General features: G+C 39.2%; 3 protein-coding genes across 6 annotated transcripts; 2 read left to right on the forward strand and 1 right to left on the reverse strand.

Annotated features, from left to right (window-relative positions):
• Positions 1-1,071: 1,071 nt before the first annotated feature.
• Positions 1,072-10,548, forward strand: LOC119883140 (methylosome subunit pICln-like). 2 transcript variants are annotated; one of them, XM_038693673.1, is made up of 8 exons: positions 1,406-1,524; positions 3,135-3,271; positions 5,002-5,157; positions 5,550-5,660; positions 7,565-7,570; positions 8,319-8,492; positions 9,814-9,880; positions 10,024-10,548. In XM_038693673.1, coding segments are annotated over exons 1-8 (771 nt in total). In that variant the 3' UTR covers positions 10,025-10,548. The 2 variants fall into 2 exon arrangements, with proteins under 2 accessions (XP_038549599.1, XP_038549601.1); XM_038693671.1 differs by lacking the exon at positions 10,024-10,548 and having other exon boundaries at positions 1,072-1,524; positions 9,814-9,884.
• A 1,015-nt stretch (positions 10,549-11,563) lies between these two features.
• On the reverse strand, positions 11,564-16,458 carry aqp11 (aquaporin 11). The gene is given in 4 exon segments (XM_038693677.1): positions 11,564-12,607; positions 14,642-14,758; positions 15,778-15,836; positions 15,838-16,458. Coding segments are annotated over 4 exon segments (813 nt in total). The 5' UTR covers positions 16,374-16,458; the 3' UTR covers positions 11,564-12,506.
• Positions 16,459-31,621: 15,163 nt separating this feature from the next.
• pak1 (p21 protein (Cdc42/Rac)-activated kinase 1) lies at positions 31,622-108,145 on the forward strand. 3 transcript variants are annotated; one of them, XM_038693674.1, is made up of 16 exons: positions 31,622-31,786; positions 46,985-47,034; positions 71,040-71,259; positions 79,187-79,281; positions 80,124-80,271; positions 80,358-80,395; positions 84,731-84,844; positions 86,960-87,194; positions 93,053-93,116; positions 94,262-94,310; positions 97,582-97,694; positions 99,836-99,953; positions 100,493-100,592; positions 100,958-101,154; positions 101,985-102,122; positions 104,487-108,145. In XM_038693674.1, exons 3-16 carry the CDS (start codon positions 71,067-71,069, stop codon positions 104,571-104,573), a joined length of 1,689 nt encoding a protein of 562 aa, XP_038549602.1. In that variant the 5' UTR covers positions 31,622-31,786; positions 46,985-47,034; positions 71,040-71,066; the 3' UTR covers positions 104,574-108,145. The 3 variants fall into 3 exon arrangements, with proteins under 3 accessions (XP_038549602.1, XP_038549603.1, XP_038549604.1); XM_038693675.1 differs by lacking the exon at positions 31,622-31,786 and adding an exon at positions 35,770-35,850; XM_038693676.1 differs by lacking the exons at positions 31,622-31,786; positions 46,985-47,034 and adding an exon at positions 68,208-68,345.
• The last annotated feature ends 26,305 nt before the right edge of the window (positions 108,146-134,450 follow it).

Consider the following 134,450-nt stretch of genomic DNA (forward strand, 5'->3'; position numbering starts at 1 on the left):
AAGCAACATGTTTTTTTCCCCCAAAACAAAACTTAATAAGTACATTAAAATCATAAAACATACAGTGTAATTAAATAGTGATTGTAATCAAAATTACGAGGTAAAATCACAATTTCTAAAAGCATTTATGAGCCTTATTGAGTATACAGAATATATGCTAAATACCAAGTGTATTTACAATTAATATACTCAATCAACTGATACAAAACATCCATCCATCCATCCATCCATCGTCAACCGCTTATCCTGTGTACAGGGTCGCGGGGGATACAAAACATTTTATACTCCAAATATTTTATTAATTTTGGTTCTTATCCTGTCTAATTTTATTTTTACTTCTAGTGATTGTGTTCAATTTACAACATTTAAGGTACAAGGTAGTTTATTTAAACGAAAAGAAAGTTTGTTGTCCCTTCATGCTACACACAGAACTTAACAGATAATTAAATGTGTATTAAAATATGGTAAACTTTTAAATAAAATAAAATAATACAATAGGCTCTATCCACTTATTTATATGTAAAGGCTACAGTATATACATACACATACACACCCAGAACATTCAGTGGATTTTTATTTCATTTGCGTGTCGGAAGAATGTGAACAGTAATTAAATTAGTTACTTAAAATTAATAAAATATAATAAATTCATTACTTATTAAATTAATTATTAATTAGTCAAACTTATTTAACTCTTCTATTACAATAACTTGGAAAACGGAAACGTATTTCGATATATCGTTTGAAACACAAATGAAAACTATAATAACCCAGCCTAAATATTTATGTTATTGTAGACAATAAAAAGTATTCACGTTCACAATATTCCGGCATGTAGTTACGCAATTTAACCACTGGATGGCAGCAAACACTCACGGTGTGTCAAGTTAAGACACAGAAGCCAAGCCAAACTAAACATTTCCGGTAAAACTTTCCAAAATAAAATGCTCAAATTACACAAAACGTTGACGCGGACTGGCTACGTGAATACGGATGTTACGTACTCCGAACACACGTAACGACGCTTTGTTCGTTGTAGTCACGTCTGTTTTTTTCCCCCCCGGCCGTGTGGAAGCATCGAAACATCTTGCCGCGATATTTCATCTTTGAAAAGACAGCGTCAGTCAGCGTCCATCACTAGCTTCAACAACACTTTGCTAACTTGTGTATTTCCACACTTTAATATCACGCAACCCGAGTTAACTCTCTCTTTCGTTTATCCCGGAGAAGAAGCGCGATAGTTTGCAGCAGTTTATGCGCCTCCAGCTGTCGTGCGTTTATTTACGTAGAAGTTAAATTAGCAGTCTTGGTCGAGAAGCTTCTTGTTGTCACCGGAATCTGGTTTCTTCTCCCTCCCGCCGCCTCATCCAGCTGGGCCGGAGACGGTAACGGTCGCACACGGACGATGGTTTTACTGAAAAGCCTCCGTCCTCCCACCGATGGCGTGCGGCACGAGCAAGCCGAGACCACGGCCGTGATGGACGGCCAGAAGCTGGGCTGCGGCACGCTGTACGTGGCCGAAACGTAAGTGACTCACGTGGCGCTCTGTTTTTCTCTTTAAACCACCAGTTTCGGGGTTAGTGTTACCAGTTATGTGTTATCAGTGCTTTAAATAGCTTTTATGTTGAATTATACTGCAGCAAATAAAGAATAATTACAAATTCACACTTCACAACACCTCCAATCCTCGTGCTAAACACTTCCGGAGTAGGCTCTTTCAAAATAATTGATTTGGTGTTCGTGTAGAGGTAGTCAGGTAGAGCTGACACGATTTATCAATTATTATTGTAGTCAGTTGTAAGAAAATTCATCTGCAACACTTCATTCATTCATTACATTGTTTATTTGTTGTTTATCAGGAAAAAAAATGCGTTTGCTAGTTACAACTTCTCAAATCTGAGGATTTATGTGACAGTAAACTGAATGACTGAGGATTTCACTTTGGAAATTAATATTGGGAGTATTCAGAGTTTTTATAGCTAAAAGAAGTAGTTGATTAATCTAATCAGTTGGTAAGGAATAGTTAGTTGCAGCCACACGATTAAGGCCTGGCAGCTAGAGCTGCAACAAATTGTTTGATTAATTGTCAAGTATTAAATTAATTACCAGCTATTTTGTTAATCGATTAATCGTTTTTCTGTAATTAAATAAAAACAACTGCAAAATTCTATGATTCCAGCCTCTTAAATGTGAACATTTTCTGGTTTCTTTACTCCTCTGTCACAGTAAACTGAATAAATTTGGGTTTCGGACAAAACATTTGGAGACATTTTTCACTCATTTCTGGCTCAGAAATGAAAATGATCGAGAGATTAATCGATAATGAAAAAAATAGTTTGTTTGCAGCCCTACGATCAGAGACTTGTTGGAAGTATTGGCTCTCACTTGAGCACGTTCTGCTTAAAAACAATGACTGAACTGGTCTACTGTAATGCACTTTACATTGGTGTTAACCAAGCGTCTCTCTTACGCTTACAGTCAGTACAAAACTCGGCTTCTCGTCTGTGAACTGGAACTCGCGAGCATGAACACATTAGTGCTCCACCAGTCCTGGCCTCGCTCAACTGGCTCCCGGTCAATTTTATAATACATTTTAAGATATTATCTTTTGTTTTTAAATCACTTAATGGGTCAGCTCCTCGCTCTATCTCAGACCTCTTACAAGTTTTACACCCCCTCAAGGTCACTAAGGTCCACTGATCAACTCCGGCTGGTCGTTCCTTAAACCAGGTTAAAAACCAGGGGCAACTGCGCTTTTTCAGCAGCAGCCCCTAAACTATGGAATGAGCTACCTGCACAGGTAAAAATGGCCCCGACCCTCGAAACTTTTAAATCCTGTCTGAAAACTCACTTTTACTCTCTGGGTTTTTACCCAGCATGAGATCTGTTCTGTTTTTGCCCTCCGATTGTTTCTGAAACATTTGTTTGTGTGTTGTCTTTGTTTTTATGTGTTTTTATGTTTTATTCCTTGTGCAGAACTTTGTAAACCTTTTTGATTTTTAAATGTGCTATATAAATAAAATGGATTGAACTTATTCCATATTCCACATTCATGAAAACTTATTTCTGCATGCCTGAAAAAAGTACTGAAATAATGTGACACTAAAGTTTTGTGCGTGTTTTCTTTTCCTCAGGCGCCTGCTGTGGTTCGATGGCTCGGGGATGGGTTTCTCTCTGGAGTATCCCACCATCGGCCTCCACGCCATCTCCAGAGACGTCAGCGCTTACCCACAGGAACACCTGTACGTCATGGTCAACGGCAAACTCGAGGGTGAGAGTGACGAAGTGAATGTAATATTTGTTTTAAAGGGTCAATCGATCAGTTTTTACCGTAGATACAAAAATGCTTGATGTCTGTCAGCAAACAAAGGAAAGTTTGTTTGAAGCCAAAATCTGCCGCTTACTGTTAAATACATGTTCATTTTAGTCTTTGGTGTCAAGAAAATCTTGTAGAAAAATATTTACCTGTATATTTGACTTCTGATACCTTTTACATGTTCACAAGACACTTCTTGTGAGGTGAACGTGTTCACATGAGATATCAAAATTATAAAAAATATAATAATTTTTATTGATACTTGGGCTGAACGATTTGGGGGGAAAAATCTAATTAAGATTTTCCCGCCAGATATTGCGATTACAATTAGATTTGTGATTGTTTCTTTTTTGTTTGTTTTTTTTAAATTGAAGTTTTGCTAAAGTTTAATATTCAGTGCCAGTCTATTTATGACGGAAGCAGCACAGAGCAGATGAACCTGGCAGGAAGTCAGACACAGAACGGCATGGAGAATCCAGTCGATTTTCAAAATAAAACACCCTTTGAAGACTTCCAATCTTACATCAAAAATAAACACAGTTAAAACAGACAAAAAAGAAACAATTTAACTATGTAGCCTACTTAACCATAGTAGAAGCACAAAAACCATTGACAACTGAACAAATAAGCAAAATCTGAGCAAGTCAGCAAAATCTGACAGGCAAAACGCTCTTATTCTGAAATGATCCTTGTGAACGGGCTTGCACAGAGCTGTTATCCGTAGTTGAAGCTCACAATGTGTAGGCTAAACGCTCCTCTGCTGAGACACTTAAGTGTGAGTTGACGCCGGCTGGCAACAAACGTTTTCCTCCAGTTTCGTTTGTTGTTGTAAAATGTACACGCCCTGTGCCTGCTGTGATTGGCGCTTGTGATTGGCGAGCAGATCTGTCGCACAAGGATGACAACGGCATGAATCTGTAACTACATGACTGTTTAAAACGGGTCAGATGCGCTGGATAATTAACCTACATTTTAATCGGCGTCTTCACGATTAGCAAACCGGGTTCGTTCAAATCTCAATTTGAAAACGATTAATCATTCAGCCCTAATTGAGACTGCGTAACGATCCGATTCTTTACCGATACCACTATCGATACTTTACTAGTATTTGGTGACGATTATTAAGACCAGACCCGATTGGCATGAGGTAGTTCTGCACGGCGTGAGGAAAATATTCAATGTGCCATAACATTGTTATATTGAGATGACATAACACTTGCAATAAATAAACTATATTCAAGTGTGCATATTAGCTGCCTGGTTATTATTAAATTATTTATAGGAACAGCAAAGTCACTATATATAAAGTCTATCTGACATCACAATAGTGAGTGATGTTTAAAAAACTCAGAGGCTGCAGCCTGATGATAAACAGTCCCGGGCCCGTTTAATACTGCGTTTCGGTGCCATTATTAGAAACATTAGCTTTCTTATCCATCGTGTTTCTAGTTAAATCCGATTTGACGCTCGAGACATAACTTTACTTTACAGGACCCGCCAGTCGATAGCGGTATCAATAAGCTCGAACCTTACTGATTTTCGGGTTCTAGATCCCCATCCCTACTGAAAACCGTATATATATTCTGTATGTGACGCACTGGACGCTGTTACAAGAACATTTACACCTGTATGAGTTTCTAACTTTATGTGCATCACTCGTATGTTGTCGCCTTTCATTCCCACAGATGAGAATGAAGCAGAAATGGCAGAGAAAGCAGCCGATGGTGAAGACGATGACGACGACAGCAGCAGCAGCAGCAGCGGCGGCGGTGCTGGCGGTGATGATGATGACGAAGGAGTGATCACAGAGATTCGATTTGTGCCCAGCGACAAGGCGGCACGTAAGTGAGCACTCAGAGAGAGAGGAGTGTATGGGGGTGCATTTTTTACAAGTGTTGAGCGTAAAGACATTCATAATATCAGAGAAATATAGCTGCGGCTGGATTGGCCGCAGTTTCAGTAAGTCTGGTGATATTCTATATTTATTCTTACTGTCAAACAAATCTCATGAATGTATCTACTAGCACAGACTTCATTTATTCATTCAGAGCTGAGTCCACACGTGGGGGATTCAGCAGCATCGTAGTAAAAACAAAATAAAGTTAGGTTAAATATAACTTTTTAGGAAATTAGTTAGAAGCAAATGTATGTTAACACAGGAAATTTAACAGAGTTTGAGTTTTCATTGGTAATTAGATACTTGAAATGACCGTGTGTGTGTTTTTATATGCAGTGGAGTCCATGTTCTCTGCGATGTGCGAGTGCCAGGCGCTGCACCCCGACCCAGAGGACTCGGACTCGGACAACGACTTCGAGGGAGAAGAGTACGACGTGGAGGAGGCCGGTGAGGAAAAACTCATAAAGATACACACAGAAACATCCGTACAAGTACTTTAATCAGTAAAACAAGCATCCGTGCAGAGGAAAGGAAAATAAAACTACAAACCTCCCTGTTATTTCCTTGATATTTCTGCTGAAGCCATATGAACACAAGTGAATATGTTTACGCCGAATGTGCATCCGACTCGGTTTCAGCGTCTGTTCTTCAGCAGCCACATTAATAAAATAGCTTATAGTTGTTTGAAAACATTGTTTGTGTTTTTACAAGCATAAATACTCGTCGTTTGCAGCTCATTTAGATGGTAACGTCCTCGTTTTACTTCTAAAGGTGCTTTCAAACCAAAAGCAAAGCGAGCGTTCCGGGCGGTGAGTTTACATACAAAGTCAATGCAAAGACGCGCAGAGCCGCAATTTCCTGTCGGGCGGTAGCGGCGAAGCGAAGGCAACGCAAAGGAATTCGCATGACGCTGAGTCGCGATATAGCCTATCAGCGTTGAGATTGTCCCTACGTCACCGACTGCTTCAGAGCGTTGTGTGGAGAGGGCCGGGCAGAGCGGGCGATTGAAAATCTGCTGGCCGGCTGAGAGCTGCTAAACTTGGGGGAGAGGAGCAGGGAGCAGCGCTCCAGCTTTCGGACAAATAAACACCCGTAGTCGGTCTGGATTATGCTCTGACAACTACGCCGTTTGCTCGCGGGAGGAGCTCGGAGTAAACTCCTTTTATATAATTGGCTTTTTACTTTAGTTTATGAGATTACAACGTTGATTTATCTTCACTCGAGCTTCTCAGCAGCTAGCTTCCGTGCACATCCGGTTCCAGTGTTGTTAGCGTCGTTAGCTCTGTCGGACTACGACTTCATATTTGTATAAAAACCGGACAAAACTGGACATTACTGGGAGAAAAGAAAGCGAGGAGGTTGAACTACCTGGTGAGTTCAGAATATGTGTAATATAACTTTATTCCATCGTTGTACTTTACTGTGACCAAGTTAGCATAGACCTGATCAATCCGAACTCCATTCAGAAAACAAACATTTTAGAAGTTGTTGTCCTGCTGTCTTGCTGACGGACCTGACAAAGCATGAATTCACATGTTTAACAAATCTGCATCATATTATATTTATTTCGGCATCAGTTTGATCCGTTTATTGCTATTTAATCACAGCAAAATGTTTACTTTGGGTTCATACAGCTGTCGTAGTGGCGAGTTGTGTTTATTCGCGTTGTGTGTGAACACTCAGCATTTGTCCAGCAATAAACCCCCTGTGAGGAGAGCATTGGCTGGATTAAATTCGCGTTTGGTCTGAATGCCGCATAACCCTGTGTCATAACTCATTTTAAATCTCACTATAGGCAACACAAAGCACTGCTGCTGTCACTAACCTGTATTTGTTCATGATCAGATTTTATCCTCGTTCAGTTGTCTGACAACAGAAACAGAAAAATATGTAAATGAGAAGAAATGCATCATGAATTCGGCTGCATAAAAACACAGCAACTGTGATCGCAGAGCAGGAGGAGACTGAGCTGAGGTTTAACTGCCGCCTCATACAAACATGCAAAATAGTTTTGCTACATATGTGTGAAGCTAAAGCAGAGACTAATTAAATTCATCACTAAAAAAATATTTTAAGTCATTTAAAAATAAACACAGGCATCTACTATAAATTCATATATTACATATTGTTGCTGGTAAGAACTCCAGTTGTAATTAGTTTTACCATAATGGAAGGATTTTATCGACTCGTTTGGGTTCAGAAACTTCTCAAGACCCCATCAGAAGTCAGAACTGCAGTTTTGTGCTGACAGTATAATTTAACGTGAAAAGGAAATGTTGACTCTCATTTCTGTTCTCCGTCTGTCTCTGTTTGTCCGTCTCTCCCTGGCTGTCTGGACTCTTTGGTTGCAGAAGCAGGTAAGACTTCCAGCATTCACTCACAACTAAACTCTTCTTCTGTTGAACATCTGTTGGACAATAACACATTCACATTTAGTATAAATACACATAATATTTTGTTTACCTGATGGATCTCGGTGGTGAAGCGTCGCAGGTGGTTCATGATATCAGTTGCTGAGATGGGAGATTGAGAGTTTGTCCTTTTTTATGCCTTTTAAATACATTTTCTTTTTAATTCCTGTTCACAGAAAGTTCTTGTTACGTTCTTTTGCTTTAGGTCGCTGAGTTAATGTTGTGGTTAAGCTGCTTTGTCTGTTGCAAAGTCCCAAATGTCGTTGCTAATGATAATAGCAAAAGTTTGTACTTTTGTTTGGCTTGTTTTGCCTTTTGTTTTATTAATGCTGTGTGATTTTACGTTTGTTGTTGTTTATTGTATTGCTAATGGGGATCAGAATTAAGAATATTGCTGTATTTAACATTTATAAGTGGTATATAAACATTTAATCAGTGCGTTATGACACGCTTCAAGAGGGATCATGTAGTAATGCAAGTAGATATAATAAGTAATGTATTTGTCAATAACCATCTCCTGTAGGCATCTTTAACTGGGGGCTTCTGTATAAACAGATAATGACAATATATTAAAACAGTTTTACTACTATAAAATGTGCTCATAGCTGTGTACAACTATATTAAATGTTAATATACGTCTCATAATATCACATTGCTGCTGTTGTAGTCACCGTCTCTCTCCTCCTCCGCCCAGAGCACGGTCACGCTGACATCCCGAGCTTCTACACCTGCGATGAGGGTCTGTCGGCGCTCACGCAGGAGGGCCAGGCCACGCTGGAGAGGCTGGAGGGGATGTTGGCCCAGTCAGTCGCTCAGCAGTACCACATGGCCGGGGTCCGAACCGAAGAACCAAACGCACAATTTGAAGGTTTGAGTCAAACACACACAGCAGCCTGTTTTTTTTCTTTTCTTTAATAATTTATTTATAACTCTTTGTATATAAAATTAAATTATAGATCAGGAATTCCCACTCGACAGACTTTCCTTCCATGTATCTGAAATATTTATCCCCAGTTCTTTACTTCAAGTTTTTCTCATATCTACAGCTGAATATTGAATGTGTTCATGAAAAAGAAATGCCTGGAATTAGGTGACATTTATAAAATATCAAAGAGCAGATGTAGAACAGAAAGACTTTCAATATAATCTGAAAATAACAGAAAATGTTACTTAATAATTAGTTAATAAATGTTTCAGTAGTTGCATATAATTGTCCTTAAGCTGATTAAATGATGCACATTTTCCATCAAAAATGAATGACTATGGCAAATTGATGAAAACTCTGTAACAGTTGATAATCTGAGGACATTTCTAACTTGTTTTAGGACAATGAAACTATAACTTATCATTGCGTTTACTTAGTTTTGGGCTTTAGTTTACTGGCCAGTAAACACCGAAGGGTACGGCTCAACTTGCTTGGAACAGTTTTTTTTTTTCTTTTCTCAAAAGTAGTGGATAGTACCTGGTACTTTTTTGTTTTTACCTCGACTGAAGTTCCAGGCGAGCAGAGTTGATACTGAAAGAGAGAATTTTCACTGGAATCAACACTTATGCAACACAGGACATCCGGCACAAACCCTTCATTTTTTAAATAACCAACCTACCATCAATAGTGATCTAAAAAAAACAAACAAAAAAAACAGATTTTATGAAATGGCAGCCCGCAAAACCATTCCATGATTAATTGACTACGTCTAGATGTTGCTCTCTTTGGTTGCCGAAAGGGGTGGGCTATTCAAGGGGTGTGACCCATCCATGTGTCCCTGAGGCGTGCAACCTCTGACACATTGTAAGTCGCTTTGGATAAAAGCGTCTAATGTAGGGAAATTTTTATGTCCCCATATAAATGATAAAATTATAGGATCTGAAGTTTAAAAAGGGGGGAACGATCTTGGGTTTATTTAAAAAATGGAGAGAGGGAGCAATTTCCACACTTTCAATACTTTTAATTCTGTGACAAATTTAGCTTGAATGTAAGATTTTGATCCTTCTGGTTCATGTTGAATTGGGACTGGGAATAACCTCTTACTGTAAGTAACATAGTTACAGAGAGAGAGACAGGAATGTGGATAAATATACTATATCTGATGCTTATTTGGATAAATAATATAAACAATTTGACAAGATTTTGTTTATGGAATGCTGTGATTGATATTTGTTCTGAGTGTATTTTTTGTTGTTGTTAATAGATGGTATGGAGGTAGATGGAGCAGCAATGGAGGCCGGTCAGTTTGAGGATGCAGACGTTGAGCACTGGTAACAATGAAACTTCACGTTAAATAAAATATTTTATAAAAAGCAGCACAACACAATACTAATAAACTCAATCTGATTGTGACGGATTGTTCTCTGCTGTGTGCTGTCTGTCTCGTTCATGTGTTATCTGACTGTTTCTGTAGATTGATGTCATCTCAGCGGCCAATCTAAGCACCAGTGTTGCATCATGGGATTGGAGAAGAGGACAGCGACACTTCTTTTAAGGCTATCAGCTCTTTCTTGTACTCTCTTCCTGTGCCAGGCACTTCTGTTCTCGCTGTCAAACAAACCTTTTGCCCATGTACTTAAAAGTCCCTGCAGTCTTTTGTAGCTTCCTACATATTTGCTCTTATGTGTTGCTTTGGCGTTCTCATGTTGCATTGTGGTGTTGGTTTTCTGCTCATCCTCCTGTCTCCTCCATATAATATTAAACTTTATTTTTTATTATATGAACAAAGTGTGCTGTTCTGCACTTCTGTGATGCAACCAGCTACTGTAGACTATTGTGATGCATCCCCACATTGCCCTTATGCTATTCCTGGCCGTAAAAACAAAACATAGAGTTTCTGTTTTGTACCTAATGACCAATTTAATATCCGACTGTCTGTCAAGAAGAGTTAATTTCTTTGTATGAAATTGTCAATAAATTCATAGTTTTTGTATGAGTATTTTGCTTGATTTATTATCGTTCAACCGAGATTTAAAAGCTTCACTAAACAAACCTACAGAGAATTATTACTAACTCAGCTCCACTTTTTAGCCTCGTTTATGTCTTGGTTTTATTTGTCTTTCCAGCAGCAGGTTTTTTTTTTTAAATCAACCAACCTCTGGTAAACCCACTGCACTCTTCCTGCGCAGTCGGAGACTAACTGGTGAGAAAGTGAAGTTTGTGGAGCCCAAACCAGAGCTAAAAGTAGTGAATATTGGACTTAAATTCATGAGGTGAACACACAATGATAATGTTGATGTTGAACTGTTTGTTAGATGTGTAAATGGGCAACTTTTTTAATATGTTCACCATAACAAGCATACACGGTGATGATATATCCGCTTCCTGTTTTAAAATAAGTTACTGTAGCTTTAATATAAATCAAAAATATCTTTAGTAGACGGCAGCAGCAGATGAACCACTGGCAGAACAAGACAAATGCAAGTTTTGTATTTGAGCTTTCACACTGAGGGTTACAATATGTACTTCAGGGTTTGTGTGAGCAGATTGTCTATGGTTTTAAAACTGTGATTAGGTTAATAGAGGTACAATAATCATAATGCAGGTCTGACTGTATCTGTCAGCTGCACAATTAGTTATTTTGCCAGATGTGACTGACATAATGTTGATGGTTTAAGGAGCAAAATTATTGAAAACATTGTCTCAAACATCTTAAATATTTCAATATGGGGCAACTGTGCAAATTAATCTTTTAGTAAGTTTGATCTTTTTTTATTGATTAATTTGTCAATAAAATTAATTATGTTTTATAATTAAATGATAAATTGTTTTTTATGAAAACAATAAAAATAGTCCATCACAACTTCCCAAAGGCCAACACCCAAAAAATTTACTTAATCAAAATTGTTTTGTTGTCTTTCTGTTGATTGGCTAATCAAGTTTCAGTCCTACTGTGCACCATTTAGACATGAAAATAAACTTAAATATGTCAATTTAATAATGGGATCCGACAAAACAGCAATTACACATTTTTATTTGCCTTTCCAGTTTTTACAGAGAATTCTAAGGCACCGGTTTAATCTGTGCTAACATTGACAAAGACCTTTGTACAGTACATGCCTACGCTGTGCCTGACTCTTGTCACATTAAGTATAACATTTATAATATATATAATCTGTCTGTGAAGCACTTTGTTAAGAAAATGCTACACAAATAAAGTTTATTGTCATTAGTATCACAGAACATCAAATCCTGAACTTTTCATTATAAATATTTCAGTTGATTCATTGATTAATAATAAATAAATTGTGCTATTACACAAAAACAATACTTGGCTCAATGTATATTATTGCAACTACAATCTTGTTTCATTACCAGATATCAGGCTGTGTGGATCCTGTCTGATCCTGAAAATCAAATTTGATTCCATATCTGCCTAAAACTCATGCAAGTACAAGGCAAACTTTCTTTTGTTAGTTATAAATGTTAATATTCCAGTGACATTTTCTGAACAGTTATAGAGGTGATCCAAAAAAAATCGTTTGAAGCGTTTACAGGTTTTGAATCGGAATCGGAGTGTAAATGTAAAAAAACTCATGCATAGACATTATTTTTTGTGTTTGACCAACCACCTCGTTAAGGAAAAAGCCAGTCAATTTGCATGCCCTGTCCCAGTTCTGTCTTAGACAAAAACATAACAAATTAGTGTCTTTACTTTTCTGTTTAGCTTCTAAGATGTGCTCTTCAGGTGAAATCATCCAAAAGACTTATTGTCTGGATTATCACAGTCCATTGTGGAGGGGGAAAAAAGTTCAGGTTGAGGTCTTTATAAAAGAGCATGTCAGTGTTGTTCTTCTTTTTCTATCTGCTGACGACTGAAATCAGCAGCAGCTTAACAGTCTGTCAGAAACAAAATCTCCACGTGTGCTCTGGGTTTGCACGGCCGCCCGGCAATGCTCACGTCGTCTTCTTGGTCTCCAGCGGGAGAGAAAGAGACGGGGATTTCCTCAACAGCGAAGGGACGAGTTTGTCAAACAGCAGCACTGAGCTCATCATACCTGGAACAGCAAGACGGTAGAAGAAGAGACGAAGAAGAGGACCAAGAAAAAATGTTTATGTTAATATTTAGAGAATATTTGATTTGCTTTAACGAACCAACTTAATTTGATAGAACTTCAATCTACAGTTTACATCTCTTGATATTTCACAGTATGATACTAATGTGAAAGAATGTGGAAAGGGGGTGTTATCTACTTCTTTATCATTGTGTCCTTTGTCTTGTACAAATGATTCATTATCTGTGTATGTATGTATATAAATCAGTATGTTTAAAAGGTGAATTATGTTCCTCAGAAATTAAGTGGAGTTGAAGTATTGTAATAATAACAATAATACATTTTATTTCTATAGTGCCATTCAAGATACTCATTGTGGCAGTGAAGCAGGTCTGTAAGGTAGGAAGGGGCTTGGCAATAGACGGCTTTGTGCATGAGGAGGAAAATTTTATAATGGATGTGAACAGGTGGAGAGTAAAAAAGCAGAAAAGTAAATTGCTTCAAAATTGTACTTCAGCAACTCTCCACCAACAACAGGGATCTGTATTCACGCTACTTTTATAATGATAAGACAACTGATGTCGTTTCTGAAATATAGGGAGATACTTAATGAGCTGTTGTCAGAGAGAAAGCATGTTAGTCTTTGTGCATGAAACAAATCAGTCATGAGAATTTAACATTTAAGCAGCTTATCAGATTTGTGTCAACACTTTCAACACGGCGGCCAGAAGGCGGCCAGAAAGAGACAGTGACACACACTTAAACACAGAACTGCTTGTTCCCAGACTGACTTCTTATCTTATTAGATGCTAAAAACTAGACCAGTGCTGTCATGTCGGTTGTCTTCTTTTGAGTTATTGCTCTGTCTGTAAAGGTTCTCAGTCATCCAGGTCATAGTTCTCCAAGGAAGATCCTTGAAGATGTTTCATTTCTCATCCGAGAGACTTCTCACAGTTCTGGTTCTGGAGGGTGTTCATCCAAAACTGCTTAGCAAGATCATCCAGGTCCAGAACTGAGGGAGTCTCTCGGATGCGAAACACGAAACATCTTCGAGTATCTTTAACCAAATCTAGTTGCCTTGATGTTAACCTTCTTAGGAGACCTCTATTATGTTTGGTGGCTTTCATCAATACATGGACCTTTTTTAAGTGTTTAACAAACTTTCCACTCAGCAGCAATAATGTTACGTGCTAATAATAATGATCCAATAATACAACATGGACAGTGGCCATTTTGCATAATGACTATTTTTACTATTGATAATTAAAGTAAATTTTGTTGCTAATCCTTCTGTACTTCTGTAACCTCAGTGAACGTTTGAAAGCAGGACTCTTCCTTCAAATGGTTCCTTTTACCTAAATAAATTAACTGAAAGCTTTATCCGCCGCTGTGTACTTGTGTCATATCTGCTGTGTTTTTATTGTGTGTTTTGTTAATGTTGTTAGGATGAAAACGTGCTTTAACATGTCCTTTGGACTAGATTGATGCGTCTCTAAATTTCAGAACGTGATAAAAAGATGTCAGTTCATTTCCTCTCAATTGACTAATCGATTGATTGACTTTCACCATTCATCAAATGAATATATGCTGTGCACAGTGTTGGTGAGCATGTCACAGGGTTTCTGCAGCCTTCACTGATTAAAAATATGTCCTTTTAAAGACATTTCTATATAATTTAACACCTGTTTCACGGTCATATCGGCCAAAGTATGAAAGATGAATTTAATAACATCTATATACCATTTTTGTCAGGACTTCTCAGCAGGATACAATAATGACTAAAAAATTAATAAATAATTTTTTCAACAAGATGAAGAGATGGATTAACCAATTAAAAATATAAATACAATTAATTTATGGTTTACACATAAATTTCACATAACGTCAGACGTATGAAACAACTAAGCTGAGTTTTCCAGCCCCATTTTACTAAAATCAGATATCTTTGAAGGCCTTTTATTATTTTAGGACACTGAAATCAATGCTTTTTAAAGACAAGCACTGCATCTGATATCAGCATGCATCAGTGGGTCTTACCCAGCAGCGGGCCCAGCCAGTAGACCAGGCAGTACTCCAGGAAGGAGTTTCCACTGCAGGGGAACTGTGTGGAGAAGGCCAAGGCCGGGTTAAACACAGCTCCTGTCATGCTGCCACCTGGACACACACACACACACACACACACACACACGCACACGCACACGCACACACACACACACACACACACACACACACTTGTATTAATGAACTTTTAAAGACCCAAACTGTTCATTTGTGTACAACTCCTAAACAAACAAGTTTTCAGTTTTTCTCAGTAGAAAGATATATTGTATTATATATTCATTATATATAGCAAAGAAAAGATGGCATACAGAGAAAATAGTTTTAATCAGTTGCCTTATAAATTCTCAGTGTGTCCCCATCAACACTCAGTATATCTTCCTTCCTATATTTCCTCAACCTTTCCAAAGTAATGTCAGATTTTTGACAGCAGTTATGATCAGTCAGATAGATAAACTTGAAGTCATTCAAAGGTTAGTGTTATGGTGTTAGAAGTGGAAAAAAAAATATGTGGCTGTACAGCTCAGGAAATCATTTCATCGCTGTAATCGGTTTCGTATTTGTTCGTGAGAAAGTTCTTAGAAGAAACATGAGATGTTTGTACAAACACTGTAGTGCTTTATACAAAGCAAATGATGCATCGGGCTCTCCTCTATGAGACACAGGAAGATTTACAAACTAGTCTGTGATGTGATCTGTTGGTTCTCTTCAACCTCACTAACTGGGAGTATGGCTGTTTTTAGTTTACATGTATTAGTTTGTTATTGTGAGTGGGGAACATTCAGCTTCATGACATTCTTTTGGGCATCATCACAACTTTTAATTTGAATAGTTAGCAGTTATATTAGCAGTTATATTATCAACACCTACACACCACAAACAGAAAACATTGTGGATCATGTGCACAAGAGAAGGCCCACATAGCCCAACAAATCTCAAGTGTGTTGTTAATTTTGAGTATTTTGTTAACAGACCTGAAGCTGAATTAGAGACCAGCTAAAAGTGCCAGTGAGCAAGACACTGAACCTCAGACTCACAGAGGCTGACCTCTGACCTCACATCATCAGTCTAATAAACACTGCAGTTGGACTAATCGATTAGAGTCATTGTCATACCTGCATAAACCACCGTTGCGATGACCGCAGCTACGGCGTGCACGCGGTATTTCTCCTCCCGATCTCGTGTGCGTAATAGCAGTCTGAACCGCAAAAGCGCATGCAAGCTCCACGGCGGCAGCATTTGGCAGCGGTGCGTGAATGGGGCTCACGCACTGGTAGCCCAGTAGCTTGTGGCGCACGTGCAGTCCCGACAACCCGATACCCCAGATCACCGGCACTGCGACTCGCGCAGCGGCGGCCGCAGCGAACTGACATGCGATCCGCCGCAGGGCGCATCCGCCCGAGAACCTCGCGCGGTACGCGTGCTCGAGCGTACCGGAGGGGTTCCCGATGGCCCCGCTGAAGGTGAGCCCGTGGATCACGGACGCCAGGTACGTCAAGGTGAGCGCGAGTCGAGGCTCGATCCCGCCCACCTCGGACAGCAGCTTTAGCTCGTGCGTGCAGCAGCACAGCTGGAAGGTGGACACAAGCTCTACCGCGTACACAGAGAGCCCGGTGTCCGCGAGGGCCCTGGTCAGCACCTTGCGGGTCGCATCGCTCAGTGCGACTATTCCCGCGAGCACCGCCAGAGACACCGCCACGTCTGCAGTCATGTTCGCGGCCGGTCCGCGCTCTCTGTCGGGGATTGGATGTTCCCTCAGCTGCTGGGAGACTCCGCTGTGAGCTCCGAGCCGCTGATGCCCCTCTCCGGCCTGAGATCTTCTCTACCGCTGAATCTCGCTTCCTCTGGCGGTCGGGAGCCTCAGCTGTGCGGGCTGCTGCTACTCTATCCCGAAGGATGCGGCGTTCAACCAGGAGCAAATGAGCTTCAGTCCCAGTAGCTCACATGTGCGGAAGTATGAGCTCCGCAGTTTTTCCCAGTTTTCCCACCTCCTCCCTCTCCTGCTGAAATTGCGTCTCCTCTGCTACCTCTCTTCGTCATCTGACTACTTTAGTTTTAATTTTGAGCTTCCAGTGGGCATTTTCATTAGGCCTATAATAGAAATGTTAAATCATATTTGTGACATTGTAATTATTGCCTATTGTCCTCCTCATTTCTCCCCAGTTGTGGGCCGATGCATGTGTGCAGCCCATGAGGCAGTGTTGTGTCGATTGAGATAATTCTGAGTATTACACAACTGATAGGCTTACTTTACAAGAAATTCAATTAAAACATTTAAGACACACAGTTAAGCTAAAACAGTAAAGTGCCTCTGTACGAATCAGAAAAACTCAAATGTATTTGTTCCAGATAAATACTTGTTTAAAAATCATTATAAAAAGTATATATACAAAGGTTGCCCCTTGACTGATATAGACTGTAGATTGTTTAATAACAATTATTGTATTATTATTATTATACATAATTATACAACACTGCTAGATACAACAACATAAATGCATAAACTCAATCTAAATTCCTTCACAAACAAACATTAAATCACATAATCATTAGATTTAAAAAAAAAAAAAATTGGTATCCAACGAGATTAAAAATAAGTAAAATGATTTAAAAAGACACCTTAACTGAAAGCAATGTTAAAAGGTTATTTACTGAAATAAAATAATTTAATATACAAAACCAGCTAATACAGAAATAACGGGACATCTCTATGATTTCATACCTTCAATAACTGTTGTCTTATAATTTCTACTATAATTACAATCATTAATTATTTCACCTCTTGGATTTGAGATTATTATTTCCCTTAGAATCAAAAATGATAAAATCACATACACTGAGTTCATGCAGTTTGTTTGTTTTGATGTGAGATGCTCATTAAAGATATTTAATATTTCTCTCTCTCCGTCTCTGTATTTCAAGTTCCTTCAAGTTCAAATGTTTATTAATGGCTAAAAACTATTGTTTCTAATTCAAATATATAACACGCTGTATTAAAGATAATGAGGAATGAGTACTTCATTAAATAAAGGTGATGAGTAAGTATGAATATATGCATATTAACCCTTTGTCTCAGCTGGACATGACATAGAGCTTATGAGGGGAGTGGTGTCGGTCTTTGCACGACACTCACAAGGAGACCTCAGAGCAGAATGGCTGCAGTCACAGAGCTCTCCTTCCTGCTGTTTGCTCTCATCAACAACATTGATGCAGAAGAACTCATCATCATCCAAGAGGAAAGGGGCTCTTACATCTTCAACCCCAACAAGGAGGCCGACTTCTGCCTGATCTCCAGATTTTGTTGGTGAGGAGAAGCTTGTCCTGTGGAATACCTCTGACCTCAGGTCTGTGAACTCCACAGTAGCCGAAGACCTGAAACAACGACTTTCAGTGGTCAGCAGGGAGAATATTTCTTCTTACATGATTCACAGCCTGACCCATTCAGACTCTGGCCAGTACCAGGAGGAGTGTTGGACTGAGGGCAAAGGGACATATGAGAAAAACCTCAGTATTATTATTTGTAGTACAATAGATGAGATAATATTTTATTCCAGTGGGCTTTGAGGGAACAGCGGACCTGCCATGTGTGGGAGCGGCTGACAATCTGGATATCCAGTGGCTCAAGCGTGACTTTAGATATAAGGAAGACATATGGACAAGAGTTTTGGGGGACAGGACGAAATCAGTGATGGACAATGTTACAGTGATGAAAAACAAAGCAGCTCTTCATCAATCTAACCTCAACCTACAAATCTTTACATTATACACCTGTCTGGTGATGAACCAACAGCAGTGTGTTAGCAGTCACCCTCTACAGTTTTCTCTAAAACCAGAGATAATCTACCGCTCAGTGGAAGAGACAGCTGTGTTGCAGTGTGCTGTCACTGATTATAATGATGACCAGCCCCCACGCTGGACAAAGTTTGATTCGTCCACCTCCTTCAACACTGAGGTGGACCAAAACTACTCACTGGTGTTTTCATCTCTAATGCTAAATCACTCAGGTTTGTACTCCTGTAAAGGCTATATCAGTGTGCAAACATATTTTCTGTTGGTGTGCCCCAAATTAGTCCAGCCTGCTGTAGAGTTCTTCTCAGAGGGAGATGAAGTCACTCTCAGGTGCAGAGATTGGAGACAGGGTATGGGACATACTTGGTTCATGAACTCAAACCGAACAGAAGGCAGAAACTTTAGTGTATTAGATGTTATGTCTCATCTGAGCAGAGTAAGTATAATTAACCCTGCTTCCACCTTGGTCATCTCTAATGTCTCAGTGGAAGACACAGGAGAGTATTGGTGTGCAGTTATAGGCCCAGATGATCTGTGTGAGTCAACAAATAAGATTCTTCTGAAGCACAGAGAGACCTTTGGGATTTACTTCTACATAGTGAGGTGGTCACTGCTCAGTGGTCTGCTGGTGATCCTCTGTGCTGTTGTAGTCGCTGTGACCCAGAAGACCAGGAGAGGAGGGGAGCGTCCAGCTGAGACAGAGGGTTAATATGCATATGTTCATACTTACTCATCACCTTTATTTAATGAAGTACTCATTCCTCATTGTCTTTAATACAGCGTGTTATATATTTGAATTAGAAACAATAGTTTTTAGCCATTAATAAAACATTTGAACTGGAAGGAACTTGAAATACAGAGACGGAGAGAGAGAAAGATTAAATATCTTTAATGACCATCTCACATCAAAACAAACAAATTGCATGAATGTGATGTATGTGATTTTATCATTTTTGATTCTAAGTGAAATAATAATCTCAAATCCAAGAGATGACATAAAAGATGGGAAATAAATAAAGAGAGTTGTAATAAATAAATTTTTTGATGTCATATTGATAACATGGACATAAATAATGTTTGTAATAATAATAGCAAATAATCCTACTAAGACAACAGTTTTTGAATGTATGAAATTATAGAATTGTCTCCTTAGTTTCTGCAGTAGTTTGTTTTGTATAGAAAATTGTTTTGTTTTTTTTCTGGTGTGGATAAACACGATTATAGGGATCATTGCTTTGTACTGACTCCAGACACTGTTATGTTATATTTTTCAGTAATTAATCTTGCTTTCACATAACGTGTCTTTTAAAATAATTTTACACATGTTTATTTATCCTGTTATTATACCAATATTTTATTTTAAATCTAACGATAATGTCAGTTAATGTTTTACTGTGTCTGAAGGAATTTGAGTTGTGATTTTATGCATATAATTGCTGCATCTAACAGTGTTGTTAGTGTTTTATAATTGTTATACTTTGATCAGTATAGGAGCAATCGACTCTATAGTAAAGATTAACAGTAAACAATAAAACTTACACAGTTTTTACCGTTTTGATTGTGATTTTTATATTTAATTTCTTGTAAAGTATCAGTTATTTAATATAATCTTAAATTGTATTTCAAAATGAACTATAGTATTGTATTTTACTGTTTATTGTTAATCCATGCTGCCTTTTAATTGTTTGTGTACACAGGGACACATGTAGCCTGTAAGTAATGTAATTCTCCAATTGCACTAAATAAAGGTTACAGAAAGACGTTTGCACACATTCAATCGTAATATTCAGGGCAGGTGCAGGATAGATTTAAGCTCCCAAACCTTTATTTTGACTGAACAATCAACATTTTGATCTTAAAATCCATCAGGACGGGGATCTAAAAACACAACGCAGGCCAACACACTTTAACTGTCGGAGTGAGAGAATACAGAGCAATCCTGAAGAGCAAAATTGTTAGAAAGCGTCAATATAATATAATAATATATTATTTGAGGAGAACTGCCTGCTGAGAGTGTCATGCTTTACTTGGGCTGTTTGTGTTTTCTTCTACAAGTTTCTGATGCTGTTTTAAATTGTTGATAGAGACGACATCATGAAGCAATTTGAGGACACCGTCTCCTTTTCAGCACACATCTGGTAAAAAAAATTTCTACTGCAAACATTCTTCTCACAGCAACCCATTTTGGCAACAGCACAGAACTTCCCACTTTTGCTCTCTATCTCAAAGTAAATTAAAATATGTAAACACAGTTAATGTGATTTTTAAATCTAACAAAACACTGTCAAGCAGGTGGGTATGAGGTAGCAGGGGACATATATTACATTTGTTTATGCTCATCTCCCTGTCTTATCTGTGTTTGAAGACATATTAGCCTCTGTGGTTTTGGTTCCATTTCCTCTCACATTTCCCCTACATTTATTTCAAATGTCCTTCAGTTTTCTGCACTAAGTTGATTTAATCAAAATTCTTACCAAACCGCCTTGAAAGCAAATGTGCACGTTTTTGAGCAGCAGTCTACCTTTTAGCCATGCTCAGGCATGACTGCTCAGAGTGTGGCTCTGGTGGCAAAATCAAAATATCTCAACAACCATTAGATGCCATGACATTTGCTTCAGATATTTCTGTTTTCCTGAGGATGAACTGATCCCTTTACTTTTCATGGGTAAATTTGTACTTTGATTATGACAAAAAAAAGAAATTCCCTCATCCTCAGCTGTACTTCATGTTTAGAGCCTGATTTACTAAAGGTTTGCTTGAGTAAAAACGTGTTCAAACTTGATATCACCAGCAAATTAACACATAAGCTGATCTACTGCGTGTGCACGCAGAATGACGTCTTTTAAAAGTACAAGATAGCACCTGTTCATTTAGTACTTTTGACTTAATGAATTGCAATTTGGGGGTTTAAATGTTATTGTGCAAAGTATTTATTTTGTATTTTCCTTTAGCTTTGTCAATACTGTTGTATTAACATTCATGCCAGTAAAGCAAATTTTGTTTCGACCTGACTTCTTTTCTGGATGGATGGAAGAATGTAGAAAGTTGCGTGGCGCTGCGGAGAGCCCCCAGCTGCAGCGTAAAAGTCATCCAGCCATAGGGAAAGATCACTGTTCACAGCGCGCCGGTTGTGATAGCAACACAACCCATTGTAGGTCTTGGAGAGGAAATGGGGCGTTGAGGTGTACAGGGACAGGAGATCGCGTAGCGACGGTGTAGACGGTCGGTGATTGTTCCCTCTGACTAGATGAAGCACGATCTGCTGGCATTTCCTCGCGTCTGGGTCATTCCACCATACAGTAGCTGTTTCTGCTGGGGGTTTCCAAATCAGTTTTTCAGGTGTGCTGTCCCAAGCACTTGCAGTGCAATCTCAGGCTGGATGGGCAGGTACTTACGATTTCCACATACTCGGGACGCACTGAACGAAACAAACCGAGGTTTTTACGCAGTTGCTGCTTTCCTTCCCGACTCTCTCGGGCCATAAGAGTTTTAATTAGTACTAAACAGGAAGTACAGCTGAGGATTTGGTAATGTCTTTAGGTTTGCAGGTATTTTGTCATAATCAAAGTACAAATTTACCCATGAAAAGTAAAGGGATCAGTTCATCCTCAGGAAAACAGAAATATCTGGAGCAAATGTCATGGCATCTAATGGTTGTTGAGATATTTTGATTTTGCCACCAGAGCCACACTCTGAGCAGTCATGCCTGAGCATGGCTAAAAGGTAGACTGCTGCTCAAATAAGTGCACATTTGTTTTCAAGGCGGTTTGGTAAGAATTTTGATTAAATCAGTGCAGAAAACTGAAGGACATTTGAAATAAATGTAGGGGAAATGTGAGAGGAAATGGAACCAAAACCACAGAGGCTAACGTGCCTTCAAACACAGATAAGACAGGGAGATGAGCATAAACAAATGTAATAAATGTAAAAAAACAAAAAACAAAACAAAACGAAAAAAACTTAAAGTGAGGTATCAATCTGTCTGCTTTGACAGTCTCCATTTGGGTCCTTCACACCCACCCGCTTGACAGTGTTTTTGTTAAATTTAAAAATCACAGTAACTGTGTTCACATATTTTAATTTACTTTGAGATAGAGAGTACCAGTGGGACGTTCTGTGTTGGACTATTCTGTGCAGTTGCCTTATCTATTGTTTCATTTACTAGGATAGAGCGGGGGTCGCTGTGAGAAGAATGTTTGCAGTAGAAATTGTTTTACTAGATGTGTGTTACTGAAAAGGAGGCGGTAACAGAGTCTGTCCTAACTTGCTTCATGATGTCGTCTCTATCAACAATTTAAAACAGCATCAGAAACTTGTAGAAGAAAACACAAACAGCCCAAGTAAAGCGTGACACTCTCAGCAGGCAGTTCTCCTCAAATAATATATTATTATATTATATTGACGCTTTCTAACAATTTTGCTCTTCAGGATTGCTCTGTATTCTCTTGCTCCTACAGTTAAAGTGTGTTGGCCTGCGTTGTGTTTTTAGATCCCCGTCCTGATGGATTTTAAGGTCAAAATGTTGATTGTTCAGTCAAAATAAAGGTTTGGGAGCTTAAATCTATTTTGAAACTTCTATTTTGCACCTGCCCTGAATATTAGGATTGAATGTTTCTGTAACCTTTATTAAGTGCAATTGGAGAATTACATTACTTACAGGCTACATGTGTCCCTGTGTACACAAACAATTAAAAGGCAGCATGGAGTAGCAATGAAACAGTAAAATACAATCCTGTAGTTGATTTTGAAATACAATTTAAGATGTATTAAATAACTGAAACTTTACAATAAATTAAATATAAAAATCACAATCAAAACAGTAAAAATTGGGTACCAAGTTTTATTGTTTATTTTTAACATTTCCCTTTAGAGACGATTACTCCTGGACTGATATAGACCAAAATGTATTTATATAACACTAACAACACTGCTACATGCTGCAATTATGAATGCATAAAAACACAACTCAAATTCCTTCATACATAATCATTTGATTTAAAACAAAGCATTAGTAAAATAACAGGACAAATAAACAAGTAAAATGATTTAATAAAAAAAAGGTAAGTGAAAGCAATGTTAAAATTTTAATTACTTAAATAACATCACATCACTCCTGGGCAGGGTTCAGTACAAAGCAATGATCCCTATAACTGTGCTTATCCACAACAAAGAAATGTAAGAAATAACTAAATATACAAAAAGAACTAATACAGAAACTAAGAGGACATCTCGATGATTTGATACCTTCAAACACGTAGTATTATTATTTTCTATTACTATTTTAATCGTTATTTATGTTGATGTTATCATTATGACAATTTTATTAATTGTCTTCATTACAACTGTCTTTCTTTATTTCCCATATTTATGTCACAACTTGGACTTGAGATTATTATTTCACTTAGCAAAAATGATAATATGACATACACTGAGTTTATGCAGTTAAACTTTTAAAAAACCTTGTGATGAGTAAGTATGAACATATGCATATTAACCCTCTGTCTCAGCTGGACGCTCCCCTCCTCTCCTGGTCTTCTGGGTCACAGCGACTACAACAGCACAGAGGATCACCAGCAGACCACTGAGCAGTGACCACCTCACTATGTAGAAGTAAATCCCAAAGGGCTCTCTGTGCTTCAGAAGAATCTTGGTAGTTGACACACACAGATCATCTGTCTGTAACTGCACACCAATACTCTCCTGTGTCTTCCACTGAGACATTAGAGATGACCAGAGTTGCATTATGGTAAGAGATTTTTACTCTGCTCAGATCAGACATTATATCTAATATACTAAAGTTTCTGCCTTCTGTTCGGTTTGAGTTCATGAACCAAGTATGTCTCTTACCCTGTCTCCAATCTCTGCACCTGAGAGTGACTTCATCTCCCTCTGAGAAGAACTCTACAGCAGGTGGGCCAAATTTGGGGCACACCAACAGAAAATATTTTGCACACTGATATAGCCTTTACAGGAGTACAAACCTGAGTGATTTAGCATTAGAGATGAAAACACCAGCGAGTAGTTTTGGTCCACCTCAATGTTGGAGGAGGTGGGCGAATCAAACTTTATCCAACGTGGGGGCTGGTCATCATTATAATTAGAGACAACACACTGCAACACAGCTGTCTCTTCCACTGAGCGGTAGATTATCTCTGGTTTTAGAGAAAACTGTAGAGGGTGACTGCTAACACACTGCTGTTGGTTCATCACCAGACAGGTGTATAATGTAAAGATTTGTAGGTTGAGGTTAGATTGATGAAGAGCTGCTTTGTTTTTCATCACTGTAACATTGTCCATCACTGATTTCGTCCTGTCCCCCAAAACTCTTGTCCATATGTCTTCCTTATATCTAAAGTCACGCTTGAGCCACTGGATATCCAGATTGTCAGCCGTTCACAAACATGGCAGGTCCGCTGTTCCCTCAAAGCCCACTGGAATATCTGTTATCTGATCTATTGTACTACAAATAATAATACTGAGGTTTTTCTCATATGTCCCTTTGCCCTCAGTCCAACACTCCTCTTGGTACTGGCCAGAGTCTGAATGGGTCAGGTTGTGAATCATGTAAGAAGAAATATTCTCCCTGCTGACCACTGAAAGTCGTTGCTTCAGGTCTTCGGCTACTGTGGAGTTCACAGACCTGAGGTCAGAGGTATTCCACAGGACAAGCTTCTCCTCACCAACAAATCTGGAGATCAGGCAGAAGTCGGCCTCCTTGTTGGGGTTGAAGATGTAAGAGCCCCTTTCCTCTTGGATGATGATGAGTTCTTCTGCATCAATGTTGTTGATGAGAGCAAACAGCAGGAAGGAGAGCTCTGTGACTGCAGCCATTCTGCTCTGAGGTCTCCTTGTGAGTGTGTGCAAAGACCGACACCACTCCCCTCATAAGCTCTATGTCATGTGTGAGAAAGTGCTAACCAACAAAGAAGACTAAGAGTTCACAGTCATGCTAGCAGCTCTGTGAAGCTGTACTTTAGCTGAACATGCTCACAATGATAATAATGATAACTAAAAACATTTAGTAAATATAATGTTTACCATCTTAGTTTAGTGTGTCAGCATCCCAAGAGTTTTTAATTAGTACTAAGCATGAAGTACAGCTGAGGATGAGGGAATGTCTTTAATTTTGAATTAATTTTGTCATAAACCAAAGTACAAATTGACAGATTAAAAGTAATTGCAGAAATAGCAGAAATGTGAGAGGAAATGGAGCCAAAACCACAGAGGCCAATGTGCCGTCAAACTCATATAATTAGGAAACCACCTGTGAGAAGTGTGAAAGCTTGAGTAATAATGTTTGTCTGTATCTATGGCTGTGATGAGAGAGAGAGAGATGAGCATAAATACATGTAAAATAAATACATAAAAATAAAAGTAAGGTAGTAATCTAGACTACTTCAGTGTGAAGCTTGTTATTTTTTGAGCATTTACATTTCTTTTACTGTGATTTGTCCTATAACACATTCCTGTTGCCTCAATATTTTTATTGTAGTATATCATAGACCTGTCTGTTTTGTTTGTCTGTTGCTGCCCGTTTTCGTTAGAAAATGTTATTTTGGAATTGCTCACATGGCACCCATTAAAGGAGCGCTTCAGATTCAATATTAGTCAAAGAGGGGGATTTGCACAAAACAGATTAAAAAAGAAAAGGTCAAAATTGAAGTAGAAGATGCTGAGATATCTTTTTAGTCACCACAAAGCTTCTAAACTGATGGATCCTACATTACCTACAACACGCAAATTAATCATCTTCCTTTTCACTCATAGGTGAATATGTTGAATATCTCCCGTTAAGATCACAACACTAGACAGAGTCATGTTGTGTTTGTCACATTCTGTATCTCTGTCCCACCCTCCAGCCACATTTTTACTTCCCCAGGCGCCTTCATTGCCATTTTCTGTCCACGAGACGCCCTTAAAGTTTCCACCTGACTCCCACATCCACATGCTCACCCGTTTCCACTTTCTCTCATTAACCCTACAGGAATAATCTGCCTATGTCCACTATTTTCCTGCCAGATTGTCAGTGTTGCTTCTATCTTTGCTTTCCAGCAATCTGAATCTGGAACCTGAAGCAAGTCAGGTAAATTTCATTTATATTACCCATTTTCACAAATCATAGATTTGCCTCAAGGGATTTTATAATCTGTATAGAATATGACACCCTACATCCTTAGACCCTAACCCTGGACCCTGGAAAGTGGACCCTGTGTCTACCTGCCTGCAAGCTTATGTATACAATGAGTTTATGCAGTTTCTTTGTTTTGATGTGACACTCTCATTAAAGAACCTTAAACTCTCTCTCTCTCTCTCTCTCTCTCTTTATTTCAAGTTCCATCAATTTCAAATGTTTTATTTATGAATGGCTAAGAAACATTTAAAAAATCAAATATCAAACAAACTGTAATAAAAACAATGAGGAATAAATACTTAATTGAATAAGGTGATATAAAAAACCTTGTGATGAGTAAGTATGAACATATGCATATTAACCCTTGTCTCAGCTGGACGCTCCCCTCCTCTCCTGGTCTTCTGGGTCACAGCACTACAACAGCACAGAGGATCACCAGCAGACCACTGAGCAGTGACCACCTCACTATGTAGAAGTAAATCCCAAAGGGCTCTCTGTGCTTCAGAAGAATCTTATTTGTTGACTCACACAGATCATCTGGGCCTATAACTGCACACCAATACTCTCCTGTGTCTTCCACTGAGACATTAGAGATGACCAAGGTGGCAGCAGGGTTAAATATACTTACTCTGCTCAGATCAGACATTACATCTAATTCACTAAAGTTTCTGCCTTCTGTTCGGTTCGAGTTCATGAACCAAGTATGTCTCTTACCCTGTCTCCAATCTCTGCACCTGAGAGTGACTTCATCTCCCTCTGAGAAGAACTCTACAGCAGGTGGGCCAAATTTGGGGCACACCAACAGAAAATATATTTGCACACTGATATAGCCTTTACAGGAGTACCAACCTGAGTGATTTAGCATTAGTGATGAAAACACCAGTGAGTAGTTTTGGCCCACCTCAGTTTTGGAGGAGGTGGACGAATCAAACTTTATCCAACGTGGGGGCTGGTCATCATTATAATTAGAGACAACACACTGCAACACAGCTGTCTCTTCCACTGAGCGGTAGATTATCTCTGGTTTTAGGAATAACTGTACAGGGTGACTGCTAACACACTGCTGTTGGTTCATCACCAGACAGATGTACAATGTAAAGATTTCTTTTGTGAGGTTAGATTGATGAAGAGCTGCTTTGTTTTTCATCACTGTAACATTGTCCATCAGTGATGTCCTAGAGTCCCCCAAAACTCTTGTCCATATGTTTTCCTTAAAGTCACGCTTGAGCCACTGGATATCCAGATTGTCAGCCGCTCCCACACATGGCAGGTCCGCTGTTCCCCCAAGACTCACTGGTATAACTTTTATCTCATCTATTGTACTACAAATAATAATACTGAGGTTTTTCTTATACGTCCCTTTGCCCTCAGTCCAACACTCCTCTTGGTACTGGCCGGAGTCTGAATGGGTCAGGTTGTGAATCATGTAAGAAGAAATATTCTCCCTGCTGATTCACTGAAAGTCGTTGTTTCAGGTCTTCGGCTACTGTGGAGTTCACAGACCTGAGGTCAGAGGTATTCCACAGGACAAGCTTCTCCTCACCAACAAATCTGGAGATCAGGGCAGAAGTCGGCCTCCTTGTTGGGGTTGAAGATGTAAGAGCCCCTTTCCTCTTGGATGATGATGAGTTCTTCTGCATCAATGTTGTTGATGAGAGCAAACAGCAGGAAGGAGAGCTCTGTGACTGCAGCCATTCTGCTCTGAGGTCTCCTTGTGAGTGTCGTGCAAAGACCGACACCACTCCCCTCATAAGCTCTATGTCATGTGCAGTGAGAAAGTGCTAACCAACAAAGAAGACTAAGAGTTCACAGTCATGCTAGCAGCTCTGTGAAGCTGTACTTTAGCTGAACATGCTCACAATGATAATAATGATAACTAAAAACATTTAGTAAATATAATGTTTACCATCTTAGTTTAGTGTGTCAGCATCCCAAGAGTTTTTAATTAGTACTAAACATGAAGTACTGCTGAGGATGAGGGAATGTCTTTGAGTTTGCAGGAATTTTGTCATAAACCAAAGTACAAATTTACCAATGAAAAGAAAAGGGATCAGTTCATCCTCAGAAAAACAGAAATATCTGAACTAAATGTCATGGCATCTAATGGTTGTTGAGATATTTTGACATTGCCATCAGCGCCACACTCTGAGCAGGCATGTCTGAGCATGGCTACAAGTTGGACTGCAGGTCAGAACAGTGCACATTTCTTTTCAAAGCGGTTTGTTAAGAATTTGGACCAAATCAACTTAGAGCAGAAAACTGAAGGAGTTTGAAATATATATACATTTCCATGGCAGAAATGTAAGAGGAAATGGAGCCAAAACCACAGAGGCCAATGTGCCGTCAAACTCATATAATTAGGAAACCACCTGTGAGAAGTGTGAAAGCTTGAGTAATAATGTTTGTCTGTATCTATGGCTGTGATGAGAGAGAGAGAGATGAGCATAAATACATGCAAAATAAATACATAAAAATAAAAGTAAGGTAGTAATCTAGACTACTTCAGTGTGAAGCTTGTTATTTTTTGAGCATTTACATTTCTTTTACTGTGATTTGTCCTATAACACATTCCTGTTGCCCCAATATCTTTATTGCAGTATATCATAGACCTGTCTGTTTTGTTTGTCTGTTGCTGCCCGTTTTCGTTAGAGTTAGAATTGCCAATAAGGCACCCATAAAAGGAGTAGTTTAGATTTAATGTTATTCAAGTGGGGGGATTTCCACAATACAGATCAAAATTCAAGTAAGGGATGCTGACGTATCGCTGTAGTCCCTAGTATCAAAGCTTCAAAACTGCTGAAGCCTACATTTCCCAACACACAAATTAATCATCTTCCTTTTGACTCATAGTTAAGTGTTGAATATCTCCCATCAATATCACAACACTGGACGGCTGTATCGAGTCATGTTGTGTTTGTCACGTTCTGTATCTCTGTCCCTCCCTCCAGCCACATTTCCACATCCCCTTCATTTCCATTCTCTACCTGTCCACCAGATGCCCTCAGAGTTTTCCACCTGAGGACCTGCAGTGTATGTAGATAGAAATGGCTCATTCTAAGGTAATAAAAACATAATGGTTCATCTTTAAACACCAATGAAACATAGTTACAGTATTTCACAAAAGTGAGGACCCACTGAAGAAATGACACTTTGCTACAATGTAAAGTAGTGAGTGTGCAGCTTGTATAACAGTGTAAAGTCCCCTCAAAATAACACATCACACAGCCATTAATGTCTAAACTGCTGGCAACAAAAGGGAGTACACCCCTAAGTGAAAATGGGAATTTCTGTACTAAAAAGACTTGGAAGATACCCACTTAATTTGTCTAACTCAAACTGCTAAAGCCTCTTATTAGCTTCAGCTTAACTTTAAAAAACTGGGAACATGTCTTTTTTCGTCAGGAAGTTGCCCTGTGAAATTCAGTAAGACACCTCTGAACACATCTACATTGCTGTCACTTGGTTTAAAAGACAAAGCCTTGAAGTTGTATGACTTCATATTTACATTTTTATTTTCCTGTAATTAAATAGCATTTAATTAAATGAATCCATATTTGCATTTTATAGAAAAGTAAAAAGACAGTTACATATTCAAAAGATTTAAATTACTTAAGCTAGTTTTATGTGTTTCTTAGTTTTGTCTTCCAGTGTTAAGTCTGGTCGGCCTATGTGGAAGAATCTTCACTTTTTCCACTAGATGTCGCCGTCTTGTTTTTCTTCACAACATTTACCACTGCATCTTGTAGTCAATTTTTTCTGGTTTGTTGAACAGTGTGCTTTGTGGAAACAATGCATGTTGTCTTCAGCAATTCAGTAATGATCATCAAACATTTTTTGGTTATTGTTTTTATGGTTTGGAAATCAAATTGTAATCTGAATAGGTTTTTAAACTGAACAAAGGAGGAATTGTTTGTATCCAAGGTTTGTTTGATTTAGGCTCGTTTTTTTTAATAAGATAGTTTTCACCTTTGTTGTTTTCTTCTGTTTTCTAAGTGAGACAGGGTAAAATATTAAAAGTAAGTCAGTGTTTAATCCTACAAATCACAACATCTTCACAGTGAATTTATTTTTTCAGCACATGTTAAAAGAATATGTTATATATTCATGAACTGCTTTGCCCTTTATTGTTAAACAGATAAATTATGATGTGGAGTATGGAAGCCTAAACAGAAGGACAGATCAGAAATCCCACCCACCTTGTGCTGCTGTAGAATACATTGGAAAGCACTTTCTTGCATTATCACCAGTATTTTTTTTGTTTTTTAACTCTAAGATTTTCAAAGACATGGTGCTATTATAAACGCACGACAGTGTCTTAGTCACTGGTACAAAAATAGGTACGCAAAGCTCAAACACAAGCACCGTACGCAGATAAGGAAATGTGTGGTTCTGACCTTTCTCAGCCGTGAATATTGTGACACTGACACAGTTTTTATATTGCAGGACTGCAGTGAGACAATGTGTAATCTCACATTTGATTTTGATAAAGAATGCATTTTTTTCCCTTAATGATTTTACATGTAACATGAAAAACTTCTTAATCTTGTATATTTTGTAATGTAATAATTTGAGATGAATTTAAACAACAAAATAAAGGTGAACACAATATTACAGTAGATATTGTATTTAATATATATTTTCATAAATGTTCAATGTTGATGGAATCATAATTATTATTATTACCTCTCATAAATAGCTTTTTAAAACACATTTTCCCTACTCTGTGTCTTAAAATGTTTCAGGTGTTATGTAAAGTGCTGGTCATGTGCAGTGTCCCTTATAAGTTCCTACTTCTTTATTGTTTTTGATCCACTACTAGAGTTACACATTGAATGCATCGCTGTTATCCAGGGCTTGGAGAGAAGTAGAATATCGGACTTGTTTTTGTGACAACGAACGCACCAACGCTGGCTCCCTACCGCACCAGCCAATCGGCGGCGAGCGATGCTGAAATGAACCAATGGCATGTCCGGAGCGGCGTGTAAGTGGGCGGGTGTTTCTGTGCAGCAGGCTTCTCTGTGCCCAGCTAACAATAGCCTGGGATCGGCAAGTTTACTGTTAAAAAAGCAGCCAGGAGGCCGACAGAGCGGAGCGGAGCTGATCCGAGAGGAGAGCAGAGTTAGCCGAATACATGAGACGGTGTGTCCCGGTGTCGGAAATTTCCACTCTACACTCTGGGATTTACATTTGCAACCAGACAAGTGGTGAGTGACCATTTCTACTTTATTTCTAAACCCTTAAATTTATTCCGTCATTTCCATTCTCAGCCAGGCATGGTGCGGCGTGAATTAACGTTACTTGAGGGGCTCGCTTGCCTGTGAATAGGAAGGGGTTAATGGTCACTGTAGGCTGGGATAACGCTATTATTCCCTTATTCTTTATCTTACATGCATGCATTAAAACGCCCGGACTCTGCAGGCCCATCAACACGCACACAGCGGACTTGAAGTCAGCCACGACGAGGTTATAACAGTCGGAGGTGGTGGATGGTGTGATTTATTTTTTTTATTACACCGGTTTCCTCCCAGTTTACCAGCTGGCTGTGATAACAGGGAGTTTTTTTTTTCTTCTTTTTTGTGGCGAACTGATAACACGACAAGGCGTGTATCGAATGAATGAATGGACGAATGAATGGGTGAAAGAAAGAAATCCTGCCTGTGTTTCCACTTTTCCATTTCTGAAATCTACCTCCAAAGGATACCTCTGACATGATTCATCAGAAAGTCCATGCGGTGCCCAAGAATAGACCGATACACTGCTCTGCTCCCACTGCGACGCCCTCAAATCTCTGAAATGGTTCTTTAAGTGCATTATTGAGCTCTTGTTGGTGTGATAAGTTCTCATTAGAAAAGCAATCACGGTTTATTTATTTTCTCAACCAGACAGAGCTGTTAGAAAGCAGAAATCCGCTCATATCTCGTAAAGTATCTATCTGACAATCCCTTACTCCCATTACTATGAGGCTATCAACGTGTCTGCAGTAATCAGAAGTGACTTAACAGTGAGCTCCTGCAGATTCACATCAGCACCTGCTTTATCTTTGCTGTAAACTTTCTTCTAGCTCTTCATACGTGCACAGTAATCTTTCTGAAATGCACTGGGGCTCTTGTTTCCACATGGCTCAGCAGAAATCACTGCACTTCTCTTGATCCTGCAGCTGGTATGTAGGCTATGTGTCAGTAGATTTTTAAAATTTTTTAGAGGCTTTGGCGAGTTTATCTGCTGCATCTTATTGATTACAGACATGCAGACAAGGGTGCTTTTTTAATCAGCATTTAGGAGAGTCTGTTCCCTTCAAACTCAGTCTAATTTTTTACTCAGCTGGACAAATAAACTGATTTCTTCAGCTCTCTGTATTTCATGCATACACTAAAAGCCCTCCTCCGGCTAAGTTGGGCTGAAGTTGCCCTTCGGTCCCTGTTATAAAAAGTTTGTAATAAAAGAATGACCAGTTTCCTGGATAATGAAAAGCTGTTAAGTGTGAGAAGCTGATTAAAGGTGTTGGTGGTTCACTCCTGAGCTGTTTGTTGTACTGGAAGACAAAAAATTTAATTATTTAGTGATGATTTAATATAATTTTCCCTTTTTGTGACTGATGTTACTTTACTATTAAGTTGCACACCTGTATGAGGGGAGATGATAGTGGAGAGATGAAATTAATTCCAGTCAAGTGATTATTGGCTTGTCATTTTGTTTATCGGCTTCCTCAAGGAACCCAGAAAGTTCCTCACCTCTGAACCTCTGCTGTAAGTTTCAATTTACATGTGTGCATTTAAATGAAGCCAGTTTAACCACTAGGAGTAATTGGTTTGTATACACTCTTCAGTGTGTAGTAGAATACTGCATTAAATGTTAATAATTATCCAATTTTTGACCCTGATCCACAGATGGACGTTCAAAATCAAATTTTCAAGATAGTCCTGAAGAAAATGAAAGTTGAGTTCTGATATTAGACATGGGGGAAAAAAATTCTATTTATGTATTAGTTGATGGAGAAAATTAACTGCCAACTATTTTGATAATTAATTAATCATTTGTAATTTATTTTGACCATTGATGTTTAGGGCTACAACTAATGATAATTTTTATTATTGATTAATCTATTGATTATTTTCTTGATTACTTTTTAGGTCTGAAAATTGATGTCCTCAAAGGTCTTCTTTTGTCCACAACCCAAATACATTGAGTTTACTGTCATAGAGGACTAAAGAAACCAGAAAATATTAACATGTGAGAAGCTGAATTTAGAGAATTTGGACCTTTTTTTCTTTAAAAAAGTGGAGGGCTGAAACAATTAATTGATTAAATCAATTACTAAAATGCATCAACGCAAATTCTTTGCATCGACACTTCGTTTAATCCATACTGTATAGCACACTGTTTGGCACGGACATTTGTTACTGTCGCACTTCGAGCTTACGCTGTGAACACGACGTGATTATGATGGAGCCGTTTGCAAAGTGGAGGAAGAGAGAGAAAATAGCGAGGGACAAAGAAGAAAGTGTCCAAAGCATGTGATTATTTCAGGCTAAAAGAAAACAACAACTCTGTAATGTCACAGTCCGTCCACCGTAAAACGAAACGTATGTCGCCTTGGCAACAGCACCTGATCAGAAAGCACCCGGTGTTCTGCCAGCGGACCACAGACAAGGTAACAGCAACTTTAGCATTTAACTGAAATCATGATTGATTGTTGAGTTGAAGGCTAGCCAAAGTAAGCTCAGCTGAAAATGTGCACACGTGTGTTTGTTATTCCTCACCTGGTTGGGCCGTGAGTTGACTGGGTGTCGGGTAGCCGCCAAGCAAAAAGTATTCTTAAACGACACATCGATGAAATAATCTGTAGAAGCTCGAGCACTAAAATCATCGTTAGCTGCAGCCCTAAAAAAGTGTTTAATCGATCATCAAAATAGTTGATGATTTAATTTAATAGTTGTCATCTAATGATTGGTCGACTAATTGTTGCAGCTCTATTTTGGACTCAGAAAAAAAGGGATGGACCCTTTTTATTTTACTATCTTTTTTGACATTTTATAGGCTAAATGATCAATCTGGAGAATAATCAATTGAATCGATACTTAACATTTGCTTTTAAGAATCTTTTAAATTACATCATATTTAAATCTAGTGTTAATGTAACTGGAATTTTCTTTTATGCATTTAACAAATTGGGATTGTTGGGTCTCCATTATAATTTAAATTGTATTATTGGTTTGAAGAAGCCTTTCTAATGATAGATCGACTGTTCTGGTCATCGGTAAAGATGTTTCTAAAGCAGCAGCTTCAAAACAAGTGCAGTAAATGAAGTCAGTGAAATAAGCCTCTGCCAATGCAGGAAGTCCACTTTCAAAGTGTAAAGTGCTGAGGGCCTGGCGGCCAGTCACATCTGATCAGAAACATGAATGGAAACTCTTGATTCAGTTATTGATACACAAGCGTTCCATGTTAATTTAACCTCAGAAATGTTTCCGTAGTCCGACTGAAAAGGCACAAATGGACTTCCTGGTTTCCTGGCAGTGAGATGAACCCATGGATTGGTTTAAGGCCAGTGGCGGCACACTGTGTTTGCCATGGAGACCTGGGTGTGGCCAAAGGAGTATTTTATGACCCTGTGTGAAGCGTGAGGCCACCCAGTTGTCGCTTTGACACCTCGACAGCATGACGGAGAGAGCGAGGAAGGCTGGGAGGAGTTAATGACCCATTTGGCTCCTGTGGCTTTGGGCTCGGCTACTTCAGGAGAATAAGCTGTGTGTGTGTGTGTGTGTGTGTGTGTGTGTTACCACGTGAATGTGTGGTTTTTCTTTTGGCCAGTCTTAGGACTCTGTCTCACCTGTCACTGAAGTTATTATAACCCCCGAGACAGTTTGTTTGGGAATTAGACCTGCTGACCTACAATATGGGCAACTTACTGCCAGGCACATTCACACAGAACGATGCAGTGCGCTTCATTTGCATATTATTTCTTTTCTATTTATTTTATTTTCAGTCTCATAATTCTGCATGTGAGATGGGGAAAGTCTGTTGTTTCTATTGCAGTATTAATCCCATGTTTAGTTGCCCAGCAGGAGCAACATTAGTGTTCAGTGGGGTCATGTTTGTGTCCACCTGGCGAATGTAATCCCCTGATTTAGCCTACTTTTCTTGTAGCTTTGTTTTTGGTCTCTACCAACTCCTGAGGGAAATATCTGACTCTTCAGCTACTAAATGCTCCACTCTGTTCACCAGTTAGTCGCTGACTGTGTCTTGTCTGCTGTTTGCTGCTGGGCAGGTATGTACAGTGGGTTTTTAGAGCTTTTTCACTGCAGTCAGGAATTACTGTACAAGTAGTCATGGGATCCATTCTTAATATAAAACTTTGATAATAGCAATTATGAGCTTGCCTCAAAATAACAACTAAATTAAATGAAGAAGTATTATTTAAAACTAGATTGATGTAGAGCTGATTCCTATATTACTCGATTAGTGTATCAACTGTTATGATAACTGATTATCAGTCATCTTTTAAGCAAAAATGCCAAATATTCTTAGTTCCTGCTTCTCATTTGTGATGATTTGCACTGTTTCTTTATCTGATGAGACAGTAAACTGTATGTCTTTAAGAGTTGGATTCAAGGAGTGTCCAGTTTGGTGTACTCAGAATCCTGTCTCTACTCTTTGAAGATGATGAAGATCAATATCACTTACATGTCTGCAAATAAAGCTGCCACCAGCAGCTGGTTAGCTTATTTAAGTTTGGCATAAAGACTGGAAAAAGGGGGAAATGGCTTACCTGGCTCGGTCCAAAGGTAACAAAAACCTAGACTCCAGGAAGTTACTGCGCCTGGCAAAGAAATAGTCATAGAAGAAATAAACATAACCTCCCGTCAAACTCAAACATATTATTTTTATACTTCAGCTTTTGTACAGATCAAGCAAACAAAATATAACATGTTAGTGATCTTTAGTGGTGCTGGTAGGTAGATTTTGTTACCTTTGGACTGAGGAATGATAGATGTTTCCCTTGTTTCCGGTCTTTGTGCTAAGCTAAGCTAACTGGTAGCTTTATATTAATTTATTTTTATTATACTAACCCATACAGAATCAGTCTTTTTATCTAACTCTCTGCAAGAGACTAAATAAATGTATTTCGAACAAATGTCAAACTATTCCTTTAACTGGCGGATTGGTGTAATGTTGCAGATATCAAGTGCAACTACTCACTAGCAGATTTCTACAAACAATAATGAACTAAATTACTCATTGAGATGGATATTTTTCTTGCAGTGTTGCCACTCACTCACATACAGTACCAACAGAAATAGTAATATTGGCTGTGGAGCAGCCAGTAGCCTGCCAGCAGCTGAATAATGGATAGTCTGTCTGCCTGGAAGGCTGCTGGAGCTGCTGAGCACGGCGTCTAGACGAACCCCGACAGCACAAAACTACATGCACGCTCCTCCTCTCTCCGTGAAAAAGACTGACTGTCTGAGTCCAGATAAAAAGCTGTGATCCTGGATTGATTTTTTTATCCACTTCATTGATGTGAAGGCAGATGAAAGGAAGGGTAATGACACATGCTTAAGCTGTTAATGGTATGGTTCAGGCTTAGAAAGATATTCCTAATACTGGTGGTGTAATTATGTTCAGACCTGTAGAGAGGATTGAAATATTCCACTTGACTACCTCTGCTTCAGTTCAGTTTCAGTTTTAGGAGTCAAAGCACTGTTTGATTAGAGAACAGGAGGACGAAGCTTTTGCAGGTGGAGCGCCATTTGGGGATAACATCAGTGTAATTTAATCTGTTTTCTGTCAGCACTGATCTGTCTGAGTGTATTTGCTGCAGTCAGAAGCTCTTACTGTCTGTTGTATTGCAGGTCCGCACAATCCACAAAGTCACAGGCTTGTGCTTTTGGAATTCTCGTAAAAAGAAACCCCTTAGAAACAGTTAGTAGTTGTAGTTTTCATGTTTGTTACAGTATGTACAAAGAGAGCTGCACTGAAGCTTACATGGCTACAGAACCTGCACAGGACTATTAAGTAGTGAACGTGCATGGTGCATTCAAACTTCATGAGTGTTGAACCTCTTGAACTTGTGTCTTCGGCTCGCCATGTGACCACATCAGCCACAGAAACTACAGAGACGGGAAACAATACAGCAGCTGATTTTGCAGGTATCTGAATTACAAGCCTCTTCACCAGCAGAGAACAGAGGGAAGAGATACCGTATTGAAGCATCATCAGAATCACAATGTTGAAGTTCGTTTCCGATTCGGTAGTTAAGGGGGAACTCGGGTCCAGATCAAAAAACACTATGCCTAGAGTTGTCAAATCTGGAATACAATGTACTGGAGAGGCTAAAAAAATACAGTTTCAGATTTGTATAACCTGTATTTTATTTGTGGAAATGCAAAAGGGAGATTTCACTGTTTTTCTTTTTGCATGTAGACCACCAGTGGCATAAGGTATTAACTGGCCCCAGTGCAGGCTGTTATGATGGGCCCTTGGGCTACACTGTTACAAAGCACACCCTGCGTTTGTGTCTAGAAGAGAACCATATATAGGCAAATTTATGTGCCATATTTCCTTGTTTTGTCACGGTTTAACAACTGATAAGATTAGATGCAGTAAATACCTAATTTAAAGCTCCTTAAATTGACTTCTTTCCATACTAATGGATTAAGCAGCAGCTGTCCTGTGTGCGCCTGGATGCACCAGTCTAAAGTAAAGTACCATCATGTGATGGATTTTAGAGTCGGACTGTGTCACCTAGACTTTGCATTTGCAAAATACAGAAGTCAAAGAGAAAGTTATAAGAAGCATAGCCAGTTCTGTCATTGTCAAAATCCTGAAACGTCACTACAACAGCTGAGTGCAGGAGGTGTCCTGCTGAAAAGACGCAGACTTTTTCGGGCAACTTCAGTACAATAACCTCCCGAATCACGACAACCACATTCCTCTTCAACAGAGAGGCGAGACATTATGGTGGTGAATAAGAAAGTAAAGTGGCCTCATAACTCATAAACAACACCATGTTCTAAAAACAGGCCATCTACAACGCACACAGTCACGCACATCCACACAATTAAACAGGTAGCCTAGGCCTACTTAGCGGCGACCTGAACACGAAATGATAACAGCCTGTAAAACAGCGGCACGGCACCCACATCACATCCACTGAAAAAAGTTACTCACCTATTTGAAATGTATCTGACGAGCATTAAGCGAGATCCTTGACAGTGTCCTCAGTAATCCTAAACAATCTTATCTGTGTGTGCCCATATGAGTGTGTTTGTATATATAGCAGTTGATTTCACCATTAATAATATAGTTATTGGTGAAATGGCTATTTAGAGTGCATTGATGGATTTTATGCATTTTACCATGTCACTGATAAGACCAGTTCGTATCATGGCGGGGCCGCTCCCGTCAAGGGCCCCCTAATACAGTCTGGGCCCCAGTGCACTGTCTATACCTACGCCGCTGTAGACCACATTAAACCAGGTCCAGATTGAGAAACCGCTATGCCGAGAGCTGTCAAATCTGGATTATAAGGGGGATTTATGTGTTTTTTACATGCAGACCACACAAAGCGCCCTTTTTTCATTTTCACAAATAGAATAAAGGTTTCACAAATGGGAAACTACTATTTTAAAGATTATTTTGCAGAAATTTAGTCTCGCTGGTTTTTGATCTGGACCTGAGTTTCCCTTTAAACTGATTATTCAGTCTGGGACAATAAACAATGTTTATAATAGTAGTTCGCTAAACTTGCTATATTAATAGTGTGGTTTTTCTAACCTTTCCTCCATTTTAAGCTACATCCTGCTCTATTTAGCTACATGATGAGATTGAAGTACAGGCTGGTTGGATCGGAGGTAGCGCTGCTGCTGCCTGGAAACTTTGTTATTCTGTGATTTGAATCGGCAACTGCTTGCTCAAGTGAATGAGCTTTTGAGGCATTTCCAGGCTTTTTTAGGGTGGACACTCTTACCCTGTAACAATTGGCACATTAGCATAAAATAATTGGAATCAATTAATCAAGTACTGATAATCTTTACAGAAATCTCGACAGCAGACGAACACAAAGAACCTGAACATGAGGAGCGAGGACTGCTGATAGTGGGGATGGTCAAGGCCAAAACCCAGCTTCTTAAGAGCTGACATCATAGGTGTGTGTGCGTGTGTGTCCCAAGACCATATGGCAAAGGAACCGCCCACTCATGGGACCAGCCACACCTTCCAGTAACACACACATACTACCTTGTAACACCGCGCCATCTTGGGTTTCAGCGCCATTGCCTTTTTAAAAAGAAGGTGAATGAAAGAATTGGTTTACGTGTTTGACCTCCCGTTGTAGTGACACACTCACTCCTTTACTTTTAATCTGCCCTTTCCTAGTATCACATGTACACACCTTCAAACACACATGATCAGATAAAACTCACACAGGTGTGTGTGTGTGTGTGTGTGTGTGTGTGTGTGTGAGAGATAAACGAATCATAAATGAGAGAGTGAAAGTAGGTCTAGTATAGAGAGGAAAGTTGTGTGTCACACCTCAGTCCTGCAGTCTACTTTGATCAACCAACTGTGTGTGTGTGAATATTTCAGTGCTGAAGTATTGCATTCACGCCCTGCAGCCTTGCATCCATAGAGAGATACTCTGTGCATTACATCATAGCATGATTACATACTGTTTGTTGGATAGTGTGTGTCTGTTGGGAGAGAAAACCATGAGAGGTGAGATGGTGACTGTGTCTCGACTAACACGCACTGACAAGGTGAACGGGTTCATACAGTATGTGTGTATGTGATAATCATGTGATCTAAATACAAGACTTCAGCCAGCCAAACAGACCAAGGCCTGTACAACACAAATGTGTTTTCAAAGATTGTAATTTAACACCTCTGAAGGTTAAATTCCTCCTAAATGGTTGCTTCTAAATTTCAGGCTCTTCCATAATTTTTTGCTTACATTACAATCTCTGTTCCAGCTCAAAGGCACAAAGAGATTTTTAGTTTGTGCGCAGAAATGTTTTGTTCTGTCCAACCAACGGCCCAAAACTCAAAAGAGATTCGGTTTATTGTTATACCTTTTATTTAAGCAGGGAAAAAAACTCATTGAGATTAAAAATCTTTTTCAAGAGTGTCCTAACTCTGGGCAGCAGCACAGTTAACAATGTTACAGACATGAAAAGATGTATCATAAACATAAAACATACCAATTTATGATGGGAGTAAGTAATCAGTTACAAGCTCGTGAAATATCAAAACTTTCTTAAATATTCACTTCATTTCATCAACAACAATGATTAAATCAGTAATCAATCATAACATCTACAGCCAGAATTCCTGACCTCTAAGTCATTTAAAAGTACTTTAAAAGCAACCAGTAAAACCGGCTCCTGAAGATTCAGAACATTTTGCAGCTGATTCCAAGCAAAGTCAGCAGCGCACTACTTAGCAAACGCCCCTTTACCCAATTCAGTCTGGACTTAAGGGACAGATAGTAGTAATAAGTTCTGGGAACGAAGACAACATCTTTCCGTACTTTACTCTTAAGGGTAGATTTGTAAATAAGATGGAAGCAGACCAAGTACGGCTTTAGAAATTGGAGTTCGCCAATGTTTAAGTCTACAGTTAGACAATGCAGACCAACCAACCCAAACATACAAAGAGCAATGGTGAGTAAGGACTCTAAAGTTTGTGATGAACCTCGACATTTGTTGAATGTGACATTTAATAGAGAGATATTGATAGATTATGATATAACAGATAAATGCAGCATATCCTCAAATTTCGGAAATTGGAACCAGCAAATGTTTGGTGTTTGTTTATGAAAGACTTAAACTATAATAATATTGACCGAAAATTAATTGGCCACAATTCTGACAATTAACTGATTTTACTTACTGTGGACTGAATGAATTAAGTCAAACATTTGCGTATTCCGCCTTTTGAAATGTGAGGGTGTTCTGCTTTTACTGGCTAATTTTACACCAATGTAAATTAAATTAATCTTTTTTGGTGTTATATGTGTTCTGGACACAATAAACCTGAAGGAAACACATGGGCTCTGAGTAATATTTTCTGACATTTTAAGCACCAAATAATTAGCAGACACGATAATAATGATAATAACCACTTAATAATGAATGAGTGTAGATTTAGAGCAGGGTCTGTAGTGACACATACTACATTTATTTTCTCTCAGTTGGAAGGAGGGGGATTTCTAGCAGCATAATGGCCTGTCATGATATTTTCAAATGCCAACATCATGATATCATTTTTACAGTATTACACAGCTAAGAAAACACTTCCAAATGTTCAATCTCCTCTTCATTTCCTCTTTTCTCCTCTTTTTTCTTTACTTTTTCCCACCTCTTATCTTCTTCATCCCATTCCTTCTTTTACTAGCCATACATATCTTTCCAAACCATCCTCCTCCTCATCTTTCTCTCCTGTCTTTCCTCCTCTTCCTCATGCTCTTCATTCCCCTTGCTTTTTTCACCATGTCATACTTTACTCTCCTCCGGTCTATTTTACGTAACCGGTGAAGCAACTATAATACAATTATCTATAAATATCCCTTCATTTTTCTCACTGTCAAACAGAGGGGATCTTTTTTTTTTATTTGCTCTGATCCACTTCCTTCCACTTACCAGATATATTTTCTCTCTGCTATTTCTACCACAGGGATTCTCTCACTTTATATCTCTTCCTCAAACATTTAAAAGTAGGATACTTTTTCAAATCAAAATCAATAAAGTTGGCACATTTCATCCGTTCTTGATATTTGTGATTAAAGGATAATTTGCATGTTGAAATGCTGAAAGGTAAACTGTGTTGAAAATGTGACTGACCGTTTACAGGAAGCTATATGGATGTTGCTGGTGCACAGCTGCATGTTCAGTATATATTAAGATACTGCTGCTGTTGCATTTAGCGGTCTGTGAAGCCACATCAATGTAAAGTAGTCCATATGCAAAATAAGGGAAAAAGTAAAACTAATCCTTGTAATCCTCAAGATTTCAGTCTTGATTGATTTTATGACAATCGCAGTTACGCCTGGTCCACACTGCCTACCTGAGCAGTGCGCATGGGCAACTAAAATTGGACATTTCAGGAAAATCTTAAGGATTATAAATTTAAACAGACAACATTTTGTTCCCTCAGCTTTGTCGCTCCAAATCCATCTGTCTTTCTCTCTGTCTCTCTCCCATCTTGTCCTTTCCCCCGAGGGGGGTGGATGTTTCATGCTGTGGTGTCACCTCGGTATTAACAGGAAGACAAGAACAACACCCTCCCCCTCAACACACTGCCCATATTTTAAATATGGCCAGTCAAGCACATCAGCTTGCCCTCTACATGCACTCCCTCGCTCTCTCATATTAAAAATGATTGGTTACATTATAGGGTATATTTTCCAAAGGCTGTGCATTCAAACTACAGCAGAAACTTTCTCTCTCATTATCCATATATCTTTTAAGTAATTTTTTTAAGCAAGCTATTCACCTGTACTGACTTCTGAAATGCAAATATTTGCTGGTTTTTGAATATCCTTTGGTTTTGGACTGTTGGACAAACAAAAGCAAGACATTAATGTGGGTTTTTTTTATTGATCAAACAATCAATTAATTGAGAAAACATTTAGCAGATTAATCGATAATGAAATTGGAGCACTAATTCACAAAGATAACCTACCTAAACTTAAGCCTGTTACTCTAAATTACTGTTATATTAAAGTCTACTGATGGTGCAAGACTTCCAAAAAAATTTTGGAAAAATATTTCCGCGTGTGTCTCCGCCAGCTGCTTGTCATCATTCATCAGATATCACCATGCTCAGCAGGAATAATTAGGCTTGCAGCCATTAAACACAATTACACTCACATTTGGCTGCCACGTACATTACACACACAAGTAGCCTGACTTCATGTATGTGTGACAGCCGGTCGGCGGGAGAGACAAAGCCGGTTTAGAGAGCAACATGTTGGATTTTCAGGCTGATCTTCATGTTGTAATGGTTGTTGATGCTTCAGCCTTGACTTGAACAGAGGTGCTTCAAAGGTGTTTCATAGTCAGTAATAAACCTGTTAATATTGACAGTAGATTTGACCTGGGTGATAAATTAAATATTATCCTTAATGAACTTTCAGCTAAGTCATGTTCTATACTGATGTGATCTTATCATGGTGTCGTTATACTAAAGTCTGTTATCCAAATGATTGATTCTCAACAAACTAATTTAAAAATCCTCATTAGTATCATGGTAATGATAATTTTGATAATCCACACCACATAACCACATAACATAACAGCTGGTCAATACAAAGATAAAATCCCATAACCTGTACAATGCTAGACAGAAACCACCATTTCTGGATTCACACCTTCAACAAGTTTTCATATAGAGCAAAAATGCTTCAACGTCTCTCACTTTAGTTCACAGACATCTGTGATTGAGAAGTTGAAATATATACCTGTTATACCCGTTCATTTGGATAAACTATCAGTGCCTTCTGTCTTTATCTAAATACAGCAACTCTGAATGTCTCACCTGAACTGACTACTGTAAGTTAACTTATCTCTGTCCATCAGATAATAGGTTGTATGTGCGAGACCTGCAGCTCACCTGTACCTTTAGCTTAGTGAGTGGATGTATGATTAGCAAAGGCAAATGCTGTGCCAACTGTCACACAGAGTGTGTATGTGTGTGTGACATGTTGCATTAGCCTGTGGTAATGAGACTTTAGCACCACCGTAATAAGCCATAATCTATAACTCCATTAGCATTGCCCTTCTGGCTCCTGGTATAAACTGTGTGTGTGTGTTTACTCACAGAAAGGTGTGAATGTGTGGACAGCTGCAGGGTTGACTCTCACCTCTTGCCTGCCTTCTGTTTGTCCCCCCTCTCCCCCCTTAGCTCAAACTTTCATCTGTTCAGCTTTGTCTGACACCAAGCTGGTTCCTTCTCACTTATAAGACTGCAGACTGTTTGTTTGTGTGAAGGCATGCAGACCCCATCTGCTAAGAAAGGCAGAAAGACTGGGGGGGATAAAGACTGATAGAAGCCCTTTTCCTAACTAATAATAATAACGGGATTTCTTTCTGTTCATTTTGGTATCACATTCACTCCGTTCCAGTTCATCCCAAAGGTGTTGGATGGGGTTGTGGTCAGGGTGGCTCTGTGCAGGCAAGTCAAGTTCTTTCACATCAAACTAGAAAAACCCCAAAGGCAGGTCCATATCTGCCTGTACGGACCTGGGTCTGTGTATGGAGGCATTGTCATGTTGAACATGTTGTCACAAAGTTGGAAGCACAGCATAGTCTAAAATATTGCTGTATGCTGTTTCATTAAGATTTCACTTCATTGGAACTAAGGTTTTAGACAAAGCTATTAAAAGAAATACAAGAACAGACCGAATGTACGCAAAGTATGTGGACAGCAGTGTCATTACAGACTTTTGACCATATACTATATTTGAAAGGAATTTGTCTCTGTTACCTGTCTCTGTCTGATTTCAGGATCAAATGTATCTCTAAGGGACAAACCACTCTACTACGTATTTGTTTGCACCTCCCGTCCAGAAGTGAATCCGAAGACCTAGAACAAAGAAGTTTGAAAAGGCTGCTGACTCTGTTTTTTATTTTAAAACTCCGGGTAGTGTTTTTTAGTGGGAACGGGCAAAAACAGAGGACTTTAGAAACGATGACTCAGATGGTAATGTTTGGCTCTCTCAATGGATCTTGTAAGTCAAGCAAAGCAAAAACGCAATGCTACTGACGAGTTTTAGTTTTGGTATTTTATTAAATTATTTTGTACCAGCAAATAACACTTAGAGCCTACACTTGTACTGTGCATGTCACTGTATTTACTTTGCTTTAAACTCTCGTGTTACTTTCAGTAAAGTGCAATTTATAATTCTGCGTCAAATCGACGGCGCAGGCTACGGGGCTACGCAGAGGCTACGCAGAGGCTACACCATAGCCTGATTTGCACCTCCTCAAAATGTAACTACATGTCGAGTGGACGCGGACCGTAAGCTCTGTCATTGGTCGGCTGGGTAGCCTTGCAATGCTTCCGAGCCGACCGGAAATACTCCGCGTTTGGAACATAGACTGTATATAAGAAGGTTTGGAATAACAGTTACTAGCGGCCAAAACGGTGGCTGTAACACAGTGAATCAATATATTTGACCGTCGCAACCTGAGCGAAATGACTCGTTTCGCTATCAGAATGTGATCCATTCAGTCGGTAACATTTGAAAAGGCTACACCAGCCGCACGTTTACAATTTTACCCCCATTTACATTAGCGGAGGGCTAAACTGGAAGTTAGCCTGCTCGGCCGGCAAAAGTCAACACAGTGGACGATGTTGCGCTACTGCAGACTAGCTTTTGGGGGTATGATTGCAGAATGGCAGACACACCTACGCACAAGAATTAATGCATGGCTACGTGCGTAGCCTACGGCGTAGGTACGCACGTAGACCCTACACAGGAGTATAAATGGGCCTTTACCGTTCCAGCTCATTATTGGTCCATGCAAAAGAAATATCTGGTGTGGTTCTTCGTCTGTAGTACTTAAATCTGTTGCCAAATCTTCTGCAGCTGCGAGTAGACCATCTGCTTCATGTTAACACCAGCATGCGCATGCCCAATGTACGTGAATGGCCACTAGATGTGCGTTTTCAGTCGTTTTAATGTAGACACAGATCAGTTCTACATTAAAAACTCAGTTTTTAAACAAAAACAGTATCGTGGATGGGGCCTAAAAGTTATTCCAGGATTTTGATGTTGATCCTTAAGTCCGGACTGAATCCGACTTTGGCTTTCTGCTAGAAGATCTTTAGTACGCTGATTGTGTAGTGTGGGGAGTACAAGAAGTGTGTCTTCATTTCTCACCGTGTCCATTACTGTTGTCTCTTTTGCTCAGATTCTTTCTGTGATCATCTCATTCACATTTCAAAGTGTCATTTCAGCGCCGTCTCTGTCACATCTTTCTCTGCAGGACTATAAAAATGTGATTTGATTAAGTGTCTGAAAATGCTAACAACCCAGGAGGTAGTAATACCCTGTGCTAGCCTGCTAGCATTTCCTCCCCTGTAAATCAAATATATTTAATACTTGTGCGGATGTCTGACAACACAAAGAAACAGAAATTGAAAGATATTTTTATGACTAGGCATGTTTTGCTATACTTACTTAATATTCTAGGTAGCCTAGAGCACTGATCCGTATCCTGATGACTGACTGAAAGATTTATTGTTATGTCCTTCTTTAAGAGCAAGTGGAGCGAATTAAATAGTTTTAATAGCCGCTGATAAGATGGACCTCCATTTAAAAAAGTGCCAAGGTGATGAACAGTCTGTAAAATCTGTGATGAATAGTGTGTAATAACAGCTGTCGCTCTGTTTCTGTGCAGGCTGCAGGTTGAAGCTGTCTCTTTGCCTTTCTGTGATACAACGTTAACAGGTAAGCTGGGCTGGTGTAACACATACGACAGCTCATCTCTCTGTTGTAGTTGTAAGTTGGAGTTTGTTGTGTGCCTTGCACAGTGGCACTGTGCACGGTAAAATCAATAACAAAACTGTCCATTGTAAACATCCATCACAGTTTACAGACAGATGAAGTCGTTTGCACACACAGTTTTGCCGATATTTCAAGTGGGGTCACTTTCAGTTTTCCCTTCATATAAAGTGGTCCAGATATTCTCACTAAATGATTATCTTGTTTACAACCTGACTGATCATCTGGCTGCTTTTTTTTGTTGCCAGATCTCAGCAATTACTTTGCAAATCGCTGTGTTATCATAACTAACCAACTAACTAGCTAGCCGGACAACACATTGTGTGTACAGGAACAGGGTATATCTATTACATATGTAATAGGTTAGATCTTATAGGCAAATAATAGAGGTGACATTTTTGGGCGAAATGGGTTACGTATCAAATGAAAACTCTTGATGAGCTCTTTCTACTGCCACAAGGAAGCCAATCCAGATTTATTAATCAAACACCAAAAGACCTAACACTGAACACACCAAACTATTTAGGACCAAAAGGGCAAACAAATGGTAAAATTTAATAAACAAAGTCAGGACAAAGTATTGGTCAAATGTCACCCATGCCTCCCTGGTTCTAACCCCTCGAACATCAAGTCCATTGTTTTCAGTATTTTACACATTGTTCATATCCCAGTCTTAGTGTAAAGGTCAGTCATGCCATTGTTGGAGGGTTTGCCTGCAACCATCCGATGATGTCTTTCTTGGAAGCAGCCAGTTACATCCAGTGCCATTTATATTATATGGAAGTTTTCCCAGATGTAAGAATAGAACAATCAACTTCTATTCCAAGTATTTTATTATCTCTTCAGCAGTGTCTTGACAGTATGAAAAAAAATTATGGACACACCCAGAAAATAAGATAATGAACACCCCTTTGCATAAATTTCAGTTTTGGAGTCACAAAATAACTTAACTAAAATAACATAACTCTCATCAGGACCATGAGTTGGTGGTCTGGCTTTCCCATATTATCATGTCATCCTCCGATATCTCGGATAAATTGGTATATTGATACTGACATTGGGATAACAGAGTTATTAGTGTCTTTATTCAGTGCAGTTTAATGTTACTGACTAACTAAATTGTCCATATTTTGAAGCCAGATAATTGCTTTGATAAGAGAAAACACGAACTAGTTAATTGTTGACTGTTGTTTTATCTAAGAGAGTGAGAACATGAGCATTGCCTTAAGGAGACCTATTATTCTGCTTTTCCAGTCCTATATTGTAGTTCTGTGACTCCTCTATGGCAGCTTTGCATGATTCAAAGTGCAAAAAAAGAGTTTTCGATCTTATAAGCTGTGTTTCAACCAAAGGAACTACATCCCGGAACTAGGAACCTTTGGAGGAACCCATTGCGTTTCCATCGAAGGGACCAGGGTCTAAATTTAGTCCTAGGGTCTTTATTTTACCCCCCAAAAAGTCCCTGCTCGGGGGGCAGTACTTTCCGAAAGTACCGGTACTTTGTGGGGGTGGGGCTTGCCTTGCACTGAATTTCTGAATGGGCGCAGAGGCTACTGGCTTTAACTGGAGAATGTTGGGTGTTTTTCTATGACTGCTCGACGACTCTCTTTTCCACCTTGTTTGCAAACCAATAAATCACAATCAACAGTCAAATAGTTCAAGTCTCCCCGATGTCCGCCTGAGATTGTACGTCAGCATTAAATGTACTGCTCGGAAACAGCAGCCAGTGTGCAGTGATGTGTTTACAGCAAACCGCTGATGCAGTTAAGCTAAATACTGAAGTTGTTGTTTTAAGGTTTCATCAGTCCGGAAGTTTTTACACAGAGCCAAGTCTGTCTCCTCTTGTCCAAAACAAACAGAACAGCTGATTACAGCAGGTAATAAAGCTCGTTAAACATCCCGTTCCTCTGACGCTCAGGCGACAGACGTGATGCTGCAGCTGATCTGCAGCTTTTGTCGGCTGGAAATGTTATAATAACCAAACTGTTTATTTTATTTTTGCATTGCTTTCTCTGTGCTGGAGTTATTTTATGAACTCAATGGCCTTTTCCAGTTTGTTATTAAATTTGTAACAAACTTTATCGTGTGTCTCTTCATTATACTCCCACACAAAAAAGCTGCTTTCATGGTCACAGCCTATAGATTTTCATTATATTCCAATCAAATCTGATGTTCATTTATAAATTTTGCTCATGGATAGGGGTTACAAATAATGATGCCTGTGCATCGCTTTGTACAGCGTACAGGCTATGTCATCTGGTTAATTTGCCTAAGCTTCGCAGGTCTTTAGTGGGCTGAAGGAAACTTTTAGTTCCTTGAAAAGAGATCCAGGGACTTAAAAGGCCCGGGTTCTATTGGTTGAAACGGGGCTATACTGGCACTTCATGCAGGCCCTCATTTCAGCATCTGTCTAAAATAAGCAGTAGATGCTCCTTTTTGGCTCACAGGGATTTATTTTAAATATTTTTACCTCATTATTTGAAGCTTTGGTTTGACATGTTTAACATGAACATCTGACAATGTAAAATTAAAAGCATAATAGGTCCCCTTAAGTCATTTCTTGCAACAGTGATTTTAAGGATCAATTTTCTTAGTCAGTGGCTCTGGTGCAGGTTACCCTGCAGATATGCGGTTCATTAAATCATTTGTCACACTAAAGACGGGAAACACGTGGCAGCACATCATTGGACAGAGTTGTGGTTCGCTGAGGGAAACCAGAGTGTTATGTTATTATTATGTAAGTTGGCTGTAATGTGATTCTGCCTTTCTGGCCTGATGGCTCCCAGCATGCACCGCAGCCTTCATTATTTATGGGGTTGCCATAGTAATGGGGCTGGGTAGGGGCGGAGTCTGACAGCTGGTAGATCAGGGATGCAGACAGACGCCCCCCCCCTCCCCAAACGCACACCTCTGTGTGTGTGTGTGTGTGTGGGGGGGGTTTACTGTGCTCATGAGAACTGGGCCTTGGAGGGTTTGCCATGCATTTTTTATGTACTGCATCATTGTGTGTGTGCTCTGTTTGCAGATGTCTATGTTGGGAATATTGCCACATTGTGAGTATCTGTAATGGACAAGCGTAGGCCTACAACAGGAGTGGGTGATGGGATGAATAAAATCTTCTGTCAGGCTTCTTCCATACAGCCAGATATATTAAAGAATATATAGATATATTTACTTGTTTAATGAAATGTATCGGGTTGATTGTTTTATGTAGTATGTATGATGCTTTGGCAATATTGTTATTATACATTCATGCCAATAAAGCTAATTTGAATTGAATTAAAGATCCTTAGTCGATGTCTTCATGGGTCCACTTGATTCCTTAAATCCGAGATTTAAAACCTGACCTGGGACCGGAGTCGGACCAGTTAGTTTGTGTTAATTTGCTGTTTTAAAAGGGTTAAAAACAAACCAACAAACAAACCGATTGAGGCAGTGGTAGACCAGCAACTCCAGTGTTCAGCGGGGAAAATACTGTTTTTGGTAAAGGAGTCTGGTGGCTTTGAAGAGGGGGATATAACGGCTTCAGTTCCTCGTCGGAAAGGGCTGTCTTACGGCAAGTTAAAGTGATGTAAATATTCTAAATGTAGCGTATGCTTTGATATTGATTTTTTTTTTTTTTTTTTTTTTTTTTTTTTTCTTTTAGGTATGTAAAATACGTTTAGATTCTATATCCATAGCAGTACATTACTTGACTCATGTCTGCTTCTCCAAACTGGGGGGCATGCAGACCTCCATTAACTGAACATAATTCACTGACTCATTCAAACCCCAAAATATCCAAACTAACCCTTTAAGGCAATGTTGGGGGGACACAGTGAGCTTCTGCGGTGCTATGGTATTGCCAAATATGTACTGACAGACACATTTCTACCATCACACGGTATATGCCGTGTTTACTGTCCAATCCTATATGACCGCATGATTTTAGCATTTGTTTTCACATATGAATTTGGCTTTGTGATGGATAACAGTTCATTGCTTTGAACAACAGTTGGATTGTTTTACAGTGTTGAAATGTTAATAGAATAATCCACAGTATCCCGTATCTATCTTACCCAGCTGGGAAAGCTGTTAATGGTGTACGGTGGTGTGTCGGTGTGTCGTCCCATGTCTTCAGGGCTGGACTGAGATCTACACCGTCTTCTAAGAATCACGTTACAGACACACAGACATGTACTTCAGACATCCAGTTGTAAGCTAGGACACAACCTCTACCCTGTATATAATACAGGAAACTCACACATCATACTTAAGTTGTAATGTACAATAACACATTTGCAAATAAACATGGACACCTACACATAACATGCACATACAGACACACTTGCGCAGACATGAATGGCACAAAGACAAGCTTAGAGCTGGACACAATCTTAAGTAGGGTTGCATTTGATGATTATTTTCATTATCCTGTCCTTTGTCATTTGTCAAAGATCATTTTATTAAAATATAAAACAGAGAAAGGCAGCAAATGACAAATCTATATTTGAAAGAAGTTGCTAATTACTTTTCGAGAGAGAGAGAGAGAGAGCTCTGAGGCAGGTTTTCCTGTGAAAAATGGTTTTGTCTAAATTCCAGTGGACTCTTGTTGCTACTCAGCTTTCTTTCTATTCTTTGATCCCTCCCTCTTTATTCTCCCCTGGCCCCCACTTGCCCCCTTCACTCTCTCTCTGTCAGCATCTCTCTCTCTCCTCCCACTTTGTGTTCTTTCAGTATGTCTCTCGCTCCCGCTGGTCCTCTTGTTCTTTCTCTGCCTCTTTTGTTTAGCTCTTCTTTTCGTGCTCACACATTGTTGGATCACTCAGACCGGACAGATTCCTCCTTTTTATTCCTCTTTTCATTTTCTTTTTTCAAATTTCTTCCTCCTTCCACACACACATTCACATGATAAATAGCTGTAAGCAGAAAACCTTCCAGACAGATTAAACGGAGCGAGGGCTCATGTGATGAGGGAAAGACGAGGAATAGAGACAGGGGGTTCAGCCGCTTTTTGAGTTTAAGTGTATCCTTGCAAATTAATTATTTGTCTTTGATGCTTTACATTTCATTTGGGGAAACGGCTACCATAGCTGTCATGCCAGTAATTAACAAACTTCTCCCAACAATTTATCTGGATGTCTATACGGCACATCAGTGAAAATGCCCCCGATGTTATAATGGCCTGCAAACCTACAAAAACCATGACACCTTTTATAAACATTGTTTCCTTGAGCATTTAAATGTCTTTACCGGTTGACAGTCTCCTCTGTGAAAGCCTTGTTTTGTTTGTGTACATGAAGTATTCGACTTAATTGTGGTATTGACCTGTTGTGGATGGCAAACAAAACATTTTACGTGAGTGCCAGCTGAAGAGAGACGAAAATGAGAAAAGAGTTGCTAGTGAAAAGACATCAAGTTATAAAACACACACACACACACACACACACACACACAGACACACACACAGACACACACACACAGACTCCTGCAGCGTTGCACAGACTGTAAGAACCATCTTCTGCTGGGCTGCAATCTATTGGATGCCATGTCTGATTTATCTCCACTGCTGTGTGTGTGTGTGTGTGTGTGTGTGTGTGTGTGTGTGCGCCGTGTACTGTATGAAGCCTTCACTATGTTTATGGCTCACATTATGCGTTTCTAACTGCTGTGTGCGTGCGCGTGATTTCAGTAATGGTACAGTACAGGGTAGAGTGTGTGTATGTGCTTAAGTTTGCATTAATCCTATTAACATCATTAAAGGACTTGCCACTTAAGGCTCTGCAATGCACCCTGGGATTGCATCGAACGCTTCACTCCAGTCTTCACTTTCTCCCCTTCAGCTTCTTTTCTTTCAAAGATATTGTCTTTCTCATTGTTAATGTCCTTTTTTCCCTTTTCTGTTCTTTTCCCTGTTGGTTGTTCTCCTGCATGATTTCCTTAAATCTTTTTCTAGATATTTCTCATTCTTCCTTTCCTCTTGTTTTAGGTCTTCTTTTACTTTTCACTAGAGCTGTCCCAACCTGACCCTGAGGGCCGATTAAAGTCCGATCCTTTCTTTTCTGAACTCTACTGTTTTTGTCCGCATCAGCCTTGCAAAGTTGCTCTCCTGAATGGCAGCCTACAGTGTGAACATACTGGTGGAACTGTGTTTTGAGTGACAGGCTAAAATTAAACTTCCTTATTGTTGGTTTGTTTGTCTGCTCGTCAAAGATCACTTGTGAGTGAGAGGTCTTCTCTTGGGATGCACCGAAATGAAAATTCTTGGCTAAAGCCGAAACCGAATTTAATGAAAATATTTGCCGAATACCGAACATCGAACAAGTATATTCACACTTTTTTTTTTTCTTTTTTTTTTTTTAACCATTGCATAAATTAAATATTCAAAATATGCTTTTTACTCAGTGTTTCCCATAGGATTTGGAGAGACTATGGTGGTGGTCCATTAAACTAAATTTCATGTGTGTATTTACTTTTAATGGACACATGTAATACTTTACACTTTCTGTGAACAAAATCCAATTAATCTTATTTCCATCCTGTATACACACCTTATTTTGAAAACCTGAAGACTTCCTCTCTTCAGGTATGAGTCTCGTAGTGCAACACTTGTCTTTGTAAAGAGACAAACTGACAGGATAAAGTCGCTAACCTGCCTGTCAGCTCGCTCTGGTCCGTTTCAGTGGATTTACCGTAAAGGATTGAATACGTGTGCACTCTAAATTTAAGTGCGGCTAGCTTAATTGCCTTCTCACAAACGAGTGACAGAAACACTCAAAAGGGGTTAGACCATTTGTTGCCTTTTCTAAGAAGTCAGCCACAGATGGAGTGGATGTGCTAGGAGACAATTCAGCAGTGTCTGCAAACGACGACAATCACGATGCCTGCTCAACGTCGTGATGTCTCTCAGCCCAATCCTAATCCCTAGTCTTCTCCAGTAAAACCATTCAGTTTCAGAAGCATCATCACAGTTTAAGTTTCACTCATATCATATCAATAATTTAAGCTTAAAAACTTAACCAGGGCCTCCAGTGTTTGGATCGAGTAGCTCGTAAGTAGTGTAAGATGTTTCAGATTTAGTAGTTACAGTTGTCATATGTCAGATATGCATTTGATCAACATTTAGTGGATCAGACTTGGTATCGGCACTCAATAATAAAGGCTGATTCAGGATCAAAACCAAAACATTTTTTATATGGACATCCCTATTTTTCAGTCTCTACATGTCTTTCTCGCTCTAATTTTTTATCTACCTTTTTTATTTGTCCATTTTTGTAGTTTTTGCTCTGCTTTTATTCTATATTATTCTCACTCTCTCACTCACACTCTGTGCAGGTATTTTCCAATTCTTCTGCTTCTGGTAAAACCGATCAGATCTACTTTGGACAGCCAATCAATCACAGGCAGTGAGTCAACACTGACCAATGGCAGCTGCTGATTCAGACCTTTTGCTATTATGTCAGACACACAGATGCAGGGAGATGATAAATCATTAAGGACGTCTGTATTGCTCTTTCCTTCTTCTTATTTCAGCCTCTTAGGGTTGGGCAATGTCTGCAATGAGAAATCGGGATGGGCGATGGGGGCAGCGGTCGTCTTATGTGCATGTGTTCTCACACAAACTTCACTCGGTAAAACATTTTGTAGACTATTGACTTACGTCGCACTGGATATTTTACACACGGACCAGGTAAAGCAACAGTGAACACACAGTGTGCAGATGTTGGTTTCAGTTGTTTGATAGGTTACGTCATTAATAAGCCGACGTGTTGCTCACCTGCTGCCGTGATAACGGATCACGGGTGGAAATATACAGTAAAAAGACAAGTTCTCAGTCTTTTAGGCCACTCTATATAACATAGTCTAGGCTGATGGAGAAAGCAGACGGGGTAGCGAGACAGAGAGAGGCGGGGCAAGCCGGGGTGTTTACCTGAGGTGTAGGTGTGTGTGAGTGTGTCAGACAGTGGGGAGAAGAGAATTCCGAGGCAGGTGCAAAGCATATACATATAGTTATCTGTTAATCCATCGTTCACAGGATTTTATTAATCATGGAGATTAAACAATAATCAAGTAATCATTGCCTCCCCTAGTCAGGATTAGATTAGGCTATAATATTTGAACTATATCTTATATAGTGATTCTATTTGTATTTGAGGGAAAGCATCACATTTTACAGATGATTCGAGATTGTTTTTCAGTTTTCACTGACAGCAGAAAAGCCTTTTAAAAGTTAAAATAGATGCACGGAGGAGAAAGTTGTTGTGGATTAAACTCCTGAAACAGTGTGTGCATGGTCTAAAGGGCACAGCAGAGCTGAAACATCAGGTCTCCCAGTTGGGGGTCTTAATGTGACCTTGTAGTCCATGTCAGTATTGATTATAGAGCTGTGTGTGTGTGCTGGCTCTCTAATGGATTTTGTTGTGGATGTGTGTGTTGTGGCTTGTCACACAGGAAGAATCTCTGGAGTACATGCTGTTGGTGATTATTTTGTAGTATGTATGTACTTTATCTTTAGGCACACACACACATACATACATACATTATTGAATAATCTATTTACTTGATTAATCAATTAATCTTTTGGTCTATAAAACATCAGAAAACACAGAAAAATGCCACATATTAAAAACTAATTTAGTGGTTAATTATCGTTGCAGCACTAGATCAAAGCTCTAATCTCTGAACGTAGCCTACTGTAAGTTGATGCTGCAAAAAGTACAATAATCTCCCTATTAACCATTATGCATTTTATTTGTGTGAGCTGTTAGTTTTTATATTTTTGCTCAGTTGAGCTTTTAATAAAACTTCGCCCCTAAACAAGAGAAATGGCATCAGATTATGGATATTTGGATGTGAGATGAGCTGGAGGAGTCTTGTTTTGCAGGGCTGTCAGTTTAGATGCTTTATGGTTTAGATAAAGAGGAAGAGGGAGAGGAAACGGACATGAGCTGGATTTTTCTTGTGAGTTATGATGTATTAAATTAGACAAGCTGAATGGAGAGGGCAGGGAATGATTTCACTTTCCTCACTGCAACACAAAGATCTTGGCACTTACTTGAAGCTTAAAATGTTGTTTGTCAATAATAAATAAACAAACAAGGATGTCGGTGTGTCATTGTTAGTCCAAAGATGTGACTCTGGATATTACTAATACGCCCAACTTTTGTTTGGTGTATTAGATTTGTACAAACAGGTTTCTCCCTTGTCGTGCTCTCGTTGCATCACACGTTCAGTGTATTCCCAAAATGGACAAAAACTGGGGTAAAATGACTTAGGCAGTGACGCTGGTTTAGTTTGACAGCAAGTACAGTTGGGATCATAATCAGGACTCGGTTTGTCCTGTAGACCAGAGAAGCCTGTGCTTATCTTATCACACGCCATCGCTACAGTAAGACAGACTCCGAAGTTTAGGAAGAGCTGGCAGCCACACATTTAATCATTTTTCTTTCCAGCCATTTCACTTTGAATTCAGATGCGTCAGCATCACTGACAGTTTACAGTTAATGACCTCTTTCTGCTCCTCGCCTCAGAGTCTCCTGCTCAATTCGCTTTCCCACTACACTTTAGAGCCCGGCCATTATGGGATTTTTTTGGACCGATACCGATTTTGAAATCTGAGGATTTTAAATTCCATTATTCTGATATGTCAGCCGATATTCTTATTTTCTCCTTCTTTTCAGAAACTCATAATTCAAACAAAGATTATCCCCTAACATATGTCATGTGTATAAGACCTCACCAAGATGATAATGTAGTTTAAAAATAAACTTTTTTTATGTTATTGTAAATAGTACTTTGAACAAAAGGAGAGCTGATCATGTCAGCTGATTGCTGTGTTTTGTTGTGGATTTGTGGTGTTCAGACATGTGCGTTGCAGAGTGTCCTCTGGTGGACAACACTCATAACATGACTGAAGGATCCGTCTGTTTCTTTTTGTAATTGAAGTTGGGCTCGACCACACTTTATAGATACTACAGAGAACAGTAGTGACATTTGCTGCTATACTGGGGGCAGTTTGTTGGCCCACCACTTTGGTCCAGACTGAAGTATTGGAACAACTTTTGGAGGGATTGCCATGAAATATGGTTGGAGCAGTCATGGTCCCCAGAGGATGAGTCACACACACTTTAGTGAGACACCCTAAAAGCATGATTTGTGACATTTCGGGGGGGTCTCTAAAATTTTGACAGCTTGCTTTATTGACATTAATTTCTGTATTTTTCTATCATCATGGATCATGCAGAGCGTCAGACTTCATCCAGCCAGAGAGAATGATCACCTGACCGTCCGCAGCGGGCCAGTCGTTTCGCAATCTCCTGCCCCTGGTCTGCCCCACTCCCTCTCCTGTACGGGTTGTGTCGCTAGAACGACCGATGCCTGTGAACGGTTCGTGATTGTTCCCTCTGGCTGGATGAATATTACGCACGATTCATGCACTACTGCAGCTGGGGGCTCCCCGCAGCGCCATGCAACTTTCTAAAATCTTCCCTTTCGCGGAGAAAAGAAAGATCAGATCGCAAACACAGCCGCAGCTGTTGTGTGAAGTGTAATTGTAGCAAAATGGCTACACATGAAATTATTATTATTATAAGACAAACATGCCTGATACTTTAACAGCCAGCTCCAGGTCTACATGCTTGCAGCTATTAATGATTCAACAGCAATGGCAATCTTTGCTTTGCTGTACCTCCTAGCTTTATTTCCAGTTTCCTTATCTTTGCCATCATACACAGGTAGGAGTGAAGTTTTTACGCAGACACACAAGATTTTCCAGAGAGATTATTGCATTTGGGGTTTGTGGTTTATTGCAGTAGTAAATAGTACAAACAGATGAACATACCGCTTGATTTCTTATCTTGTTTCCAGTTGTTTACATGTATTCTGATCCGTGGTCTGTGGTCTGTGATCGGTGGCCTGGTGAGAACTGTGTGTGCTCCCCCTACCTGTGCCTACCACTTCCTGTCACCTATGCCCCCTATATACAACCATGTGCATCTAATCACTGCCACCCAGTGTCCAAAATACTAATGTAAATATATCCTAACAAAATAAAATGTCATGCCAACAAAAAACATAAATGGCTCCTACAATAGATATTTCTGTTTTTATAAATAACTCAACATTTTCTTCAGTACTCCTGGGCAGACACCAGGAACCTGCCCATTTACAGCACTCCCACTACAGCCTATAGTCTCATGTTTGACATTTAAGCTTGTGATGTGAAAACATCTGATTTCCGCATTTCCTCATCATAGTTCAGTTAAAAAATCCTTATGCACCATGGAGCGTATCTCCTGATTGGTCAGCTCAATCACACTTAACAGAGGAGGTTGCACAAGTGTCTGGTTCAAAGGTGGTTTACCCGACTTCACATTCAGCACCGGAGCTGAGAGCAAACGAGTAATGGAAATTGTGACTCTATTTACAGTCTACCTTTCTGTTGTCCTTCATTATTCTGTGTACAATGACGCACCCAAAAAAGTGTGTTGATTTAATTGATAAAATGAGGTTTGACAGGGGGGCAGCCCTGGCTGAGTGGCTGAAATGTAAATGATCAGAGGACTGTGCAGACCAGGGAGGGATCGCCCAAATTATCTCAGTAGGTAGTGTACCAAATTGATTATGTATGTTTTTTTAACCAGCACAGATCTCCTTGTAAACGCGTGCGTGCGCACCCCCCCAAACACACACACACAGTGGCCTCAGTTGGTCCCTGAAGGCAATATGCTGAGGCGGGGCTGACAGATGGTTGTATGGAGCAGGTTGTGTGTGTCAGGGGTTCTGGGATGGGATGCCTTGCTTACAATAACCTGCATAATCAATGTGCTGCACACAGACAGACGGACAGCTAGTTAATCATACCCTGTGTGTGTGTGTGTGTGCGTGTGTGCGTGTGCATCAAGGGTTGCAATGTGGGCAAAATTAGTACTGAAAAACACTATTTAAATAACAAAATAATTCTTTAAACTCATTTCTGATTTTGTTAAATAATTTTTAGTGTTTTACTTCCAAACCAGTAATTTTCAAGTGTTTAAGTTATGTTGTGGAATATTGTTGTATAACATTTGACCTAAGAACTGAACCACTGCAACTTGATGTGAGAAATCTTGTCAGAATACAATAATATGGAGAAAGAATCTGATTATTTTTTTTGCATATTCAGATTGCCGTGAGGTAGCTTGAATCTGGACGGCTACAAAAACCACATGGAAACTTGAACCACATCCCGGTGGTCTGAAATTCAACTCAAGTGGATGATTTATTTGAACTCAGTCTGGATGATCCAATCAGACTTTGAATGTAATGTCACTTACAAAGCCGCAGACCACGTCAGCCCGCTGTGACTGCAACATCAGACGTGACTGTATGAAGGATATCTACCTCCTCAGTCACATCATGACTAGATACTGCTTTGCTGTATTGTTTCTTAATGCAATTTTGCTCTTTTAGGAAGTTAAGCCAGTCATACCTTTTTGATTGACCAGCAGCTGTTGTGAGCAGGTTAGTGATAGTCTTATTTTTAATTCAAGTCAACAACAAAAACAAGATCCTCAATGAACTTTATTTTATTAAGTAAATGGACTATGGCTGCAACATGGCTGAACGAATAATCGTTTTCAAATCTAAATTGCGATTTGAAAGAACGCGATTAGCTAATCGTGAAGACGGCGATTAAAATGTAGATTAAAATTATAACTAGAAACGATACTGTACTGTGTTTGACTTCCTGCCTGGTTCATCTGCTCTGTGCTGCTTGACGTGGCTTCCGTCAAATAACTTTAAAGAAAATCAAATCAAATTGTTATCGCAGTTGTAATAGTTCAGCCCATGCTGTAACTAACGATTACTTTCATTTTTTTTATATATCTGCACATTACTTTCTTGATTAAAACACTAATCATTCGGTCTGAAATATCATAGGTGCAACAATCTCGCAAAGCCAATGGCGATATCAGTGAATGTCTTGTAATGTTCGGCAGACAGTCCACTTTACTATAATATGAAACAAAGGCAGCAAATACTCACAATTGAGACGCTGCTTGAAAAATACTACTCATGAATCACCTGACTAATTGTTTCAACTCTAAAATAGACCCTGCACACAAATTTTTTTTTTTATTCAAACACTAAATAACAGACACAGACACAGACGCCTGAAAATCTAAAAGTTGTCTAACAAGAGAAGCACTTGTTTGGAGTAAGCACGTAATCTGACCTGACTGCAGGGAGAGACCCTGAAACACAAAGGATTATGGGTAAAATGAGAGGGATTTTGACATCTGAACAGATTATGCTCTGCAGTTGACGTTCCCTCGGGCAAGGCACTGAACACCTCCAACTGATCTACTGAAGTGAGTGTGTGGGTGTGTGTACACGCCCCCTGCTAAGAGACAGTCTGTTATTTGTTCACATGCTCTCTCCCTCTCTTCATCCTCACCCTCTTCACCCCCTTTCTCTCTTTTCTCTGCTTTACTCTTCGCTTTATTTAGTCCTCCTCCTCCCCCCCCCCGTCCCAACCGGGCTCGTCACGTTCTTCGTTCATGCAGAAGAAAACCACCATCCCCCTTTCCTCTTCTCTTGCTTTCTGTTCATCTATCCTTTTATTTTGTTTTTGGCCACGTCCTCTTCAAAATTACCATCTGTGACACACACACACACACACACACACACACACACACACACACACACACACACACACACACACACACACACACACACACACACACACATAATGATTGCCACCTGACAAAAGACACTCAAGGTTTGTGAAGAGATGAAAACTCCTGTCTCAGTAATTTCTGACTTCTTGTCATTGACTCTCAGCTCCAAGCTCCTCTTTAAAAACTGGTAGCAAATGCAAAGTTTCAATTTAATATAAAAGTAATTCTGTAATAAAAGTCATGTTACTCACACAGGAGGAAATAGTGTGTTTGCTGGGGACTTTTTTCAGCGACGGATGAATCCACATTTGGTGCACTAGTGAGTAGTTAGGGCTGCAGCAGGACAGTGTATGTAGGACTGGTATGAGGAACATGTCACCCAGTGCAGCAGTGAGGCTCACTGAGGTGCTTTTTAATAGTTTTTGGATAACAATGGAACTCTATGGCACAGAGGAAGAAGAGATATCATGCTTAGCATACACACACAGTACTTGTCTTTAATAATGTGTCGACAATGAGAAAAATTTTAAATTATTTTAGTAATGTATCCTGAAGCAAAGCAGCGTGAAGAGAAAAGTTAATAAACTGCAATAAAGAGCGAATACAGTTTTATATCCAAATGAAGACTAAAAATTTCTTGAATGCAGAAGAACAGTCAGGATGAACAGTGTAAACCAGGGACTCTCCCGAGGTTGTAACTTCAAAGACCCAAATTGTAATGGGTGTGGTTGGGGTGTGTGTGTGTGTGTGTGTGTGTGTGTGTGTGTGTTCGTGTGTGTGCATTTGAACTTGAAAATAGATTCTGTGTGTGTGGTATTTTGCACATGTATCCATATATACATGTCTGGTCTGTAAAATATGTTAAAATATACATTTGAAGTCTGGGCCTTGGGGTTCATCTCATTAACATGACGACATGATGCTGAAGTCGACTGCTGACGGCTGAAAATTTGATCTCTCCTCATCACTTTCTTCTCTGGTCTTTCCTTGTCATGATCGGTCGAACCTTTTCAGTCTATCTGTGTCTCCGCTTCACGCTGCTGTTACAGGGTCTCCAGTGTTCAGAAGAAATCAGATGCAGTTGACGCCTCATCTTTCTTCCTCTTTTGTTCTTTTGTTGTGTTTTTGTCTGACTCTCCTTTCATCCGTCTCTTTTTCCTCTTTGTCTCTTCCTGTTAATGTCCCTCTTATTTATCTCCTGTCTCACTCCACACACACAAACACACAGAGGCTATTATTGTTATGTGTGTACTGAGCATCCCACAGAGTTGAGTGTCTGTGTTGTAACCGCGGGTCCTCCAGAAGTAGGCAACGGCTCCGTGGCCTCGCCATGCCCAGAGACACTGAACTCTCCTGGGCTACAACTGGGGGGCGGATCCCCTCCTGCTGGGTCTACAACCTCAGCTAAATGTTTTAATGCGTGTATGTGTACAAATATACCATAAATAAAGGCTGGTTTATTGAAGGTGGGGTCTACAATTCTAATCCAGCACACATCTTTTTGTCAATTTCAGCTTATATCTCCTCACCCTCTGCTAGCTTTCCGTTCTTTGTGTGTGCATAAAGAAAACCTGCTGTTTGTACTCAGCCACAAGATAAGTTAAGATAAGATGTTCCTTTATTGATCCCCTGCAGGGTAATCTCAATTGGCACAGCAGCACAGGGGAATGTAGTGCCAATTTCCGTGTCAGGCAACATTCAGCTTACTTTGAGACATGCTGTTGTTGTGATGTTAGCTATAGCAGCAGGGGAGTTGTGAGTATCACTGTTTGGAGCTGGGACCGTCTTGTCCTCTCTACATGTTAGCTTCACAGCAGCAACTGTAGTGACAGTTTGCTAACCCACAACCTGGCTAATGTTAGTTACATTACTTGCTTTGTTGCTCTATATCGCGGTATTTGCCATAGTAACCGATTTCTCCAGAATTGCATGCCCCACCTTTTAATAGCTATCAGAAACAAGTGGGACAGTTTATATTTGTCGCTTCACGTGTCTCCGTAGAGATAAAATCCACATATGTTGTAAGGCTCTCCAGTCTATGGCTGCAAAATTATTTTTATTAACAATTAATCTGCTAGGGGACGAGGACCGAGACCCAAAGACATTCGCTGTGTGCAATGGAAGACGAGGAAAACCAGCAAAGTCTCATATTTGAGAGACTGAAACCATCAAACATTTGGCACATGTGCTTGACAAATTATTTAAATTATTTATTTATTATCAAAATAGCTGCCGTTAATTTTCTGGTAATTGATATTTGTCGAATCTGTCCGATAGATTGAACTACTAGAAGGCATTTTGGACCACCTCTTGAGGAGGTCCGTAGTCCATCTCTAATGCCTCATAGTTGCATTTTACACTTGACTCGTTCCGTTTTACATCCATTAAGTATTTTATCCATCTAAAGGCTGGAACATACCTCTACAGACTGCATGTTGGCAAATGTGCACAGGGGACATCAGAGACATTCATGTGGTTGGTGTTAAAACTTTCACAAATATGTTAATGTTTTTTTCTCTTATGAAATAATTCGATAATAATAATTTCAATGGCTCAGTGGTATTTGTGCTTTATTGGTGCTGCTGGAGCTTTTACATAATTCCCCATAGCTTCTAACTGGTTTGTCTTGAAAAATGGGCAGAGGACAAATACCATGTAAAGAAGTAGGGGGAAAAATAAGCCTTCAGGATGCAACATAAAATCTTAACTGATCAGGCTGTTAACCAGTTGCAAGTGATGGTGTATTGTGTAAAACTAAATACTGAAGCAATGTTTTGGCTATTCAACAAGCATTTCAGATTTTCTGTGAGGACAGCGGGAATAAAAATATTCAGTGCAGGAGGAGATAGTAGAGACTGCACTGTATTTAAAATGCAATGACATGCACTTATGTGTGTGTGTGTGTGTAGCTATATGTGTGTCGGAGAGGGTTAATGTATGCACTGATGGTTTTGTGTGTGAGAGTTCCAGTAAACGTGGCTGCAGAGGCTGACATGGCATTTCCAGGAAGTGCTGACATTTAATGGCAACTGTCTCTTAAGTGTGTGTGTGTGTGTGTGTGTGTGTGTGTGTGTGTGTGTGTGTGTGAGTCTCTGTACATGAACATGTTTTGATATTAATTGTGATGGGGGGGGGTGATATCGTTAGATCAGTGATCAGATAGTGTGTGTGTGCTGTTTTGACTATTGATTGGCCTCTTGTGTCTTTTGAAATGCCCATATGACTAATGGACACATTAGGAGAGCAAACACAAACACATTCTTCTGGTTACTGGGCCGTCCTCAGATATCATGTTTTGAAGTCTGCTACTGAGCTGTTGTGATGAAGACATGAGAGGATAAAATATGAACTGAGCGATTCTCCATTTTTAAAGGTATGCTAATAAATATTTTTGATCAAATTTAATCTGTAATGTAAAACACACAGAATTATCACCTGGCGTCTCTGCAGTTTCCCGCAGTTCATATGAGTGTCATAAATCATAAATGTTCATCAACCTCGTTTCCAGCAACAGCCGCCGCTCGTGTTCAGTAGAGATGTCTCGAGTCGATCCTAACAATCAGAAATGTTCTGATACCCACTGTCTTCTACCTGCTCAGCACTCAAACAACGTGAGAGACTAGTATTTTGCTGCTAAAAGCCCTCAGCAGTTAATAGCAGCAGTTAATAGAGACCAAAGAAGAGCTAAAAGGAGAGTGAATATTAGACTCTAATGTTGCTGCTGGTAGTGGAAATGAGCAACTGCCATCTTAAAATATTTACCATAACTATTTTATATGGTGATAATATGTCAAATGTTGTGTTTACATGTTGTTATGCTGTGTTGTTGGACGTAAATAACAATTAGATTCAGAGCTGCAGAGAGTCTCAGTTTCTCTGGCTGACGCTTCAGAGAAATGTGGGTCAGAGAAACTGTTCAGACATGATTCACTATGATGGGGAGCAGAGAACATAGGGGAGGCGCTCACAGACTCGCTATTATCGACACTGATATCTATGAGCACTTTATTTTATTTCCATTTTACTGTAAATTTATGTTATTGACATGTCTGTTTTGCCTTGTAAATTGTCAAACTCAATAAAGATTTTTATTTTTTTTTTTAAAGAGAGAGGCCGGTTTGAGGGAGACAAAGGGTGAAATGACGTTAGGTCAGAGTAGACGGAGAGAAGAAGAAAACATGGTTAAGACCAAATTGGTGGAAACTGACTTTAGTTTAGAAAGATGGAAAGGGAGAGATGGGTCAAGCAAAAAAAGGGCAATTGGACTTTATGGAAGATCCTCAAAGACCTTTCGCCTTAGAAGAGGCTTCTTCAGTTCTGACTGACTGGCAGGGAGTCCCAGCTATTTAACCTCTTTGGGGTCTTTATCAAGGTGATGGATACCGCTTGGTTCGTTAGTGCTCCTGGATGTTTCAATGACTAGGGCTGCAACTAACGATTCATTTCATTATCGTTTAATCTATCGGTCATTTTCATGATTAATCGATTATATGGTCTATAAAGTGTCAGAAAATGATAAAAAATTTCAATCAGTGTTTTCCAAGGGCCAAGAGGACGCCGCTCAAAAGTCTTGTTTTGTCCACAACCCAAATATTTTCATTTTACTGTCATAGAGGAGTAAATAAACCAGAAAATATAGAAGCGGAAGTCTGAAAATCTCAACTTATTTTCTTTAAAAAATGACTCAAAATTATAAACAGATTATGAAGAATATTGGCGATGAATTTAATAGTTGACAATTATCGACTAATTGTTGCAGCTCTAGAAACAACAGTCATTGTGGTCATTAGAGTGATGTGTAGCTAATTACTGATATTGTCACGTGAGGCCAAATGTCAGTGTTTGTTCAGTCTCCTGGGAAGAGATGAAAGGACAGCATTGTAAGTGGGGATAAGTTCCATCTTTGCCATAATTCCCTGTTGAGAGATGGTCTCTCTATTCTGGTGTAAATAGCTACTTTGACTCCCCTTTCAAACCATCTGTTCTCCCTGTCATCGAAAGAGTGTGTGTGTCCCTTTATCCTTCAGATGTAGGCAAACTGCTGAGTCTTAAGGAGTTGGCCCTTCTGTGTTGAGTCATGCGTTTGTGTAGTGATTGTAGTGCAGTCCTCACTGCATGGGACAGCATCCACCAGATGACTCTTCTTGTGTTTGGATTCTGTATGTGGTGTTTGTTGAAAATCCTCCAGAGTTTCGCTGATAATCCAGACACATAGGGAATCACAACGTGGTTGCATTTACTCCCCCCCCCACTTATCACCGTCTTCGAGGATCTTCAACCACGTCCAGTTGCACCCCCTCTGGGTAACTGTGACCTGGATGACTAAGAATCTTCACAGACATAAAGCAGCGAGGAAAGGGAGAGGAACAAGCTACACATGCTTTTATTTCTTCTTGTTTAGACTACTGTAATGCACATTATATCGGTATAAATCACAACGCACTTTCACGCTTACAGTTAGTCCAAAATTCTGCAGCACGTCTTTTAACAGGAACCACAAAGCTTCCTGTTCGTTTTAGGATTGATTTTAAGATTTAGTTTGTTTTTAAAGCTGTGAATGGACTGGCCCCAACATATATCTCGGACCTCATCCAAATTTATACGCCAGCGCGGTCACTGAGGTCAGAGGGACAGCTCCAGCTTGCGGTCCCCATGACAAGACTTAAAACTCGGGGGGGACAGGGCTTTTTCTGTGGTTGGACCTATGTCCGAACAGCCACTACACATTTTTATTCTTTGGCTTTTAACTCCGCGTGAGTTGTGTGGTCCTCTGATGTCTTTTATTGTTTTACTGTATTTTAGTATTTAAACCTGATGCTCCTATTTTGTTTTTACAAAATTTTATATTAATTGTTTTGTATGTTTGAGTCTTCTGTGCAGCACTTTGGTTTTGTGTTTGTAAAATGTGCTATAGAAATAAAGTGGAATGGATTATATGCTAAATGTGTATCAAAAAATAATTTAGTGTGAAATATGATTTATGGTGACTAGCTAACCCCCGACCATCATTTACTGTAAAGTCACAGGTTTTATTTCCACGCCCAAGTCCTGCCTGACTGCGCTGTGATTGACTAGTACGCGTTACTTCGACATGTCTTTGTGATTGGATGCTAGCAGCAGGATGATAGAGATGCTTGGTGCTGCTTCGGCTGTGACTTATTGCCTTAATTTCCTAGTATTTTTCCTAGATCTTTATTACTAATTAACTTACTGCACTGACACTGATACTTCTGAGGGCCATATGTTAGCCTTATAGCCTTTCTTGGAATACTTTAATTTTTTTTGCCCATTTTCTTATCTTACACAGTTCTGTAACACTTTGTTTTTGTCAAAGACAACACATGGTTAATGATTGAATTTAATATATTCACTGAGTAAAGTAACGACTTATCCAATCACAGCCACTGTTATTTTGGTGTAGCTCTAGTCTTTTTGGATGCTGATTTGTGTGCTTATACCATGGGCAAGTAGTCTACGTAGTTAAATGGTCTTTTTGTCTGTTTTCATTGTGTTTCTTGTTGCTATAAGTTGGGAGTCCACGCAGGGTGTTTTATTTTGAAAATTGATTCTTTATTCCTGTCCAGTTCGATCTGTGCTGTGCAGCTTGACTCGGCTTTCGTTAAAAATAGACTAGCCGCGTATTTTCTTTGGAGCGTAGCGGAGAGCTGCTTCTGGGATGCTTCTGAAACACGCTGCGGCTCGTCTGGTGATCTGATTGCGATCAGCTCCGCGCTCTGTGGAACCACATGTGCAACACTACCCCTGTCAGTGATGGCACAAAATTATGATGAAGGGTCAAAGGTCTGGGGGAAACGAGTAGGGTTTAGTGCCTTTAGAAAAAGATGGCTGCATCTTGTTTTAATCACATAGTCTCTGTCTGGTTAGGAAAACCCTCTGACTTTTGTGGAGCTTGTTTAGTCATCCTTTTAAGGTCTGTGTGTAGCAGACAGTGTGTGGGTTTGTTTGATAACAGGGCTCTGCTGAAACTGACAGCGGTGTCTGAATATGAGACCTCTGCTGTCGTGTGTGTGCGTGAGTGTTAAAGACAAAGATTTATAATGTTACTGTCAGGTTCTTTTTAAAGAAGCTATTTTAGGACGTAAAAGTGGTTTAAGGCTGTGATTCAGTTTCAGTAATTATGTGTGTGTGTGTGTGTGTGTGTGTGTTTTAGATCAATAGACAACAAAGGGGCAATCACTTCCATGTAAACAGTGATTGTTTGTATGTGTGACGCCACATAGTGTGTGTGTGTGTGTGTGTGTGTGTCTCAGCAGACACAATAAACAGCTGTGTGTCTTTGTGTGCTCAGGGTTTTAAGTTTAGTTATCAAAGTATCTCTATGTGCATGTGTTTGAGTGTGTGTGTGTTTGCTGTAATTCCCGTATTTCCTAGTTCCTCATGTGACTCACCTTGTGACATCATGCTGTGTCACATCTCCTTCTATGGGAGGCAGGGTTGGTCAAAAGGCTTTTGGTACCTTGCACTCTCAGTCACTCTGCTTTTTAACTTTCAGTCGGGCCAACATTTTCTCTTCATACAGAGTTGTTTCTTTCCTTTTTAAATTGTTGTTTCTTTCTGGATCAACTTGAAGCTGTAAACGTCTCTCTCTCTGCTAAGGTAAGATCTACCTGCTGCCTTGAAATTATTTTGTTAAGGTTGAATCTGTGAGGTGAACACTTCATCTCTACTTTTCACCCTTTTAGTTTTAATCTCCTTAAAGGTTTAGGCACAGAAGGAAGCTGTCTCTGCTTGCTTTTCTGTCTATTCTTCTTTCTAGTCTATGTAAACAGTGTTTATTGTATTTTAGCTGTCATCTTGTTTGCTTCTGAAAAAGTGATGATCATTTCTCTGCTTATAACTTATAACTTTAGCGTGAAGCCTAACTCTCCCCTTGCCTAAGGACAGTAGTACATCTGCTAATAAATTATAGTAATTGCTTCCAGTCACCTGAAGGAGACATTTATTCATTTATTTTAAATATTCCTGTTAATTTTTACATGTGGTGAAAGGGATCATGTGCATGATGCTATTACACCCCTGTAAACAGAGCAGTTGCTGATCAAAGCTCAGTAGGAGGTTTTACCATTGATGTAAACTGTTCACACATTTGTGAAGTTTTATGAGAATAAACTCCCCAACATGCAGAAAGAGACAGCTGGTAGTTAATTTGGTTGATTGGAACTCCAACTACACAGACACAAGCTTTCTGTAAGTTTTCTTAGTGGTCTTTTAGTCTTGTGCAGTTACATGATATCTTCAAGTCTTGGAAAATAACCTTTGATGATGTTTTAGAAGTTATTTTTGCTTTGTAAGCCTTAAAGAATGCTACAGTACTAAGTTGCATTATGGGAAATGTAGGATCCAGTGTTTATAGAGGTTGACCCACACTAGGGACTAAACTGTTTTCTAACCTATAGTTTGTTTGCTCTGATCTAAATGAGTGGATCAGTCTGTAAACATTTTCCCCTTGGTTCAGTTTCTTTTCACACTAAAAGCCACATGAGAACGTTGACTCTTCTCATTGGTTAGATGTGCAAGGCGCGGGAGCAAGAAAGTGAACACAGGAAGGTACTGACGAAGCTCCTATCTGCACAAATAACAAGAATGTACTTTCTTTGCTTGTCCAGGTCAGACCTTCATTCAAGTATTATTGTGGGCATTCAGGAAATACCAGTATATCTTACAAATGTTTGGTTTTACTGGAAGATAGCAGACCGACCTGTGGCAAGAGGAAACTCATGAATACCAGAATAGATCTGGTACTGCTGACTTGTGCATCATGGGAAAATCTCAGAGTTCAGAGGAGTAATGTCATGAAACCATGGTACAGGTTACCTGTGCACATTAAAGTTACTTTAACCTGGATTTTGGTCAGCTGCTGAAAACTTCTGCAGGGACCTGTCAGTCAAAATAATCTAGACAAATCTTCATGGGGATTAATAGATTTATGAATCATCAACATCTTGTGTGTGTGTGTGTGTGTGTGTGTGTGTATTATGTACCTCTAACCCAAATAGATTGTCCTCGTGTGACTCTGTCCACTGGAGCATTTAGCAGAGCAGGTTACCTTGCAGTCTGTGATAGTGTGTATTTTTATGTAAGGGTGGTGTTATAAAACCAGTCATTAGTGTGTGTGTGTGTGTGTGTGTGTGTGTGTGTGTGTGTGTGCTTTGAGCACGTGTGTCATCTTCTCACAACATTTAGGTCTGAGTCAGTGGACACACACACACACACACACACACACACACACACACACACACACACACACACACACACACACACACACACACACACACACACACCATGGTTTAGTCAGCTAAGTGTTTGTAGATCAAACAGGCCTCTCTGAGCAAATGGAAACTCTTAGTTTGATCTTTCCTTCTTTCTGCAGCTTGGAATTTAAGTTTCTGATAAAGAAAACAAAATAATATGTGTATTTCATATCATTTGTGCTATAAAATAACTAATAATAATAACTAATGTATTTGAATTTACAGATTAATATTCAACCAACTTTGTACCAATATCCTTATTTTTGAGAAAGGGTTTTTCTTGATGCATGATGGCATGAAAAGCTGCAGAAACAGATGTTAGTTATTAGGAAATTTAATTGTGAATGCTAACAAAGTCGACATTGCTGCTAATAATGCTGACATTAATTGATTAGTCAAAACCCAACAATTGATTCCTGGTTAAAGTTATTTATTAAAGGTGGGATATACGATTCTGGAGAAATCTAATTCCAGGACAAATACTAGTGGCGGGCCGAAATGTGTTTTTCAATTGCAGATGCAGATATTCTCTCAAAATGCCAGATAATGGCCTGATTAATTGGTAACATTTAACTTTAAAATAAGCTGAATGTCTGGGGGCAACTTTACCTGACACACAAATCATGGCTGGAACAGCTGGAATAGTGTTGGGTGGTGGGGTGCGGGCACTTTAAGTCCAAACACCGGATTTTTTTCAGCGTACACACACGGACAGCTTGCGGACCTTGAGGCAATATTAACTGAAATGTGGAAAATGTCTTGTATTGGATTATAATCGCTTACTACACTTGAAAGTGCAAGTAATTCTACAGTCTTATACAGTCTTAATAAGTCATCTGAGGGAGACACTTTTGTTTTTACATATTCAAAAAAATAATCAGTAATGTTATTAGCAGCACTTATTTCCATATGGGAAATGTTTTTTTTTATTTTTATTTTTATCAGTTAGTCCTTATTTTAACTGCTGAATGTTCGTCTGTGATTGGTAGATTTTCTTGCCGCTCACCCTGCCTCCTCTGTTTGGTGTGTCTCTGTGCAGGAGCAGCCGGCTGCAGCCTAGCTGAAGATGTCTGATAATGGGGAGGTCGAGGACAAGCCCCCAGCTCCGCCCATGAGGAACACTAGCACCATGATTGGCTCCAGCAACAAGGATCCCGCCCCCCTCAACCACGGCTCCAAGCCCCTCCCACCAAACCCAGAAGACAAGAAGAAGAAAGACCGCTCGATCCGATTCATCCTAACCGGAGGAGGCGATAAGAGTGAGTCCTGAGATGACTGTGTGACAGCGTGTGTGTGATCGTTTTCCTTGAGCAAAGCATTTCGACTCATTTATTAACAGTGTGTAAACATACATAGGATGGTTTTAAAAATGATAAACTATTGCATTACTTATTTGAACGGTATTTCTGGCATACCTAACATCCAGCTACGGGGGATAAAAAGTAATTCAGCCACAAAATAACCTTGAACATCCTTAGTAGAAATTATTGTTGTGTTTTTTTTGTTTGTTTTTTTAGCATTTTGTGGGAGAAGATTGCAGCGAAACTGAAACCATAAAATTATGTGATGGTAGAAGTGTTTACATATAGAAGAGACATCTGAGAGTATTAAATGCCAGAACCTGAACTAGTAAACTTATTTGTATCTTACCGGATGGCTGGGTACAGAAGTGCTCTTCAGCAAGTTTCCATCTGGCTTAATTGGCCGTGGTTTTACATAGTCCTCTTCATAGAAGTGATCACTGCAAAGGCAGAGTTGTCTCAATGCTCCATCTTGAGTGTTTGTCTTGATTTAGTGCATGTAGCCACAGCTTTTGCTGCCGACCCTGTACACAGCAGTACACAGGTTCACTGACTGTGGATAAGCACTTTATACAGCTCCACTTCTGAACCAAAATTCAGAAGCTTTTACTTAAGAAGCACATAAACCTGTGTTTGGTTGGGCCAACACATGTTGATCTGGGTTTAATTTGTTGGTTTAATGTGGGTCTGACGCTGCTTCGCTTTGGTGTTAAGCCATGCTAACTCTAAAAGTCTAACACTGTGGGTCCTCCTCTGAAATGAAAGGTGTAACTCGTTGTCTTCAGATTCACCTTATTGAACTCCTCCACCACTCTCCCCTCTCCTCCAAGTGCATCCAGCTCAGCATGTTTGGTCTCCAAGTGGCACAGGTTGCATTGCTATCATAACGTAGTACTTTACAAACCACACACTGAGGCTGCGGTGAGTCATTTGAGCCCCTTCATACTTGTATAAAACTTTAGGGTACTGTTCATCATATTTCCGATGTTTTGGTTGAGTTCCTGTACTTTAGGCTGTGATCCTCCTGGTATCGAAAACTTGCTTATTTTTTCTTGAATCTTAATTGCCTCCATGAGCTGTATGTCACAGACCTGCCCTTAACTCTCAAGGGAGGCACATCTCACATCTTGAAAGCCTCTGCTCTAATGGTTATTATATAACTGATACAGTATTGTTTAATCCTTGTAGCACAAATTGGCAGCAACCTTTAGCCTTCTGAGCCATAAATATTCTTTTTCTGAGCTGCACAGAAACAATAAATACAGTTTAAAATATCAGCTGTTGTATTAACTGTCATTTAGGTGGCCAAAAGACAAAAACAATCCTTTTTTTAACAGCAGTGTTATATCAAAAAGTACAGGCAGATACAGACGTGGACAAAATTGTTGGTACCCTTCCGTTAATGTCATTGAAAAACTTCAATGGTCTCTGAAATAACTTGAAACTGACAAAAGTAATAATAAATAAAAGTTTACAGAAAATTTACTGACGGAAATCAGACTTTGCTTCTGAATTGTGGGTCAAGAGAATCATTTAAAAAAACAAACTAATGAAACTGGCCTGGACAAAAATGATGGTACCCCTAGAAAAGTTTAAGGCTGGGATATAAAACAATAATAATTAGTAACAGTATAATTTTCCTCAATGTCAATATAATAAATGTTCAATATATCGTCAATAAATATTTGGTTTAATTAATTTGAATCACAAACAAATTAGCACTTAATATTTCTATTAAAATATTTATTATTATTATAAAAAGATTTACTAATAATTGTTAAAAAAAGATTATATCATAATAGTTTTGAATGTTTTACCTCAGATTTGTTAAGTGATCCACTGTTTGGCATTAAGTGTTTACCACACAATTAACCATCTAGTTTCTTCAATTTTCACGAAGTAGCCAAAATCAGCCTTTAAACTTGAAAGAAATAATGATATATCGTGATAATTATCGATATTGAATTATATGAAATGTTTTTATCGTGATAACATTTTTGGCCATATCGCCCAGCCCTAGAAAAGTTTGGAAATAAGATGGGGACATTTTAAACTAAGGTGTGTCCTGCAATTAGCATCACAGATGTCTTCAAACTTGTAATCAGTCTGTCTGCCTATTTAAAAGGTGAAAAGTAGTCACTGTGCTGTTTGGTATCACGTATACTGAGCATGGACCACAGAAAGCTAAGGAGAGAGCTGTTTCAGGAGGTTAGAAAGTAAATTATTGACAAGCATGTTAAAGGTAAAGGCTATAAGACCATCTCTAAGCAGCTTGATGTTCCTTTGACTACAGCTGCACATATTATTCAGAGGTTTAAGGTCCACGGGACTGTAGCCAAACTGATAACAGAGTAGAAGCGTAGAATAATACGCATGGTAACCAATGAGCCCATAACAACTTCCACAGACATTAGAGGTGAACTCCAAGGTCAAGCTACATCAGTGTGAGATCGCACCGTCGTTGTTTGAGCCAAAGTGTACTTAATGGAGGACACCACTGTTGAATGCAAATCAATGCAAAAGACTGAAAATTGTAAAAATGGATATTGACAAGCCTCAAAGCTTCTGGGAGAATGTCCTTTGGACAGATGAGACAAAACTGGAGCCGTTTGGCAAGTCACACCAGCTCTATGTTCGCAGACGCCAAAATTAAGCATACAAAGAATATAACACTGTACCTACTGTGAAACATGGAAAAAGCTCATTATGTTTTGGGGCTGCTTTGCTGCATCTGGCACATGCCAGGGTACAATGAAATCTCAAGACTATCAAGGCAATCTGTAGCGATGTGCTGCCCAGTGTCAGGAAGCTTGGTCTCAGTCGCAGGTCATGGGTCCTCCAACAGGATAATGACCCAAAACACAGCTAAAAACACCCAAGAATGGCTAAAAGGAAAACACTGGACTATTCTGCGCCCTGATCCTATTGAACATCTGTGGGAGCTGAAAGATGAAGGGGTGGGCTTCACCAGAGGCCCCACGATACGATATTATCACGATATTTATGTTGCGATTCGATTTTATTGCGATTTTAAATATATTGAGATATATTGCAATTTATTACCTTTCTCCAACTTCCAGTTAGGTCCCTAAAGTCAACATCTGTTTATCTAAAAAGATACATTTCTCTATATGGTCCTGTTAAGTTTTCTAGTGGACTAAAAAAGCAATATTCTATATTCTAGCACCAAAAAGTTAAAACTCCCATCTGCAAAAATCAAATTAATCATCATTTTCAAAATCACTCCAGTTACAGCCAGTCATTTTTTAAACAGTGCTATTTCTCCAGGCGTTGTTAAAAATCACACCAGTGGCTGAGAAATGGTCCAAGATAGTATGCTTTTATTATCAGACACAGCTCGATCAATAGTCAGTAAACACATCCAAAGCTCCTCGGTGTGTCTGCTTCCACTTCTCACAGCCTCCCTCAGTGTATTAGAGCAGGCTGGCCTTATTGTGTCAAAACTGCTATCAGACGCTCTGCAGCAGATTTCAGCTGGCTGTACCTTCTCTGAACTACAGCTCATATCAACCATTAGAGCAGTTAATACGGATACGTTAACAGTGAACAAGCATGCCTTTGTTCGCATGTCAAAGTGCAGCTAAGCCAAAGGCCAACTGAGGGCTGACAGAGCAGCCTGATGAAAGCTAGTAAAATTATAACTGTGAAGCAGGATGGTGATGAGGAAGAGTGTGCCAGCTCAGCAAAACATCCTGGATGAAATGAGGTAAAAGACAAATATTGTAATTGTAGTGTGACTGCTGCACCCAGTGTCTCAGCTTCTCAGTGTGTTTAATCTCGGCCCTGTTCGTGTCAGTGCTGGTGGGAGACAAGCTCTCTCCCATAATGTCTAATAATAGTAATGCAGTATCAAAATGGAGTCCCCCATAAAGAAGTTTCGTTCAAGTGGCTGCCGGCAGACATTTATATTTCACTGAAGCATCTTAACATACCTGTTGTTTTTTCACTGATTTTTTTCATTTATTTTTTGGGGGGTCCTTCCTCAAAATAAATAAATAAATAAAGCTATAATAAGCTTTAGGTATCCCAACCTCAACATTAATTTAAAATGCACAACCACAGCCCTTATGTAAACTTACAGTAGCTCAGAATCTGGATTTTGTTTTTATGTTTAATTGATTACGGCCAAATGTAAAGACAACAATGTCATGATTTACCTCTCAAAAAAACTTGTTTGATCTGTTCTTTACAAAAATATTGTATATCATAAAACTTCAATTAATAGCAGAGTCCCAAATAGCCGCCTGTCCCGTTTCCTGGCCTGGTGTGGGAACACATTTTGACAAATAAACGCAGGTCTCCATTAAACTCCTGGTCTGGTTTTGATAGAAGTTCTTTGGATGTATAAAACCTCTTAAACCCTACGGGGTCGCTTGCTTTAGCTGTTTCTAAGCTGCTTAGATTGTGCATACAAATATTAATGTTTAAACGTATGATCAATATGTCGGTTAGATTCTCCAGAATTCAATCGTTCAGTTCATTTAATCGAAACAACAAGCCCAAAGTCTGATTCCGGTGTAGATGAAAAAGAAGAAGTGCAGACTCCCGTCCGAATGTGTACGCTCCTTGTTTATTATTCCTTTACTCTGTAAGGGTCCACCGAATGTCCGGGCTATTAATCAAAGTTTTATGGTAATCTAATGCACACCTGTAAGACAAGTGCATAGGAAAATAAAATCCAAATGAATGGAAAAAGCTGTCAACACCTGAACACTGTCACCTTGTTAAACTTTATTTAACAAAGTTACATTTTGGTCATCGAGGTGTCTCTGAAACATAACTTTATTTTAAGAAATGCTGTATAAGCCGCAAATTTGTTGTTTTGGTCATGTTTTACAGAAGTGATTGGATAATTTAAAGTAGGATGTTAAAATATCGCACTAAGATACCAAGACAATATGGTAAACATGTCAGTGTCACTGAATTACAGTTATTAATTGAGGAAACAGAAATGTACAATTATTTATGCTTAATTAACAGTTGTCTACAGAAACCAAAGCGGATATCGGTGACACAGGCCTCTAGTTGTCTTTACAACACACATGACAAAAGGTTTACTCGGCAGAATTCAAATTCTGTCCAGTCAGTCTACTGATTCAGTTGGAAAAGCCAGAACATTAAATAAAACATGCAGCGTTTCCCGCAATAGATGATATAAAAAACATAATCATGTTAACAGTGTTATTCTGCTCATGGAGACAGATTAGTTTGGCCTTGTTGTGTCCGTTCAGAGAGCAGATACACTCAGTCATAATCTCCTAATAACCAGGAAATTATTCCTGTTGCATCATCCTCCATACAGGAGTCCTTTCCCGCACAGCGCAGGTGCAGTACACACCTGCTCTTTCATACTTCACATATATTTCCATACTTCAAAATTATAATAAAATGTCTAGTTTTGTACACTTATTATGAAGGATTGCTGTTATTGCTAACTTTACATTACATACACATATTGTAGATTGTTTTTCCATTACCAGTACCAGCCTACCTCGCCCGCCGTCCTCAGTTTTCCATTGCAGGTAGTACCCAGTGATGGTACCCCTCAATCTAGCTAGTCATCATAGCAACGGCACACACAACTGCCGCAACGTAATATTCAATGCGACCCACAAACAGCTGTCACTTGATTTAAGTTAAAGAGTTTCAGCATTCCTCAGTATGTAAAGACAGATAAGCGGTATGAAAACCTTCCAGCTGTGTTTTCCTCTGCCGTTGTTGCTGCAGCGGTCTGTGCGACGGCGGGAGCAGAGGGCTCTGTGAGCGGGCGGCTGACCGACCTTATGAGCTCCTCCCGCGGGTTGGCGCAGGCTTCCCCCACCGCCAATTGCGGAGCTCCTCAACTCTGAAAACTTTAAAGCGCATTTTTGTTCCGCCATCACTTCTCGTAAAACTGTCAATATTCGAAATCTACACGTAGATAAACATACAGTTAACTTAAATAAATGTAGAAATATATAAATATGGAATAGACAATGCAAGTTTATATAAGAATATTAAAGAGAATAGAGAAAAAGCAGGTACAGGTACAACTTTTCCACAAAGGAAACCCAAATAAAGGCGAGTAGAGTCGAGGTGACTGGAGCTGGTGCCATGCAGTGGAAAAGGGGCACGTGTTTCACCAGTTGAAATGCTTTTAATGTGAAGCTGCAGCAGTAGAAATTGTTGGGTTAGCATTAGCAGTAACTTAACCATGGTTGAAGGAGAGTGAACAGGAAAAAGGCTGAAATCAATGAGATGAAGTAATAAACAGTGCAGTGTGTCGGTAGGCAAACTGAATCCTGCGCGGGAAAGACTGACTCAGACAGTGACAATATAAATCACTATATAAAACAATGCTGGAGTGTTAATTCAAAAATGTGTTGGTAGTCCATTTGACCTGACCTTTGATCTCTTTTACATGTCTCACATCAAATGGCTGGCCCGCTTTAGACAATACATACATTCATTTACTGACACACTTTCACTCGTTTCTGTTGTGACTGCTACTGTCCAGAGGGAAACTATCCGTCAGCCAGAAGACAGTAGAAAATTAATATCAGTTTATCTATATTTATTGTCAGATACATCAATGAGTATGAGTGATTTACTTACTGGTAACTAATTACTGTTTTCATTTAGGACAAACTGGCACGTGTTTTTTTTTCCCTTTGTATTTAATTTGTTGTTTTTATTTGTTGATGTTACCAAAACAGCTTTTTACAGCTATCAATATATGCAGCTACTGAGCTGTATGTTGTCGAGAGATAAAGCTACAAGCATCCTGACAGTGCTCGTCCTTTATTTCCTCATGTTGAGACTTAGACGTCTGGGAGGCACGACTTTTTTGTCCAGCATCAATCAGGATATTAAACAAAAATAATTGAGCCATAATTCTTGCTTCACAGTTTGGGAAATGCTGTCTGTATGTGTTAATTATGGAGATAGCTTTTTCTGCAATCTTCTTGTCTTAACTCTCCAGGAAGGGAATAAACGTATTTCAAAATATTGCATTTAAGTATTTGGTTTGTATAATTTTTCATTGAATTAAACTTATTTTCCCAGTGTTTTTGTTGCTATCTTTGTTCTGTATGTTGCATGTTGAGCAGGACACCAACACCCTCTTCCAGCTGCCGTCCTTTATTAAAATGCAGTATGTTTCTGGAGAACAAACACAGAACAACACATTTTTGTTAAAAAAAAATAAATAAACTACCTCACTGTATGCTTCCACACACTGGGACAAATTACCCAGGATGCTTTGTGAGAAGCTGGTAGTCCTGTATCATTGTCAGTCATCCCAGGGGCGATTGCTGTCTGTGACTCTCAGTGGAGTTATGATTTCCCAGAGGATCCCCTCACATGTTCCAACACTGTCGGATTCTGTCTGCATTTTTTCCCTCGCTCGATATTTTTCTTTCCATTCTCATTTTCCTCTTTCTCCCTAATATTTCCTTGAACTTTCCCTCTCTGTCCGCCTCTGTATTTCTTCCTCTTTTTAATTTTACTATTTCTATCTCTTTCCAGGAATTTTAATGAACCTGGATCTCTTTGCACCTCTTCTTTAAGGGGGTATTTTAAAAGATGTTGCATTTAGGATTTTCTGTTACAGTCGGTTTAATTATTAAAGTGGTACAACGGGCATCTCTGCTACTCTTCTGCAGCCTCTCAGAGCCTCTCTGAACAGCTAGTTTTCACTCCTAAAATTTTAATATAAGGGAAGTTCATTCTTGGATAATCCTGTGTCCTTATGGTTGAAAACTAGGAGTATAATTAAAGAAGTATAATCTAGCATACAAACACCACATCATTTTATTACTGTGTTCAGGTTTCCTGAGTCAGTCTAAAATGTCTTTAAATAAACTTTCTGTTTTTTTTCTTTCAGCCTATAAGAAGAAGGAGCGTCCAGAGATTTCTCTGCCATCTGATTTTGAACACACCATCCATGTCGGCTTTGATGCGGTTACCGGCGAGTTTACTGTAAGTGTGTATGTGTGGTGGTGTGTGTTTGTTCCCTTGTGTGTAATAACACTAAGTTTACTGAAAGCAACCGCGGTGTGCGTATGAGGAGTGTGTTTGTGCGTCTGGTAAGTTTACATCAATTTTTAATTGCTCACCAAAGGACCCACGTTCATTGTTGCATGCAAGTGTGTATAAATGTGTGTGTGTGTGTGTGTGTGTGTGTGTGTCTCTGTCTGTTTTCTGCACACACACTTGGCAAATGAACCTTTTTAAATAATCACATTAGACAAAGACGCCTTGTTTAGCTGACTCACTTGATCCGCCTGACCAAGCTCTTTTAGCTGTGTGTGTTCACTAAGCTACCCTTTCCTTTTCTGTAATCTGGAACAAGTTCCTGCTTCTCAATTATACACACATCTATATGCACATGAACATTTGTAACTCAAATTAACAGAAGATAAATATAATTCAGTGAGTAAACAACAGTCGAGCCACACAGAGACTTCGGATAGATGGATGACATGATGGTTTACCATTATGGAAAGATGAGACATTAATAGAGTGGCATGATGGAGAGTGTGTGATGGACTGACCCAGACAGAGAGAGCTGGGAAACAAGGAGATGTGACCCAGTTATGTGACTGAAGTACAAATATGACAAGACTGCCTTGTTAGGAATCTGTAGAAAGCCTGTGTGCGTGTACATTATGTATGTGTGTCTTCCTTACTACTGAATCTTGCTGTATTATTTTTCATCATAACGCAGCAGTAATGTGCCTTCGACACAGCCCATAAATAAGGACAAAATACATAGTGCACATGGAATAAAAAAATAAAACAGTTTGTGTGTGTGTGTATAGGGCATGCCGGAGCAGTGGGCCCGGCTCCTGCAGACGTCCAACATCACCAAGCTGGAGCAGAAGAAGAATCCTCAGGCCGTCCTCGATGTTTTAAAGTTCTACGACTCAAAAGAAACGGGCAACAGCCAGAAATACATGAGCTTCACAGGTACACACAGACACGCACACCTGCATGTCCTGCTCCTCCAAATTGTTGTTTTGTCAATAATTTTTCATCGTGTTGTTTCCCTGCAGATAAAAACACAGACGCCTACAGCTCCTCCACCACAACGGTAAGACTACTGTCACAACTGTTTCTGTGTCCTGTGTCCCTCATAGAGACGGCTCTATGAGGAAGGTTTCATTGCGTAATTCAGTTGCAATGATTGGCAGCAGCCACCCCTGAGTTTATTTTAGGGATGCACCGAAATGAAAATTCTTGGCTGAAGCCAAAACCAATTTTTTTTTTTGCAAATTCTTTTTTACCATTGCATAAATTAAATAGTAATAATATGCTTTTTACTCAGTGTTTCCCATAGAATTTGGTGAGACTATGGTGGGTGGGTCTGAGGCCCGAGAGGGTCCGGTAAAGTAAATTACATGTGTCCATTTACTTTGAATGGACACATTTAATGTTTTATACCTTCTGTGAATATAATCCATCCATCCATCCATCGTCAACCGTTTATCCTGCGTACAGGGGGGCTGGAGCCAATCCCAGCTGGCATCGAGCGAAAGGCGGGGTACATCCTGGACAGGTTGCCAGTCCATCGCAGGGCCACACATAGACAGACAACCACTCAAATTCAAATCTAAGGGCAAGTTAGACACACCAATTAATCTAGCCTGCATGTCTTTGGACGGTGGGAGGAAGCCGGAGCACCCGGAGAAAACCCACGGTCACGGGGGGAGAACATGCAAACTCCACACAGAAAGGCCGGGGCAAATGGGGTTAGATCCCACGACCTTCTTGCTGTCAGGCGACAGTGCTAACCAGTTAATATTATTTCCATCCTGTATAGACACCTTATTTTGAAAACCGGACGTTGTTACGTGTGTATCCTCTCGCTAAATTCATAAAGGCTGACCCAATATGATAAATGTTGTATGTGGTTCTCTTATCGCATAACATGAAGACTTCACGGTCTCTCTTCAGGTAGGACTCTCATACTGCAACACTTGTCTTTGTAAAGAGACAAACTGACAAGGTAAAGTCGCTAACCTGCCTGTCGGCTTGCTCTGGTCCGTTTCAGTGGATTGACCATCTAGGTGCGGCTAACTTAATCGCCTTCTCACAAACGAGTGACAGAAACACTCAGCAGGTCAGACCATTTGTTGCTTTTTCTAAGAAGTCAGCCACAGATGGAGTAGATGTGCTAGAAGACAATTCAGCAGAACAGCGTCTTTCTCGGACACTAAAATGCTTCCACACTGCCGACATGTCAACGTTATTGTTTGGTAAATTTTATTCGGTCGTTTGACTTATTAGGCCAAACACTGAAAGTGCTTATTTTGATATTTTCAGCCAGTTTATTTCGGTGGCCGAACATTCGGTGCATCCCTAGTTTAGTTGAATCTGCTAATAATAGTTTACGAAATTGTAAATATTGTATGTAGTAAATGTGGCCTCGAGGTAAAAACAGTCACTATATTTATTCCCAAACTATACAGCCTACCAGCAGAGTCCAATCCTCATAAAGTTTATCAACATAAATGATAATTCTGGTATATTTACCAATTGATAAGAGCCCAGGATATTTATTTATCATTGATATTTTCATAAACTGACACTGAAAGTCTTCACTGGCATTGCATTTATCACTGTATTTTTTTGTGTTATTATACATGATTCAACCTTCCTGCATATTATTATATTCTTAAATGCATCATCGTGTTTTAGGTTGCTTTTGGAACTTTTTCTTTTAAGGACAACCTTAAAGCACAGAAGAAGAAGAAGAAAGTCTTAACTTGACAAAGAAAACAAAAAAATGCACAGTAAGATTTAAACATCTAAAAACTGAATCAACTCTAAACGTATACAATAATGAAATGATTAAAGTGTAACTAAAACTAACACACTAAGACTAAAACTAAGTGCTAAAAAAACTAAGTGCTCAACATTGAATGTCATGTCTGGATCCCCCCACTGGTAATTGGTGCTTATGTTTTTACCAGTTCTTACCATCCAGCGTGTTAATCAAGACATTTGATATTTTGAATTTTTGAAGTGTAAACAAAATTGAGGTTAAATTTGTGAGGAGACTATGTTGAAGGGAAGTGGAGTCTGGCTGTAGTTTGTCAGGGTAACAAGCAATGAAAAGATTAAGAGAGGAAGGAAGGAGATCTGCAGTGTGACACGGTGCGGAGATTAAAAGAGGGAGTGGAGGAGATGAGGTTTAATCTACCGTTTGACAAGACAGACCAAAGAGCATGAGATTGGGTGTGGGTGCAGAGAGAGAGAGTAATACATTTGAAAATGTTGAAAGAGGTTGAAGACATCGTGTTGAGGTGCAGGAGTCTGGTGTCTGACCTCTAATTTGATTATAGCACATAATATCTCTGAAACTGAACTTATTTGGGTGATTTATTATCAGATGACTAATGTACATGATGAAGGGTTATGTTTTATATCAACTGAAGCTTAACTCATAGATACTGAAACTACTGTAAATGATGTACTCTCTGCACAGAACAGGATAATACTGAAAGACAGTGAAAGCAATCAGGACATTATGTAGAATACGCTTTTTTTGTACCAAGAATTGGAGAGGAAGATACCACTGTCATATCTGAACCATGAACAGTAATGACCGACCGGGAAAATTCATGTGAATGCCCACTAAAATTCTGAAAGTCTGAATGTTGACCAGTTGTTGACGTCATATACGCAAGAAACATGGCGGGCAACATGGTTGATGGTTAGAAATGTTTAAATAATGGTGCAAAATATGCAATATGTTATTAAGTTATAAAGGTTAGTTTGCTGTCCATGTAGTGTGAAGAAGTTTAATTAGGAAAGTTATTTATTTTCTGGTACTGTACTGGTGCAGTAACAACTCTGGGACAAAAAAATAACTTTGTAATAGAAAGCTTCAAACTGTTCCATCATAGTTGGATGACTATGATAATGCTAATCCAACACATAGCCTATTTACAGTAGCATAGCATCCATGTTATTTCCACATTCTGACCTAGAGCACAGGAACACACCAAAGTCGGAAGAACGACTTCCCAACTCGCGAACTAGGACCATCATAGGAGCACATGAATGCAGCACAAATACTGTATGAAGCAACGGTCAGTAGCCGGTTAGCTTAGTTTAGCACAACCCTAGTAGGTTGCTGCTCAAGAAACAGTCCAGTCCATTACAAAACTTTGTATGTAATGTGAGCTTTAGAGCTGCTGGTGGGTGTCTTTTGTTGCCTCTGGACGGACACAGGCTATCTGCTTCCTCGCATTGTTTATACTAAGCTAAGCTGATCAGTTGCTAGCTGTAGCTTTACCATACAGACATAGTGATATCAATTATTCCTTTTAAAAGGATTATATCATTTTTCTGCTTTCTGTTTTGATTATTATTATTGGGGGGAAGACTTTCCTACTTTCTTTTATTCCATATTCATGTATTGCTTAATGTCTGTTTCGTGTAAAATTTCTTAATTGTATTTTTGTGTTTTCTTGTCAATAATACATTTAATTAAAAAAAGTGAAAAATGTTTGTAATGAATCTAACTAGCTCTGAACATGCATCCTGATAATAAAAATTAATTAAATGGAAGAAAATTTGACATTTATTTGCAAAACAACCTGTTTTCATTTAGATAATAATATTCAGGTTTTTTCTTATTTATAGTATAGTATAGTATTTATAGTATGTTCTAGCTTAAAAGGACACAGGTATTTTACCTGGTATGTTTGAGTGCACACTTTTTGATTGGCCATTTCCAATTCAGGACCAACTACAGTGTATTGCTGGATGACAGACTTGTGTGGCAACAAGCACACACACACACACACACAGCTCCAAACATATCAGTTCTAATTAAAATAAATGAGGAAGCTTTGTTTTGCCGCCGCACAAGTGTTGTCTGAAAGGTGCCAACAAACAAAACTATGAAGGTGACCAAGAGAAGGAGGGAGGAGGAAGTGATGATGATGCCTCTCCTAGAGGTGCCCTCCTCTTCCTCTCTCTCTCTCTGCATTGTGAATCAGCATCTTTTTCCTCCTTTCACCATTTTCCTGTCTCTGCAGCTTGGCCACCAGCCGAGCATCAGACTAGAGATAGAGCAGAGAAGAAGAGAGGGATGGAGAGGAGGATGTGTCACTAGTGGCATCAGAAGCCAGACACGACTAGAGCTTTCGGACATCCGCAGCGATGCCGAGAGGAGGGCGAGAGAAGGGAGTTAAAAAAGGGTGGAAAGACAGAGAGGGAAGCGAGAAATACAGAAGGTTAAATTCAGAGAAAAAGTAAGCGGGAAAGAAGAGTTAAAGACTGGGAGGATAACTTCTCTGCAGGATGAGATGATGAAGCAGTAGAGGAAGCAATGATGGGTCTGGTATCGCTGTTGGCTCATATGACGATGATGTCACTGAAGCTCCGCCCTCTCTCCCCATGTGACATCACACAGAGCTCCAAGGCCGTGTCAGAGACGCCCGCCATAGCAACTGTATCTGAAGACGACGACGAAGACGAGGCCGAGCCCCCGCCGGTGATCGCCCCCCGACCAGAACACACCAAATCAGTAAGGAGACCCACGCTCTTTCTGTACTTGTGAAGACCCTCATTAACAAATGCACCCCCTCACCCTTAGCCCCTAACTACCACAACTCTAACCTCGCCTTAACCTAATTCTAACCTTAACCAGGTCTTAACCTTCAAACAGTCCGTTTTAAAACTGAAATGGGTCATCACAAATAAGCTCACATACACATCCTTCTACTGCTGCTCAGTATGAGGCCGATACGTCTGCCCGTCAAGCCTCGTCATTTGAGGCTTTATATCATTTTAGAGGAAAATGTATGTGTGCAACAAATTTCTTGAAAACTGGAAACAGCTTAAAAAGTCTTACAGAAGATTGTTTGTGTATATGAGTTAAAGTTGAGGTTATAAAATGCAAAGGAGTTGAAGTGCCTCTGAACCCAGTAATAATAATAATAATTTATCATGTTTTTCAGTGGAACCTGTAATTTAAGTGCCAATTGAAGAGACCGTTTCCAATTCAAAAGTTTATGTCTAATGTTTTATACAAAGGCTATGTTTACTTTCGCTGAATGTAATAGCTCAGCGCTGTGGTGGAAATCTGAAAATACGATTGAGCACAAGCTCGTCTTTATTGGTTTTATTTATGCTTTTACAAAAGGATCCGTGCAGAGCGTTCAGCAACTCATTGATGAAGAAGTTGTTTTGTCTTTATAATCAATTAGGCACATGCAAGGAAACAACTGAGGTTAAGAAAAGTTGTTAACAGATAGGTCTAGGTCAGCAAGGTCGGTCAGCAATAGGCCAGTCCCTTTTTTTTTTTTACTGTAAAAGCAGCCGAATTGACATTAGTGTGCAGCTGGCTGTGTTTTATAATTCAATTTAAGCTTAATAATTTCTAGTAATGAACGCTAAAATAGGTTACTTATCATTTTCTATTACATAACCAGCTTCCGTAATTATTTCCAGTATTTTTCAGTTATTTTTGGGGAAAGTTATGCCTTTATGAAACAACTGACAGTAGAGAGATGACAGAAAATGATTGGAGTGGAAATATACACAACAAAGGTCCCACCGGACATCAGCTTGGGAATCTCTTTAAAACAGTTACAGCAAAAACATTATACACTTTATGCAAGGAGGATTTACTGTAGGACTGCTGTATTAGACTGCATTAGTTTTAGCTTTTGTACCTAATAATAAACTGGAAGAAATCAGTTTAGACATGAGTCTTAAAGAACGATTGAAAACAAAACAAACATATATTCAGGAGTGCAGCAAAGTAGAATTTTCATCATGGATTAATGTGCTGTTTATTTTTTGTTCTGTCTAGAAAATGTCAGAAAACTGTGAAAAAATCTCAAAGGTGCGATCTTCAAATGTCTGAAATCCAAACAAGTTCAGTTTACTGTTATATAAGACGAAGAAAAGAATCAAATCTACGCAGTTGTGAAGCTGAAAATGAAAAACGAGTCAAACTTTTAATAGATTATTAAAATAGTAAATTTTTGTATCGAACGAAGAATCGTTTGGCTCTAAATGTTGAATACGTCTTTTAATCCTCTCATGGGAAAAGGGAAATAGAGCTTTTGCTACAAAAGATTATTGTTGTTACTGTTTAAACTTTTAAACTAATATTAATGATAAACTTTTGTATTTCTGTCACAATATTCTGATCATCTCGTCCTTTATATGCTTTATCCCTTCCAAACACACACACACAGTTTCTCACATTAGCAAACAACTTCACAAGTTCCTTTTTTATGTCCTTTCTCACACACACACACACACACACAAACACACACATTGTTGCTCCTCTGTCAGACAGGTTGGCGGTTGACAGGCTGCTTCCATGGCGCCACCGCCGTTACCACAGTGACGAGTGTGGTGCACCTGACTGGAGCGCCCGCCATCACATACTCACACCAACAGACACACACACACTGTCGCCTTTCGTCTTTTCATCCCGACAGTCTGAAAGCGGAGCAGGACTCAAACGTCTCACAGCTCAGTTACAACACTCACTTTGACTGCATCAGCATTTTTATTACCTCCTGACGCTCACAAGCTTATATATTATGAGCCATAACATTGTCTAGCAAGATGGACTATTCACTTAATATTTTCTCTAATATTTTCACTTATGTTATTCTTTCAGATATACACTCGCTCAGTGATCGAGCCGCTCCCTCCTCCTCCAACCAAAGATGCTGCGACCTCCCCCATCTCTCAGCCAATGGCTGCCGCCGCAGCCGTCACCCCTGCCCCACCTGCAGAAGGAGCTCCCAGTAGCCCTCCCACTGCCAGCCCCGCCCCTGGGCCTTCTGTGCCCCGCCCCCAGGACAAAACCAGGAAGAAGAAGATGTCGGACGAGGAGATCCTGGAGAAACTACGTAAGGCTCATTCATACAGAATTGATAGGAAAAGCTCACCTCATACCTTTCTAAAATGCTCAGATTATCTTTATATAGATGTGCTTTGCATTGTTTTTATATAACGTATATTCTATATTATACATATTTATATCACAGAAGAAATTTTTGAAGTCATTTTCCCTTTAAAAATTATATTACCAGTAGTTTAAATTACATAAACGCAGGAACAAGCACACTATATGGCTGAAAAGTATGTGGACATGCCTTTGCGGACTTTTAGTTTAGGCTGTTTTATATGTTTTGGCTGTAGGGAAATCTTAATGCTGCAGCTTTCAGTGTGCTTCAAACTTTGTGGCATCAGTTTGTGTTTGTCCATTTTCCTGTTTCAACATGACAGTGGCACCGTGCACAAAGCAGCTCCATAAAGAAATGGTTTTCCCAGTTTCTCAGAGCCCTGACCTCAACCATCATCACTGTTAGACCTCGCTAATGCTCTGGTGTCTGAAAGGGAGACAATCCCTGCAGGAGGTTCAACATCTGGTGGAAAGACTGAAACCAGAAGAGAAATGTTCAGCTCCCACGTGTGGGTGTGTAATGTTTGGGTGTCCACATACTTTTGTACATATAGTGTATGTAATGATGTATGAAAGTGAGCAGTGAGAATGAATGTAACGATGATCATCCACACCACCGAGTCTTAAGGTTAGTTAGCACGAGTTACCTTTTAGCTTCAGAGAACAATTCAGTGAGAGGCTGTGAACCTCTTTCTCTGAAAAACTACGTTTGTGTGGTAAAAAGGGGGAAAATGAAGCACTGCTCAGATTTCACGTGTAGAAATAATATCTGCAGGTCCTCTCTGGAAAATATATCTGAAGCTGAGCGAAGCAGTGGCTCCACTTGGAACAAAGTTAAACTGTCCTAAGGCTGATGTCAAAGTCCAAGATGCTCCACTGATAAATGCAAAACCTTTATAAGGACATAAGGAGATTAAAACCAGTGAGCTGTGACCACTTACGAGGCCCCCAGAGTTGTGAATAATGTGGTTTTAATCTTACTGGGTATATGTATTAATAAGAAGTGCCTTTATTTTCTTTTAAAAGACTCTGACAGTCTAACTTTTCAAGCTCATCCTTTTCTTTTAAGAAAGGTCTAAACTGCACAGGCCTAATATTCTTATATATCGATATTATATAATATTATATCTCCTGTGATTTGTAATTAGTTTGTCTATAAATAGAAATCGTCATCCCATGTCTATGTCTCCGTAAAGTAAAAAATATGATGCTGTTTTTACCTGCTACAGTTCAGTGAGGACAGAGTCTCCCGAGTGCTAATTTTAGTCTCATTTACACTCTCCTTTTTGACAGGCAGTTTCATCACCTTCTCCTTATATGCTCACACACACAGTTTCTCTCACAGAGCAGGGTTTGAATTTATTTTAGGCTCAAGTTGGTCAGGCTGGTGGTGATGTTTTTTTAAACAGTATTTTATTATTTGTTTTAACAAGCAACTCACAAAACATAGTTCCTTACTAGTAAGACACTACTAAATATGAAATTAGAATATATGAAAAACAAATAATTTCTCATGGTTAATAGTTGGGAGGGTATTTTACTAATTACATGAGCTTCTTCCATAATACTGTGCCTGTTATTTCTTTAGTCTTCCACATCATGATGAAAATAATGGGTATTAAAATTAAAGCACACAGATTGCTATAGTGTTCTGTGTTTGCCAATGTTAGTGAGGCTTGTTACATAACGTTATCACATCCCACTAACAAAAGAAACAGTGTCTCAAAGTGTCCAAATAATCCTGTTAAAACTTTAGTTTATTGAAGTGTTAAGTCTCAGTCTGTCACGTTTCCAACATGGTGGCCTGACACTCAATGAAAGAGCTGTGTTGACTTGCTCTGCCACAGCTAACAGATGCTAACAGGATGGTGGTTTTGTTTTCTCAGAAATGAACCACAGATATAAAAGTATTTCAATTGTCCTCAGTGGTTTGTTGCGCCGACCGCAGGGAACCCTCAGCCTTTTTTTCTTGAAGCTCCACTCCGCTAACTGTAGCAGTTAACATGAAACAGATGTGAATATTTACAAGTCAAAGTTACACACACACACACAGGTTATTTATTATTTTTTTTTACTTTATTTTTGCCTTGATTTAATGCCTTGAGATCAACCATGTAAAACTACATCCATCCATCCATCCATCCATCCATCCATCGTCAACCGCTTATCCTGCGTACAGGGTCACGGGGGGCTGGAGCCAATCCCAGTTGACATCGGGCGAATGGCAGGGTACAACCTGGACAGGTCGCCAGTCCATGTAATACTCCTTATTTTAAATTTTAAATGAAGTAAAAACAATTATCAGTATGAAGTATTCATAGTATTTTACTTTCAGCTGATTTTATAGCTATAAAAATATCTTAGTTATTAAAACAAGCATGATTAAAGTCCAGATTTATCATGACATCCATGAGTCTTAAAATTGTTAAGTTTGTTAAGTTTTACACCATGCGCCATGGTATACTGGTGCAATAATACTTTGATACTTTAAAAGCCCATACTTGCAGTATTGGAATGTATAAAATATGCAAAATGAAAAAATATTATATATGTTGAATGCTCTTCTCCTAATGATATTTAAAGGTTAAGTGTGTAAGTTTTAGTGGCATCTAGTGGTGAGGGTTGCGAATTGCACCCTCCCTCCCTTATCCAAGCGAGTAGTATAGCTACGGTGCCTGAGACAGGACAAAGATATCATCTATGAGATAGCAGAGAGTTACCAGTCAAGAAATTAGGTTTCTTTAGATAGATATATTAAGATATTATATTTACTTAATTATTCAGTTTTATATTATTATTATTACTTTTTCATTAATAAACAACAGCCACATCAAGAAATGAAGTTCTACAGGATGCTTTTAGATAAGCATGCAAATATTACCAAAATGTCTTTTTGTTTTTTTGTTTTTTTAAATACAACAGAAACACAAAGTAGTACTGACAGCCTTAACTTCAGCTTGTAGTAAAACGGTCATGGGCATTTAGCATGTGAAAGTACAAATTACACATTTGTGTGCACAGTGACAAAGCAATATCCTATAATAATATAATGCAAATTCGGAAAGTATTCATTATTGGTCACTTGATAGGCACACAGTCTTGTTATAGATCACCATAAGCAGTAAAAAGAAATGCATGTTTTCCACCAGGACAGTAAAATGTGAAGTTTAGCTGCTGATCTGAGCTTCCATGCTGTTACCGTTTTATTGACAATAATATTCATCAGCTGTTTGAGTCACGAAGGTAACGGCACATTTCTGTCCATGTATCAAAGCCATAACAGAGCGCTGGAGCATAACTACATGAAATTACAATCCAACTACATATTTTTTTTCTACCAGCGCAGTATAGGTTTAGCTGGCTGATCTGAGCTTTGATGCTGGAAGCTGCCTTTTATTGCCAATTAGTGATCAGCTGATTGTCTCAGGAACATAAGGTACAAAGCCAAAACAGAGCTCTGGAGAGAGAGAGTAACTACATATTTTACACCACAAGCCAAAGCCAGCGGTGAAGAATAAACCAATCAAACTAAGCTTACATGATTTTTCTACGAGGGCAGTAAAAGTTTAGCTGGCTGATGCTTCCATGCTCTAAGCTAACGTTCCGGTTTTATTGCCAATTAACGTTACTGATCAGCTGATTGTCTCTCGCTAATGTAAGCAGCAAAGCCAACCCACAGGCTGGAGAATAAGTAGGCGACATGAAATTAATCCAACTACATATTTCACACACCTCACGTCTCTCTGTGATTATGGCCAGCTTTAAGCTAAAGCTATCAAACACCAGTTTTCATTTGCAAGTCTGACAAACTTAATTACCTGTCCAGCAAAAAACAGACAACTTCAGCACCGCTTTGAAAACATCTGTCCCACATTATAGCCTTCCATCTGGGAAAATCCACAACATCCGTGATTTCTGCTGTCAGCTGTTTGTATCTGTCCCGACATTATTCACTCTTCTTCTTTGTACGTATTCAATGTAGTGACAGGCGTCTACACTACCGGAATTATACAAGCAAAAGAAGAAAGCTGTGATGACGAAACGCGCGCTGTTTGTTCGTTGTCGGCTATTGGAGAAACATAACGACAAATTACAGCGACCTCCATAGAAGGGGGTGCCCGCGGTTATATAGATAAAAATGGCTCATTCTAAGGTAATAAAAACATAATGGTTCATTATGTAAGGTCTTTATGCACCACTGAAAATATAGTTTTGGATCTTATATTGCATTTCTGTCAATAGATCCTCTGAAATATTAGACACTGAACCTTTTAAGATCAATTCAGAACAAATTTCACAATAAGTCTTTTTTTTTTTTAAGTTTGTATGTCTCAAAACTGTCCATAACGACACATTACAAATCATACCCTAAACTAAGAAAGTCCTGTACTTTTAACTAAAATTAAGTAATAATTAATTCCCCTTAATTAAAGGTGATGTCAGATTTTTTTCAGCCTGTGATGTTTTAAAATCATGCCGTAGCCCAGAATTAAAGCAGATATTCAAAAGTACTTATTCCCCATATTTAAGTGTGTTGTTGTTTATTTGTAACTCTTGATATATTTTTTTAAATCATGCCCCACGCCTGTCCAGATGTGCTCAGATCTCCCTCTGCTGGTAAGACTAGGATACTGCATCTCTGTCTGTCTGTCTCTCTGATTGACAGACCTGATATCCACTGTCCCCGCCCCAACTGTCCAATCCTAGCGTCTGATTGGTCGTCCTCTCTTTCCATCATCCAGTCTCCTGCGTTACCAAATGACTCCAAGTTTTGTCCTTTAATCACTTTCCTACTGTGGACTCTGATTACTGAACTGCAGACAGAGCTGCTTCAGCTCTTTTCTGTCTTTCTTTTGTTTGTTGTGCGTTCTTTCTTTCTTACCTGATGATTTTTTTTTCTTTCTTTTCCTTTTGTTTTTTTGCATTCTTTCTTTCTTTCTTCCTTTCTTTCTTTATCATGTAGCACTTTGGGATTTGCTTAAATATATATATAATATATATAAAGTGCATTACAAATAAAATTTATTATTATTTATTATTATTCTATTTCCATTTCACTATCTTTCTAACTCATTTCTTTCTTTAGTTTTGGTTCTTTCTTGATTTTTTTTTCTTTCTTTCTTTCTTCCTTTCTTTCTATTTCCATTTTACTATTATTCTTCCTCCTTTCTTTAGTTTTTGTGATTTCTTTTTCTTTCTTCCTTCTTTCCTTCATGTCTTCCCTTCTCTTCTCTCCTTCCTTTTTTCTTAATTTCTTTCTTTCTTTCTTTCTATTTTCATTTCTCCATAGCCTATTTCTTCCTCCTTTCTTTTGTTTGTTTTTCATCCTTTTTTCTTTTTTGATTCTTTTCCTAATCATGTCTTTCCTTCTGTGCAGACTTACTGATTCAGATGGCTCTGTATCAGTTTTACTTTTCATTTATTCTTCTTTATCATCTTTTCCTATTCCGAATCCTGTTTTTAAAACTTTTCTTTACATCTCCATTTAGTTTTTTGTCTCATCCTTCGTTCCTTCTGTCATCTTCTTTTCTCTTCTGTCGTTCCTCTCTTCTCTCTGCCAGTCAGCATGCTGTGTTGACCTAAGTGTGATGAACATAGAGTAGAATTTGAATGGATAGAAAGACACCTGACTGATTGATATCCATTCAAATTCAGTGGTACTGTAAAATGAACATATGAATACCATTCAGCTGTGGATTACAGGGCCAGGTTTACTTTGTGTTGAGCCATATACATTGCTGTTTGTTTTGATCAACCAATAAGTTGGTTGTTGTTTTCTTTTTTTCTCTTTCTTTAACTCAGGGACGATCGTAAGTGTGGGAGACCCCAAGAAGAAATATACACGCTTTGAGAAAATTGGACAGGGGTAAGTCATAAATATACTGTGGCTGAGTTGACCTGTCAAGTCTCTTGTGATTGGTTCACTCACTGAATGCAAATGTGCATTATGTAAGTGTAGCGTCACATTACGTCCATACAATCTCCAATTCCCCTACATAAAACATATTCAAAAGAAACTGCATGTGTGAAACCTGTCAGGCCTCTAGGCATTACTGACGGGGTTTCTACAAGCAAAACATAAATATTTTAAATTTCTGCTAAACCCAGACTTACTTTTAACACTGTTTTTCAGGTAAGTCTTTTGGATCAAGTACAAGTCACATTTCAAGTCAAGAGATGTCACTTATACTGTACTTGTGCAAGTCAAAACACACATTAAGGAAATATTTATGTTTGCTTTATGTGGCAAACTCCCAGATGAGTTTATGTACATCACTACTGCTGGTGTAATTGAGAGTGCTGTCCATATATATATATACTGAGTAAACAATGAACCAACCCCTAAAATGTCAGACATGTACAGATTTAGAAGTATTAAGATTGACAAGCAAAGTAACTGTATGACTGATGGGGGGAGTCACATAAAAATTCTTTAGTCCTATCCAAAGCCCTGAAAGGTGTCTTGTAATTAGTTGAATGCCCACACAGGCTATAGTGTGGTGTATTCAACTTGACTAATATGGCTGAAGTTCAGTTAGGTGTGCTTCATTATTTTGTGAGAAGAGTTTTCGCTGCTACTTAAGGGTGTGTTACCTCACGTGACATTTGAAAAATGATCTTTTTCATCCAGGAAAGAAATGATGACATACTGAAATTTTTTAAAAGAGAGCTTCTCTTCACTTAATCACTTCACTTAATTTAACTATGACTTTCCTGATATAGGCATGAAACTCTTGCTGCACTTTGCTTTGAACTTATGCACTGCTGCACTTACTTAAAATACTGTATTCTACTTGATTGATCTAATGGGTCTATTGTACTATATCTATTTATTTAACTTGTACATCTTATTTTCCATTAATAATGGCATTCTTCACGTGTTTTTATATGAAGCACTTGTAATGTAATTTAGTATATGGCAGGTGCTATACAATTAAAGTTTGTTAATATTAGTATTACTATTATTATTAATGTACAATGTGTAACTGGAGCTCTGCTGTCTGTTTTCAGGGCATCTGGAACGGTGTACACTGCTATAGACATCGCAACAGGACAGGAGGTCGGTTTGCTTTATCACCCTCCATATTTCCCTACTTTCTACATTTCTCTTGTTTTCCATTCTCCTTCAGTTTACAGCTAGCCACACGCCTTTTTACAAAGAGAATATTAACAGCGCTAAAAATACATGTTTGTGATGTAAAATCAACTGGCACACTGAAAGGAAACCCCGCTCTCACAGGTCACCACTTTTCTGGGTGCCCTTTGCGCATTATGACTCGGATACCTCTTAGACGACCCCTGATAACAACCTAGTTTTAATAATAGGTCACTGGCCTGATCTTCTGTATTAAATTTCAAAAAGCTTGCTAGTCAACCCCTTTCTTCCTCTCACTGGCAGGTTTCAGAGAGTGGGGTACTAACATTATCTGAAGTGCTGCCAGCTTGCTGTTTATCTGTATTGAGGTGTGTAGGTGTAGGCAGTGTAGATGTTAAAGTAAAAGAATACTAACTTACCAGTCTGGAAGAGTAGGAAGAAAATTAAGACAAAAAGAGACTGTAGTTTCTTAAGGTTTGCACTTACCTAAACTTATTTATTTTTAAAAAATGCAACAAAAACAAGCCCCCAAAAGTTCCCCCTTTTTTTTTTTTTAGCTCTAGGGTCAGCAACTTGAATGACTGATCGGAAGGAAGGACTTCACCTCTTTTCCAAGCATTCATTGGCTGCCAGAACTCAGCCATCAGATTAATTGGTTTTTACATTCTCACCTCATATCCTTCCTTTTTAATAGCGTACACTTACTGCCGGTAGTTGCAACACCCCTTTGCTCTAGTCACAAATTAACAATAAAAAAAATATAAAGTAAAATAATAAAACATATAATGTAGATTCAACAAACGATGATTGTGTATTCTTTTCTCATTTCCAGTAAATAAAGATCACATATACTGAGAAATGAGCATTTCTTCTCTAATACATCTTAAATGCATCACACAAATGAAAATCACACACAAAATGCCAAAAAAAGACATCAAACACGGGTTGTCACTATTTTTTTTTACAAAGAAAACCCCTCCCTCTGTTCTTTTAATGTCAAAATGATGCTTTCATTTTCACAATGGCTGATGGCGTATAGGCAAATAGCGCCTTCTCTCCTGATTAAAATGATTAACTCGATGTCATCATGGAATGCATCTAGGAGACGTACTTACAGAAGACAAGTGTTAAAGTTTACTGAAAATGAAAAAAGAAGTCCTGACCTTCCCCTCTATCACACCTTTTTTCACACCTCCCCTCATGTGCGCAAGATACATACATGTGTTGTCAGGGACACTTTACCTTGTGGTTAAATTTACAGAAAAAAACCTTAGCTTCCTCTTTACTGGAAACTAGCATTATTTTGAGACTTGCACTGACGCTGAGTATGTCTAACCATACAAGATGTCTATGAAGATTCTCAGTCATCCAGGTCATAGTTATCCAACGAAGGTTAAAATGAAGGGCAACTGGACTTGGTTGAAGATACTGGAAGACGTTTCGTCCCTCATCCAAAGGACTTCTTCAGTTCTGACTGACTGGCAGGGAAACTCAGCTATTTAACCTCAGTGGGGTCGTTTGCCAGGATCGTCGGTACTGCTGGTTCGTTAGTGTTCCTTGTTGCTGTGACGACAGTCGTTACAGTCGTTGAGACTACCTGTGGCCAAGACTGAACGACCATCGTTGGTATCTTCACCTGAGGCCAAGACTGAACGACCATCGTTGGTATCTTCACCTGAGGCCAATAGGTTACGTTTGTTAAGTTTCCTGGGAAGTGATGAAAGGACAGCATTGTAAGTGGGGGATAAGTGGTGGCGTAGACCCCCTCCCCTGTTCAATGATGGCTTCTCCACCCTGGTGTAGATGCTTCCTTGACACCTCTTTCAAACCATCCATCTTCTCTGTCTAAAATGTGCACCTGGTGGTCCTCAAACGAGTGGTTGTTTTTTCCCTGTGTTTTTTAAACCCAAGAACACACTAAGACAGATACTGGTCCACCCCAAAGACCGCACACCCAAACACAAGAAGATACCAACGATGGTCGTTCAGTCTTGGCCTCAGGTGAAGATACCAACGATGGTCGTTCAGTCTTGGCCACAGGTAGTCTCAACGACTGTAACGACTGTCGTCACAGCAACAAGGAACACTAACGAAGTTCGATGACCCGGGATAACGACCCCACTGAGGTTAAATAGCTGAGTTTCCCTGCCAGTCAGTCAGAACTGAAGAAGTCCTTTGGATAAGGGACGAAACGTCTTCCAGTAGCTTCAACCAAGTCCAGTTGCCCTTCATTTTAACCCTCGTTGTCTAACCATACACAGACAAAGGTCTCTTAAGGCAAAGATAAGGTCAGGCACAAGAAAGATATTGGACTTATTAAATAATTAAATACAGTATCTCAACTTAAACAAACATCCATGTCCTGTAATTTTATGGCAATACTTCCCATCATTTTTAAGATATTCAGTCTGGACAAAAATGGTGGACCAACAGACAGACCACAGGGATTTGCTACTGAAATTGCTAAATAAAAAGCTCCTGAAAAACTAAAGCTCCCACACAGAAACACTGTTAAAGGTCGAAGAGGACGTAAAGGGAAAATAAAGTCCGTACCTGGATGATTTAGATGACTGTACACACAAAATGTTCACTCAGTTTTTGTTCAAAGTTAAACCATGATTCTGAGTGAGTCAGACTAAAGAGTTTAAATGGCAAATTTAGGGAGAAATTTAAACTAAATGTCTTTGTTAGAGTTAGTAGGGGTTAGGAAAGATGCTAGGTGTTAAAGGCAGAACAGGAAGTTTAAAGGAAACGTAGGTTCATCCGGGTAAAATGAAGCGAAGACAACGAGAGATTAAGGGGAGAGAGCAGCGAGTTCAGATGGAGTTTGCACAGTGAGGACATTGTGGCAGTAAACTGGATTTAAGTCTGGCTTCATTAGCGGTGACTTCCAAGTTAATTTTAAAGGAGCTCAGCTCGTCTGTCATGCTGATCTTCCTCAGTTTCACTCGCTGAGGATTAGTCTGTGTGCTTGTTTTAAACGTCTGCCTACAGCCTTTAGGATTTAGATATTTTGCCCGTCAGTGCCTTTTCTGGCTGTCGTCTGTCTTCAATTTCTTACCGTTTTACTTTTCATCCTTTTGTCTTTTATTCCCTGTCACATTATCTATTTCTTTTAATAAACCTGTCTGTCTTTCCTTTATTGTGCTCCTCCCCACGTTCTCCAACCTCTCCACTGTTTTTCTTTTCATTCGCATGTGAATATATGTCAAATATTTCTCTTTTTCTCTCTCAGGTTGCCATTAAACAGATGAACCTGCAGCAGCAGCCAAAGAAGGAACTGATCATCAATGAGATTCTGGTGATGAGGGAAAATAAGAACCCAAACATAGTCAACTACTTGGACAGGTTAGAGACACGATCCCACACACCATCACTTCACAGCATCTCCTTTGTATTCATTCACTAGAAAATGTGACAGGTGGGTGAGAAAACAGAAGATGACATTAGCATTAAACTCTGTTTTCCTAATGTACTGTAATGTATAGCGGCTCTCTTGGCTTTGCGGTTTTGCACACAGTTTTCTCCAGACAATCTGAACTATAAACGTAAGAATTGTAAATGTGTAATCATGTGTAAACAATGCACATTTCTTTATTTCTGGTATAAATATTTAGCCACAGTGAGAAGTGAGATTTAAACACTATTTGAGCAGCTTCTTTTAAAAAAAACAACAACATTGGAGCAGCTGGTGTATCTGTTTTCAGTGAAGACAAAAAAACTCACATTGTTTTCATGAAGAAAACAGTCGATACTCTGCCTTTTTCCATCATGCTGTGAGCAACCACAACCTGATTTCATTCTCCACACAGCAGCAGGACACAATAAAGGGAGTTTATTAGTGTGCTGAGGATTTAGAGGTGTCACCTGCAGCTCCTCACTGCTCCATAACTCCCTGCAGTGGTTAAACTCATCCACTGAAGAGAAAATGACAGAAATGACCATGTTGTTTTAGGTGAGCGAAGCCGTCCAGCAAATATACTCTCAATTTGATCCATCTTGCAATGTAAAAACAGTTTCTCTGTCTTAATAGAAAAGTAAATTTTTCCATTTCACGGATCTCTTTGGTGATTTCCAGCCTGTTCCCTGCTGTAGGACGATAAGTCTGCAACCATTTGCAATTGACTGCTTTTTTTTGCTGTTGCAGTTAATATTCTCAGGGGGTATCTGTCATAATTTTCAGACATTATTATGACTGTTTATTACCATGTCGGCGTGCTTTCGTGACCTAAAACCTTACTGGTTTCTTCAACCAGTTAGCTGGAACATAGTCATGTTTTCACTTCTGTTGTATTACCCTAAAAATGAACAGCTCTCTTGAGGTTCAATGGACTGATCTATCTATCTATCTCTCTATTTCTCACTCTCCCTCTCTCACAAATTTTCTGTTTATATTCATGTTTTTATTTCACACTTGCTTTGGCAATGTTTTCCATGCCAGTAAAGCCCCATTGAATTGAACTAAGAAAGCGAGAGAGAGAGAGATTGATGCCTGCAGACAAACCTTTCTGGAGGCTGCAGCTTTAAATTTGGAGGATTATATTTGGTTTTGGCAGGTTCACACTCAGCTGAGATCCTTCTGTTCAGGTTGCCGTTCCGACAACAAAAAATTATTTAAATATAAATTAGCCAAAAGTGAAGTTCCACGACTTTTCTTAGAAACCTGGAAAACACCTCTGTGATGTGCCAGATGTTTCAGGAGCTGTGGAAACACTGTAGGTATTAGTGAGGAAACGCAACTGAGCTGTGAACTGGGAAGACTGACGCATGATGAGAGGCTATTCAGTGCTGCTGTTGTCAACCAACCCACTCGTCATGTAGGGGGGGGTTCTCATGGTTACCCGTTTGTCTTGAGAGATATTTAGGAGGCACATGCAAGACTGGTGATAATGCTGTCATCCCCATGGAAACAACAATTTCACGGTCACTGATTTACTGTTTCTGTCCAGCCAGTATATTTTATATCGTACCTCTGCTGCTAATAATAAACTTTGTTTTGTTCTATAAATAAAGGTTGCAAAGTACTTGATAACATAAAATCAAGCTATGTTAGAGGCAAAATTACTAAGTGCTTTACAGCATGAAGCCAAGAATAGTAAAAGCCTGAACCACCCCAAAAAAATCAAACAAGAATAAAAGCAGATGGGCTTAAACTGTGGTGGTTACAAACGACTAGAGAAAGTAAGAGCAAGTCAGATTAACTAAAATCAGGGTAATCTACACGGTAAAAGGGAATCAGCCGCAGCTAACGAATCCTCTTAGATAAATTGTTCCAAATCCTCGGGGCTGACAAGAAAAGGCCAATAAAACTGACTTAAATATAAAAGTGAATAATAATATTAGAGGACAAATTCACAAATTGAAAAACATACAAATCCCTCCATTGAATTTCCTGTAGTGCAGCTGGAGTTTCCTCTGGTTCTAAAAAAACATTTCCTGTCTTCCTATATCGTAAATATATATACCTGCATATATTGATATTTGCACAGTTACCTGGTGGGTGACGAGCTGTGGGTGGTGATGGAGTACCTGGCCGGAGGTTCGCTGACTGACGTCGTAACAGAAACTTGCATGGATGAAGCCCAGATAGCTGCTGTGTGCAGAGAGGTAAGAGACGTGAGGCCCGCCCACTTTGACATCATCTCTCTTTCTAGCTGGATGATCTGCTAAAGATTGATTGTGGATTATTCAGAGTTTGGGGCAAACTGAGACCATGACAATGGGACATGAGGTTGATCTGTCTTGACCCCACTTGCAGCTCTGATCTCAGATCTGTTGGACTCATCAATCAAATGTTCAGTAATTGGAAACACTAAGTGACACAAAAAGAATTCTGTTATCTGCTAATTGTGATGAATCTGTGTTCACACAAACAATGAGGGTCCCTTTTTTAATATTAAAAATCATCCCTGATCTTAAAAACGGTGCTATTTACAGAATGTTGATAGAGGGAATACAAGAAAACATTCAGTAGATTTTGATACTGACTCTTCTGGATGGTTAAAGACGGACTAAACCTTTAATAGAATTATTACAGTAGGTTTAATGGTAATGGTGTCATAATGATGCATTATGTTTTGCTAAATATGGTGATGTCGATACATGAAGAAGTGTCTTAATGTGTCTCTGTGTCTCTGCCTCTCCAGTGTCTCCAGGCGTTGGAGTTCCTCCACTCGAACCAGGTCATCCATCGAGACATCAAGAGCGACAACATCCTGCTGGGCATGGACGGCTCTGTCAAACTCAGTATGTCCAACAACGGATTTGTCATTTCATTCTTTCAGTTTATTCATTCAGTGCATTTATTCCTTCTTTATTAACAGCAGAGTGTTGTTGTAGTTGCTCAGTGTGACCAGTGGGGGGAGCTCTCGTTGCACTCAGTGAACATGAGCCTTTATATTGTTATCTACAGTAGATTTAAGACACTTCATGTAAAAAACTAAAGCTGTTTTCTGGGGGGCCAAATATTTGTGTTGGAGGGAGTTGGAGTAAATATATCGCAGCTTTTTTCCATATCGAAGGTGTTGCTTGATTTTCTTTTGTTCATCTGAAGACAGAATTTCAAACATTGTGAGCACATGGACTCATTTTGTCTTCTCTCCTCCTCCCAGCTGACTTTGGGTTCTGCGCCCAGATCACTCCGGAGCAGAGTAAACGCAGCACCATGGTCGGGACTCCATACTGGATGGCTCCAGAAGTCGTGACCCGTAAAGCTTACGGCCCCAAAGTGGACATCTGGTCCCTGGGCATCATGGCCATAGAGATGGTGGAGGGGGAGCCGCCTTACCTGAATGAAAATCCACTCAGGGTGAGATGTGCTGCAGGCTAACCAAGAGAGTAAAAGCTGATAAGCACGGCAAAAGATTATTTTTTCTTATTCATTGTAAAAATAGTTTGACAGTAAATACCAACACAAATGCATTTGTTAAATATTGCCTCGATATTAAGACGATAATTTATTTCTGGAAATAACATTTGAATAAATGGGGGTTGTATTATATTTGAGGGAGTTGTAGATTCACACCTTCACACAGGAGTGTCTCCCAGAAGGATTTTGTGATTGGATCCCTGCTGCTTTTATAAGACAGTCACAGAATAGAAAACTTTCAGGTTCCAGCTAGAATCTGATCTCAACAACATTATTACCCCTTATGATAAACTGGTCATAAAGACAGTACTGCTGTAACACCAGCTCCTACAGAGGGTGCTGCATTATGAACTGTTGCCTTAATGTTGCTAGGATAGCAAGTTTGTTCAACCTGCAGGACGTTTTGACAGGACACGGAACGCTTTGTGCTGCCAGAGAAAATAAATTCCTGAAAGTGAAACGAGTCGTTGGAAGAAACAGACCAGCGATCAAGTCAAGCAGCCAAGAATTACTGCTGTTACACAACGTCATAATGAGGAGCTCAACAAGAATAACTGAAACACGCTAACTCTCACTGTTATCGCCTCAGCACTACAGTGGCTCATACAGAGACAGTAACATATTGGACACCACAGTTAGTTACTCAGAATAAAAAAAACATATTACTACAACATAAACAAGAGTAACTCAGATAAAATCAGACGAAGGATTTTAAAAGTTTCACGCTTCATGAGATTCTGACTAACATGCTGCTGGTGTGTTTTGCCTAGGCGCTGTATCTCATAGCTACCAACGGGACGCCGGAGCTGCAGAACCCGGAGAAACTGTCGACGACATTCAGAGACTTCCTGAACCGATGTCTGGAGATGGACGTGGAGAAGAGAGGGTCGGCTAAAGAGCTACTGCAGGTACTGTGTGTGTGTTCATAGTCTGTACATTATAACATAATAACAAAATTGAAAAAGAAAGAAAAGAAAGACAAAAACATGTTCATTAAATATCCCTATTAAATAAATATTCAAATATACAATAAAGACAACTATGAATATAATACGCAGAATATTTATTATACCTCCCAGCCCTTCCCAACAGGTTACAACAACACATTTAAAAGGATCTGGAAAATAACACTCTTGGTCAATGCGTTTTGTTTCTAAATTTATTTAGAAAGTTTTGGAACATTGTTTATGTGTTCGTTGACTGTTTATTCATCTTGGATGGATGAACTGGATATTATCTATATCTTAATCCTATTTATGTTCTTTGTGTTCATTGGTGTAACTATGTATTTATACTGCATTCACAGCCGAGTTTCTCTTGAAAAAGAGATTTTAGAAAGGAAAAATTAAAACAGATTAGAAGGAAAAGTAACTGACAAACAGAAGGATAGAGGCAACAGAAACTAGTCTGATGTACACATTGAAACAGTGTGTTGTTCCAGTTTCTTGTCTGGGTTTTTAATAATACTGTATACAAACAGTAGATCAAGTTTTTTTTTTTCAATACTAGACTGGGAAATGAGGCGGGCGCCGAGGCGGAGGAAGAAGATGGATCCTTAAGTTAAAGTAACAATACTGCAGTATAAAAATGCTTCAGTGCAATTTAAAATCCTGCATTGCAAATGTTACTTAAGTAAAAGTACGTAAGTGTTATTAGCAACATACTTAGAGTAGCAAAAGTAAATGGTAAATTTGGATGTTAGACGACAGGTTACTGGGCTGGTTAGTGACCACACAAGACGCAGAAACATCCATTTGCACTTGACTAACAATAAGCACTTTGTCTGTCAGCGGTGGTTTAGGAAATAAAAACTGAATCCAGCCCCAGTGCTTCCAGCTCACAGACAGTTGTGTAGGTGGAGAGACGTGGAGGTCGTGTTGAACTTAGCAGCAAAACAAGTTGTGTAACTGTTCTATGACTCAGAGCTCCGAGGTGATACTGGGACTTATAATGTTTCAGAAGGAGGTCTGTTTCAGACGTAATTCAATTTAATGGTTCCTTTGTAAGAGTGTGTGTACGTGGTTAGAGTCCTTGTCCCTGAAGTAACTGTTTAAAGGTGGATTCAATTCTGTGTGTGTCTGTCTGTCTGTCTGTCTGTCTGTCTGTCTGTCTGTCTGTCTGTCTGTCTGTCTGTCTGTCTGTCTGTCTGTCTGTCTGTCTGTCTGTCTGTCTGTCTGTCTTAAATAAGAGGTCTCATCTGGGATTATGTAGGCCTGCACATCACAGTTGTGCTTCAGGCCTCTGTGGTATTTCAGTCTAACATGACAAGGGGGCTGCCATAGTTGCTTTAAAGGGGGGATCCACTGTTTTAAATCACAGACTGTCTATAAATATAATAAGGGCATGTATCCAGGATATTTTGGCTTTATTTTGGTGCAGTGGGAGGAATTATATATATATACTGACAAAAACATTTTTATAAGGATTGTGGCTCTGTCAGAGATGATGATTATGTCAAAAAAAGTGTGTCTTTTGCTATAGTTGAGAATACATCACAAAAAAACAATAGGATTCAAGTCCAAGAAACTTTGCCTGAACACCCTGAAAACCTGACCACACTAACACAGTGCGACACCACCCCTGAGCTCTCATAGGCAACATTTTATAACGAAAAAAGGGGAGCTCCAACAATTTAGTACTGCACTTCCTTAGAGTTGGGGGACTCGCAAGAAACAGAATAAAAAGAAAAACATTTTAAAATTGTAGCAGCTGAGGCTGAAATATCTTGACTTCCAAAACACTGAATCCTACATTTCCCATACATGCAACTCAGTAGCATCTTTAATGAGTCCCCGTCTGCCTTTATAAATGACCTCCACACCTGAAGTTTATAACGCAGGATTTCTGTTTTAAACCCACGCTCATCCATCATTTAAATTAATTATTAAAGAAGTCATAAAGAAACATTAACATTATGTGATAATTAAACCACCAACATTATAAATTAGATTTTACCAAGTCTTTTATTGGTTTTTGTGTAGTTTGTCTTTTTGTACCATTTGAACACGCTGAAGAGATATTTCTACAGAAAGGTCATAACGCACATGAGGGTAGCCATTTATTTATTTTTCCTGAATGATGAATCAACAGGTAAAACTGTTTTTAACATCCTGAGAATCTGTTTCCTTTTTTTCTATAGTGAATTAAAATATTTCTCTTTTTTTTTTCTCCAACTCCCTTCCCTCCCTCCATTCTTCTTGTCCTTCCCTTTCTCCTCCCTGGACCTCTCCTCTTCCCTCCTCCCTCTGTCTCTTTCCCTTCTCCTCTCTCAGCATCAGTTTCTGAAGATGGCGAAGCCTCTCTCCAGTCTGACTCCTCTCATTGTGGCTGCCAAGGAAGCTGCCAAGAACAACCGCTAGCTAGTTTTGCACTCATTATCTTGTCTCTCTATCCCTCTCTCTCTCTTTACCATCTCTCCATCCTCTCTCTTCTTCGATTTCAGTAGATGGGACGGCATTGATGGCTGCTGGCTTCAAATGCCTACAGTCCTTCCTTTCCCTCCGTTCTTCTTTTTGTCTTTTATAACCTGAACCAACCCCCAACCCTCACAGGGAGAAAGAAGGGTGGTTTCTTCCTGTAACTTCTTTTTCGACACTCCACTGGACTCAGACAGGAAGCCGGGGGTTAACTGAATGACGTCATCAGCCGAGCTGTGATCAAGTGAAGTCATCGCTGACATAACCACCACCTCAGCCAGTATGAACAACCCAATATGAGAGAGAGAGAGTGTTTCAACAGAGCAACAGACTCATGGGAGTTTTTTAAAAATACATTTTGTTTTTCTACCTTGTCTGTAAAAGCCCCGAACCACAACAGCCAACCAGCACCCTCTGCTGCAGACTGTGTGTGTGTGAGCTTCCTGTCATGCGTCTATGGGTCTTAGTTCGACTTATCTTCTGTGTAAAAGTGCATTTGTTGATTTTCATTTTATCACTCTCTTTTTCTAAAATAATTGTGTGTGTGTGTGTGTGTGTGTGTACATGCGAGTGTGTGGATTGTGTGTATGTATTTTTGGTCATGGGGGGATGTTGGCATATTAATTAAGTTGATTGTAGCGTTACGTTCTGTAGTTTTTGACACGGAGCAGGTGAGGTTTGGTACTTTGTCGTGTCTGCGGTGTGAGCTGTAAGTTAGAGATTATTAATATTAATTATAATAAGGACATTATGGCGTGCTCAGAGCCATCGATGGACTAAGTTTGGCTATAAATGGTTTTCCTGTTTTCAAAACAGCCATTTTGACTCCATGGTATCTTTCCAGGAGGAAAAGTGAACCAGTGAACTGGACTGTCATGTGGCAAAGAAAACGTAGTTGTTTACCCAAAATCCACTCTGCCAAACTCTCTCCATCTGCAGCTCTGGGTTCTTCACTGTCTGCGGCCTCGATGCTGAGACTGTGAGGGAGAGAATGTGCATGTCAACAACCTTTTTTATACGGTACGTTTAAGACGGAGAAAAAATGATAATAAATGAGTTGTGATAATGTTGAAATGTAAAGTGACGATACATGAAGGATGCTTGTGTATGATGGGAAAGATCATATCTTAATCCTATTTTCAGAAGAAGACGGGGACAAATAAATGCTGCAATGGTGCAAAGCTATTGGATCCCCAGTAACCCGCTAAAAATAAGGTGTATATTTTACATGTAAAAAAAAAAAAAGCTGCGGTGACAAAAAAAAGACGACAACAATCTGTTTCATCTTTTGTTTACAGACTTTTTTTATAGTTGATCAATGTCAGAAAATGAGTTCAACACCTGTTTGGATTTTTTTCCGCTGAATTAAATCAACAGGTTTTCTCGTCTGCAAAAAAAACAACTGACGGGTCACAGGTTCAAATCCCGCAAGAGCTAAAGTCTCCATCAGCTGCCACGGTTGTTCGCTCTGCATTTGAGCGTCAGATAAAGAAAACACCTGCAATGTAAATACCCACCAAACATCCATTCAAAACTCTCACTTTGGTTCCTTCTTACTTGTTTTTATTGTTTTTTTTAATCTAGTGTTGGTGTACCTCTGGCCTTAAACTGTTTCAAAGGTGCAAGACTACTTTAGTACCAGTCTGATGGCAACGATACACCGGCAACATTTTTAGGCAACAGTGAAAATTGTCAACAACCGTGCTGCAATTACTTTGATTAATCTTTGTTAATCGATTCATCTTTAAATTTGTAAAAAAAAATCAAAACATTTTGAAAACCTGTTCATCACAATATCCCAGAGCCCAAGGTTATTTCTTCAAATGTCTTGTTCTGTGCAACCAACCCTTTCAAAACGCAAAAATATGTGGTTAACAGTGATAAAATCAAATGATAAAAGCAGAGTGATTGGCATGTTTGTTTCAAAAAGTAAATAATTAATCGATTATCAAAGAATTTGCAGATTCATTTTCTAATCAGCTGATAATTGCAGCACTGTAACAGGGAGAGGGTTCGCTTAAATCACATGGTTATGATCATCATTGTGGTCACAGATTTGAACTCTGCAGCACCCAGTGTGAACAGTGCCTACTGAAGTGCCTTTGAGCAAGGCACTAAAGCGCACGGCTGCTTACACTGGCTGCAGTACAGAGGGTGAAAACACTAAACATGTATACACTGCCTGAAACTGTTGCCACTGTTGGAGTTTGTGTATCCTGGTCTGAACACTGTTACTAGTAGTGACTATTCTGTTTGAATTTCTCTTGAGACCAGGATGGTCTGAACCAGGTGAACTCTGTGTGTAGGTTAAAGTTTAGGTGTCAATAAATACTCCTCAAAAGAGAAAGTAACACTAACAATCAGAGACGTAAGAGCTGTCTGTCAATGAAAAACTACAGGAATGCTACTTTAAATGACCCTTTAAATGTTGGGTCACTTTTCCCATGTAATGGTGTTTTGATGGGATTGTATTAATGTTGTCTACCTACCAAGATGGATCGGACCAAACAATATTTAAGATTAATTCTCCAGTTAGTTTAATCTGCTGCGGTGTACCAGATGGGATGAGTTTCACAATGTTATGTTGGATAAATTGCATAAGTAGTTTTACATTTTAGGAAACATCATAGAATTATCATAAAACACGTGGGAGTCATTTCATTAGCACTGATGGAAAACAAGATAAATAGATGTCCTAATTCAATCCATACGGTTCCGTTGTGTTCAGTCGTATAAATCCGGTAGCTTTCCTTCGTAAGAGCTTGTTTACAGCGTCCCCTCTCCCAGTGGACAAGGAAATCTTTTTAATACCCCAGAGTTTCAGGCTAGAGGCCAATCCATGATTAGCAGTCACATAATGACGAACAATCGCTCAAGATTCTTAGTGCGAAAAGCCGTCTTATATAGCAATCCTCAGTTTTAGAGCTCGTTTAGTTTGGCCGACATACAACAGAACAGGTACCTTTCACTATATAGTGAGGTTCATAAAAGACTGGAAGTTTCTTTCACCTTTTTAGCTGCAAGATTTCTGCTCCATCTGCAAAATTTCACTGAAAAAGAGTTGGTGGTTGCTCCTATGTAGGAGGGGTGGGGGCCATTTGTCCGTTGTCCGCTGATCATCCTTTGCGACCATTTTATACCTGCCAAGAGAAACTACTGTTCCCGAAATAAGATAAAAACCATAACATTCAGCCTTGATAAATCGGCCTCTGTAGGAAACAAACAAACAGACTGATGCTGACTCTTACAAATACTGCTGGACCTTAGAACAAGTAGAATTAATTAATTTGGTAAAGACTTATTTTACCGAAGAAGTGACCATCACCAAGCAGGACACAGTTCTCTTATCAGCTTATAGGGGATTCAGGTCTAAATAAGGGTTCAGTCCAGGATGAGACGGTCAATGCAGGCTTAACTGCCCAGTGTATCAGAGCCATAATTTATCTGTTTATATATAATTTTGATGATTTGACACAACTCTGAAAAATGAAAAAAATAAAACTGTACAAAAACTGGATGTCTGGTCTTTCTTTTCTTTTCTTTTTTTTTTAAAGCGTTTCCTGAGCTCGTGGCAACAGGGAGCAAAAACTGATTGTCTCAGATTTTCAGCATTTTATAATTAAGGTTTGTTCCACACCTGCAAGTACACAATGTTTCCTAAACTAAGCTTTGCCTAAAATGTCACAGAGCCAAATCTGTACTGAGTGCAGCACTGTTCCTGATAGTGACCCTATCTAACTTGCAGTCAGGGCAAATAAGGGAAAAAAAATTTGTGCATCTTGGTAGCTCATTTTTATTTAATTTAAATGTTACTTTACATTATGTTGTATTTATCAGGGACAATGCATAATATATGGGCTAATTCTCATCTGCAGTCCCTGGGCACGTTCCAGTTGTGGACAGGTTATTACGATAAAATATTAATAATAAATCCAAACCTTACACTTTTTATAAAAAGCTGACTTGAATCAAATCAAACTGACCACTTGTTAAACAAGACTCAAATGAGCCAGTCCTCCCAAAACAAAACAATTTTGGTGCACCAAAATGTTCAAAATATTTATTCAATAATGCCAAAACTTAGATAAATGTTTCAGAAGAAACTAACTCAGGTGTCACTGGAGAAATTTCAGACTGCTCTTTTTGATTTTGTCCAGCTACAGGAAATATTATCCACCCCTCAAAACTGCACTGCACTATACGGACCATGTATAGCTTTTAATGATAAGATACTAGAACACCAGTACTTATTCACTATTGCCTTGTGTGCTCTTCTAAAGTCCAGCGCATTGTTAGCCGAGTAGACTGACCACCAAATAATAATACTGAGAAGTTTTATTTATGATTTCCTAATAGTCTTGAAAACTCTAAAGCCTTTCTTTAAGTCAATTGTGTAATCGACTGTTCTTTGCCTGAGTCTGGGGCAGAAATGAGCCTTAAATCCGTCTGGCAGCGACGGCCGCCTGCAGCCGCCGTCCGTCTGGCTGTGAAATTAGATCCCGCCTGTTTTTTCTTTTTTTTTCTTTCTCCTTCTAATTAAAAGTGGTAATTACTGATTGCCTGCTTCCTTAGCTCCCCTTTCATCTGGAGGCTAATAGGGAATTCTTTTTTTAGATGGAAGTGAGGCTGTATTGCAGCACGGTTTTTAAAATAAGTACAGATCTGTATTTCCTTCAATCCTCTATCTCACACCTGTTTGTTATCCTCTTTTCTTGTGGCTGCATCCTTTTTATCCTCTCATCTCATTCCTTCAGCCAGATCTTTCCATTTTAATAGGTGAGATTTTCTGATTTATAAATGTCTGTTTTGTGGCTCAAATTCACAATTTCATTCAAACTATATCCAGCAATCACTTACACCCTGACCTCACCCATCCCCTCTCCCTCATCTCAGCCCTCCACCTCCTAATGTCCACAGTAAAGTGGACAGTCTGTCTGTGGCAGTAATCCTCCTTAAATCCTTCACACACGCTGCTGTCCCCACTCAAGTCTCAAGTGAGACTCCACAATCTTCTCCTGCTCTTCTTCCTTTGTCTGACTTAAACCGTTCATTTACATATTGATCAGATTTTAAAACTATACTACAGTAACAGTATTTAAATATTTAAAAGCAGTAGCCCCTCTGCAACCACTTCTGTCTTCTGGCTCAGTGCAGAAAACATTTTGTACATTAAAAGTCATCAGATTGCACATCGTAACTGTTGGATGCCAATCATTTTGGTAATGGAAGCATTAAATAGGATGTGTAATATTTGAAATTAGGGGTCTAACCTTTTCATATGCAATTTTAACTTCAGTCTTGAATAAAACTGATTAAGAGAATTTTATTAAGTTGACAAATTGAGGTAGTTTTTTATGTTTCTTTTCTTTTATTTTCTTCGCTCTTTTAAAAAAACACAAGCAACATTTTAATTATTTATTATTTTATACAATACCAACATTACTGATGATTGTTAATAGACAAAATATTTGGTTAAAGTTGAGCATGAAGATGTAATAAAGACAGAAATGTAATTTCTTTGTTCAGCTCTGTCTCCATTGTCACCAGAGAGACCGAGCTCTTCTTTACCAACTGTAAATATCCTGCAGACAGAAAAAGTGACACAGGATTTCTGCTTGTTTCTTTTTCATGGTAGAAACTCTCTGATCCTCTGCACTCTGTCTTCCTGCTTCCCTCATTAACTCTTAATTCGGTCCTTCCTCCCTCGTGCATTAAATATTCGGTCTCTCTCAGTGTATCTTCCTCTGCTGGTGGTGTATGTGTGGACAGGAATGAGGCTGGTTTCTGCTGAAGTGGCAGAGAGAGGAGGATCGACAGAGTGTGACTCATCAATGACAAGGACAAACAACCACAGAGGGTGAAACTGAATTGAAAAGAAGACTGCGGTGAGAAAAGAGTGTGAAGTGACAAAAAAAGACAGATGTGACTTAAGAGGTAGGTGGATAGGTGGAGCAAAACAGGAAGGTTTAGAAAGGACTGAGAAAGAGAAAGATGTTTTTTAAGTGACAGGAGAAAGGAAAGGAGTATTTAAACAGGCTTGAAAAGAGTAATATTTTTTATTCACTATCTCAGTTTAGTGTATTAACATGCTAACATTTGCCAACACAATTAGTCATTAGCATTGTAGGTGCTTGGTCTTAAATCAAAGTAGTAGACAAATTAAAACTATGGCGCCAGATGAAAAGTTGAATTAAATCACCAAATTCATTACAATCATCTTGAAGAGATCATGGATGTCTGTATGAAAATGTATGACAATCCACCAAGTAATTGTCAAGATATTTCAGTCACAAATGTGAAACTCGTGGTGGCGCTAGAGGAAAAGTTTGAGGATTATCAAATTTAGTAGAATTTCTCAGAGGACCATGAATATTGGTACCAAATATTATGGCAATCCACCCAGTAGTTGTATAGTAGTGGCTATTTCAGTCTGCACTAAAGTGATAGACATAAAGTCCAATACAATGCTTAGTATACAGTAATGTTTACGATGCAAACAAACAAACAAACAAAATTAGACTTTGATGCTGTTCAGAGTATTGTGTCCACGCTGAAGTTTGTAGTCAAAGAATAGATTTTAATTTACCAGAATTACAAACAAAGGAGCCAATCAAAATAGCTTGCCACTGTCAGTTTCTTATACAGTATAAAGAAAACATGAAACAAACAGGCTTTGAGGAGAAGAACTCAGGTGTGGAGACTCAGAAGAATCGTGGTGGTTATTTTTTCAAAAGGCAGGTAGAACGAACAGAGGCGGTTGTCTGCAAAGCAATAAACATCTGCGGAGTTGCTGAAGCAGTAAAAGCTAAAACCTGAGACAACCTGTAACATAAATGTTGAAGAGATGCAGCCACAGTAAACTGACTGCTGGTGAGTGAACTGAACAGAGAGATGTTTAAATGTGATAACACACGGGCTGCCACAGAAACAATAAATGACTCATCAACTAGCAGCAGCGTATTAATGAACATAAACATTACATGATTGTTGTACATGTGATTCCGACACCATGGGTATTAATCTGCTGCTGTAACAGCCTCTTCTGGTTTCACGTTTTCCACCACATGTTGAACCTGCTGCAGGGATTTGATCCCATTCAGACAACAGAAGAACAGTGAGGTCTAAAGGTGATGTACGGTGATCAGGACTGGCTCACAGTTGGTGTTCTAGTTCATCCCAAAGGTGTTTGATGGAGTTGAGGTCAGGGTTCTGTGCAGGCCAGTCAAGTGTTTCCACACCAAAAAACATTTTTTTTGTGGAGCTGTTTATGCTCATTTAAGCATAAATTATCCAAATTTGAAGTCCCAAAATTTCAATTTATAAAAGAAAAATTGCATGGAAACAGGCTTCGTGATACTAAAATGCACATGAAGCACGAGTCCTTTACCTCCACTCAAGCTTTCGCTCCACTTGGGAAACTAAAACATCAGATCTGTGTAGAGCAATAATGAGACTCTAATCTTCCTCACATTAATACATGAAACTAATACATGAAAAGTTGTATTTCCGTTGCTTTTTCCACTCTTAATCCATTAGAGGTTATTTTTCCTAGTTATGTCACCATTTTAAACTCTCTTCTACTACACTGATTTAAGGGCACCCAGCTGGAGAGTTGTGTTTATCTTGATGCATATTCGTGTAACTGTGGTGGAAGGAAAATGCACATTCATTGGCATTTTCTTTTACTGCTTTTCTGGAATTTCAGTCAAAAATTGCACTAACTTTGTATGGAAACTTGACTATTGTCTTCTTAAAATAGGAAAGGATCTCCTCCAAAGTTTTGACACAAAGTTGGAAGCACACTATCATCTACAATATCACTGTATGATGTAGCATTAAGATTTCCATTTATTGGAATGGGCCTAGCTCACAGCCCCAGACAAAATATTTCGAGAGGTGTCCACATACTTTTGGCCACATAGTCAGAGCCAGAGACTCCAAACGTTGAATTTCAACTCTAAACCAAAGTCTTTGCTTTTGTGTGTTTGTATTATCATCACATCGTGAACACAAAAGTACATCCTGGCTTCTCAGGGTAGAGAGTGCATTCTCTAAAGAAAGAGAGAGAGAGAGAGACAGCAAAGGTTAGACTGAACGGTAGGTGGTGAATGATTACCATGTTCTCCCCTGTTGGTGTGTGACGTAAACGTAAAGAGGGAGACTCTGATAGAGGAACTGAAAGTGTGGGAAAGAAGAGCCAGCCTGTCTGTTTTTGAATCTCCTTGTGCGTGTGAGAGAGAGAGAACGGGTGTCTTGATTCATCGTCAGTGTTACAGTCATGCAATGCACTCTGTGTGTGCGTGTGTGCTAATGTACCTTGGTGTTACAGTGGAGCCCCCTCCCCTCTTTTTTTTTTTTTCTCCTTTATTGCTCACTGTTACATAACAGCCTCTGCTGCAGAGGAAGAGCACTGCAGAGGGTTCCCGAAACACACACACAGATCTACATTCATTTTCGGGCATTTTTAAGCATTACCTACCCTTAACCTTACCCTAACCTTAAAGCAAGTCTTTACCCTGAAATATTATGACGTTATGGTGACTTGCATTTTGTCCCCAATGTTAATGCCAGTCACCACGATGTGACTGTGTTTAAACAGATTTATGTCCCCACAACATGACTTATACCTGCACCCACAGACGCACACATTCACTTTCAGTCATTAAGGGGTAAACATTTTAAATGTGTATCTTTTTACATTTTAATCATTTATTTGCTTGATAAACTCAAGGAGGTCGAGTAAAGAGGAAAATAGTGAATTCAGTTCATTTTTATTTACTGCTCAGGTCTTATTTTCATATTTTTGTCATAATTTCCTTTTGCTTATGGTAACATTTAACTCTCCAGTTTCATTGCATAGACACAGTAACAACCTTAGATACAGCTTTGCACTGCAGAAAATTTCCCTCTTGACAAGTTATTTACTACTTTGCTGGACAACAACTTAATCATTCAATCTCCTTGTTACGACCGGACCGTCCAGAATAGCAGGGAGTTTAAAACTGCTCTAATGGAAATTGCTGTAAAGATGTTCCCTAAAAATGTTCTAAAATGGACCTCTGGAGAATAAAATGTCATTATAGTGAAAATAACAAGATCCAGGTTGTTGACAGGTTCCTTGTTATGATACTCACAAAACGCTCAGTCAGAGGTGCATCTTCATCTCTAGCTGTATGGACTAGCTCCCCTTTCAGAATAATCAAGTCTGGTACATGTGAGCCTGATTTAATTTAGTCCTTTGTGCGGAAATATGTTGAGTGCTGCTGGCCAAACGTGTGTATATATATATATATCTCTTGGTTTAATGCTCCTCATGTGGGCAGCAGGGATCCTAATGGACTGTTCAATCACTCTGCATTACTGCAACGGAGGGGGGTGAGGACAGGGGTTTAACGGAGGAGATGGTTGGGGAGTGTGCAGAGAATAATAAACATGAGGCTACAAAGAGATTTAATTTTCCATTTGAACCTGTGGATGAAAAAAACAGAGGAGTGGGAAAGTGCTGAGCGATGAAGAGTTTTCAGTCCGCCTCTTCCTCTTTCTTCTGCGTACAGAATGAAGTATCATTTCATTTGAAAGGTGGGTTGAGCGCGAGAGAGGAATGTCATTTCATAGCGCACAACATCACTACATGCTGACTCACTGTAATCCACTGTGAGCATCAGTTGAATGTCTAAAATGTCCAGAACCCAGGAGTAGCTGCAGGAGGTAAACAAGTTGTTTAGTTTCTCTCGTTTACCACAATGAAGGTGTGATGGAAATTTGATATTTTACTGTGTTTACCGTTTTACCTTGTATGCTTCATTATTATAGACCAGTGTTTCACTGTGTGGTTTTTGATTATTTTATTAGGTTGCAGTTAGGTGAAGGTTCCCATGGGAAAGAAGCTCATTAGAGAGTTTTCTTATCTGACTGTCCTTGATAGGCCTTCATCTCAGGCAGTTGGTCCCTACTCCCTTCCTCCCTAAGACAGCTGTATAATATAAAGTCACCTGTTTCTTCACCGGCTCTTGTTCTTACTGTTTACACTCTGTATGTCTGTCTGACCCTTTGCAAAGAATAAAAACCCTTAAAAGATGTGTGGATTGAACTCTTTATTTCAGAAGGACATATTTCCATTACAAAGGCAGGAGACTTTATAACATTGTGATACTTTCAAAGAAATCAAGGGTGCCCTTCAGGAAACGTGGATGTTCATCCACACTACAAAAATCAATGGCCCTACTGCTAAATTGTGTTGCTACTGACAGCTGGTAAGTACAGTAGATCTACAACTTTGGTCCAGACTGAAATATCTGTGGTAGCAGTATTAGTTTTTACTGCTTCGGCAGTTCTCCAGATTTTCATTCTCTTTCAGTGTGGACACAATAACAAACTCTGTTACAGTCTAATGCAGGCCAGTGTAACCCCCATGTCTTTGGGGATTTTTCACATTGGTGGAGATTTGTGGAGACGTTTGCATATTCCATCATTACAGTGTCGACTGAAATCTCTACACAGCTATACATAAGATAAGAAATACTTTATTGTCCCAGAAGGGAAATTTGTTTTGGTCCGTTCTGCAGCTTAACAAAGACAAAACACAAAATACAGAAATAAACATCAATCAACACATGTTCTCATATACATTTGACAGGTACCTAGTGAGCACATTAACTCCTCCTTCCAATGGCAGTTTTTGACTGAACAACCCTGTCGGCTGCATTCCCCGCAAATGTAGCACAACCCTTGCACAATGAGATTTTGCACACCCCTAATAGCCTATGTGTAATAGCCAGCTATTGCCATGAATCCTAATAACTTTAGTGATCCTCTGACTTTTCATCTAGCGCTATCATCAGGTCCAAAATTTGGATTTGTCCAGAACTTTGGTTTGCAAAATATTTAAATCAGCCTCAGTTGTACTTCAGTTCAGTGCTAATTAGCAAACATGGTGATGGTGTAAAAAATGTACCTGTTTTTCAGTTCATTATGTCCTTGTGAGCATGTTAGCATGCTGATGTTAGCATTTATTTAAACAATGCAACATGAGTACGGCCTCACAGTGCTGCTAGCAGGGATGTAGACTGTTAGCCTTGTTCTTCTGTTTAATTAGCTAATTTTTTAAAATGCAGTTATGTGTTTTAGAGTAAGAATGAATTATTTTGGTGACGTTAGTGGGAATTATTAAGGTACAGTAACAATAGGTAGCTGGAAGGCTGGTGAGAGCACTTGGGATGCAGTAGTATGTTGTTGTAGTTGCTTTTCTGACTACAGTTTTGGCAGAGACTTACTTATGAGGGTTTATGATGCTACACATGTTTAAAGGAAATGTTTGGGAAATGTTTTTTTACCTTGATCTGTGTTGTGTCGACTGAGCTCTTTGGAGGCCACAGGTTCGGATGTAGTTCTAGAAGGTGGTGTAAGTTTTGCGTGTCCAATATCTCAGAGACTGTTTTTGTGTTTGCACAGTGAACAGATGACTTTTACTGACTCTCATCACTCATGGACGTTATAAAGCTGTGTGTGTAGCGTGTGTGTGTGTCCGTTGTAATTGCCATCGTTAATACAATAGGTGCAGGTAAGATGCATTGGCAGCTTGTGTGTGTGTGTGTGTGTGTGTGTGTGTGTGTGTGTGTGTGTGTGTGTGGGTGGGAGGCATCTCCTTCATAAAGGTTGCTGTCGTAATGACTCTGTTACCGTGGCGACCCATGCCTTGTTGACCAGATTCAATGCATTATGATAAAAGGTGCACCGAGTTGCCATGGCAACAATCTACGTAGGCGTTAAGCATAAGTAGAGAGACGGGACCCCTGTGACTCTGTGTGTTGATATCTGTGTGCACATCTCTTTGTTTACAGCCTGTGTGTGTGTGTGTGTGTGTGTAGATTGGCGCTCTTGACCTGAAACTTAAGGAGGTTTTATAATTGTGTCATTTCTTTCTGTGTTCTCTTGAGAAACACTTGATAACTTACTGTGTGTCACTCTTTTAACCTTTATTCATTGGGGGAAATTTAACAGAGAGAGGATTCTTTTCCGACAGTTACTCCCCTTCACACCTGGGAGCTGCCCAGTTTAATTGGGCTTTGAGATGCTCACATGGAGCAGCTTTGTGTCTTGTTCATTCAGATGTTCATTCTTGGAAACGCAGTTGACAAAACGAGGTCCATTGTAAAGCTTGTTTTCTTTCTAGACCTCAAATTTGAACCAGTCCCGAGGCTACTCCTGTAACTGTGAGGAAACATAATTAAATTATTTTAAATTATACATTACTGTCTCATAGCATGTTACTGAGAAGCAAGCAGAAAGATAATTAATTTTGTACATACCTGCCAGCATGTTGGATGTATGTTTGCAAATTACAGTACAGGGCTTAGGTGTGGTTAATAGCCTAAATATGAAACTAAATGAAAAGTGCCCTAAGATTTGGCGCTATATAAATAAAATTTAATTGAATAGCTTTAGGCGGGACTTGAGCCTGAGAGGATGGCATTGTAAGGTTTTAACCATAACCTGTTACATATGATATACTTCTGAAAAGACATTAACTTTCTATCGATATTTGCCTATGAGGGGTCCAAGCCTGAGAAGGGCTGGGAACACGGTTCCCAGGACCAGCAGGGCTGGGAACCCTATTATAATCGTTAGGGTTTTTATTCTTCTTCTTCCATAAGTAAAAGTGATACTGCGGCCTAGACGGTAAGTGCTACAGACGCGACACTCATAGGATAGTGTTCAGGTCACCGCAATGACCTCAGGCACAAAAATACGCATAGTTCTAACTCTAGGGGGCGCCAAATGCAAGGTCATTGCGTTTGGGCTTGGAACTCCCGCATACAAAGGCGCATATCAAAAACCTTATATCCACGCGTTCAGGGGATCGAGCTGAATCTCATGGTATAGGCCACGCCCAGACTTTTTTTTTGCTACATCGCGATAACAGAAAAACCTATTTTAATTAACTCCTCTGAAGCGGCAAGTCGGATCGACACCAAACTTGGCACGGATAATCTCTGGACCAAGCTGATGAAAGTTTGTAGAGGAAATTTTGATCTGCCACAAAATTTCCCAATTATAAGCTAACAAATGTTTGCAAAAAAATGCTAAAAACAGGAAGTGATGTCATATCTTAGTTTTGGAAAGGCTGGTCATGTGGTGCAATTACCTCCTAGGTGGCGCTGTGTTAGAGCAATTATCAGTTCCTCTATAACCACAAGTTGCATTGACATGAAACTTCAGTCGAATTGTTCAGGATGGTCTCCTGACTCCAGGCACCAAAGTTCACCCTAATATGCCCATAGGTGGCGCTGTTGTTGCAGATTAAAGACGTTTCAAAAAATCCCATTGACTTACATTCATTTTATATCTCCATAACCACAAGACTGATTCATACCAAATTTGGGTCAATTGTTCCCCATGGGCCCCTGATGACACCTGAAAAATTTGGTGCAATTCGGCTTATAGGTGGTGCTATAATCCATGCTCATATAGCGTGGGAAAATCCTATTCATTTGAGTGGGATTTTGAAACAATGGACATTTTGATTCATAACTATGCGCTACCACATCATAAACCTGATATCTATGTGTTTGGGGATACTGCAAAGTCATACGGTATAGGACACACCTCTGTGCAATGACATTTTCATTTCGCAAGATCGTGAAAAATGAAAAACCTATTTTAATTGACTCCTCAGAACTGTTTTGAATTTTGATCCACAAAAAAATGTGCAATTTATATCATAACAATTGTTTATGCTGAACGCAAATAACAGGACGTGATGCTTTATTGAGTTTGGGAAGTTTGATGTACACTAACATTGGGGACCTTATGTGACATGCGCTGGAAGGCTTGGACCCCGCTTAAAACTGCATTCAGTTCTAGTTTCGTATTTCCGTTTGACACTATGGCATTTAAAATTTATTCTTCAAATATTTGTTTAGATAAAAAAAAATACATTTGATTGCTAAAAAATAATCTTGTATTGTGTTGCCCTGGGTCCTGTCTGTGAGTACACAGTACTGTTATCAATAGCCAGGAGGAATGGTGACCCAAACTACTAATATAGGACTGAGATAGTGTTTATAAAAACATATAAATAAAAGTATAATATATCACTCATTCAACTGTGTTATAAACATGTTTGTGTAAACTTGTACCTGCAGGCGTCACTATGTTCCCTGTGTGTAAATATGCTGTTACATGTGCAGGAATTAAATTGTTTAAATAGCTCAGTTCCATTTACAAGTTGAAGATATTTCCTCCAGAATTAAATTATATTTCTCTGCATCAGAGTTTGTGGCTGTGTTCTGTATAGTGTTCATGTGAGTTTGGATGTGTGTGCTTCCTCAAACAGAAACTTAGTGTTACAGATAAGTTGGGTTTGTGAGAGGGATTGAAATTCGGGTCAGGCCCGGGCTGGCTGTGGTTATGTAATAATAACAGTATCCTGACATTTTGCTGTGTTTGGAAACATCTTCTGCTCTGTTGTCAACAGGGAGTTACCCCTGTTCTGCCTACTGGAATAGATTTGCTACCACAGCATCATTGCTGATGTAAAACAGAGACACACAAATTCACCAGTACACACCGACAGGCTCATTTAATCAGGTTTGTTCATTCATTATGCACAGTTGTTGTTCTTTATATGATTAAATCCTGTTTTGATGCTGTGTCATGCACAGAATGGGTTTGCCATTACATAACAGAACTGATGTGAAATGAGAGACGGATAAATAAAAAAAAACAGTCATACTGTATTTGTTGTTGTGTTGCATTTTAAGATTATCTTGACTACAATCTTTCTACAAGTCTTGCCATGGATGAAGTATTCAGATCCTTTACTTAAGTAAAAGTACCACACTGGAAAAAAAACCCCACTGCATTGAAAATGTCAAAGTATGTAAGTATAAACAGGAAAATGTACTTAAAGTATTAAAATGTGCTCAATGCAGAAAAATATCCCCTGTGACTGTTATACTATTATTATGTATTATATTATTAGAGTATTATTATTCATGCATTCATGTAAAAGCAAGATTTTACTGCTGTAGTTGTTGAGGTGGAACTCATTTTTATATATTTTGCATTAGACTACTCAGATTATCTGCTGCTTTCTCCATTAATTGATTGATAGTCTGAAAATAGTGAGAAATGACGTTACAATTACCCAAAGTGACCTCTTCATAATGCTTGTTTTGTCCGACCAACAGTCCAAACTTCAGCACTGTTAACACAACGTTCAAATAATTAAAATGATTTAAACAGAAAGCAGCAAATCTTCACATTTGTGAAGATGGAATGTTTTTACTGTTGGATAGTTTAATTTAAAAAACATCATACTCTTCATATGTTTTGTGCGTAAAAAGCTTAATTTGTAAAGTAACTAAGCTGTCAGATAAATGTAACTAAGTAAAAAGTACAACATTTACTTCTGAGATGTAGGAGTAGAAGTAGAAAGTGGCACGAAAAGAAAATACTTGAATAAAGCAGGTACCTTAAATTTCTACTTAAGTATAGTACTTCAGTAAATGTACTTAGTTACTGTCCACCACTGCTTGCCACATCCCTGCAGCTTGTGATGCACCATGATATAAAGAAACATTAAATCTAAAAATAACAAGATACGCAGATCAGTGTGTCAGGAACATGCCAGCATAACTCTTTTCGCATATACAATGTTTTTTCCCCACCATCCGAGGTCACAACACAGGAACACATTTCTTATTTTCTTTATATAAAAGTTTTTTAGATTGAATATGTAATGTTAAAATATGTTCTATAAACGATCTTTAAGCAAACACATGATACATGATATGCACTAGATATAGATGCAGACATACAGAAAAAGGATTTAAAGGAGAGGTTAACTGTTTTTCTTTATGTAGACTAAGTATGTACAAATATATCTTAGTCTACATTAAGAACTGTCTCGGACTAGACAGACACGGAGAACTGAGATATATTAAACTATGTTAGATTTGCGAACACTTTTTCTATTTGTGGAAATGGAAAAGGATGAATCAGAAGACAACAAATGTTTATCTTCATGAAATTGTCATTGAAAATAATCGTAAACTTCAAATACAGTAAATAACATAAATGCATGTATAAGAACAACAACAACAAAAAAGAAAACATATTGCCAGGGAAATAAACAATAACATTACATAAACAAAGATTAGGAAAGAGTGTCATTCAGTAGAAATAGATTAGTATATAAAGAGGTAATTTAGATTAATAATAGTTAGATTATTAAAAGCATGTTTTTTAAATTTACAGTGTAACCTTAGAATTGCAACATAGCTGTAAAGTAAGTTGTCTATCTCTCCATTTCATTTTACATGGAATTTGCCCAAAATTATATTGAATAGTGTTGATTTAAGAAGACTATTCTAATCTATTGTGTTGTTTTCAAACTAAATTGAAATATCACTACCGTGTAGTGTGACCATTTGACTGGTTTTTCATAAAGTCTTGGAAATCATATTAAAATATTTTTTTATACATGCAATGAAAAATTAAGTGAAAATTATTATATAATATAATTTGTTTCACAATTTCATTTATTTCATACAAAGTGAAGGATGAACAAGATATCGAAATATTTTAAATAAAAAGAGGCTTTCAATACATTGTTGATAACTATATTGATTTTCTGATTTGTTTGTCCATCTGGTGGTTTTGGAGATCTTTATTAAATGTTAAACATGACATTTAGAAGAACAAGATTTAAAATTAAAACATGGCTTTTATATATTTATTATTATTTATTTTTCTGTCTTTTTTGGGGGTCATTTGAAAAATAATTGGGGGAGACGTGGGTGGGCGCCAAGTGACGTAAGCAACAGGTTGCTTGGAGCCCCTCGCTGCCGCCTCGTGCCTGCGGTTCTCCTCCTCTCCTCATTTCGCCGATGCGCGTGCTGGTACTGTACGTCCCCAGTGTGTCCTCGCACGCACAGGCAGCAACAACACGGAGCTCGAGAGGAGGCTGCACTGCTGCACGAGACTGCTGCAGCATACAGCTCGTGCTTCAGTACGCATTAAAAAAAAAAATAACTGAACTCAAAAAAATAAAAATAATTTAAAAGACGGAATAAACGGAAAGTCGAGCTGCAAACAAACGTCCTTTGGGTAAGAAAATATTCATTTATTTCTCACGCGAATCATTGGGAGCACTTGAACGACCTTTCAATAGCATGTTGTATCAGTGATTGTTGTATGAACTAAATAACATATTGTCGGTTTTAGTGGGATGTTATATCATTACAAAGACAGCAGCTGCGTCTCAGTTTCACGGAGCCACTTCATGTTATAGCCAGCTGAACGATATTGCGCTGATTAATACAGAATCTGTTTTCTTCTGATGGGTAACCTCTTGTAGTTTCACATTTCTTGTACCTACATTTGGCTGTTTCATTGAAATATTGTCAAGATCAGGTGTTATCAATGTCTCTTTAGACCTAAGACTTGTGATTTTGGTGTTTGTTTTTACCTCTTGGATTAAGTAGTCAGCTGAGGTGTTTTTCAAAGTATGAAGTATGTTTTATATTACAAATTAGAAGTGAAACGTTAAACAATTTGAGCAAGATTAGTTTATTTGTCTTGTCCTTGTATAGTTTGCCAGAGTACAATAACTGTTTGCAATTTTATTGGCTTTTTTATTTCAGTCCCAAAACATGCAGTATATTTCTTTATTAGGTTTTCAAGCAATTTGTTTTAATATGACTGCTGGTCACAGAGAGCATGTTAAGTCTTTTTCGCCATACCACTGAGGCTGCAGCCTGTCTCAGCAGCTGATTTACTCTCATATTGTTAATTATTCTGTCAGTGTTGAGCTCAAATGGCATTCCTTCTGCAGATGGTTGACTTCCTGACATCGTTGTGATTGATTGTGTTTGTTGCTGCGGCTATTTAACCGGTGACTGAATGGTGAACCACGTTTCTGTCAGTCTGCCTTATTGTTTTCACATAAATCAATACACCACACACTGACAGAATCTCTGTCTACGTTGAAGATGGCTAGTTATCCAGTAAGAATTATTAGTGGCAGGGCATCAGATACACATTTATGCATTTATCACCCAGCCAAGGTCAGTTAGACCTACAGCTGTGTGAGGAATAATGGATGTGAAAGGGGGATTACAAGGTATGCTCCTGTTTTTATCACCACCATGGGGAGCAGAGATCAAGGGAAATCTCTGAGTTGTCCCAGCTTGTCATCAGGACAGATGCACACAGTAATGCTGTATGTGACGTGTATGCGAGACAGTTTGTTTACCCACAGTCATTTAATCACACTGACAAACTGGCAATACATCATTGGACATAATCAGTTGCTTCGTGTGGCCTCTAAAGTCAAGGTTTTGCAGGAAAGACATTTCTCCTGACCTGATGTTCGGTGAATTGACACCATACTACAAAACCGTGTTGAAGTGGAGGTGAATATTAAAGAAATGATAGCTGATCAGAAAGGTACCATGTTGCAAGCAACACAATCTGTGTTGCATTCACTCAGGATACAAAAGGAGAAGTAAGGGAAGTGACACTCTGCTATTCTCATCGCCCACATAGTTGACGACGACGACTACTACTACTTGGATCTGCTTAGACTGACCGCAAAATCACATGGTGGCTTGTGGTATGCCACATATTTGTCCCTTTCTGTTGTTGTCTATTGAAATATAGCTGCTGTTCTTCTGACTTATGGCACCTAAAAACATGATCATTTATGTTCCACTGTTACATACCGCTATCCACCGGCATGTACCGATTCTTACTGAGAGAAGCTGCTGTGGTAAGATAACATAACTGCTGTTGCAGGAAAAAGAAATTGACATTTTGATATTATGGCCTTGGCACATAGCTAATGTTAATGGTCAAACTCGCCCAAGGCCAAGAACACTATGCTACTTGTGGCCTTGATACACGTTTTGTATGTAACCTGCCAGTGAAATTCACACCTGTAAGACATACTGTTAATGTGTGATTTGCCAGCCGGACAGCAGCAGCATACCACTCTCCATATACAAACAAAAGAGTGTCACAACAGCGATATGCCCGTTGAGAGTGGTATCTGCCTGTGGAAAAGTGGCATGCTGTTTATAAGTGGCACAGAGCAGTGACAAATATCAACAGGGTTACAATCGTCATATGTCAGGGGGAAGTGGTAAGTGAAGGGTTTTCAAGTGGCAGATGCCAGTAAAATGGCAGAAGCATGCACATTCTCAGCAGTGACATGCCACTAAAACCGAGCAGCACACCATCACCCTTTTTGATTTCAGTGTCTGCCTAAGCAACCATAAATCACAACATGAAATGACAGATGATGAAGAAGAACTTTGGTAAAGAAACGAGTCAAACCTGACAACTATCTTGAAGGGGCACGGAGATGATACTTAAACCATTTCCAGTTAAAATCACAGGATTCAGGTGTCTGAAATATTACAGTAATTATTCGTCTTGGATATGCAACCTTGTCTGGCTCGTGATCCTGTAAAGTCCCAAAATTCCTATGGTTTTGAAGTTGTTTTTTTTTTGTTTGTGAGTAACGCTCACTCCCAGACACGATGCACTGGTGACCGACGCTAGTGCCCATGGGTTTTAGTCTCCTCGCTAGCGTGTCCGCCTCCCTGAGGTCGCTGCTTTGAGTCAGGACTGTGCAGTACAACTCAGGGGGACCCTTACACCAGGTTTTATGTTACTGTTACTGTACACACAAACACACCGTTCAGGAGCCGCACACCTGGAGCAGACGTCATGTAAACACTCACATAGACAGCAGGGAGGCAGAGAGCGTCATCTCTAAAGCCCTGCAGTATAGCCGTCTGATACTAGATCTCTTCACAACTTGTCAGAGATAGTAGTGTTTGCTTTCTGCTGAGGCTCCCTGTGTTTCTGATGACGTCAGTGTTATTCCATCATTTCAGGGTACGGCACAGCAGACAATGGTGTCCAGGGATGCTTTAGTTTCCTCTTTTTAAAGACACAATGGCCTTATGCAAATGTAGACAAAGAGATCACCCTCGTTATCAAAAACAGAAGCTGAAATGCGAAAGTTAAGCTATTAATCATGAATATACAGTATCTGTTAAAGTATGTTCAGAAACTACAGCTTGAGCCTTTAAGTATGAGTCATCTGATGTTGTTCTGAAGTCTGTCATCTTTTAAAAAGTCCTGAGATTATTTTCATTTGCACCTGTCATCTGTGCACCTGAATAAAACATTTCCACTCACCGGCCTGGGCTGATGCTTCTGTGCACACGACACAGTTTAAAACAAAGACATACAAAAAGGCGAACACGACATGGGGTTTGAATGGGGGGCTCCTCAGCTGTCAATTTGAATAATCAGCGTTTAAGTGAATTCTTTAATCTTTTTTTTCTCTTTTTGTAAAATCATGTGATGGAAAAATACAAAATGAAATCTGCAATATTCATACTGTGTTGTTGTTTGGGCCCACAGCTTTGGTTTTGTTGTCTGTTAGGTTTATATGGTTATAGCAGGCATGGAATATTAATTGTGAAGGGAACAAGTACAGCAGTGACTTTAGACTCTGTGCATAATGACTGTAAATGCAGCTAATGATGAACTGCCTATATTAGCGTTAATGCTGTCTCTGTGTTTATTGCTTTAGGAAATATAGCAATAACCATAATGATACAAAGAGAAATGTTGGCGTCAGTTGGTTTTGTGTGTCTCACATGTCCAGCACACTGGCTTGAGTTGATTGTCTTCCCAGAAGGCACCACATACTTCCCAGCACGTCAGGGGAATCAAATCGACAGCCTTCCAGGCCCAATCAGCTCTCTGGTCTTTCAGCGGACACATGTACAAAGGTTTAGTAGTAAGTGTTATTTTACCGTGACTGTTGTTTTTCCCAGAAGACGGTTAGTGAGGCAGATTTTGAGTCATACAGTTGGAATAAAAGTTCTCAGAATTCCCTTATGGATTATTTTTATAAAGTTCTTACTAAACCAGATTTTAATTTACTCTACAAGTTAATTAAATTGTTTTTATTACTCTAAATTAATATTCCCACAAGCTGACAGGGATCCCAGCCTAGCAGTAAAAAGCTATTAAATCATCCTCTGATATGGGTTATTTCCTTTGCACTGAGGCTGTGATGATGACAACATGTAACAAGCGGTTTAATGAATAAATTAATATATGTTGGTTGGCTGTTCATTAATCTGCCAAGTCTCATTAACATCGTTGCTGATACATGCTTCTTCATAAGGCGCGTATGTGTTTGTGTCTCTCTGCTGTCTGGTTTTGTGTTCAGACAGTGAAAAACTGATGCCAGAAGAGGACAAGCTGTTCATTACTGAGAAATTCTGACTGGACTGCGAGGGGAGGGGGGGAATATTATGAGAAGTCTGTGTGCCAATTTTGTTTATAGTTTGGTTTCAAAGGCAAATATTGCGTAAATCATTGGTGTACCAAGTTGAAACATGACAGGCTGTCGTTACTGCTGTTTGGCTGTATGTTGAGATGTAGAGGCGAAGCAGCAGACTTCACCTGTAGTTCTTCTAAGAACTGCTAGATGTAATGTAATGCGTGTTTATCTATGCAGAAGGTCTTACCTTTCCTCTTTAACAAAGAGTCCTCTTTAATTCAGTACTTTCCTTTTTTAGGCTTTCAATGGTTACTTTCATTTATTACAACATGTGTCCAACATGTAGTAATTTAGCAAACAACTTGGCAGAACGAACGTTAATGTTGGACGATTCTGCAAAATTGAGTTACTTATTAGTGTGATATCAAAGCAATTAAAGGTGGTTAGGTTAAGATATGTGCTTTTTACTCGTGATTACCAGTTTCATTCTTCCCATCAGCATATGCCTGGCTGCTGTTGTTGTTGTTAGCTATGGTGTGATGCGTTTGGACAGTGACTTACTATAAAAGAGCTGATTGGTCTGTAGACAGAGGGCTGCATTGTTTTAATGCGTACTGTCTCCCCTGCGCGCGCTCTCTCTGTCTTTCTCTCTCTCTCTGTCTGTATCTTTTGCCTCCACGTTGCCTGCACGTTCAGTAGAAATATTATTTCTTCAGTGTTGTGTGTTTTGCTGCATAATATCTTACACTGAAAACTCTCACAGAGGAACACATATACACACTGAAACTAACTTGCGCTGTACAGGCAGCCTCCAGCACTGTGTATTCAGTATTCAGCTCTGTGATTGCGTTTTCCCTCACCACCGGCCCTCTGCTAGTTTAACCCAGGCACTCTGGGACCAATCACATTCAGCTTCATGATCTACTGCTGGGTATACATTTTCAAAGCAATATCCTGTTGAACTGTCTCATGTCTGTTGATCCACTTTAGTCCCACTAAAGGGCTTTTCACACTTTACTTAGCCCAGGGCTAAAAGGATAGTTCCTTCTTAACCCCAGGCGAAGAAAGCGTTTAACCTGGCACAATCGGGACACATTGCAAAGTGGGCTAACCCGGACTTTGGCCTAGGGTGAGCTGGCCCTGCTCTGTGCTAGTAGGAGAGCAGTGTGAATTGTATAGCCCTGCTCTTAGCTTAACCCTGGGTTAAAGATGTGTATATGAAAAGGGACTATATGCAGTGTAAAAAGCACTTATGATGTATTTTTCAAATGTGTTTCACATTCATTTATTTCTTTCTCAGTGCTCACCTGCTTCACATTCGTACATCTAATTCTATATTTCCCCAAGGGGATCATTAAAGTTTGATCTAATCTTGTGCATAATCACATCCTGAAACCATGGTCGTACAGCTCCACAGGAGCAGCAGGGATTAAGTGCTTGGTTTAAAGGGCACTCCACAAACTCTCTGGGGATTCAAACCTGTGTACCAGCAGTTACAAGCTGCTGCTGTCACTGTTGGAAGAAATACTGGTTTGCAGAAGTTGTAAAACTGCCAGTTTGGTGACGAACCGTGTTGTGTTCTTTACATCGGACGTCTTTCTGTCCGTCCACTGCCTAGTTAATCTTGTTTGGTCGATTTACCTTTCAGTGTTTCCACATTATTGTTAACTTCCCTCCTTGTCCCCGAGATGACTTCAGTGGGAGTAAGACTGAAGCAAGTTCAACATACCTAGGATATCTTTTCGTTATCCTGCTTCACTAACCCTAACAACCGCTATCAGGCTAAGCAGACACACGACGCAGGAAAAGGGAACCCAGGGTTTTCCAATCCAGCCGTGAGCACTTTCACATAAAAAGGGCGGTGTTTGAAGTCGATGACCAATCGCAAACAAGAGCAAACACTGTTAGACAAATATTAGACAAATACGAAGAAGTGAAGCATATAATCCACATGCGGGATGACAGAAAATAAGTGTAAGTTAACCGGCTTATAATATCACTGCCCATTATTAGGGCACGAGTATATCTGACTAGAATTACATTTGTGTGTTCGGTTAAATTAAAGTGTTACTTAAGTGTATTCTTATGGCGTGTGTGACGATTTCAGCTTTATTCTTTAGGCTTGGCTGTGTGACATTAATAGCCTTGGGCACGGAATAAGTGGTTGTTCAGCTCACTTGTAGGATCTTTAATACCAGAAACCTTTTATTTTATGCACTCAAATAGGTTCCAAACATTTTTGTAAATTAACTTCATAAAGCACCGAAACGAAAAATGAATTCATGCCATAATAAATGCTCATATAGTATCTCAGTAGGCAGTGGTTTTATAGTGTTGATGATCTCATAACCTGCTCCGGAGCAGGTACACCTATATAATCTACTGCAATTCAAGACCTGCTGATTATGAGAGTAGATTTCAAGTTAAAAGGAGTGTCTTTTTTTTTTTTTTTTTTTCCTATGATTTCTAAGCAGTGAAATATATTTTATCTGGCTGGTTTCAATAGAAGAAAAACATGTCACAGTGCTGCAATCGTCTAACCCTGGATAGCCTCTTGGCTCCCTGGACGCTGTAAAAGAAGGGTTCATGTGAATAGGTCCCATATTTCCAGTTGTACTCAGTCCTGTCGGGTTATAATTTAATTCTCGGCTTGGACACGAGGCAGTCTGTGATCCTGTCAGATGTAATAGAGCCGAGCAGGCAAGTGAAACATGACAGATTGCTTACCTGTTCTTACCCAGCTTCCTCAGTTCGCCACATCAGCCAGAGGTGAAGATGTAAGAGTGCTCAGCTACAGCTCCGGTGACTTTTTGATGGCGCGTTTGTGTTCAGACCCAGAACAGCAGAGTTGTTTTGGTGTGGCAGGTACCATTTAGAAAATAGAAAAGAACCATGTCCAGGTGACGGCTTGATTTTTTTGTTTTTAATTATGTAATTAAGTTTTGAAAAACTGACATGGATTTGTGGTGGTCCATGTGGTTAGTTCAGCCTGCTGTTGGTGCTTTGCAGTTTTTAAACTGTTGAGTGGCCAGAAAGCTGCTTCTGATGTTAAATTAAGTTGGCACTCGGGATCAACTATTAAAAATAATAATTAAAAAAACATTGACTTAAGTGGTGATAAATCTGGCATCTTGAAAGGTTGAATAGTTTCTTACTTAATGATGAATTCTCCTTAACTACATCAGTAAATACGGCTTAGGATCATTAGATAATGAAACAGGAGTCTCAGACCTCAGTGCTCTGTTTAACCGGAACCTTTTAATTCTCCTTTTTGGCATCAGACAACAGACCTAGTTACCTTTCCAGGAGGAGTGTCTTTCTGCAGGGATGCTGTGGAAAGAAGAAAGACCCACTTGTACAAGCAGAGCAGCACATTTGATTGTTTCAATGGGCACATCCCACCTGGATAGATCCACAGTATGTGCAGATATTCTCCTAATTCTCCATACTGACTCCGGTTAAGTACAAGTTTTCCATTTTTTTTTTTATGGTTGAGTCAAATTTAAAGACACAGATAAGTCTCAGAAACTCTGTATCCAACTGAATGTATGGAGTTTGTTGCTTACAATATATTTGACACTGAACATAGTTAGTTCAAGTGTAAACCTGTTAGAGTAAAAGTCTTTGTTAGGTTAACCTAACATGATGTAAGGATAGATTGTTCGGTTGACTTAGGGTTGGATCCCTCAATGATGAATTGCTTTTTTGTGTTTGGCCTAAATATTGTCGAGTCCTTATCTCAGCAGAGGAGAACGGCAGACTTTGTTCACTAAACACTTACTCAACAATCAGTCCTTTTTGGAAAAGTAGAACAAGTCTTTTGGAAACTGGAGCAGTCATGGAAAAAAAACACCCTATTCTTGTTTTCCTGGGTCAGGAGCAGAAAATGTAGACCTACGTTGCACCCTGTAACTAAAATATGCAAATGTTATCAACCAGTGATTATTTTTCATTGTTGTGGACGATGACATGCTGTTGCTTCTACTGGCCCTCAGGAAAATGTAAGATTTAGTTTTGTCTTGTAATCATATTCTGTTATCCATAGTAATTCTGTGTAATATTAAAGATAAAGTGTGGGTAGATTCCACCATAAGTCTAAAGGATAGATTCTACCCTGAGTCTCTAGCTTGTATTCACTGAGCTCCTACTTTAAAACCAGAAAACCACTTGTGCTTTCAGTGATGAGATCAAATTTCACAATTAAAATGTCACAGGTTAGTTTGGTTCAAGTTTCATTCTGAAAGCGGATGTTTTGTAGACCTGCTGAAATAATCATTGTCTCGATTAATTGGTTAATTCTTTGGTCTTTAAATAGTCAAATTGTGAAAAATACTTCTCACAATTTCCTCTTCGATTTACCTAATTTCTTCAATGAACAGTCTAAAACCCAAAGGGTTTCTGGCATTATCAGAATTGTTGCAGACAGATTTTCTGATTCAGCTCTAAAACAGTAAAAAAAAAAAAAAAAAAGAAGACTGTGCACTTAATGCTTATTGTTTAAATAGAACCACAATCAGTCAATCATAACACAATGTAATTCTTAACTATTGTAGAAATGTGTTGTGTTAGATTTTCTTTAAATTTTAGGATGGCTAATAACATCAGACAAAGGGACTGCCGATGAAAACTAGCCTGTGGCTAACTCGGGTACATTTACATTTTTTTTTGAATGTTGATGAATGTGCATTGTCCCTTTTCAAAAAAGCAAATTGAATTTGAATTGGTTCAGTGGTGGCGTATAACACTGTGGGGATGCACATCACAGGTGGTGGTCTAGATATCAACACTTATCCTTTAATGACCTCCACATGACAGACGAAATAAAGCCTTACAGGCAGGTTTGATATGCTGTCAATGGCATCATGATAACTTGTTGTTTGTTCATAACTGTGCCAATGATTTTCAGATGTGTGTGCCTGTGTTTGCGTATGTACCTTAGGTTATTAAGTTAATGTCGTCTTGTCAGAAAGAGGCACACACTGTTTGGCAGGCTTCCCATTTCTTCTGTCGGTGTGATGTACCAGAGGACATCCCACGCTGGGATCAGAGCACAGCTGTCTGTCTGATTCTGTGTCAAACATCGACTCTTACCTGCGTCATGTCTCTCCCGTGGTGCAGCGGTGGTTCAGGGGTTACAGCTGTAAGGTCGCAGCTTCAAGGACCAGCATTGTTTCTTTTGCTCTGTGTGTTTGCTTGGGTTTTCTCCCACCGCTCAAACTGTGGACATAAGTGTGAATGTAATCGTCTGTCTGTCTATTTATCGTATGCAAGGTTTCCCACAGCGTATTGTAGCGGAGGCAAGTCGCCTGGTCTGAAATAAAGACTACTCCCCATGACCGCAACCCCTGTGGTTAGTTTAGCTGACCATACCACTCTGCTAGATGCACAGTGCAGGTGCAGAATGTTTTGAGTATCTGTGGGGACATGCTGAATTTCCGCAGCTGTCGGAGGTGATAAAGGCCCTGTGGTGCTTTTTTTGATCAGGATGTTTGTGTGGACAGATCAGTCAGGTCCTTGATGGTGTGGACCTCGAGGCACTAGTACTGGTTTACCCTCTCCACTGTGGTCTTGTTGATCTTGAGAGGGGGGTGTACTTTAGGCTTGGGTGGTATGTAGTTGCTGGGCAGTAAAACAATAATGATAATTATTGCAATATAACAAATGTTCAATAAGATCTAATTCATTTAAATCAGGAATGAATTAGCACTTAATGTTTCTATTTAGATATTTATTTTCTTGAGTAAAAGTGACCGAAAAAAGATTTTACCTAATTTTACTCATGCGTATTTGTTAAAAAAAGATTGTTCTACCTCAGATTTGTGATGTGATCCACAGTTTGGCATCAAGTGTTTATTCCGAACATCAAGAAAAGTTTAAAACCACAATTATTTCTTCAACTTTCACTCAGGAGCAAAAATCAGCATTTAAACTTGAAAGAAATAATGATTTGACATTTATTGTGATAATTATTGATATCGAATGATGTGAAATGTTTTACCGTGATAACATTTTTGTATCATATATCGCCCAGCCTTCATACCTTTTCAACATTTCACTGTGAAATATGGTGTATGACTTTATTTGTGTGACAAACACCGCTACACCTTGTTGGCTGACTCACCTTTATAATTGGAACTAAACCCAAAGTACTCCCAAACAGGTGCAGAGGCATTTCTTTTTTACCAGTATTTTTTTCTGGGGGGTTAGACCATTGGAATTTCTAAATACCGTAGTATACTGTAATACCGCCCGAGCCTAGTGTAGTTCCTCTTCCACTGCTTCCTTAAATCAGCTTCTTGGTTTTGCTGACATTCAGTTAGAGGCAGTTCTCCCGACACCTCTTCCCCGTAGTTTACTGCACTGTTCATCAGAGCAGCATGTTGCAATACTGTAGAAAAAGGAAACCTTAAGAGTTTTTAGATGATAGCTCAATCAGTTACAATCATGGAACCTGTCATGGTCTTTCCAGTACAGTTTGCAGGCTGGCAGACAGTTTGAGAAAATGAAACTCTGCAGAGGCCCATTATTTCTGAGGTAATGACATTTTAATGTTTACTGCAGCAGAACTTGGAACACCGCTCTGCTGCCTCCATTATACCGTGTAACAGAAACTATACAGACCTTCAGAGACCTGTAATGGATGGTGTTGGTAAAAATGAACGGTGCTTTCTTTATGTCTGTCAACAGGTTTTCATAACTGTTGCCCTTTCCATGGAGATCAGAGGTCAGCAGTGCAGAAGCTGGTAGGGACTCATTGTCGTGATGATGAAGGGCGTTTTGTTTGTGGAAGGGAAGTTTGTCAAATTGAGAACTGAAATTTGCTTCCTCTAGGGCAGTGGTTGGCAATAGTTGGCCCGTGGGCCAGAACCGGCCCGCCAGCAATAATGTCTGGCCCGCAGCCAGATTGCTTTGATAGCAGAAAAATAAAAAACAAAAAACAATTTGATAGCAGCTGGTGCTGAAATAGATCTCAGTCATGAAAGATATCTTTTACTCACACAGTCATTTCCTCTTAATTGATTGTGCCTCCAAAATAAAAGCGTGAGAACTTTGACACACCTCTGAAAAAGCTGTCAGTAAACGTGTGATTGGATTCCCCTGAATTTCCTCAGGGAAATGAAAATAAGTGTCCATAGGTTCATGAATGCGGATCAAACGCCGGGAAGCACACAAACTGCAGCACATGTTTTATTGTGAGCATGTGCAAAAGTGTCCTTACAATCAATTTGTTTAACAAGGGAGAAAAAAATTAGTTGGAATCAATCTTACAACCTTCCAAACGGGAGTCCCGCACAGTATCGACTGAGCTAAACATGCACAAAGTACACAAAGATTTGAAATAACTGGACTTTGGTCTGGCCCGCCATGTAATGGCATGAAAAAACTTTGGCCCGATGCAAGACTTATTTGCCAACCGCTGCTCTAGTGCTTCATTTTATCACAGTAGAAACACAAAATATCTTAATATATTTGAATCTTGGTTAGGTAATCCATTACAAGGCTACTGTACTAGTGTGACCAGATGTCCCCGTTTTCCAGGGACAGTTCCTGGATTTGGTGGCCTGTCCACCATTGTGTCCCTGAGCAAGACACTTAACTTCTAGTTGCTCCAGAGGCATGCAACCTCTGACATGTATAGCAATTATAAGTCGCTTTGGATAAAAGCGTCAGCTAAATGAATAAATGTAAATGTGTTAATCATAGACTGTATAAGGTGTTTAATAGACCTGAAGTCAGATTTTTCATGGCCAGAAAGACTGGACAGCAGAGCATACTGTATCGCCCAGTCTCTTTACGTCTAAAGCTGCTTTTATCTGGATCAAACAGAAATAATGTGCAAATAAACATCACTTTATGTCCGTGGCAACAGCAAAGGTATGTCTTTGTGATACTTTAATGTTTCTTTTAACGGAATAATCACAATTGTGGCCAAATAAATGTTTGCAGACTATAGCGTAACAATTACGTGATTATTAATACAAGGGTGTTGTTTCCGATTGAATATGTGTTTGGTAGGCCTATTTCTAATATCCTTGTTTATATTTGGAAAACGCACTGTAGCCTATAATTAACATGACTGACTGCTGAGTTATATACGTAAAAAAAAGACATGATCTCTTTTGCAATTATCGTTATGACTCTACATTATTTAACTTGCTGTGTACCAACCAATGCAGTCCTTTTTACCTGTTGAAATACCTTTTAATGGCCAATACAACCCATAAAATGCAGTATTTCACTGCCAGAAAGTGATTGGAGCTTCTACTTATTGACTGAAAGGTAGATTCTGCCTCAAAATGACTTAATTTCATTCAGAAGAGTTATATTTGACAGAATGTAAAACCGAAATTGTCCCCTTTTTTTATTTCACATATAATAACATTTTATTTTTTAATGACGTATGACCACCAAACAAACAAACAAAAATGTCTGTTGTTTTAATTTTAGAAATGTGGTCACCTTATGCTTTACATGCTGTTATTTTTTTGAATCAGCTGTTAATG

Source organism: Micropterus salmoides, unplaced genomic scaffold (assembly GCF_014851395.1).
Source record: "Micropterus salmoides isolate LMB-PRFRI ecotype aquatic unplaced genomic scaffold, ASM1485139v1 Ms_hic_scaffold_3, whole genome shotgun sequence".
Classification (NCBI taxonomy): Eukaryota; Metazoa; Chordata; class Actinopteri; order Centrarchiformes; family Centrarchidae; genus Micropterus; species Micropterus salmoides.

Excerpts from the sequence above, each read along its gene's own strand:
- LOC119883140 (XM_038693671.1), top strand. The coding sequence starts at position 1,406 with ATGGTTTTACTGAAAAGCCTCCGTCCTCCCACCGATGGCGTGCGGCAC. Across the intron at positions 1,525-3,134 it reads ACGCTGTACGTGGCCGAAAC|GCGCCTGCTGTGGTTCGATG; the intron begins GTAAGTGACTCA and ends TCTTTTCCTCAG. Across the intron at positions 8,493-9,813 it reads ACCAAACGCACAATTTGAAG|ATGGTATGGAGGTAGATGGA; the intron begins GTTTGAGTCAAA and ends TGTTGTTAATAG.
- pak1 (XM_038693674.1), top strand. The coding sequence starts at position 71,067 with ATGTCTGATAATGGGGAGGTCGAGGACAAGCCCCCAGCTCCGCCCATG. Across the intron at positions 79,282-80,123 it reads CGGTTACCGGCGAGTTTACT|GGCATGCCGGAGCAGTGGGC; the intron begins GTAAGTGTGTAT and ends GTGTGTGTATAG. Across the intron at positions 84,845-86,959 it reads GACCAGAACACACCAAATCA|ATATACACTCGCTCAGTGAT; the intron begins GTAAGGAGACCC and ends TTATTCTTTCAG.